Consider the following 144,179-nt stretch of genomic DNA (forward strand, 5'->3'; position numbering starts at 1 on the left):
CTCACGCTGACTGATATACAAACACACATACACAGAATAATGGTTTTAAAAACGTCTGTTTTGAGAAGATTTCACGCAGATATAATGTTATGTCTTAAGCAAATGTTGAGGAAAAATATCTGATGGGTAAGATTATATTACATGCTTACATTACAGTAAATCTTAAAGTTGTCTGTCAATAAAACAATAAAAGAAAAAAGTTAAACATATTGTTTTTGACTTTGTGCACACTAAATCTATATTTTTACCCTTAAAAAAATCTTTAACTCGATTTTTTTCTAAATTATTTTTGCTGACTCTTTTCCTGACAATAAACATACATTTGCATCAAGCCTCCATATTTGTCCACAACCATGATGATTAGAGAATTACAAACTTGAAAAGGTAAATAAAGAACAAATAAAAAAGTGTTATTGAGTTGCGATTAATCACGAGTGAAGTCACGGTAATCATGCAATTAATCTAGATTCAATATTTTAATTGACAACACTAATATAAACTGAATAAACATAACTTTATAAATTTTTATTTTAACAAAAAGAGAAATGTGTACAACAGCAATCAGTAAAGTTTACTCCAAAAGCATTAATGCAACACCAAACAAAGTACAGAAACACCAAACTGTAGCAAACTACTGAAAAACTAAAAATATTAATAATCATCCCAAACCAGCACTAAAATAGTAAAAGCCTGTGACAAATGAGTAAAAAAAAACAATCATCAAAAACATGTCACGGGTCATGTCATCTAATACACCACTGGTTTATAATGCAGAAAACAAGTTAAAGAGTTTGAGCTGGGATCAGACTGGAAGTGGCGTTGGGCAACATCAAAGCGTCACACATTCATGCATATGCATGTTGAGAAAGCATCACTTTACCACCCACAGCTCTGACTAATGCCTAAAGCTTTATCCCTTTTGACCAGTCAACTTCACAGCAACTCCATTTCAGGCATCGTGCATCGTTCGCAATTAAGAATCAATTCATCTCAAGAGAAACGATACACAAAGTGCCCAGAAATATTTCTCTCTCTCTCTCACCTACTGCAATAGACATGCTGATAAAATCATGAGCTAAGACGATGATGGCGGGCGGCGTTATGAGGAATATTGATTGCTGTGATTTGGAAGCTCATTCAGGGTGTTGTTCGGGTTAGCTGAACTCATTTATCCTTGATGGTGCTTGGCAGCGTGCAGACTTCTGGCCCAGCCCATCCACACCCATTTACCCGAAGATTTCTCTTCCTCTTCAAGCACTTCTTTCTTCCAATAAGAGATGTGTTGATTTATTTAATCAGTGTCTAAGTCACGGAGAAGTGGGTGAGGAGAGAGAGAGGAGAACAGAGGCTTACACGCCGTGAGATTTAAACTCACTAGGGATCTCCAGCTTTTTCCCGACTGAACCTCGAGATTACTGGGAGGATTATGGAGAGTCCAGCGACTGAGCATCCATTTCTCATCTCATAAATGAAAGTTATTAACGTACGGCAATTACGGCAAAACGAGATTTTATTTCAGATAAAAAACATTTATAAAGATTCACAAAAACGCTACTGTTGTTAATCAAAGGCTAAAACAAAAAGTTATCTGAAGGTTTATTAGGCACAGCAAATACAATGACTTTGGTCTTGAGACTAAATTATAAACGCCCGTTCTCTTTCATATATTTAAACCCAAAACACCCAATATTGCATGTGTTACAGTCAAAGCTTGCATAGGCGTGGAAAAGTATGAAATATAAAGTCATCTTGTAAAATTCACTTAAAAATACACAATAGTCATATATTTAGCAAAAGGGTCTTCAGAAATGAGTGAGGCCTTAAATGTGTAAAGATTGAGCATTCATAGCTAAAGAATATATGGATTGCTATATTATAGACCTTAGTGCACTCGGCACAATCACTGTGTGTACGGATAAAGGCAGGTTTGTGACCTTAGGTTCGGGAATGCGTTTATTACGGTATATACTCACTAGATCTGATTGTAACCATCTACATTATTAGAAGTATAATCAAGGGCTGCTTAAATACTATCCATAGCTTTGAACTCGCTGAGAGCTTGCACGGGGTTGACGTGCTTCTTTTGTGAGGAGCGCTTGACTTTGTTGGGCTGCCCATCATCTTGCTTCTCACGCTTGACCAGAGGTTTCTTCTCAGGAGCTTTCATCTTCCAGGAGATGGCGGGCATGTTGAGATTCTGCATTCCTTGACTCTTCTGGTATTTGGTGGAGGCCACGTATGAGGCTTTGACGGTGGACACCACAGCATTCATCAGATTCTTGGCTGCCTGAATCAGAGACATGGCGCTGTCCACCTGAAAATGGAAAGAAAAGACCTTTAGATGCAGTTTGGTCTTGGATCAGTGTTAGATTTCAGTCGCTCTGGTTTTTCACAATTCTGCAATTGCAGAACACAAAATCAACAAAATGTTGCATTATGTTGCGATCCTGCATAATTTGTCATTTCATGTGTCATATTTTATGAAAAAGATATTGATATGCTTTATTTCACTAATGCACATAAAAATCTCTCTCTCCAGCGCGCTGTACCCCACAATTAAGTCAATCAATCACAATCTCTTGAGCACATATCACTACATTATCTCTTCTTTCATTATAAACATTTTAATTGAAAAACCGTGTGAAGCAAATGTCATAATGCATTTCAATTGACTGTTTTGTAGTCCTTATATGTTGGGAACTAAGGATACAAATCTCATCTCATCTCATCCAAATATATGTGCATGCCGCCTGCCTGCAAGTGAGGACTGAACGATCACATACATGCATAACAACACATGGTTTAGGGAAAAGGTAGTTTTAGACCTGTGGCTATTGTGCATTACTGTAGGTCAGTCATTTTTTAAATTTTTAAAAGGGACATTTCACAAGACTTTATTTAAGATAAAAAAAATCATCGTTCCCCAAGAATGAAGTCAGGATGTCTGGGTACAACTTGTCTCTCCCTGTAAAATAAATTGGTGTCCGCAGAGTACATGTGTGAAGTTTAAGCTCAAAATACCCCACAGATCATTTATTAGAACATGTTCAAATTGACACTTTGTAGGTGCGAGCAAAATGTGGCATTATTTGGTGTGTCCTTTAAAATGCAAATAAGCTGATCTCTGCACTAAATGGCAGTGCCGTGGTTGGATAGTGCAGATTAAGGGGCAGTAGTATCCCCTTATGACATCACAAGGGGAGCCAAATTTTAATGAGCTATTTTTTTCATATGCTTACAGAGAATGGTTTACTACAACTAAGTTACCTGGTTGATTTTTTTCACATTTTCTAGGTTGATAGAAGCACTGGGGACCCAATTATAGCACTTAAACATGGAACAAGACTTGACCTTTTTAAATATCAGTCCCTTCAGGATTCCACAATTTATATAAGTGATTTTTGCGTATGTAAATAAATAAGTTATTGAAATTTGGCTCTTCTTGTGATATCAATAGGAGATCATCTTATAATAATACCACCGCTTAATCTCAATTATCCAACCACAGCAGAGAGAGCGTGCGAGTTGAGTGTGGAGAGAGAGTGAGTGTGCGAGAGAGAGAGAGAGAGAGCGAGCGAGCGAGCGCGTGCGAGTGAGTGAGTGTGCGAGAGAGAGAGAGAGAGTGTGCGAGTGAGTGTGTGAGAGAGAGATAGTGAGCGAGAGAGTGTGCAAGAGAGAGTGTGTGCGAGAAAGAGAGCGAGTGAGTGAGTGTGTGAGAGAGAGAGAGATAGTGAGCGAGTGAGTGCGCGAGAGAGAGAGAGAGCGTGCGAGTGAGTGTGTGTGAGAGAGAGAGAGAGAGAGAGACTGAGAGAGAGTGTGAGAGAGACAGAGTGCGTGCGAGTGAGTGTGCGCGAGAGAGAGCGAGCGAGAGAATAATTGACAGCCTAATTGAGTTTCAATTTCAACAAACCACCATTATGGTGATCAGTGTTTGCATTATCAGCTCATTTGCATTTAAAAGGACACACAAAATGGCACATTTTTACTTACACCTACAAAGTATCAATTTTACCCATTTTACAATTTGTATGATATTTTCAGATAAAACTCCAGGTATCTACTCTGGGCACACCAAAGATGTCTTCTGTAATGTCCTCTTTAAACCCTCTTACACGCAACTTTAAGCTAAATCCCAGAATGCTGCACTTCAAATTTATTATCAGCTACTTGAATGAAACATTGATGTTATTAACCTTGGAAGGAAAAAGCCTTGAGAACGTTTGCCAAAGTGCCCAGACTACAACAATACAATCAAGAGTCGAATTCAAACCACTTTATCATGTATGAAGTCAGGTAATTAAAATTAGTACAAACAAATGTATTTAAAAATATTAATAAGTTTTAATAAACAAGAGGTGTTAATGTGTATGCAGTAAACTAAAAACAAAGCAGCACTTACTCCAGAAACTACCAGCTCTCCTCCCAGATTCTGCACTTCAGCTTTGACTTTACTGCAGATATTCAGCTGGTGACAGTACAGGGCGATACGCTGCAGATACGCCAACAGATCCTGCTTACACGCTGAATCTGGACACTACAGAAGGAAACAAACAAAGAAACAAACATAAGAAAAAAACAAAGAGGAAATGATGCTGATGTGCAGTGAATGACAGAAACCTGATATCTAAACAAATCTTCAACATTCTGCTTGTTTTGAGGATCTTTGACTTTTGTCTGTGGATACCCCAGCGTCTCCATGTTCACCTGTCCAACTACATGTAGCAGTCAAATTCATTCACTTCTCCATTATGACAGCTGAACTGAGGACAACAAAGACTCACGGCTCTGGAATCTCAAAACATTTCGAAGAAAACAAAACCTTCGTCTCTGATGTGCTGGCGATTTAATAGATTACTGGCGCGGTTACAAGTCATTTAAACAGTAAGAAGCATCAGTACTGACCAAACAATATTAATATCTCATCATAACTCAGTCTCCAAAGAAACCATAAATAGCCCAGACTCATATCACTGTATTAAAACATTAAGTGCATCTGCTCATAATGACACAAAGCAAGCCTCCCGACAGTGTCTTTACGGTATATGAGGATAACTTATTGAAATAAAGCATCTGGTAAAGATGTCACATTTCCAATATTTGAAACAACAGCTAGATTTGCGCTGCATATTTAAATTGCTTGGGGCTGTAAAGATGCTCACAGATGTCGTACACATTTGCTCTGTAAAGCAAAATGCACCAATTAAAATTCTAGTGCAAATGATTTTTAAGACTTTGGTTATACAGCAAAGTAAAATTGTGCTTAGTTAGCTATAATGTACAAACACGGAGGAAGAAAACCTTGAAATATTCATTAACATACTCATGAGGAAATGATGCCTGTAGACAGAGAGGGAATTGAAACACGAGGATCATTAAATCCTTTGATTATGCAGACGCAGGGAGATTTAAAGACTGTTTACGACACCTTACAACTGTGCTTTCAAACAATGACTTTAGGATGACACGAACACTTTACTGCTTCATACTTTCATGAATCTGCTCTGTATTTACAACCTTTACATATTTAATTCAAATAGAATTTAAGGGATTGTGTAAGTATATTACACCAATGAGCTCTCAGCATTAATGAAGCCAGTAACTCATGACACATTAAAACATGATGCCAAGCGTGCAGAGATGAGCCTTGAGCCAAACCTGAGATCAAAGATACAGCGGGTAGGTCAGGTCATCTTTACCATTACTTTATTAATACTCATCAGCATGTCTATATAGAGAGAGACTGGAAGAGCTGAAGGCATGACATGAAGACACATCGTAAAAAGGAGGTGTGAGAAATAAGAAGAGTACGATGAGGAGTCTTCATCTTTCATGACACTTTGAGAATTAGCTGCCATCTGATCAAGGTCCCCTTTGCTTAATTTAACCCCCTGGGATCCGACCATTTTAAGACACTGGCAGAGATTCTGACACGCTCTTGGTGAAGTATGCCAATACCGAAGGACGGACAAAAATAATGATTGACAAACAGTTGTGCCACCTCATCTGGATGATTTATTGGTTGGCATGTCATATCGTTTAAACAAACATCCTTCTTTTAAAGTATTCAGAATCACAACCCAACCTGATCTAGATCTGTAAACATGTAGAGCTCAACTGGTGGAGGGTCGTGGGTTTGATTGTCATCTGAACTCACATACTGATGTTGAATTGGAAATCGCATGCGAGCTGAATCATGGGACATGATCCTTATGCATCATACATATGCGATCCGTTACACCCTTACTATCATGATATAAGATTTTGGTGATATCGGCCACCCTCATATGCATGAGTGTTATGCAACAAAATAAATAAAGGGCAAACAAGTGATTTTGAGACTTTAAGAGACAATATCGAATAAAAAACTATTTACGGCCGCTATAACTGCAGGATACTGTAAAGCATTTGTGCCAATGGTTGGAGGTGGGATTAAACTCCCAGCGATTTACAAAGCAAAAGTCTTCCTGCCTACGAGGGATATTTTCATTTCTCACCCCTACATCTTGCCGGGGTCGCTTGTTGATCCGGCAAAAAGTCTGTTCGGTGCCAAGGCTTAGACAGATTTAGCGTTTATTTCGACCACTCCAGCTGGCTCAAAGCATTCTGGGAGTTGTAGTAAAGATTATCCAGCTGGGCGCACATCATCGTTCCCCAGCGTGAAGTCGGGATGTCTGAGTACAACTCGTCTCTCCCTGTAGCTTCATCATAAAGAGCCAGCAGGGGAACAGAAGTGTCCTTATTTAAAAACCCGGCCGGCGTGGACAGCCTGAGCGCCTGCCTCTCGTGCGCTTTACCGTTTCACCCTTTATTCCAGCAGTCATTAATAAAGCACCACATTTTTATCAATCACTAAGCTGCTTTCTTTTCCTACAGTGAGAGAGATCACTGCAAAGAAAGAGAGACAAACGGCAGAACCGAGGGAGAGAGAGAGCTGGTGGTGAATCCGAACAGAGCCCTGCTAAAATGAAACCTGTTAAGCATACCAATAAGAGGCTCGACTCCCGTTATAGACGCCTCCAATTGGCCCTTTTGAAAGCATCACTTGTGCACGTTCAGCTGCTGAATTCATCCAAGTCCAACAGGAAATGCAGCCAGTCTGATCCCACCACAACGCATGCGAATGCACCATTTACACGTCTTTCCCTCTTTATTCCCTTAATGAGGTTTTTTAACACGTGTCCTTGCATGCGTGCAGTTCTGTCTGTGCAGAAATAAAGCTGCACTACTGCGGTGTCCGGTAAGTCCCTTATCAGGTCAAACCACATGCTGATTCTGCATTCATTCATCACTCCATGACTTCTGAGAGAGGCTTTTTCCTCGGAAACACGTACAGTTCATTCCCTAACCTTATATTCAACTCCACCTCCACACAAACTCATTTATATGCGACAACATCTCATTCAAAACAGCAGGCCAACAATCTATTCTGTACATAAAAAGTGTTGCTATGGCTCAACTGGTAGAAGACTGCATTAGCATGAGCAAGGTCATTTAACAGACATACTGATAAAATACATGAAAAACTGAACGCAATGTAAGTCACTTAATATAAAAATGTCTTCAAAATATATAAATGTTGATGAAAAAACATCAAAACAGCTGTTTCTGCTCAAGACAGAGAGGATAACAGAAATTACATTTATCTTCAGAAGGGAATACATGATTTTATAATAATAGTTCCCAAAAGAATCAGCCAAACGCATCTATCAGTCCCTGCTTGTATACCAGGAGCTCAGATGCAAAACCACCCAATTTCATCATTCGCATCACAACAGGTATCAACAGGCACCCGTGCGGGGCGATGCGAATGATGAAATCGCTATTCACCTCAAACACGTCTTACCGCAAGTTGAAAATATTCAACTCAACACTTTTTATCAGGCTATTATGTTTAGGTTCAGTCATTTCACTTTAATGACAACGAAAAGTTCATTAGTCACTATTTGAAATGACTTTTCACAAATTTCCCTTCAGTCATTTCACTGTTATTTAACACATTTAAGGTACATCTTGTTATTTCACAAAGTTTTCACTGTCCTTTCAGAATAAATGTAAAAGGCTCAAAGTTCAGATAATATCCTAATATATTCTGTAAACCTCATTTAACAGAGTACAAAAAAATTATTCACACTGTCATTCATACAATTCTTCTTCTTCTTCGCACTTAGAGGACTTTGCTGAATAATGACATTAGCGTTTAATGGATTCTGCCAACAAAGCTGTGTTTATGAATGACTAAAGAAGTATTTGATGAACGTATTAATACATGCTGAGTGCATTCGGTCAATTAAATATTAGCTCACCTGTTTATTCACAAACAGCTAAAACCAATAAATTCACCAGGACAAGCTCAAAACCTTTATAAGATGCTATATGAAACTAAGAGGCTGTTTACACTTGGCATTAACATGCGTTTTCATCGATCGGATCACAAGTGGATGACGTTAATGCCAGGTGTAAACGATGTTCAAAACGTTTTGAGCTTGTCCACATTCAGAGGTAGTCGAAACCCCTTTCGATCGGATTGCGTTGTGTTCGAACAGCCACACGCGACCGCCTTCCCTCCGCCCATTTATCTAATCTGATGTACTGAACACAATGTTTTACATCTTTTCTGACTTCTGGAGTGAACACACGGTGAACAGTGCTATTTTTAGCCTTTCATTGATCAAATTAAAGCAGCTGATCTCCGCAGTTTCATTTTGCAAGCGTGTGAACGTTGCGCGATCATATTTCATCAATTGTGCTGAAAATTCAGAGAAAGCTTTTACATATCCATGTACACAACACTGTGCAGCATGTTTACTTAAAACACAAGCAGCGGACTCAGACAAAATATTAGTTTGTGTCCATATAAACTCACCATTGCTTACATTCAAATGACAGCAGAGACACTCACCCACCGTCTCCACAGACCACCCCCTCACAGTATTCAGGACAGAAGCAGTCAAAAGAGACGGATTTAAATACCAGGTGTAAACATGATGTGTCTCTCTCGTCCACTTGTGATCCGATCGACAAAAACACATTTTAATACCAAGTGTAAGCAGCCTCTAAAAGTGGTTACCTTAACTGGACATCTTGGTTTTCACTTTCAAGAGTTTTTTTTCAAGGCTTTTACCTCTTATAAGATTCCCTTTTATAGTAAAGCAAGCGTCATCTTTTACATATGAATTGTAATGGTTTCACCGTATTTCCATTTTCATGAATTTCTCTCTCTGTGAATGTGTGTAAATAATGCGCTTCTGTCCTCTAATATGAGAGTGAAACCACTGACTATCCTTGAGAAAAGTGTTCAAAACAAAACACCACCACCAAGATATGAGGATTTCCACTGTCAGGAGCGATGAGCGGCAAAGAATGCAGGTGTTGAAAAATAACAGATTTCACACTTCAACGTTAAAAATATCCTGCTATAAAAGTGAGTATGAAGGTCAGGCCACATCAGAGAAAATGTCATCCAGTCTGCTGAATTCTGCTCTAAATGGGTGAAGGAAGCAGAACAGCATGGGAAGAACTTTGACCTTTCATGGAGGAAAAATGCCAGTTTCTATTATTCACCGACACTACAGCATTTTAATGTAGACAAACCCTGATTATAAACACATCATCTCTTACTTATGCACACTAAAGAGATCGGGAGATATGATAGTGTGCACTTCTCTTTAGAGAGAGGTCTAATGAACACAACAGATGACATATGGAGGTGATTAGACAATGAGAGCTATTCTGTGAGAGATATGATTACCTGGTGTTTATATCAGTCCCAAACCACACAAAGTGTTAACCAGTCACCAAGCCAGTGTCTCTATGGTTTCATCTTCAAGATCTTCTAGTTAAAGGGATAGTTATTCTTCTACTAGGAAAACTTCCATAGTAGGAAAAACAAATGGAATTCAATGGGTACCGTCAGCTGTATGCTTACCATCATTTATCAAAATATCTTCATTTATCGCAATAATTCCATAATATTTGTTTTCCTACTATGGAAGTCAATGGTTTATTATTTATATACAATTTAAATATATAATTAAATACTTTGTATATTAATAGATCTTTTCTTTCCCTTTAATTCTCAGCGGGATGAGAGCGATGCATTAATCATGTTTAACATGAGCACTATTACTATCGCCTAAATTCGCTCTTTCAAAACTCTGTTGGTTTTTGCACCTGGGTAAAAGCCTGAAGACAACAAATTGTAGACAAATATGAAAATCGTCTGGAAGAAGCAAACTTCACTTTCCATTTACACAACTGATGATGACAGTATTTGAGAATAAAGCAGGTGGAGAAACACACGGACTGTGACCTGTGAGACCGCAAACTTCATCTTTCAACACATCTTCAAGTGTGATCTCATTCAAGATTGTATTTACAAGGTATGCAAGTGACATTCAAATACACAGCTGGAGCAAGAGGAAAATACAACAACACGTATAGCCTGGCACATATCCATAAACTACAAAACCAATATTAAGGCGAATTGCACAAATGTATTCGCACAGAGGCGAAATGTAGCCCACACATCAGCATTCAGTGTATAAAATGGAAACGACAATGTACCAGAAGCAATCGAAGGTTCATTTTAAAAGCACCTGTTAATATCAAAGTCATTTTTTACCGAGATAAGATTCATCCGATTTTCTTTAATAGAGAGACGTCTAATGCACTCGGAGAAAAGAACGTCTCCTCATGTGGCTAATGTGTTTTATATTGCGTTTAAATGGTCTGGTGGTGCGCTTGTGTTTTTTTTAAATGTCTAAATATAAAGCCATCACGGACTACGGTGATCAATCAAGTGCCATTTGAAACAGAATGATGATCTTGCTTCTATGCCGCCCAATTACCCAAAGAGGACTCCCAATATTTGCCAGAGCCAATGCAGTCTTCAGTTTAATAATGTGTCCTGATCTACAGATCCTGATCAGAGGAAAACTTTAAACTCAATCCTGATGATGAAGATGTTTGAGGATTTATGATCATATTCTAACTGATGTGAATCTCTGATCAGTTGACAACTGAATCGCCAGTCAACATTACACCTGCCAGAAGACGATTCAATATCAGACCGTTACTCAAAAAGCATATTTATATTTCACATCGCTTGTGTTGAAACTATTACCCAGTTCTTTATATGGTTAAAGAAATCTCTTTCTGTGTGAATCTCAGGGAATTCTGGGATTTTGGGGAACTTTCCATGGAAATTACACAGGAATACATGTACATTTTGGCACATGGTTTAAAATGAGTCACAAGTTGAGGAAGATAATGTTTGTGTGAGATGCAGTTTGTAAATTTTACAAATAATTTCCTTTAATTCCTTAAGTTTTGCAATGTAACCTGTGATACCTTTATTGATGTGCATTTCACTGAACATGAAACTGACCTTGTTAAAACCAAATGAGGTGCCTAACCAGAAAACATTTTTGTAAAAGTTTTAGAACAAGACTATAAAGTCCAGAAACGCATCCTAACAAAGAAAACTCACTGGGATTCAGACGAAGCTCTTGTATTGATTTCAAGACCTAAAAGATTTGCTGGATGACACCTGTGGAGAGCAATTTTTAAAAGGTGCTACAGAATCTGTAGTGAGATAAAAACGCCCGAGCCCTTCAAGTACTTTTTGTTCTTCAGCCACGCTACTATTTATTTGGCCTTGAGCTCGGGTCTCCGTCATGCTTGGAGATTGAACTTTCAAGCCTCAGTTTTTCTTTAAATAGCAAACTGAAAGAGAAAACTCCAATGGGCAACTGTTCCTAGGATTCTGCATATGGCTGGGCTTCTGCTATATCTTGAAATCCATATTTCTGAAATTTTGGGATGAATGTCCATATATGATAAATATATCAGTTTTATTCAAAATGCAATAAATGTTTACATGCAAGTCAAAGCATTATGTCATGATCGGCTTTACTGAAACGGAGTATGATGAAAATAAAATTAGACAGGTGAAGAAAAATACACAAAAGCTAATTGGAAAGCTTACATCTGACCTCACAGTATCCGATGCAAAAATGAAGAGGTAAATCCATGTAATATTTAATTTGCCTTTACATCACAGTAATTCAGAGACAAATGGTCAAGGGTTTAAATACTTTGGTATGAATATCTTTATAGGCAATATGTGTGACCCTTGCTGTCAAAATGAGTATGAATGCACAAAATCAAGTTTTGAGCTAGAGGCAACAGAAACTATAACTATATCAATTTTGGTGGAAACTGAGGTTTTCATAAAAATAAGTACATTAAGCCCTTGTCTAGCGATCTCAATGCGCTAAATAGTCAAACATCTTTAATGATCTTTATTTGTATGTTTTCAGAGAGGTGTATTGTCTTAAATGCTCAAATCTAATACAAAGATGCGTCTCCATCCACATGTGCGTCTGATATTTTGGTTTTGGTTTAAAACATGGAGGAATTAGAAAATAAAGCACAGGACTTGCTTGATGTTAAAATAATTGGGTTACTCACTAAAATATGGTGCAAACACAACATTTTTGTCATCATTTACTATATTCCCCAAAGTAAATCATCAGACTGAACAAATTCATTCACTTTGTGCATTAAAATGTGAATACATTAATGTAAATACATCAAAATTAATTTTGCTGTCACAATCATCTTCAAACAAGTGTAGCTGTGTCACTTTCTGCCAGATTCCAACAAATCATACATCATTTTGAAGTTTATTTAATAGAGAATGTCAAAATATAAACTCATTTTTGGAAATTTGCTCATTCTGACTAATTTTGCCAGCACTGGTCACATTTATATTCAGATATGTAAAATATGCCAATTAATACAGCCAAGGCAAATTCACATTGGAAATATCACAACAAGCCACAGGAATACAAATAACTAATCAGCCATTAGGACATAAAAGCAAAAGAGTACAGACTGGTGGATGTCCTCTAAGGTACGGCTAAGATGAAAATAAGTGTGGTCTCTTAGATTTTTTCCTCGTCCACTGTAGAGGTAAATTTACAGGCCTGTCACTGTTAAGCAGCCACGGGCGAGAGCTGGGAATAATCCAACCTCTGCCGGAGCCTTTGGATCACTATAAATCTTCCCTGATTGAATGTAAATCGGAAAAGTACACTACCTATGTCAGTATAGATCACCACATAAAGCTTGTGCGTTGCCACCCGCAGTCCTGCCACCATGCATGACTGTGTGTCTGTTTAATGCCCTCATGTATGTGTGCGTGTAACGTACATGGGTGTTTATTTATGGATGGTGAGGTGGCTCACACATTTACATTATAAATCTCAATTACACAGCGTTATTTCATTAGATAAAACCCTCGTAAGACGCCCCCTTTAAGGTATTTGCCTGTAAATTCTTAATAAACCGCAGTGCAGACCTTTGTGTGGCCATGACCTAAATCCTGCATCTTCATCTCTGCACTACATTCATTCCTTTAAACTTTAATCAAGCTCTGTTACAGCCATTCAAACTATTCTTGAATATATCTGTCAGCACCCTAAAAAGAAACAAACCCTCTGTGTCTCTGTACAACAGTGTTATGAATCGCTTGTACGGCAAGATGGTTTCTATACACCTGAAGGGTAAAGTCTGATTCACAGATAAGATGTACCACCCGTGGATTTTTAAAAGACCTCTATTCAGTCGCACCATTTGCTTGGGTACCTCTGTCTTGTCTGCATCTTTGGTTGCCCTTAAAAAGCAGAGGAGTACATTTGTCGCATCCTTATTTTGATTAGACAGGTTTAAGAGTCAAGCCAGCTGGGACATTTATGTTGCCGTTTCTTTGCTGGCTCAAAGTAATAGCCGACTTATGCTATGCTCTTTTTAAATGTCTTTCCCAGTCCCAATTTAAACCACCTACATGGACCAGGTTTCAAAACGATGTTTAAATTTAAATAAAATAATTAATTTACACAAAATACTATGAAAATATCAATATTACATATTAATATTTTTGGGCCTGTGACCACTACAGACGCGGCTTTTGTGTTTTACGGTGTCTGTCTGCAATCTCAGCCGTTAAATAAGCACATTTCAATGACATGACAAACTAGACAAGCAGACAGGAGTGATGCTTTGGCCCACCATTGTGTATTCTGTGACAGGCCTTTGATATGACAAACAAGAAAAAGAAAGGGAGAGCACGCGAGTGAGGGTGCGAGGGAGAGAGCGTGTGCGAGTGAGCGTGCAAGAGAGAGAACATGCGAGTGAGCGTGCGAGAGAGAGAGAACATGCGAGTGAGCGTGCGAGAGAGAGAGAACATGCGAGTGAGCGTGCGAGAGAGAGAGAACATGCGAGTGAGCGTGCGAGAGAGAGAGAACATGCGAGTGAGCGTGCGAGAGAGAGAGAACATGCGAGTGAGCGTGCGAGAGAGAGAGAACATGCGAGTGAGCGTGCGAGAGAGAGAGAACATGCGAGTGAGCGTGCGAGAGAGAGAGAACATGCGAGTGAGCGTGCGAGAGAGAGAGAACATGCGAGTGAGCGTGCGAGAGAGAGAGAACATGCGAGTGAGCGTGCGAGAGAGAGAGAACATGCGAGTGAGCGTGCGAGAGAGAGAGAACATGCGAGTGAGCGTGCGAGAGAGAGAGAACATGCGAGTGAGCGTGCGAGAGAGAGAGAACATGCGAGTGAGCGTGCGAGAGAGAGAGAACATGCGAGTGAGCGTGCGAGAGTACGCGTGCGGGTGTGCGTGCGAGAGTACGCGTGCGGGTGTGCGTGCGAGAGTACGCGTGCGGGTGTGCGTGCGAGAGTACGCGTGCGGGTGTGCGTGCGAGAGTACGCGTGCGGGTGTGCGAGAGTACGCGTGCGGGTGTGCGAGAGTACGCGTGCGGGTGTGCGAGAGTACGCGTGCGGGTGTGCGAGAGTACGCGTGCGGGTGTGCGAGAGTGCAAGTGAGTGTGCGGGACAGAAAGCACACGCGCAATTGAGTGTGCGAGAGAGAGCGCATGCGTGCAAGTGAGCATGCGAGACAGAGAGAGAGAGTGCGTGCACGCGAGTAAGTGTGCAAGAGGGAGAGAGAGAGTGAGTGGGGGTGTGTGACAGAGAGACTGGGTAAATGAGTGTCATGATTATTTGCTTTCCATCCTTCCTCAGGCTCCTCTAAATCTGATGAATCATCCTTCAGTGTGAGACACTGCCTCCTTTGTAAGTTTTTTGCCTCGTCTGCACAGGAAGGTTTGAGGATCAGTCTAAATATAGTCCTGAGTAAATATATATATAAAAAAGCTGCCACCTGGTAATTACGCTGCTAATTAAAGACGAATCACACTTAATAGATTCAGGTCTCACACGGGGCTTTCCGTACCTCTCACATTTCGTTCACCTACTGCCCTTAATTCCTTCATTCTCAGTCAGGACAGGATAAACCCAGAGCTGGTTTCACTTGGGGGAGGGATGCACACATTTAAAAGCACTCAAGCAGACCCATTTTACACAGTCGATGCACACTTAACTTATTCATGCATGTAGCACTTCAGACTATTCAATTCCCCCAATTATTAATCTACATACAAATCAATTCCACTACTAAACCAAATGTGGGATTATAACAAGAGAACGCAATTTACTTAACATGTGAGCAGAACCTGCGCAGCACCCATCTGTTTTCTGCAGAGAATTATCATTGTATTCACCACACTGAATAAGCAACATCAAAGACAACGCTGGCTATGAAAGCTCTTACAGTCTCTGAACCGGACATTTTGTATTCCTCTCCAATTGGGTCAGCACAGGTAGCTTTACTAGCGACTTGAAAAGTGGAGCTGCGGCTTGCCGGATCAAAGTCTGATCTAAATAAAATATCAAAAGTGTGAAGCTGCAGTTCCCACGAAGACTGCTTATTATGCGAGATTATGTTCAAGGAATCTTTTTGAAAGCGTACTGCAGATGTTCGCTGGCACGGCTAATTAACGGCCACAAATGGGATAATGCAGCGTATCTTCACGTCCTTTGGACCCTACACTGCAGTGGATGGGTAAAAACCATTGAACCGGACACAGGGATTTAATACTTAGCACATCCCAGACCTTTACAAGGTCACACCGTTCTCTGTGCTAGTTTGTTAGCATTGCACTGAAATAATGCAAGTGTCTTATAGATCTTAAAATCATACCCTGAGTGCGCCATTTAGATGTCACCTGGTAATTTTCATGCCAGCTAGCGCAGCATGATGCGTGAGTTTAATTAAATGACAAACCGAGAGGCCTTCACGGTGGGGTGAGTAATGGCCGACGATTTTGTTGTGCAAAACCCTTTCCCTAGTTCACAATGTTCCTTTCTATTGAGAAAAAACTAAGCACATGCCACTGTTTGATGTTCACTGAAGTTCTTTCAATATTATTTTCACAAAGCTTGAGAAATAAAAGTGTTTCCAGGAAAATAAAGTGTTGGACTACGGGGATTAAATTCACAGCAGCCCCATAGTATGAATTGTACAATCAAAGACTTGATTATCATTTCAAAATGTTTCTAGCATTTTTAGGTCACCTGATGCAAGTAATTAACAATTATTATTTGAAGCAGTATGAACTAAAACCTCACAGAAACACCTCAATATGCATCTGCTCCCAAATATAAGAGGTGTTCCTTTCCAATAATGTTGGGATAACACTCCTAATATCTCTTGATTTAATTTTTTTACTATTTATCTCAACAAAAAAAAAAAACTATACGTTAGCACTCCTAAGTACATGGGTCTTTCCTTGGCATCTGTTTATGTAAACAGCGTCATTTTGCAATCGTGTTTAATCTACATATAGAAAATACCGCTATTTGTGCAAATCTGCAATGGAAACGTAACTACAGTAGGGCCTTATAAGCATTTGATGTGTTTAGTAAAACACAAGAGCATGATTAATTCACCAACCAGTGATGTAGTTTTGTTAAACTTACTTGATCTGCTATTGCACGGCCCAGCTTGTCCATTCTTGAGCCGGCTTCAGCAATCTTCTTTGCAGCACTGATCACGTCTGAAGTGTTTTTGAGTGGTCCTTTACCCCTAGGAAAAACATTGAAATATAAAAATTACACACAAACAAACACAGCTTTAACAGTTTCATTCACAGTTCGGTTTTGTTTTATTGTCTTATGAACTATGGATGATACGAGTCAAGATGTCAACACAAGTCATTTTGCAGCCAACTGCTCACGGCAGCGCAGCCCAACATGAACGATGCTATTTGGCCAAGACAACATCAAATCTCCTCCAACTGATTAATCTCATTTAAAGGAACATCCCCTCCAACATGCTTTCATTCAGTCTTAGCTTGAAGACAGATGTAAGAAGAAATGAGACGCATCAAAAAAGCGAGACGGACAGAGAGAGAAAGACAGAAAGTTTAAGCTAACAACAATTCCCACCCACTTCTGTAAGTTTCCAGGGGTCATTGCCACTTCAGTTCATTTAATCGTTCTGGACTCATCCGTCGCTGCGTCCCATGTCGCCCCCCTCCCCGCAGCGCTCAGGCCGAGCCATTTGCCAGTTTTGTGTGCCCATGAGGGACTGCAGGGCACAGTTGGCAAGTGGCGCAACCTGGATTCAAAGCTGCTCTCTTCAGGCTAAACCCAACAATCCAACCCACAACAGATGGAATTTTGTGTTCCTCTTTTCCCCTAAAGTCATTACGACTTCAATGTTTTTCCGAGAGGGTCTTCCCACGAGCACGTAATAAAGCACGACATTACAAGAATTAAAAAAGCCACCAACAAAAGCTTAAGTACATTTGAAAAACACAAATCTGATTTTGATTTCCCTCCTCAGATGAGGTGACTGTAGATCAAGGGCGACTCCATTTCACTTCACAATCCCATATTTGAATATTCAAATCTGACGGAGTGCCCGTGAATTAGTCACTGATACTTGTTCCAGATGGGGTAGCGCAATTGTGCGTGTGGTTTATGGCTACTCAAGCACTGGACCACAGCATGCACAGACAGGTGGCTCCAAAATATGTGACATGATTCTAGGCAACGCATGCTTTATTCATGAGCAGAAAGGGACGTACGCAGAACCGGTGGCAGGGCGCTCCTCTGAAGATATTGAGGCTGGATAAAGGCTCTCGAAATCAATTTCCTCTTTATAGCATTAACCTTCACGGGACCGTGTACCCACTCAAGGTCGAGGGGCAATAATTTGGGCAAGGACTGAATTAACTCGCCGAGACCTTCGCTCGGCACATTTCTGCAGGTGACACATCAGCATCGATTGCCATTTTTCATGCAAATGACACAAAATCTGTGCAACATTACTGACAGATGTATTGCAGCCTTGTTGCTTTTAAATTTAAGACAATAACAAATTTCAACAAGATGCGGTCGTCTCAGATTAACCTTCAACAGAAATAATGCCATCAATTCAATAGAACAAACGATAAATATATGCATTACATGGCAGCAACATCTAACAGACAAAAAATGATAATGAAAACAGTTGACAAGAAATGTCATTATTAATTAGTTAGGCTCACTTTATAGTGGGGTAAAACTAAACTGAGCAATAAGCATTGAAGTGTTTGACCCAACCACTACAGCACTGCAATACTTCATAGAAAAAAAAAAAAAAATCAACTAATAAAAGAAGAACAAAAACAGACAGATGAGAGGCCTGACGTATATTTAAAGGTGCATTGTGTAAATTTTAGCGGCATCTAGTGGTGAGGTTGTGAATTGCAACCATTGGCTCAGTCCACAGCTCACCTCTTGCTTTTGAAACACATAGAGAAGCTACCAGACAAACATGTCATCATTGGAGACAACTTAGTAAAAAAGTTTGTCTGTTAAGGGCTTCTGTAGAAACATGGCTGCTCAAAATGGCGGCTTCCATGTAAGGGGACCCTCTGTGTATGTAGATAAAACGTCTCATTCTAAGGTAATAAACACATAACGGTTCATTATGAAAGGTCTTTATACACCCCTAATAATATCGTTTTGTATATTATTTTGCATTTCTGTCAAGAGATCCTTCTAAAAATTACACACACTGCACCTTTAAGGAAAAGAGTTCATGTATAGGATGGGATGATTTTTGTTATTGTCTACAGAAGTAATTTCAAGCATTTAACCATAAACCTTCAGATTAAAAAGAGGTTTAAGATCATAGTTAACATTTCAAATCTTTTGACTGGTAGTGTACATATCAGTGATGCATGGGTTGATCCAAAATGAGCGGGTGCCTGCGGTCACCTGCGGTTAAGAGTCATCCAAAAATATTTTTTATGATATTTGGGTTGCAGTTGGTCGGGTTGTTTAAAATAAAGATGCAAATTAACGATTTTAACAAATTACTACTTTAAAATCATCCAAAAATATTTTATTATATTTGGGTTGCGGTTGGTCAGGTCATTTGAAATAAAGATGCCAATAAGCGTTTAAACAATTACTACTTTTAAAAAAAATGTGGGCCAGGAAGCAGGTCGGGCACAATTTTTTTCAGTCCGAGTTGAAAATGTCGGTTTGGTTGCGGGTTGTTTATACATTGACTAATATGGGAAATATACTTTGATTTGTTGTTTGAACAACCATGTCACCTGTGTGTGCACAACCACCCTATAATGATAAAAATCAGCTTTTTTAAAATCCCTGTAAAACCTGAATAGTCTTATGGGATGCGCTGATGTCACTTGCGCAGGCCCCGCCCACAATCAAAGACCACGGTATGGTCATAATTTAAATCTTTATATAAATTATTAACACAGATACATTATGTATAATGAAGTAAGGGGATTGTCTTATATGTTGTATGTTTTATGTGTGTGATTTTATGTTAGTATAGATAACAGTAAATGGGGACACGAGCAGCAGCTCATTTGCATTTAAAGAGACACACACACAAAGAGACACACACACAAAAACTGCACTTTTCCTGCACTCCCAAAAAATGGGTCTTTTTAATGTAGTGTCACCTGAGACATCTTTAAAAAAGCCATATTAGGTGACCGTTAACTAATAACAGTTTGGCATCAGCCGTTACTATATTGTAGATATTGATATTATATTGATGAAATGAGCATATATTGTAGTAGTGAGGGTTCCTGAACAAGGAAAAGACGGACAAGGGTACCTTTTCTCCTTCCGGGTCTTTAGATAAGGTGGCTATAGATAAGTGAGAGTCATTTTGCAGATATTACAATACAAGTACATCAGCCATTCGTGTCGTTTGTGTGGTAAGCATAGGCAGGGAGAACAGATAGACCAATACATTTTCTCTATCTCTCCATCACACAGCGTGTCCTCGGGGAGAGCAGATGGCTGTTAACTCTCAGGTGTGTGGACCATGAACATCTTCTCGGTCACACCTACAATGTGCCTTTCCTTCATTCTGCCATTAAAGAGAAAAGGACCGCGGGTGACCTTTTCTCTTGCTAGAAGCTCATGTGTCGTGTTTGTTTCTAGTTGAAAATACGGTCCATATGACTGAATATATTCTTTCCCTGCAACAGCATTTATAACCACAATCAAACTGTACGTGACGGTAACCCACCCACAACCGTTTTCTGCCGCTGTGTATAGTTGTGTTAAAAAACAAGGCTGAATAATTTCTCTAGCCTACAATCTCTTGTCTTTCACACACGGGAGAATATATGAATCACGTATGACAGAAAAACAAAGAGGCAGGGAAATGAGGCACGTAAAAGCCTAAGAAAAAAAAACCACACAGCTCATTTGCTTCCACTAAGAGGGAAAAGAATTGCATGAGATGGAACCAAGAGCTTGTCTCGGTTAATATTAGGCCTCACTAATTGATGGCCGATTTAAGCAAATGACAGGGGAAATTAGGTATAAAAACCAGACCTCACCAGCTTGCTTTTTAATATCAGAAAAGGTTTCTCCTGGAAGAAAACGAGTGCACATTTCACGGCCAATGCAAACTGCCATACAAACCAATATAAAGCTGAATCACTGAGCCGGCACATAGTGAAACCGAAGCATTAATGCATGGCCAGAGAAGCCTATTGGGTTGAGTCTAAGAGGTTTGTGTGTGTGTGTGTGTGTGTGTGTGTGTGTGGCAGTAAAGAGGTTTGCTCTAACCTGGTGAAGTCAGTCATCTCCATCATAATCATACACATCTGCTTGGCCAGAACGATGATGTCATTACCGCTGTCATCCCACTTGGACACCTCGGCGTCCAGTTTGCTCTTTTCCTCCTGGAAACTGGCCACCTGTTCTGCAATCTTCGCCTTCTGCTCCTGGGGTAACTGAGCCATGATTGCCTGCCAATCCACAGATAACATTTTTTATATATAACTAATCCCATAGAAACCTGCACGATACACTGATCTATGACAGAATATATGACAAAAGATATGCAATTAATAAAAGAAAATTGGTGTTTAATCGCCCATGCTGGTTCTTTTCATCTCTCTTACACCTTCCTTTGTCTCTCTCTCTCTCTCTCTCTCTCTCTCTCTCAGCGTGAAATGGGTAAGCAAGAGATTTTACAGCTTTGGCGGATGGTGTAAAGGCTATAAAACTTCATTTCTCCAATTCTGTTCACAACATTTTGTGCTGAGCAATGCTTGGTGGATTGTGTATGGAGACTCAACAGTAAGGGTCTTATAACTTAAACTTGTCCAGGCCCAAAGTGATGAAACAATGACTGATACAAATTCGAACAAAACAAGCAAAAATATAGTTTAATGGTTTCTATACCCGTGTCTGCTTTCCTCATAAACATACATTACTCATCATATGTAACCAAGCTGTTACTTGAAATTCTCCGTTATTTTATGTTCATGAATAGCAAACAATTATAAAGACATATGAGGCGTGTTCTCTGACCTACATTTTAGCCAGCTCTCCTACTAAGAATTGCATTTTTTGGCCCAATAAACTCAATTTGTTGTTTAAATGTGGAGCACCAGCACACGTGACACACATTAGCCCACTGACTGGGATTCCCACTGGAACAGAGGACTAAATCAAAAGCCTCCGGAGGATAAAACAGGAGGCAGGACAGTGATTACAGATTTATATAATCATATTCTCATTCAAGCACAAACATCTACAGCCCTGTTTCCTAAAAAACTCTTCAAACCAAAATACTGCTCGCTTCCCAGCACAAGATTCAATTGAAAATCTGAGCTCTCTGCAAGACTTTCTCAGAATAAAAGCTTTCTAGTTTTGAGTCTTGCACTCTTTATGAAAGTCTTCTTCCTTTGGGGCCAAATTTATTTGGTGTTATTTTTAAGCGTACATAACTGTATGAAGACAGGAGGTGAGAGGTCTGAAACAATCAATAAATCAATTAAATTTGTAACGATACGATACGATACATTGATGCCACACATAAAATATCTATGTGATGTGCATTTATTTTGACAGAGACATTAGACGTTATGACTGCTAAAGTATGCAAATCATGGGTTTGGAAACATTTTGTATTTGGAAAATGGATTGGACAAAAAACCTTTGCCAGCACTCGCAGAAACACTAAAGACCTTGACTGTTCATAAGATTAATTTTATGTGACATGTTTTCCCTCATTAAGAAAAATGTAAAAGATTGTGCCTCTTTTAAAGAGTTTAATTAAACGTTCATGTTATATATTTTGGTTGCATTTGTGAGTTCATAAAAATGTAACCTAATATTAAACTATAGATAAATTAACACAATCATAATTGCACTGAAGAAATGTTTGCTGTATCTGCAAATATCACATCGCTGTTATATTAATTTAATTGCATTACCGTGGGCATTAACAATAATATTTTGGATCATGCATTTAGTTTCGGGCACACTTGTTCCTCCTTTTTTGCAGTCACATAAATGTTTTTTATTCAAAGTAGTATTCAGAGAAAAAAATGTCACTCTCACTAACAAGATCCCCATGCACAACTTTGTGAACATCACCTTTCTCTCTCTGTCTCTGTTTATGACTCAATACTGAATTTAAAAAGGAAACCAGGGTGCCAATCAGCAGTGTCTCTACCATCACAACAACTGTGGACTAAAAAAATATTCAAACTAATAAAATCATAAAAATACATCTCTACACTCTTCCTTCCAGCCATGTCAGGATGGATTTTTATAAGCATTACCAAGGCAACAGAGGAGGATGTGTAGAAAGAGAGAGAGAGAGAGAGAGAGAAAGAGAGGGAGCGTGTGCGAGCGAAAACGAGAGCGAGCGAGTGAAATGCAGGTAGAGAGGGGGCGAGATTTGATGTCTGTTTCTCTGGTGGCAACACCGGGCGTGCTGTTGACATGAAATCAGTACAGAGTCTTAACACACAGATTCAGAGTTCCTGTGCTAATGGAGTGGAAGAATGAAACGCAGGTGGACACTACTAATCTGACCTGTGAGGAAAGCATTTAGCACCTCGCGTGTCTATTTACAATTCACTAAGTCTGTAAATGGAGTGTGGCAAGACTCAAAATTAATTAATTGCAGTAAAAATCTTTCAGCAATCCTGCAGATATATTCATTAAGTGCAAAAGTGTAGCCTGTACTTTGCTGACCATAACAGATTCCTGGGGAATAACAAAGTAAAGATTTCTATAAAAAAAACCCCTTTGAACTCTTACCCGAGCGCTCTGTCCAGCAATGAGCTGATCATCTTCCGTCTGTACGCTGGTCCTGCTGCGATTATCAAAGTCATCCGTCTCAAAGTCCGAATCATCCAGCTCCTCTGGGGTCTGTAGGGTGAAAAGAAAATATTTTGAGAGTTAGCAAGATAGCAGGATTACCTTAAACAGCAAATCACTTACGATCAAACTATCACTTATTCTTACTGTCGGCAATGGCTGAAATAAATAACAGTGTATAAATGTTAAAGACATTTATAAATAGGATGGTGTTTTATAAAGGTGTTCTGGTTTCCAGGGTATCAACAGACAGCTGCTTAGATGCTCTGGGTTTTCATTATCCTCAAGTCTTTGTTATATTCTGCTCCCTACATGGCTTTAATGCAAGTCTAAGGGATTTTATCTAAGACTCAAACCTTCTCAAAAACCTGCATGATTTAAGATATCATTCATAAGCAGAAAAAACATCATAGGACGATGAGCAATACTAGCAAAACTCTTAGATGAGCAACAGAAACCGTAAGACTCGTCTTAATAAACTGTCGATGTATCTTGAATGAAAACAATGTTAAGAGAGTTAAAATAGACTCTACTAGTCACTAGAGAAGAAAATGAATAATCTGGTGCATCAATGCAGCTACAGCAGCAGATTTTCCCAGTACTGAACTAAAGGAAGACTCTCGCTCGCTCTGTAATCCCTGCACTGAATGCCAAACATGTCTCTTAGAAGTCGACTGCTCTATTAGTATGCACTTGTGAGACGAGGGACCTGTTTGCTGAGGGAAATGATGAAGAAAGAGGTGGGGTGGTGCTGCATGGGGATCCTCACTGGCAGGAAAATACATTTTAGCTTACAGAAGAGGATGAGATATATACAGAGATACGGATGTATTATTTCACCAGTGCTGCAAGCTGCGCTTATCCGACTGTCTGTACCATCAGTTTATGAAGAGATTCTCACTGACTTACATCAGCTGTTCCAATAATAGACATCTGAAATAAACCAAAAACATACTGCTATAGCTAATGTGAATCATAACATTGTCCAGTTCGGAGAAGCCAGTTAGGGTGCTGATGCAATAGATGTGGACTACCTACCCATAAATCCATTCGTTTATCCATCTCTCTATTTCTCTCTCACTATCATATCCATTCATCCATCCATCCAGGGCTTGGCAATTTTACAATTTTTTTTCCAATTAATTTGAATTTACGTTTTGACACAATTAAAATTTTATTTAAATTGGGGAATGAAGATTTTGAATAGTAGTTTGTTACAGTCAAAGTGAAACAGTGCAGGCATCATCTGATTACACAGCAGGGTTATACTGCATTAAATATCAAACGGCAGCCGCCCAGACAAAATTTCCCAACTCCAAAACCAATTAGGCGATTTTATTTTATGAGCTTTTGTTCTGTATACGCTGTGAGAGAAGTAATAGAGAGCGTTGTTATCACTCTTCATGCACATTCACGCTCTGTCTCTTAGTAAACATCCTATACAAAAGTTTGAAATGTCCTCATTGTAAAGGTGAAAAGTGTGACTGGAAATGTATGACTCACAAATTAATAATGACTTATTTGAACAGATTCAGTTTAAAGAATGGCTAAAAAGAAGTCCAGCATAGCATACATTATCCAAATTATTGACAAAATGATTCATGAAAAATCTAATCAAATATTAAATAAATCATAGGAGAATGTTATGAATAGTTCAAAGAGAAATAACAATTGAATTGTTTTGTGTAACGTGATGTGAGATTATGAGTCTGTACTTAAAACCTATTTTCAGGCATTTTTATAATATTTTGTTGTATTTGATTGTAGTGTAAGTTTGGTTTTCACATTTAGGCTACTATAATTTTCCAAACAATGACGAATTTTATAGATATTTTAAAAAAGTGATAAAAATGGATAACTATACTTTAGTGCATTAGGATTAAAACTTCAGTTTATTTAACTAGATGTTCTTGCATCTTACAGGAAAGAAAATATTACTGCAGTATTGTTGTAGTTATGTTTTAAGTTCACTAGTAAAACAATCTAGATTTATTTTTTGTCATATCGCCCAACCCTACATTCATCCATTCATCCATCACATTTAATATATAGGTCATACTTTACCATAAGGTTATATTTGTTGACATGCAATAGTAGTATAATACATATACAAATTACAGGGTTTCCGAACCTTAGTTAACATTCAAATTCAAGGAGCTTTCAAGGACTTTCCAGGTCCAATACACTCAAATTCAAGGAATAAATGTGGGGACGCATTTCAAGTGAGAGCAAGGTTACATTGTGTTACCTTTTAAGATACATTGTTACAGTTCCCTTACTAGGGAACTCGGGCTGCGTCACTGCGGTGACACTTTGGGGACGCCTCCAGGGGTAAGTGCGTCTGAATGTGTATATCAAATTCAATGATGAGGCTTAATGACAAAGACAGGGTGACGCAGGAGCCAGAAAGTATATCGTTATCTGAAATATTGTCAAAGACGGCGTTACAGGGACGCAGGAAGTAATGGAGTCAATGGAGACGCAGCGTCTCGTTCCCTTCTCAGGAAACAACAGTTACATACGTAACCCGAGACGTTATTAAGTGTTAAAGCAAGTCTAGAATTTTTATGATATTATCCTACAATACACAGGGAATAATACGGATTTTTTTCCAGAAAACTTCTTGCATAAAATAGATTCAAGCACTTTCAATGACCTGTATCTATGTATGTATATTTTAAAAAACTTCCCAGGGCATTGAGTTTTGTTCCCCTGATTCACAAACTTTTACGGATTACAACGACCTGTGGGAACCCTTAAATTACATTGTGTATTAATCAATGTCCACTTACTTAATATTTTTTTAAAAAGCAAATATTTTTAGGGAAGCAGTGCTAAAACTGTATTTATTGAATCAATATTATAGATCACCAGCACAAAAGTGCTGCTCTTCATCTCAAAGTATAAACTGGGGCAGTAGTGGGCAGGCATTTAAATAAACAGTCTGAGTCGCCTGAAGCAGTTTACTGTAGGTAAGATAGAGACGGGGCCCTTTCAGGATACAGTAACCTCACTACAGGACATGTGCGACGGAAGGGCCATTAATACCAGTGACATCCTCTGAATGGGAGTCGAGGAGTGCCTGGCTGTCAAATATTAGGTGACGGTCCACCGGCGAGGAGTGTGATCACGGTACTTACTGAGGTTAAAGACTCTGTCCATCTTAAGTAGCCTAAGTCGCACACTTGTCTGTTTAGATCGAGTGTGGTGGGGAAGTTGATGCCCACCGGGCACTAGCGTTGGCTGATTGCTAGCACTCCAGATCTGTGCAAATATATGAGCTTAACATCGCGTGCTCGTGGAGGAACTTTAGACTCCACTATTAGACTTGAAGTTTTCTTTTCTGCTATCTCAGAATGTCTGCGGGGAAAATTACAACATGCCAAGCGGACTGCACCCTGAGAAAACGATTGCCAGACCTTTGGGTGGTTTCTTATCAGTTTGGACAAAATAGTGGTGTTAGAACAAGGGCCCTGAGGCGCATAAAAATTATTTCTGACTACGATACGGCCAGAACGGAAAAATACAAACCTACGTCTATTTAAGTCAAGTGTTTCAGCACAAGGGGCATGTTTAACACTCGGTGGCTGTGTTAGACATGTTAAACCAGCAACAAACAAATAAACCAAGAGAGCAAGAGGGCTTTTAATTTTAAACAATTCAATCAATCTAGATAACTAGTGCCGCATTTGTTTTCCAATCCTGGCATTTTCACTACAGTACTCTCAGGATTTGAAAAAAAGGGAAAATGGAAATTAATTCCCCTTTCTAAAATCAATTCCTTATTCTAATGCAAATATACGGTGTAATTGGTTTCCCCTTGTCTAATTTGATGTTTATTCTAATTCAAGCCTTCGGTCATTATTAAAAAAAACTTAATGCGCATCCGCCTGCATCAAACTGTCGATACGAATCACTATTTTGAGGTCTGTAAGAAAGAGGTCGGTCAATGTTTTGCAAACTGTGTGCGCACACAATGAGTGCAAAGAATTGGAGTCAGAAGTGATTAATACATAAACACACATTTACCAGTCACCTATTGATAATTGTTTAGGGTTTGCTCATTTCTTCTAGTTTCTTTTAATCACATGCTACTTCAGCTTCATTATCCGGGTCGTGACCGCACTCTCCGTTTTAACTAAAGACGCTAATATGTTCGAAAACACAGCCAATTACTCAAATTCAGTCTACATTATCTTTGCAATTAATTGAAAACTCATTAGTCTGGAACTATGAAAGACGATATTTGCCTCAATGAATGCCGTTAACCTAGTTGCTCTGCGTTTTAGCGGGGGTAGTTAAGGCTTCGCTCGTTTCCCCGTGCAATAAGAAAGGACCGTTGTCTGCTCATTGTCAGTCTGTTAGCTAACGCTTCAATGAGAGCTAAAAACCATCTGTCCGACGATACGTTTCTGCTCAGACAAAGACCATTAACTCTCAGACAACTACAGATCCCATTATAAGTGCATGTGGAAAAGAAAATCTTTTCAATTATGCTACAACTTGCCTAAAATAAATCTACCGTTTGATACGAATAAGCAGGCACATACGGTGTACAAGCAGTGTCACATACACATACAGGTACACAGACCATTTAGTCTAAGAAGAATGTTATTATGAGTTATATATAGCCTCACTGAGCAAAGAACTACTTCCATTTAATACCTAATGGGTTTAAAGCATCTAATTGAAGTTTACATTAATAATACAAGCTTCCAGATGATGGAATAAGAAAGATCTAACAGCACATTAAAGGACATGGAGTTAAGATTGTACTGGAAATGCAGTTTCTGACTGATGTAACAAAACAAGTTAATAAACTCAATTCTACTGAAATGCTCTAAGGCAGCGGTCTGTAACTAGTCTTCTTTGAGTGCTAGATTTAATAAGTTAAAATTGTAAACATGATTTGGGCCAAACTTAAACCCCTATCTTTATAGGTCATATATTAAAAAAAGCATTTTCAAAAAGATGCACATTTTGTTTCCAGTATTCCTCTTAATTACTTAAAACTAATTTTCTTTGTCAATATTTTAAAAACAATTGCAGTTTACCATTGCAAGAATCAAAATGAACATTGCACAAAAAAGTGCAAGTGTAAATAATGTATTTGTATTTTATAAGACTAACTGTAAAGTAGAGCTCTAAAATTTCTTTAGTTTATAATGGTTTCACTTCAATAAATTGTTTTATTTAAGTATTCACAACATATAGCCAGTCTCATTCTAATGACTAAAATTTCACTTCATGTTTTCTTTAATATTTTACAGATATATAAGCTAAATCGCATTTCCAGTGTTCACGACATTCAGATGCAACTGTCAGAGTCGCCCCCTAGTGGCAGTCAATGAAATTTCCGTTTAATCGTAAATCTACCTCAACAGGGGAGAGCAGCTCATTTCAGCGCAAGATCCTTTGATCTACTAATATATTTATACTAGGGCTGTCAAAATTAATGTGTTAATGTAAATTAATTTTAACGGCACTATTTTTATTAACGTGCGATTAACACAACGTGCAATTTCTAAATTCCAGAAACAGCTCTTTTCAACCACAAAGTATCATTACTTTTTTCCTGCATTACCTATTCAAAATATTTAAATGATCACAAAGGAACTGTGATAATAGTTTCCATATAAATGTCTATGATTGAGGGAAAACAACTTCTTTCAACCAGTAATAAAACCTATTTATTAGTGAGTCACTAAATCTTTCAGATTTATAAAAATAATTCAAACCAAGTAAATATTTTTAAAGAGATTGCAATTCATTTTTTGTGAGAACCTCTAGTAAATTATGGTATTTTGTGTAGTTGGCATTGAGAATCGTGAAAAAAAAAACAGATTGTGATTCTAATTTTTCCAGAATCGTGAAGCTCTATTCTGAGGTCAACTATATGCTAGTTGTTTTTATTATTTAAAATGCAGTTTTATTCTATTGTGACCGTGTCCAATCAAATCCTCTCCAAAATAAACATGCATCCTTAAATGTGTTTTGAAGGTACTTGGAAGATATTACTGTTATTTTTCTAAGAAAAACTCACAAAAACCGAAAAATAACCTCAGTGGCCGAACACAAGTTCATGGATACAGAACAACGGCTGGATGTTACTAGATTCAGCTGCATAAAGATAAAGACATTCAGATGAACAGACTTGTTTAGCTGTAACTCAGAAATCTCTAGACTTTTCCTCACATATTTGTGAACCTGCCATCTGCACTGAATTGTTCTCCGTCTGCATTGGAGTTTTACCAAAAGTGCACGTCTGTGTTGAAACGGCTTAGTAGGAAACATGTTTGGCAGGATAATTCAACATCCGCTTTCCTTGTATGGAATGCAAGCTTTTATTTTGCCAAACATCTCCAAAGGGGTCAGAACACTCCAAGTAAGATGTCTTTAAAATAAAATTCAAGGAAAAGTACAAAAAAAGGACATCTCACCCTGATCATGAGAACAGCCTTCCTGATGTCCCTCACACCATCATAGACCAGTCGTGAAGCATCGATGAACTCGTTCTCATCCACCGGCTGTCCAGAATTTGAGCTCAGAGCCTCCACGGCCGCCTCTACCTGCTCGGTGAAACGCGGCATCACTGTAAACAGACACACGGGGACAGACAAGGACAGACGGCAAGGTCAGAAACATTAGGCATTAATCTAAATCGAAAATGCAGAGATAAATTTTACCGGCAGGAAGAATTCCATTTCAACTCTGCAAACATGAGTCAGACGAAGAACAATTTAATCAAGACATCCCGCCCGTACAAACGTACAAGTCAAATTAGATTTGATGAATTACATTTCTACACTTCTTCTCATCCAACTTGGAACGCCTTGATCGTAGCAGAGCCAAACACAGGAATTCATGGATGTGTTGGTGTATTTTAATGATTGCTCAGGGTAAACTTTTAATCAGGATTAACTTTACGCCAAGTACAGCAGATGAGTACACTTAATCTAGATGCATGCTCCAATGAATCAATCACAAGACAGGTGGCAACAGGACCTCAGGATGGGGATTTACACACAAAGAAAAGCATAAACCCTTCGATTTAATCTAAAACATTCCCAGAGGATACTTGCACCTTTGTTTTACGGATCTGACCGCAGCACTTGCTAAATAAACCGATCTAGTATTACTTTGCAAAATGCAAACAGCGTTCACTACCAATTATTAAATGAATTTCAGTGCTACTCTGTTGAATGGGGCTTTGCTTTTACAGGGCTGTGCTGGTCGTTGCCCTTCAATAATGAACTGAATCTAGGTGGTGATTACAAAATGTTTTTATGGCTAAAATATGGTTCCCGCTGCTAGCCGAGCCATTACATTTCTTGTTCAAATTTGGGCTGAGTAAGCACTGGGGAAACGCAGCAGACTGGGTGATTTTGGAGCAAACCCTTGTGATTCAACATGATCCACAACGCTTTGCTCAAGCATTTAGTTAAGCCTACCCACCAGCTACACACTACCTCTCTCAGACTAAGTAATGGTCCCTCCCCAAAGGCACTGAACACATCTACATTAATACTTATTCTCATTCACAATTTAGGAACGCATGGGGAGCACAGCGGATGGACCATGAGGAGATGAAGTGAAAAGACGACATTCGAAGGAAAAGAAAGAACATTAATTAAACCATACTCTGTGATATAACACATCCTCTTTATGACCCGGTCAATTCATTATGGTAACGGCTGTATGGCATAACATTTCCCATGAGAAGGTCCTTCAATGAGCTGGATGATCTTTAGTTTGTCCCAGTGGAAAAAACACTCGGATCCTCGTGGCATTCAAGCGACATTACATAAGCACCAAGGAAGGTAGATTATGTGTTATTTACTGAAAGTAATATTACATAAATATTCTTCTTACAAAGCGGGACTGCAGACTTGGGCCACATTTTTGTGTTTAAATGGCAACAAAATGTAAAAAAAGGTTCTCGCTGGTGCGTCACATGGCTAGTGCAAGGCAATACGTTTAAAAATACACTTTTTTGGCTTTGATGATGGTTTTGTTTGATAAGACCCTTATGTCTCGGGATCATTTAGAGCTCTTTGAAGCTGCATTGAAACTGTAAACTGTTGTGGTAAAACAAATGAGAAAAATCCTAAAATGTTTCCATAAAAAATATATATATTCTTAAATGAACAAAGAAAAACAAACATCTTTGATGACATGGGGGTAAAGTAAATTATCAGTTTTTTTATGAAAGGGGAGTAATAATTTGTGTAAACCAGCACTCTTTCAACCTTTTAAACTCTACAAAAATAAGAAAAGTCAGGCCCAGATGGTAGCAGATCTATTTTTGGATGCCCATGCAGCATTTTCAGACATTAAAAAAAGAACAATGACTTTTAAATAGAAATTAACACATGCAGAAGTGTATATATATATATATATATTTTTTTTTTGTAAAGTATAATTCAGACTAATAAAGCACTGAATAACATTAGTCACTGTACATTAAGTATTTATTACCATTTCAAATGAGCAATGTTGTTTATTGTATACAATTACCAACATGAATCAGTCTTTACAATGGGTAGGCCTGTCGTGATAATTACTATATCGACTTATTGCACGATTAATAAACATGACCTCTGTAGTTTCTTCCTTTTTTATTTTTATTCATGCTTAAGCAGATACAGGCTTTAACAGTTCAAGTATCAAGAGCATATCATGATCTGCAGCTACTCAGGACTGAATATTTAGGATAAGTGACATAAAGCATCAGGAAATTACAGTTTTTATTTTAAGGAGGTGTTTATTTAGTCTCTTCTTGAAGGCCTGAACATTCTTTGAGGTGATTTCACCTACTACAGTTTTTTCAAGGCGATATACTACCATAGTGTTAATACCATTAACATTTTAGCTAATCACGCATCAAATGCTGCTTAACCAATGACTGGTACACCTTTTATAATATTTATTTATGTTTAAATTATTTAGAACATTTATATTTCCTTACACTCAAATTTCATTGTGTTTTTGGGAATATTCCCAAAAAATGAAAAGTTGTGTTCTTACTGTTCGTTCACACCAGACGAGAATGAGCAAATAAATTGCGCTATTCATGTGTTGTTGTACTTTTTTTTGAGTTAATTCGTTTCATTCTCAAACTGGTTAACGTGGCGTGAATATCCGCCAAAGTTCAGATATTTCACATGTCAACCGCCTGAAATGCTCAATTCGTGCCATGTCATTAGCGCCGCATGATGTTTATCGCATCTTTGGAATGAGTCAACATTTAAAATCTCTTGAGCTCAATGCTTTAGTCACTTTTGGTATGAACGCACTATTAAAAAAGGTGTATTTGCTTTATGATGCCATTTTATTGTTGTTATAAAGTCAGTGAAATAAAATGGTTTTAAAATTACAATAATATTGATTATTCCCATTATTTCTGGGGCAATTGTTTTTCAGACATCTGAAAAGTAGGTTTCATGACAGGCCTAACAATGGGTGTTCACACAAAACAACATCCGATCTGTAGAGTTCTGGTTTGTACCTGTATCAGTGAGAAGCCTGGTGGCCTCCAGGACCTTCTCGGTGTAGACTCCAGGTTCATAGTTGTCCATCTCAGAGGTGACCACGTGGACCACACGTGCAGCTCTTCCACGAATAGCCCCGGCGGTGCGATCGAGCCCATCGACGTCTTTCTCTTGTAGGGCGATGACACACTTGTTAACATCCTCCAGAATGTGATTTTCTAAAGCGAAAGCAAACGAATTCAGTGTCAATGTTTGCAATGATTCAGTTTACACAAGGACACAGCAATGAAAACCACAAAGCGCTACCCTGCACACAATGCAAAGCAAAGACGACAAGAAATCCTTCAAGCTTTGTGACTTAAAAACATTAACGGGAATCACAAGTGCAGACGGAAAGATTAAACCCAGACGCTCAGACAGTTTAGTAACGGGCGTCTAGGAAATGCAAATCAACATGATAAACCATAATCTGTCCTTGAACGGAGGGGAAGGCAGTCCGTCAGGCTAAAGTTTACATCAACACCATTACAAGACACATTTGAGAGGGAGTTTGTGATGGAATTGACATTCGATCACGTGCGTTAAGCATTTTTTATGCTTCTTTATATGTAATGGCAAAACCTTCAATGACTGGGAATAGTCCGTGTCATCACTTACAGGTATAGAAATAACCGTATAAAAGCTTTTCAACTCTTCTGCAAAAAGCCATTATGGGTCAGATACAAATAGTTATTATGAAAGTCAAGCTGACTCCGTCGGTAGCATTCTGTAAATGGTCTTAATGCTGTAAAAAGCTCGTTCTTCATGACACGTCACCTGGGAGAGTAGTTTTCACGTACGACCGCTGAATCATAGTTTGTCTGAAATGCTTTAAAAAGCTTTCACAAATGACATTTATAAAATAAAGCCAATACGGTTAAGACACTTAACACTGTGGCTTTAAAAGTGCTGCCTTTCTCAGACAATATACAGAGGTAATGTCTGGATAACATCCTGTCTACTGTCACACTTTAACAACACTGATGTATACTTCACTGTCTATGATATCCCACAATCCTATGTGTGCGGTTTGGTGTGTGTGTAAATTCTAGCTGTGTCCTAATTCAAAGGCTGTGACCTCCAAAGGCTGCATTGTAAAGGGCCATTCACATATAATGATAACGATAACTATTAAACAGTTTTGAAATCGTACACCACAACTATAACGTTAAATATACAATGAACAAAATCGTTGGGATCACGGATGAACAATAAATCAGTGACAGCCAATCAAATCTATTTGAACTTCAAGTGCACGTGCATTTAAAATGACAGTGGAGAAACTCATATGTGCTCCATAACATAAAATGACCTCAGGTATCCAGCGCTGATGCAGTTGCTGTGAAATTGACTAGGTAATGTTTTTTATTATACTACACTGACTACACCAAAAGGTAAGATATTAGATTACACAAACTACTAGATTCACTGTTTAGTGTGAAGACATCTGCTGGTTATACCTGCTGTGTAAATGCAACAAGAACGTCATATTTATACATTTAATGAAATGTGAACAATTTAAGCATTTTTAGTAAAGGAAATATGCAATATTTGTTAATGCCATTAAAGATAAATGATTTGTGCAAGTACTGCACCTCGCGAGCAAATTAGCATCAAGTTATCGTTACCCTCTGGTGGTGTGGAGGCTAATATAGTTATGGGTGTATTTAACATTATAATGTGAATGACCGATTGTGTTGGACTGTAAAAAAAGATGGACGACGCGACTGTCGCCTCCCTCCATTGTAATGAATTGAAGCAAAAAATTTTCGACCATGGTCGCTGCAAAGTTACATAAAAACGTGACTTAGGAGCCAAGGCATGTGCAGAAGGAATCGTCCATGGAGCCAGAGGCGGAGCCGTAGTATCAAACTTCCTAACCCAAATGCTCGCGGGCCCAATTTAACCACGCCAATCATAACGACACGCCCCGTTTCTAAAGCATCAAATTACTAGCTAAAATGAAACTTATCATAAAAATGAACAATTGAACATAATCAGCATGATGACAACTACTTGAAAAGACCAAAACCATTTTTCGGAAACTGTTATTGGAAGTGTAAATATTTTTTTCATTTAGAGCAGAGTCCCATTCGTTTGAATGAAGAGGGCGGGGTTAATGACTCGTACTGCAGCCAGCCACCAGGGGGCGACCAAAGAGCCAGCGGCTTCACTTTTCAAGTCTTATGATGCTCACCCATGTCACAGCAGCGAGACTGAAGACTAGTAAGGCCGTCCCAATTCGAAGGCTGCATAAAATGGCGTAGCTTCGATGGGTCAGTTTTCATATATAGTTCTGTGTTGTCGTCCGCGTCGACTCGTAATTACACATGCAGACCGCTAGTAGGCAGTATCCATGTTTGTAACCACAGTAGCAATAAAACTGACAAACAAGCAGCCGCTTGGCCAGTAAACCCACAAATGAAGAAGCAGCAGCATGTTGTGTATGGTTTGGGAAATAAACAGCAACTTCTGTTGCAGTTTGAGTTAAATCACTCCTCAACTTGTTTCTGATTTTTGGAATTTACTTTAGATCATCAAGCATGACCTTATGATGCTTTGGAAGGCTCTGTCAAACTAATTTTCTTTTTCTTTATACAAACCACACCAATAACTCATTCACTGACTGGACAGGGAGTCAATATCACACTAAACGTTTGTAACGTCAACTTACCAGACACGCATAGAAAGTCGTCAATGGACGTGATGTCATCCACTGCGTCGGTAAGAACTCGCACCTGTTTCTCCCAATGGTCCTTAAACAAATCCATGTTATCCTGGGCCACCTTGCTGTTCGGTTTGGCGGCAAGGGCCAGGGCTGCATTAATCACCTGCAATTACCACAAAACAATCCATTAATCCAGAGTTCAGATGCAAGAGAATCAAAAACATGATTTGCAAATATGTTCCTTGATTACATGAGCTTAAGTCTTTTATTTTTCTCTGCATAATACAGTACAACGCTTGCAGATTAGGACTGAGATTAAGTCGTATTTATTTTGATGGAAAGCTACATGGACAGAGCTCAGATTTTTTAAAAATGTTGAAGCTGTGATCGCAGTGTGGATGCGCCACGGGCCATCCGTGAAATTTCGGCGTACCTGAGGGCAGAGCGTTTCCAGCTGGGAAGCGGCCATCCGCACCAGCTTCACTCCTTCCTCATTATTGGAGATGGAGCATGCAAGGTTGGCCACCTCAAACAAAACAACGCAGCATTTTATGACATGACAAATGAAGAGTAAATGAAAAATAGTTTTCCCCGCTGCAACAAACAGTTTTAATAACATAACACACACCTGCTGTCGCCTGTTAGGCTGATTATTTGATCAAACAGAAAAACAATACGGCAGAGAAAGGTCTCCGGAGGATTGCATCTAAACACAAGCTATAGGCCTGAAATTGAGGTCTGGTCTTTTCTCCGCAAGGGGAATATATTTCATATAATTCACAGGATGATGGCTGACAGCATCAGGGAGTGATTCCTACAGATGATTAAATCATCGGCATACCGAGCCGCCGTTACCTCGGGAAGGTGCGAGAGGTAAATATTACAGACACTTTCAGAAACTTCATCATCTGTTGAACTAGAAAGTGCCGAGGTAAGCAAATCTGGCACCTGTTGCTGAAGCTGAAATGTCATTGACACAGCAAAATTTCTTAAAGGTGCCAAAGAATGCATTACAATAATCTGTTAAAATTTTCTCTGATATCTACACAGAAGGTTTGTGGCTTTATTAAGTGCAAAAATGATCCAGAGTGATCCTAGGATTTGTCCTTTATAATGAAATGGTCTATTATTACCTTATTTGAAAGGGTCATGAATAATAATGTTGAGCTCTGCTCTGATTGGCCGTTTCTCCTTCAGTAGCTTTGTGTGTATGTAAACAGATCTTATGTTTGAGTCTGTATCAGATTTTGAGGAATAATCAATTGTTTGGAGATTGTTAATGGACGTTTCTGAGCGGTACGTTTGTTTTTTTCAGTATGGACCTGCAAAACGTAACTAACGTCAATAGTAGAACTTCAGCCTAAACACTAACATATAGCATTAACTAGCATATAGCGCTAACGCAGCAGTCACAACTTTGTTTTTATCATTGTAACAACATTGTACTTCATTTAATGTTGGAGTGTACATCTGGACTGTAACATCACAGTCAGTGTTATGTTGAGATTGGTCTGTTTTCCAGCGGTCTTTTGCATGCACGAGGTTTACATAAAGAGGAAACAATCGTGTTTAAGTCTCATGATGTCATTACCATGTATAGAGCTCTTATTATTCATCTATACCTACAGTAAATAAACTTTTGTTTACATTCTACAGCACCTTTAACAAATAAATACATTACGTATACCTTTTTTTAGTGGCCATTTTAGGATACAAGAAATTAAAACCGCGAGGGCTGTGGGAACATGACTATAAACTACAATAAGCACAGCACCTTGCAGAGTAGTTCAATACTGAAGGTAAGAGATATTTTAATGAAATGTTACTGTGAAAAGCTTCACTCAAATGAAGTTGAAGTTGCTCTTCCTTTGTGTAATGTCTGGGAATTGGCTAAGGGAAAATCCAGAACACAGTGATGTGTAAATTTAAACCGAGCTCAGAGAAGTCAGGGAAAACGGCCCATTGACTACAGGAGTACCAGAGATGCGCTCGCTCGCTCTCTCTCTCTCTCTCTCTAGCACCACAGTGGGAATCTCGAGCAGCAGGGTGCCATTAGCAAACACAAGCATTAAATACATGTATACATGCCAACAGTTTGAACAAAGAGCACTTCAGTATGTGCAAAAGTGTTTAGCCACAAACTCTCATCAGAAAAGACACAAGAAGTGCTCTGGGACTAGCCCTAGTGTGTTCAGGTGTGATTCTGAAGCACAGCATTATTAATGTGGTCATCATGATACACGCTCACTTTGGCTTGAACCATCTGATGGAGATCTGGCCTGAGGGCCACTCAACAGCGAATCTATTGACCACTCTAGAAGATTACAGCTCTATCACAGCGGGCTTCATACCACGCCAATTTAGAGGAGAAACACCGACTGTTTAACTCAACTGGGGTGGTTAAAGCTCACAGCTGGTAACCAGAAGTCATTGCAGTATGATTAGTCTTCACCATTGTGCCCTTGAGCAAACTACAGAAGGGAAAAAGATCAAGGTGTGGTAACATTTAATCAGATTTTTATTGGAAACAAATTTCATCACCTCTAGTGGCAATTTTTAAATATGATTAAAGATGTATGTTCTTGAAGGGCAAATTGAAAATCTGATTTAATCTAATTCAAGTTAATTTACCGTTAAAACAAGCTAAAAAAATCTGACAATAGTGTAAGAAAATAAACCTTGAAATACGTTTACTTTTTTCTTAAACACTTAATTTGAAAAAAGATAATTGTTTGTCAAAAGAAATCTAGTTTATTATTTTGCTCATCCAAGAAAATTATTTTTGATTCAAGATTTTTTTATATTTGTACTGAAAACAAGACAAAAATACTAAGTATTTTTTGCAGTGTAGTTATTAATGCCATTTATACCTGGAGGATGATAATGTGTGGAAAAACTTCCAATACATCTATTTTAAATGAAGGATAAGTGTTTCTCAGCTCCAGTCCTCAGAGACGTCCTTGCAGGATTGTTTTACAACACCTGATTATTTGTGTTAGTCATAAATCTCAAGTACAGTATAACGGTCACAGCTAATTCTAAGAAATCCTCTGACAGCCCGAGCAACGCCCTGTCATCTACCCAGAACACTCCAGCATCATGGGAGCAAGTGTAGACAAGCAGAAATCACATTTTGTTCAGCATAAGTCAAAACCATACTTTTATTAAACATAAAGGTGCTGAAGTAAACTAAATATTTATTTTATCCTAAGCGTTTTGTTTTATTTAATCACTGACTGCAACTGTAATCAAAAGAAGCCTTTAAGGTTAAATACTGTAAAAACCTTTAACATCTGCAACAATCAAAATGTCAATCAATAGCTTGCAGCTCCAAGTAATTTTAGATTGAACAACACATTTTTATTCATAAATTGTATGTTTTTTTTTCTGAGTGTGGTGATTCTTTAAGCAACACACAATCACCATAGTAGGGCTACAACTAACGATTATTTTCATAATCAATTAATCAGGGGATAATTTTTTCTGATTAATTGCCTAACCGGATTAAAAACATAAATATTACTCAGATTTTTCACTTACTAATGCTAAATAAGTAAAGTGACCATACATGCCATTTTATCAAGACGCGTCTTGGCCAGGATTTCGGGTGCGTCTTCTGGAAGTCATATTTGTTGACCGCACAAAAACAATCATTGTAGTTTCATTCTTAGCTTGAAATGTAACGTTTGCTTTTCTGAAATAAAACCTGAAATAATAAACCTCCATGACGTATGTGGTCGACAAATACAACTTCTGAAAGACGCACACAAAATCCTGGCCAGGACGTATGGTCACCCTATAAATAAGCCACTCAATTATTGTATTCACGTATAGAAGGGTACTTTTAAAGTACTTTTGCCAGATCCACCCAACAAATGCCCAATGGCCATTCAAAATGAGTCCAAAAGCTTGATTATTCACAGTCCAAATACTAAAAACTTAAATGAACCAAATCCTTTCCATCTCTAACAAGCAGAAAAACATTAACCTGCAGAAATAGTTTAAAAGAAGCTCAATTCACAACATCAATTAGCGTGAAAAATCAACTACTTTCTGTCCCTACTTCAGTCTTTGGTCTCCCAGTCTCGCTCTTTCTGTCGCACGTGTCAGTCAGTTCAGTCCCTGTACAATTTCGCTTTCCTTGAGCAGCCAAGAACCTTTGAGAACAAGGCCTGAAGGCAATAAAACTAAGCTTGTACTATTTTTAGCACCGTTTCAGGAATGATGTGTTTCAACGTACAAGAAAAAAAATAACATCCATCGCTGACACTCGGAGGAAAGTCGCTCAAATCTCTGAATTTCAAAGTCAATATAAGCAGAGGCAAAAACAAAAGACTAACATAAAAGTAACAGTTAAGTCCTCTGTGACGTATGTTGATTACCAGGAGACCCTTCACCAACGGTGCTGACTGCAATGTAAAAGACCTCTAAACAAAGAAACCGCTTTGAATGAATGAAGTGGTTATTGAGGTTCTAATGGAGAAAGCAGAAGAAAGACGTGAAGATAAGTAGCACTATTAAAATAACCCCTGAAGAGTATTGACTTCATGCCCTGTGCTGGGGAGGTAAAGGAAGAGTTTCACTCCTGCTGTACTTCTGTATGGCTCAGTGGTAGAGACTCAATAAGCAGCGCAAAAGGTCATGGGTTTGAACCCAGGGAACATGCATACGACTGATGAAAAATTATACCTTGTAATGCACTTTGGATAATTCTGCAAAATGCATAAATGTAAATGTAGCTGGGTTTCCATCACATAGATTTTAAGGGCATTTTCAAGCACACATAAGAAACAAGTGACTCAAACACCAAATTTCCAATAAAAAGGTTTTACGCTTGCTTGAGGTTTTTGCAAAACTTAATAATGGGAGATGTAAACGCATTTGTTGAATAAATTTTGACGTAGCAATTTTAGTTTATGTTCGTCTGTTAGTGACAACAAGTGAATGAAATGCAGCGAAAGCGACAAAAGAAGTTGTGACTGCAATCGGATGCAAATTGTGGGTTTGGAAATATTTTGTATTTGAAAAATGGACAGACAGATTGGCAGAAAACCTCTGTCAGCACCAGCTGAAACACTAAAGATTTTGACTGTTGCCATCATAAGCTTGATTTTATGTGACATCTTTCCTCTCATTATTTATTTAAAAATTATTTTATTCTTAGTTTATTGTTGTAAATGTCCCAAGTGGGACAGAGATTTTGCCTTTTTAAAAGACTTTAATTAAACGTTCATGTTTATATTTTGGTTGCAGTACCGTATTTTCCGGTCTACAAGTCGTGTTTTTTTCATAGTTTGGCAGGTGCTGCGTCTTATCAGGTGCGTGTTGTAAGTCAGTATGAATTAATTCGTGACACATATGAGCTAAGAGAAACCATAACATTGTTTATCGTGTGAATAACTGATAATGTTACGTTAATGTACGGACACCGATTCAGCCTGCTGTTCTGTTTGCTATTGTTTAGTTGAATAACTCGTCTTTCCAGATTACAATTTCTGTTCTTCGACTTGGATTTTGTAAAAATAATTTTTCTGAATAAATGTGACGTATATGTAACTTTATATATATTTCTTCCTCTGCATTACGCATTTTTGATTGGTGCAACTTATACTCCGGAGCGACTTATAGTCCGGAAAATACGGTAATTAGTAAAAAAAAGGTAACTAGACCCGTATAATTCTCAAATCGAATCATAATTGCATCAAAGAAATGGGCGATGTACTGCAAAATCGTATCGCCGGTGGAGATGATCAATATTGTATCGTATCGCAACGAGCTGCCCAATTTACATCCCTAATATTAATGTCCACCACATTGTGTTTATAAATGCATCTAAACTGTACGTTTAAACACACTGTAAATCAATTGTTTGTTTGTAGAAATAGGTTAACATTTCTGAATTTAAAAAGTTAAATTGTGTTATGTTAAGAAAAAAACAATGCAGTGAAGTTTATAGTTTATAAGATAGGAACATGTGCTTTTACAATATTCATAATAGCAACATTAAATCAAGCTATTTGTTCAACCCATGCAGACCAGGAAAGCAGTTTGAAAACATTATTTTGGCAAATCCTTTGGTGAGAAAAATTACACACTTGACTATTAAAAATTCAACAACACTTTATATCTGTGTACTCAAGTACTGAGCCATTATCATTTCTTTTTTTTTTAAACCGTAAAAAAAAAAAAAAACGTTCAGGGTCACCGTAGCCAGATTGAAGGGCAAGAGACCTGATCCGTGATCAGTGTTAAGAGGTTAACATAATTTCCCTTCTCAAGCCTTCATTCCCTGTCAAAATATATTAGATTGCCTTTAGTAATAAAATCCGATGGCAAACAGAAGCATTAGCATATACAGATCATCATTTAACTTACGGTCTTCATTTTGTTACAGAAGGCAAACAGAAGAATGCAGATGTGCATAAAGATTTTTCTGTTCCTTTTCATGATATTAATTATTTTATATCATGATAACAATGAAAACATTTATATTTAAGGAAGTAGGAAAAAAGTATTGGATATTTACATGAATAATTTACAAAATATAATTGTCTTGTATAAAATATGTATCATGGTAGAGTTTTATTTTAATAAGGTGTTTATGTTAACAATTTAAATTTTTTTTGTTGTCAATAAAAAACTTCTCTTAAGACCTAAATAACCGTGTTTATGGATACTTGCAAAAGACGGGAATTTTGACCCATATGTGTATTTAGGGCAAATAAATGCTCATGAGCTTAATGAGCAGTGGATGCGCGGCTTGCACGCTCCTCTCATGCAGAAACATTGCGCGCACTGTTGGTTTGGTTTCAACGGCTTAAAATCATTTGATTTGAAAGTGCGGTTATTAAATACATGTACACATGGCAATGTGAAGCCGGCTCTTAACCTCAATAGAGACGATAGTCCAAAATCTCAGGTAGACACATTTCTACCAGTTTATCATACGATTTTCTCTAAATACTGAAGTAAACTCAGGTGTCCCACTCACGAAACCATGCCTGGGGTTAACCAACACTGAAATATACTGAAGAATATATTTTAAGGAATTAAAAAAGCCACAATCAAATTACACAAAACAATCATTCGTAAAGGCCTCTCTCAAAAGGAATTATCAAAATAAGACCACGTTTTGTGCATGTAATCCATGTTTGGATTAGGACTGGAATCCATATGTTACTGTCATCGGCTGATGTCTTAGCAACAAAGACTGAAAGAGGATGAAGGATGTGACGTGTTAACATTTGACTATCTTAAGCCCCCAGTGAGACTTGAGGGCCTTTTACTCATTTACCCCGTGACTTTGATTCCCTTCACCAGTTTATCCTCTGTACACGGCACGTCACATCAAGGTCCAGGGCCGCCCCCTGTGGGGAGAGGTCAGTCTGAAATGTTGGCGAATGCCGCGTTACCACAGGGATGAAGATGAACAGATTTGAAAAACTAATGAGGATAGCTAACATTTCTGTCAGCTTGTCGCTAACTCTGCCAATGCGAGTATGAGATATAAACCCCCCCAGTGATTCTGCTTGAAAACATCTATCGAGAAAATAAAATGCCACAAGAGACGCGGCCTATTTGTTGGTTGCCATATACGGACACAACGCAGATTCCTCAAAGTCCATCAGAAAGGCCCAGGATATCTGACTGTTTCATACATTTCCCCCAAGGCAGCACTTAACCTTGGTCTCGGGAGTTTCACTACTTGGCGGAGTTTGAAATATGATTCACAGATGTGACCGCCCATACAAATGTATGATTCCCTGACCGTGCCATTGTAAAGCCACCAGCCTTGCTGCATTTGTCTCGCACTATAAAATATAAGTTTGTTGACTCCTGTCTGACACATCTCAAGAAATATGATGCATCAAAGATAAAAGGCTATAGCAAACTGGCTTAGATCAAGCAGTCATGACAGAGCATCGCTGCATAAATAGTGATGGTGCTGGCTAGCGTTTAAAAATTATTTCTGCATCTGTGTGCTTGTGATGCTCCATTTCAAAATTTTCACTTCTTTTCAAGTATTCGCCATTTAGTTTGTGTCTCATAAGGGACTTTTAATGCAGCCTCTGAAAATATTTAGCACTAATTTGTCAAAACATCTCAAATTAATTTTCCTTAAGTGACAATGAAGGATGTCCAATTATATAGCAGTGTGATATCTGCCATCTTGCTCTGTAAATATTGCCATTATTGAAAAAAAATATCTGTAGAACAATAATGACGACAAAAATGCGATTGTATACAGTCCTTACTAAAGTCTCATAATCCAATGATGAGATTTGGTGCTTCAAAGTTTGATTTTAATAGTTAATTTCCATCTCTGACCTAATCTTAGTCTATATTAAAGATATAAAGGTTACATTTTCACAGAATATTCTTTAATAGGGGTGTAATGGTACACATATTCCTATCAAACCGTTTCATTACAGGACTCAAATCTTAAAAAACACACGGAAACATATTTAGTGGTGGACCGCAAGTTTGTTTAGCAAAGCCGCTAAAGGCAAAATCGTTATCGAAACCATTGCGCTACTTTTCCATTGCTTAACTATGTAAACATGCGCTAGATGGACGTGTTTGAGAGTTACATGTGCATCTCTTGCACAAGCATCGAGTTTGAAGACGCTGTCTCAAGTTACCAGAATTTCAATATTTTTGCAGGTAGCGCAGCTGAAAAAAGTGGACCAGAAAAGTGGCTGATCACGAAACCCCGAAGGCGGGACAAGCATATAAACGTTTTGTTTATAGTAGCAAGTTAGCATGGATTATTCAGTTATTCCCTCATGTTTTATTCTTTTTTTTATTTAAACTAACCAGGTGTTTTATTAAAAAGCTGTTTAAAATATTTGAACTTCTTACTATAAACCATTTCATCAGACGCACACGCATTGTGTCTGAACCGAAGTGAACTTCAGGTCTGTAATTATTCATTGGTCTGGCTAGTGGCTAAACTTATCTTTGAAACAAATACCTTGTTGAAAATAAAATGTTTTGGTTTGCTAAAGACGAGGTCAGATGACGAGCGTGGATCACAACTGTGTGGAGGGGTTTGGCAGACAGGCAAGAATTCAATGAACTGTAGCTAACATTGTACACATTCATTTTCAACATTAAAGTTAGCTCAGTCTAATAGTTGTTATGTGCTAGATATGATATATGAATGAAGATAATTTACTGGTCATTTATTTACCCTGTTAACAGAAATAAACTACTGTAAAAGGACTTTGATGTTAAAATCTACAGGAAGTTTTTTAGTCCACAAAAGCCGTTTGTTTATGTTGTTACTACTGAAGCTGTCTATGTAAACTACTGATGTTTACAAATGTTAAAAATAAATGTAATTTTATGTTTTGCATTTCTTCCACTTAACTGAACCGAAACTGAAGCGTGACCAAAAAAAACCCCCAAAGGGGTACGCATTAAACTGTTAATTTGTGTACCTCTGTTCTTTACATTATGTTGGATGATTTTATGCAAAAAACAGCAAATTGCAAAATAATGAGGACACAAGAAGTGTTTCTCAGATGAAGGCTTATCTAACTGATAAACACCTATTCAACACGTTAAGAAACAGATGTCTGGCACAAAGACAAGATTTAGTTATCTGCTTCATCCCGCAATCACCAATCTCCACTAATCTTCAGGAGATGCAATGTTTAGGAAAGAATAGCTAATCTGGATGAGTACAAATAATGCTTCATCATGTGTTTTGAAACAAATCCAGCATTTAAAGTCCAGAATAAATGGGGGACATTAATTGGCACTTTACACTACAGAAACAGGTTGGCCACCTCAATCAGTTTGTTGGCGTGCTCGCGGAAAACTTGGGCATATTCCTTCACCTCCTTTTCATTACCATTCTTGGCAGCCTCGATCAACACCAGCAGAGGAACATTGGTCTCCAGAAAAGAGTCTGACACATGGTCCATCACAGCCTTACGAAGCTGAAAATATGAATATGCAGACATACAAAAAGATCTTTAACTACTATATGATCAGTAAAACCAACTGGGTTTGATGGATTAATTTGTACCACATGTAATAAAAAAGCTTGCAACAACAGATGAGAACAATCCAACAACAGATGTGACGCTTTATGTGTGAATGTCAAGAAAACTGTCCAGGGGCCTCATTTATAAACTGCACAAATCCACGGCAAAGTCCATATTTATAAAAAGTGAGTGAGTTTACATGTAGAGAATAAGCGGATAACTATCAAAAATCTGCTTAGTATAGAAGCGTTTACATGCAACTCAATAAACCGTCTATGCAGAAAAATGCATTTACATGGGACTTGAAGATTTGTCAGGTTTCTCGCAGGCAGTGATGCGTTTACATGCTATGCGAAATCGGGGTAATGAGCAAAAACTACCTGTGCCGATTGGTTTTTGCTTGCGCTGTTTATGGGCTTTCCCCGATAAAGAAATCAGTTTTACGCATTTACATGACGTCACGTGTTATCAGTTTATTAAGCATAATCAGTATAAGACATGCATGTTAACACACTCAATGTCTTTTGCGTGGAAAAGTTTTACAGGCCACGTCAGGGTCTGAGCAGACATACGCACTTTTTTGTCCGATTGTTGCAGGTTTTTGTAAATATAAGCCATTTATGCTGCTCGAAAAGGATATCAACATTAAATAGGCCCTCTTGACACCAACTAGGCATTGTTTAAAGGCGGACCATCTGCAACTGATCAGCTGCATTTATATAATATTTTTGCCTTATTGTAAATGTCTGTTAATGCACAGTAAAAAAAAAGTGTTTTCTATGCATAAATTTGTTTTATGAATCACACGTGCATGCTTTTAAGAAATGATCGTAAGATCAAATTTAGGATGTTTCCATGCAGCATTTTATAAATGAGGCCCCAGGTCACATTTAATCAAAAGGACAAATTATATTTTAATAAAAAATAAAAATGCTTTATGTTCAACAAAAACCTGCAATGAAGCAAAAAAAAAAAAAAAAAAAAAAACATGTGATCTTTTCTGTGTAATCCAGGTTAAAGTCTCATAATCTAATGATGTGTAGCATCGAAATTTCATTAATTCAATGTTTGACATGACCTTACTCAATAGTCAATATTAAAGATATCAAGACTATATTTTCACTAAACGTTCTTAACATTATGTAGGATGTTTTTTTAAAGACTGGGTCACATTGTAAATCATGCAGTGACACACAAAAACATAGTATGCTGACAAATATCAGAATATGACAGATTTAAGTAAGAGAGATGATGGCAGTACGAAGCTGTCTGCGCAGGTCACGGGTCTTCTTAGTCATCCTGTCAATGGCCGTGTTGAGGGCATCGCTTTTCTCCTTCCGTCCAGCCTGTGAGAAAACAAACAAGGCAAAATAAACGTAAGAGCCTCATCTTTACAGCAACAAAAACACAATAGCTGGGAGTTATCTGAAGACTGAAAGGACAAAGCAAACTTGTTAAGATATGATGAGATACATTTTGCACAAAAGGAGAAAAAGTTTCACAGCATGAGTCATTGGACGTTATAATCGCCTGGGGCAAACGTTTCATTTCAATCTTCAACTTCACTTTGTTGGGGTGTTTGTTTCTTTCCCCCTTTTGCGATTATTGTTTCGCCTGACTACCGTGACTCGTGGTACAGTCGAGAGGCATCCACCCACGTTCCATTTTTCAGCTCAAAACAATCACGAGTTTTCCTCTGTCAGTTTTTGAGCTGGGCTTACGTAGTCCCTAAAATAAATCATGAGACAAATAGCTTTCCCACAGAGGTACAAAATAAAAAAGAAAGGGGCACAATCATGCTCAGATAAGTTACAACGCAACAAGACGCTTTTAACTGGTTCCCAGTCGTCTCAGCCCCAACCTTAGCAGATTAATATACAAGCAAAGAGCTCATGTTAAATGAAGCCATCAAACAGCTTTAACAATGGCCAAGGTTCAAAAGGACGAGTCAAACAGAGTTCAACATGATCAACGTGACAATGGGCACGACAATGTCAATGATAAATCCGAGCAATATCCAGCTTTGAAGGCCAATGGCCAACAACCAGAGACTCTCCTCACCAGCGCTTCCAGTTAGCGTTGGAAGAATGGCTCTCATTCACATGGCCCTGACAAATTGCTCATGTGCAGTGGGTTGGGTAAATCTCAGGACGGGGAGAAGCCAGAGGGAAGGCCGTCACAGGGGCATGGGCAGTGAAAGCGTGACAGCCAATGAAATATGGCAGTGGCATGGGTTAGTGGACACCCCTCCAACCTCAACCCGTTGGGTGGTAACACTGTAAGTGGCGAGTAAATGCCATCGGCTATAATCTTCTTCTGATTTTCCGCCAGTCGGATGAAAGCACTTCACAACGCTCCAGACTTTCAAGTGTAAAGGCTGTCGATTTTACATCATTTACCTTTAGGCGGGATGTTCATTGAGATTAAGCAACGATAATATCCTGGAGTATCTTGAATAGTAAATTAACCAATACCATAACTAAAACCGTGACGGATTTAAACTAGATCACGTTCCCCTGAAGGCAAAATGGAGTAAAATCAATACGGAGCGATCCAAGAAGTCACACAGGTCTGCATGGTGTTTTCACACACACGGTTAATGATGTCAGGTACAGACCTTAAAAACCTCCCCATGGATTGGTGGAGGGGGAAAAAGGCGTCCTCGGATATAACACACCGCTGAGATGCTTACAAGTTTTTTATAATAATATGACCTACAGATAGAAATGACAAACAAATAAATCACGCACGCACAAAATGGCCCAGGTCATTTTAGAAAATGACCATCGGCAAAAAAAGAAACACAGATGTTCGAATAAAGCAAAGTAAGTACAATGGCACAAGTAATTTTAGCACTCCCTACACTTTTCTGTGTACAAAGGGAGGTGGAAAATAACTGGGGGTATGTCCAAAACTACTAATTCTTAAAACCGGTTGGTTAGTTAGTAGGTTGTCTGATTGACTAGTTCCACTAGCCGTGTGACGAGCCATGACGTATGCGAAACGAACACTCCACTGTTTACAAGTGTGGAGAAAGAGGAGTGTTCAGACGTTGTTGGATATAAAAAAATATGAATAAATGTCTTTGTGTCAGTTTATTGTTTAAAATTATCCACAAGTAAGCATTTCACATATGTAACCGCGTGACCTTTCTACGTGATTACGCAAATACTCGAGGTCACACTGGTGTATCACATGGCAAGTGCAAGAGGAGAAGTTGTGGTTTAAAAGTACACTTTTTTGCTGAAAATGCTGATGGTTTCACTAGATAAGACCCCTTGGTTGGGACCCTTTGAAGCTGAATTGAAACTGTAAACTGTTGAGGTCCACTATATGGAGAAAAATCCTGGAGCGTTTTCTTTTAAAAACCTTAATTTCTTCTCGACTGAACAAAGAAAGACATAAACATCTCAAATGACATGGGGATGAGTAAATTATTAAAGGATTACTCCACTTACATAAATAAATTCTGATAAAGTCATCTGATCAGGATTCTTATGAAAATGGTACTAATCCTTTAAGAAGATAAACACAGGCGGTACTCTCATGTTCAGAAACACACTGTAGACTGTGTGCCCATCTAAATGAAATAAAAAATGCAGTAATCTTGAGTTGCCCTTTTAAAAATGGCTGCCAAAAAACAGGTCTGTGTTTCTCTATGTGTGTGTACATAAAGACTATACTTTATGCTTGAGCTGTCGTAATTAGAAAAAAACGTACACTGACATATCTTAAGGCCAATTCACACTGATCCAAAACCAACCAACTCCAACATTTTAAAGTCCCATTTACTTTAATCCAACAACTGATGAACTTTCATACTGACTCAACAAATGCATTGTTGGTGTTTGTTGGATCAGTTTGAATTGGCCTTAAAAAACATAAGTACCATTGTTTTGTCTTTTGTAAGGTATGTCAAATGTCCTGGCTTTAAATGGCCACTTCACCCATTTGCATTAAGCTTTGTATCGTTAGAACCCCAGTCATGTTTTTGAATGGTCGTGTAGTTTCCACTGAGACAAGAGAAATACAGATTTTAGTGTTGCACTTACTTCTTTCAATGATGTAAAAATCATAATTTTGCATCATTGAAAGCAGGGAGTCCAATATCTTTGTTGAGTGTGTGAGACTACAAACACCCCTTTTCTTGGTCAAATAGGCACCAAATTTACATTTTGACTACAAATATGACGCACTTTCAAGAAAGATGAATGTTTCTACGGGTGAAATGCTCCTTTAACTAAGGCCTAGTCCTGGCTTTATCTAAACTTCTTCCAGGAAACCTTAAAGTGTTGAAGACGGTACAGACCTTCAGTAGGGTACCAAAGGAATATACAACATACAGAAGTATATAAAAGCAAGCAAAATATTCTTACAAAACTATCAGACTGCACAAAAGAACACAACATTATGCACAATTAGTAACTTGTTCAAAGCCAGCGTTTGGATGTGCTGAAGGCACATAATGTGTTGCAAAAGCTTTGCTTTTTTTTGTTGTGGCATTGCTTTTAAAACTCAAACATTCAAAGAGATACAACAGTTGGGCTGTCTGTAAGCTAAAACCCTCTGAGAAAAGTTGTCTCCAATTCATCCCAAAATTTTAAAAAATACAGTAATAGGTCAGTCAGACAACATGTTAACCACCTCAAACAGTCCCTAAAAAGAGTCGGGGGATTTTAACCTGAAATTACCCCCTTCATTTTAATTAAAAGCATGTGCTTCGTTTTGACCCGAGTGATACAGTTCAGAAATCCTACATCATCAACAATCAGTCGTAAGTCAGACAAGCATCTAAAAATGCAGACGGAGCATGTTTGTGTTTAGTAAATCTCCTGTGGTGTTATGTAGTGTGAATGCTCTATTAGGTCCAGCATTCGTTCCTCACCACCACAGATCCACAGGAGTATAAAAGGTCTCTATGACGTCGGTTTGCTTGTGACGCGTTTCAGAAGGGGTGCGAGAGAAGGGAAGATGCCATTTAAGTCATAATTTAGATTGAATATCTGCTCTCTGTGCCATATTCAAATAAACACTTTATTTATTTCTTAAATCAATGATAAAATGCTTTTAAAACTACTGCTATAAAAGCTGAGAACAGATGTGACACTCAATGATATACACGCATATATACATACACACGAGACACAGGATTTGAGCAGAAGACGGATGAGGAGATTTACAAAGATTGTTATTTTTGATTTTGAGTCTGCACTGCCGCAACACGTTGCAGTTATCAATATTCAGACTGTGACGAATCAGAAGGAGAAAGTAAAGGAGGGGGAGGGTATGTTGAATCAAACGCAAAAGCACCGTGCAAACGTGCAAGGCGGAAAGCGAGCGAGCCAGGGAACAAACCAAAGAGCGCATGAGAGAGAGAGAGAGAACGAGAGAGCGAGCGAGGGAGAGAGAGAGAGAGAGCAAGAGAGAGAGCGACTGCAATGATGATCGACGCCAGCCTGCCACCACTCTGTAGCAGCGAGTGGCTGCAACAAAAGCACAGAATAGCATCCCAGCTCCTCTCCTCCGCTCTTTTTCCCCTCACCGCATCTCTCTCTTCCTCTGTGCCGAAAACTCCAGACAGAGCTGCAGAGAATTGACGTCGCTAGCGCAGCCCCTGCCTGCCATCAACAAGTTAGGGATGAAGGACGTTAAACAGTGAAAGAGGAATGCGTGATCTTCAATTAACCAATTGAGCTGACATCATTGCAGTGGAAATGCAAAGAGGCAGCTAAGGGACGAAGGATCTGCTCAGCAGTGTCGCTTTGGATGCTAACTTCAAAATTAAGGATTCTTGGAAGGCAAATAATGCTCGTCTTTTCTTAATCTGGGAATTGAATAGCGGCGAGGAAAACAAGGACCGAGCAAATAACTGCATCCCAGGACATGGAATTCCTGAATTTGGTTCAAGTGGGGGGGCTGCTCAGCACTGCTTTATTTTTGAAGAGCCTGATTCCTTTTGTATTTACTCAAAAGGTTTTTTCCCCCTTGGATTTCTCTTCCATCTGGCTGCTCCAAAAGTCTGCGGAAAAAGACAGTTGAATGCAGCCTCCGATGTACACAAAAGAATGGGTAAGTTAGCCCTTTTATTCACAGGGTCTGGACCTGAATAGGCAATGTAGTGAATAGCAAATGAAGTGAATAGGAGGGGGACAGTAGCTGGGGCAGGGTGTCTCTAGAAACATCTATATACTTAAAATACTGCACTGCTCGTAGGTTTTTGCCTGGAAAAGGAAAAAGGTGACTTATGAGTCGAATATAAATCTGACCGCTGAGATAAAAAAATTGATTGGGGAAAAACTGCATTGTAGGGGATGAAAAGAAATCCAGGAAACTGGAAATGAATAGCAATGGTCCAAGCTTGAGGCTAAAGCATATCAATTAATCATTTATGCATTGGAATTACTATAAAAGACACATTTATTTTTTACTAAAAATTCCTTAAGAATGCAATACTGTAATGTGTTGAGAAAACTTAAAATGCTCAGTTCAACAAGCAGATCGCTTTGACTTGTGTTGACAAATAGAAAGAGCGCATCATGGTGGAAAAAAACATTGTGTACTGCAGAGATTAGATTTCCCTCCCCCCGGTTTATTTTCTTATCTTTAAACCCACCCAGGTTTCCATTCAAGGTGGCCATTGGTGGGAAGAGCACCAGCGGCACTTTGTGTGATCAGCATGCTACTGTGCCTCCCTCCCGTGTCATGCACAACCTGCCCTCAGAAATGCCGATGTGAAGACCTGCAGTTTTACTGCGACACGCAGGGCCTCCTGGCGCCCCCAGACGGCGTGGATAAAGGGGCCCTCGGACTGTCCCTCAGACACAACGGTATCAGTGACCTTAGCCCAGACCAGTTCTTCGGTTTCACCCAGCTTACTTGGCTCCACCTGGATCACAACCAAATAACCAACGTGCATGAGGATGCCTTCCAGGGGCTGTACAAGCTCAAGGACCTTAACCTGAGCTCCAACCGCATCACCAAGCTGCCAAACACAACCTTCATCCACCTCATCAACCTGCAGATTTTGGATCTCTCTTTCAACCAGATGACAGCTTTGGAGCCCGAGCTCTTTCACGGGCTCCGGAAGCTCCAGATTCTTCATCTACGGTCGAACTCCCTGCGCACGACACCCGTCCGGGCATTCTGGGATTGCCGGAGCCTGGAATACCTCGGCCTGAGCAACAACCGGCTCCGTAGCCTGGCCCGGAACGGCTTCGCCGGGTTAATTAAACTCCGGGAGCTCCATTTGGAACACAATCACTTGACCAAGATTAACTTGGCACACTTTCCTCGCCTGGTCGCCCTCCAATTCCTTTATCTACAGTGGAACAAGATAAACAATTTAACTTGTACCATGGAATGGAAATGGACAACTCTGGAGAAACTGGATCTAACTGGGAATGAAATACGAGTGCTTACCTCCGATGTGTTTGAAACTTTGCCCAACCTAAAGATCCTGCTGCTGGATAACAACAAACTGACCAGCCTCGATACCCAAACCATGGATATGTGGAAGTCCCTAAACTTTATCGGGCTTTCCAGCAACATGTGGGAATGTACCAAACGGATCTGCAATTTGGCCACTTGGCTAAGCACGTTTAGGGGTCGATGGGAGCATTCTATCCTCTGTTACACTCCTGACTACGCACAGGGCGAGGAAATATTGGACGCGGTTTACGGATTTCAACTTTGCCAAAATTTCTCAGCACCGGTTCTACTGACCAGTACTACCACGGAGGCCATGCTCCCCGAGATAACAAGCTCTCTGTTTGGAAATGCGCAGACCCCTACGCAAGACTTCTATGCAGAGGATTTTGGGAGCTTTACGATTGTTACTACTACTACTACTACTACCACTGCTACTACTACTACTACTACTACTAAAACCACCCAACCACCAAGCACTGCCCTGACAACCACCCTGACGGTGGAGGAGGCAGATACAGTTACAGAGGACTACTCTGCCATGGACAACACATTGCTGACCCAGAGGGTCATTATTGGCACTATGGCTCTGTTGTTTTCCTTCTTTCTCATAATTTTTGTAGTGTATATATCACGAAAATGCTGCCCTCCCACTCTAAGGCGGATCCGCCATTGCTCGGCCATTCAGAACCGGCGACAGATGAGGACCCAACAGAGACAGCCAATGGCGGACCTGGCAACGCAGGTGCCCTATAATGAGTACGAGCCTACTCACGAGGAGGGTGCTCTCGTGATCATCAATGGCTACGGGCAGTGCAAATGTCAGCAACTGCCTTACAAAGAGTGTGAAGTATAAAAACTTTATTTATTCCTGCAGTTGATGGGTTTAGCATTTGTCCATTTTGAAAAGAAACAGGGTTTGCTTCTGGACTTTTTTTCCTTTTCGGTTTGTAAGCCTATTTCTTTGGAATTGTTAGCTTTGAAATCCATGAAAGCTTGACATGACTGGGTTGAACCTGATAAAGAGGAAATAGAGAAATTCACAAGTTTATTTTTGTAATACAAATGCAAGGTTCATATCTAGCTGGGGCAATCAATCTCAGCAGAGGAAAGCTGGATGTGGGATGTGTCATAGCATCACTGGGGTTTGTGTATTCTATGTATTCTGCAGCACAGAGGAGATGAGAAAATCTATAGCCAAACCGCCTGGAACCTTGTGCTCCAGACAACAGTTCATAAAAAAAGACATATCTTCTGATAAATGATGAAATTCTGTTTCGTGAAAAATAGTGTTGCATATGCTGAGCAGTGCAAATTTCAAAAGGATTAATAAAAAAAGATTTTTATGGCATCTGTTAGCCAACACTATAGATCTTGAATTAACATTTGGGGAGAGGAAATAAATGATTAAGAGACACACAAAGCATATTTTTTACCTTTTCTAAGTACTGCTACAAATTATGCCACAAGATTATATCTAGGTTTGACCAGGGAAATCAGATCACTCACGTTACTTAGCTTCCTCATGGAGCAGAAACGATAGTCTCACTTTGATAGAGACTTAAATTTGAACTAATGAGAACACTTAACAGCCTTCCCGTTTCTGCATTTGGATAAATTCAATAAACTCTGTCCTCTTCCTTGAAATCTCAAAAGCCTGGCACTTTGTGTAAAAAGGTTAATGTCCAATATGGCTCTGCACTGATTCTGACAAAATGCTCGCTCTGCTATTAAAAGAGACAGTTCATTTGTCATTGCACATTTACATAAGATGGCTTCAAATGCTGACATCCTCACTGTGATAGTACAATGCTGCTTAGACCACCGCAACGTTAATGAAAAGACCACCGAGGTATGCTACATTACCAAAACACCAGCATGAACAGGGAAGGGAAATAAACGGCAAAACGTAACAGGTAAAGAAAGACACAGGCAACAGTCTCCTAAAAATAAATGCATACGCTCTGCATCGCACTGCTCGAATGCAGCAAAGAGCATAATGGCACCTGACAGCCTCAACATTGAGTCAATTAAGCCTGGGGAAAACGAATCTAATATTCCGTCACCCAAACCTTTGCCCCAGCAAGACTCAGCCTTCTCAGCCGGTACAGATGTAAAACTCACTGCCGGTCTCTTTTTCATGGAAACAAGACAGTTCTGTTACTTTATAGCCACAGTCCCGCTGGTCCATGACATCAAAAAGCCTTTTTGTCCGAGCGAGATATGGGTAGGGTGAGAATAAGAGCGAGGACAAGAAAGGGACGTCAAAGCGGAGAGAGGCTGAAGCGTAGCGCATCTCTCATAAGAGCATGCGGAGGATGGCTGGGTCAGAAGACATTTGTATGCAGCACAGAGAAGACAGACATTAGTATCAAACCAAAGCAGCCGCGACGACTGCAGCGGGTCTCTGTGTCGCAATCGGGTGTTGGGGGGCAGTGATGCGCGAGTGGGGCATGCAAACACCAGTCAACGTCTAACCCAACTGAACGAGCACCTTATGTCCTGTAGTGTAGCTCAATCAGGATCCAAATTCATTAGAGGAAACTGCATGATAACACCATGGGCAAGAATTCAAACCCCACTGCTGCCCTCATATTGCCTCATTCCTGAAATAATTATTCATCAACTTGTAGCTTAAGGGAAAGCAGCTAAAAATAAGCTATAAACGCATCATCAAGTCATATCCTGGCATAGGGGGGTTCTCTACACAAATTCAGTAGAGACTGGCATAAATAAAGCACACCTAATGATAGTGTTTGACAAATATGGCACAGGACATAAGTAACTGTCCAACATTAATTAGGCATGTCTGAGACACTATTGGAGTTAAAAGCCCACAGAACAGTAGGAAAAACCCAAATGACAGCAGTTAAGTGCTGTTGGTCGAGAGAAATGCTAAAGAAATGTAGCTAACCATGTCTGTGCATCAGCTGGATATTAACAAACCAAACAGTACTTGATGAATTTAGAGAAAACATATGCTGAGCAAAGAACATTCAACATTTAAAAAAGGATTTGAATTTAGTGAAACTATCATTTACTTTCTGTATTCCTTTAATTCACCTTGCTTAAGAAAACAACTACACATACAACATCCCAAAAAAACAGAAAAAAAAATATCAAGCCTTACATCCTCACCTGACAGTACGGTGCAAAAGTTTTACGCACATGCACCCAATAAATAAGAGTTCAGATGCAAACCCTTATACATGTTTTCTCAAAAATCTGACTTTTCCATATTTAAGTGCTATAATTGAGTGTTTTTATCAACCTAAAAAATATACAGGGGGATAATACTGTCCCTTAATTTGCACTATCCAACCACAGCACTACCATTTAGAGCAGAGATCTCTATTTGCATTTAAAAGGACACACCCAAAATGACACATTTTTGCTCACACCTACAAAGTGGGAATTTTAAGATATGATAATAAATGATCTGTGGGATATTTTTATCTAAAACTTGATAACCATATAATATGTCCCAAGAGTGTTTTGTTAATATTATTTTGGGATTTAGCAGTTTTTGCATCTGAGCTCCTCCAAGTTTTTAAGCCAGATATATATATCTTTTGCTGTAGTGCGTCAGTAGAAATGATTACTTTACATTTTCAAACATTTATTTTGTCATTATTGTAATAATCCAGTAAGATTTTTGTATGCACAAGGAGTCTGACAACAACTAGTGGTCCAGACAGAGATTTGATCTCATCATCTGTTTATTATTACATTAAAGAAATTGACAGACCAAATCCAGTAGACTTGTGGTAGTGTCATCAAGAGGTCTGGAAAAACTTACCTGCAAAACTACAGTACTGTGAAGTTTTAGGCACTTTAGGCACTTATGTAAAAGGTGGGGATGCTTTTTAAAATAATATCATAAATTGTTTTTCTTCACCAATTAATTTCTATTAACTTTATCAAATCAATATTTGGTTTGATTTCATTTTGTATTTGAAGCATCTTGTCCTAATGTGCACGTAGTTTTTAGGTAGTTTTGCAGGTAGATTTTATCAGAACTTTTGTTGACATTGCCACAGTTCAAATCTCACCAGATTATTTTCAACAATGACTAAAGAAATATTTGAATATGTAAACTGATATTTCCTACTAACAGACTACAGCATAAGATTTGGGGGATAAAAAACCCACATGTTTAAGACTACATCCAGACTGCAGTCAAAATCGTTTTTTTTCTGCTCATATGTGACTCACATCGGTCTCTTTGCATGACAGAATGAACAGGCCAAACCACATGGAATCTGATCTTTTACATTATGATTTGAGCTATATCCAAATGTGTTTCTAAACCAGATACAGGTCAGATGTTTTGTAATGCAACATCAATCTGAACAGTCAAATCTGAATTTTACGTAATTCTAGACTGATATGCGTCAAAATTGCAGACATTAAAGATACACGAGAGCCCATAACAAAAAAGTGTGTTTAACGGTCCTGCAGCGTTGCTCCCACGGAATTGAGATAAAACACGTCTGCACAGCTCCGCATGAAGTCCACCACACCCGCTCCGTAGTCTGCACGTTCATTTCCGTATTACAGCGTGGTGCATGACGTATTATTGTTTTTTTTGCGCACGCAATGCAGTTCAGGACCGTGACTAGTTCACACTGGTGTCTGATTTAGGCCACAAAATGTGAACAGTAAAAAAAAATCTAATCTGAGTAAAGAATCCGTATTGAGCATTAAGGCTTGCAGTCTGAACGTAGTCTAAGACTTTTGCACAGTAGTGTATGTGGTGGGGAAAAAACTCAGCATTTAAACTAATAGCATATAAAGTGATCACAAAACCACCACATTGTAGAGATCCATGTGCACTCCTGTAAACTGCATTTTTTAATTGCTAAAGTCCTGCTGCTCGCTCTGGCCAAAACAGCCCTTTTAAAATCACCACCTACAACTTCTTTGTGCAGAAATGAATGCTTCTCACCCACCTCTCTCCAAACCCTGCTTTTCCTTTTGTATTGTAAAATGTACTATTTCATATCTGTATAGTGGATAAAGATGTGGCCAACTGAACAGAACTTTTCCTCAAGACGTATATTTTTAAATAAAAATGTTACAATTTATAAATGTTTTGGTCTAATATGATCTTTAGCAAGCAATGTTTTTAAAGGGTACAGTATTTATTGACAGTAAAATTATTTCCCCAAACACACACTTGTAAAAGGTTATCGTGTATCAAGTGTACTGAATACATGAGATGGCTGAAAGGCTTTTAAGCATTATGCACTCAAGGTATTTGGGCTTTAGGGAAGGTGCCCTTCTGAAGTAAATGCCTTCTGATATCATTAACATTATCATAACCTGGCACTCACCTGCCCTTCTAAACCAAGATAACAACCTGCCTGAATGACTGGCATCAAATGCAACAACACAGCCGAGAATCCACTTTAGCCCCGGGCAAAAAAAGTATTCAAATGCGCCTTTATGAACACTAAATGATTGACACTGGTTGAAAATGATTATCTAACCCAGTGGTTCTAGAATTAAATAACAGAAATGCTGGTGGATGGTTGAGGGTGGGACAAAAATCTTTTGCTAGAGAATAACATGACTTCTCTCGTTCGTAGGTCTGTCTGGATGAGTTTTTTCCATCTCCATTCCTCCGAGGTCTTCGTTCTTTAGTGAGCAGATAACACAAAGTGGTGCCGATGCATGACAGCACCAGTGGGAAATTAGGGAGGTCCCAGACGCTCTCAAAATACTTTCCAAAAATAAGAGGCAAGTTAGTCGCTCAAAATCCACATCACTGATTTCCATCCAAACAGCATTGTTTTCAGAAAATAACTCGGTCTGTGCATCGTCTAAAAATAACCAGATTTGTGATGATACAGAAACATTCAGGCCTTTGTTGCAAAACAACATTTGGAGCTTTCAGATGCCAACATTTTTGTGGATTTACATTAAAATGAGTTACTGTTTCAACAAAAGGATTTACAGATGAACATAATCCAGCAACTTCTCTACTAAGACTTTAGCTGCAGTCCCTCCAATAGCTACAAAACTGTAAGGGTGGCAGCAAACATATGCCAGCTATGCGCTCCGTGTTATATACTGCAGGGCAAGCTGAAGGAAAACCAATCTCTAGTGAGGAACATAAACCACCGAAAACATAAATAAGACCCAGACTACTATTATACACCAGACTACTATTATACGCCTAACCTTGGAAGTCTAATATTTCTTGAAGCGTGAACGGCTGCTTTTATACTTTGAAATAAAGGTTCTTGAAATGTTCTTCACAGCGATGCCATAGAACCACCTTTTTTGGTTCTTTAAAGAATAATTTCTTTTATACATTTTTATAATCTAAAGAACCTTTTAACCCCTTAAAATACATTATGTGAAACAGAAAGGTTATTCAGATGTTAAAGCAGCTTATTAAAACACTGATCTACTGGCCTCCCATTAACATGATGCCCAGCCGATGTCTCTGACCAGCAAACACCGACCACTTCCCTTTATTTCTATTTTTTTATTCTCAAGAAAAAAGTAAAATATTGTAGTTTTTTTCTACTGGATTGCCTAAGTCTGCCCAGCAACAAGCAAACGCTTCCTTTAACTTTAATTTAAATTATTAAAACTTAACGTAATATTATATCCTCTAGACCTAGGATCAGCTAGGTCTGTCTCTCTCAAGTTATTTTTTTCTTTCAACCACTTAGAAGTCAGCAGACATTAGCTTATCTTAGAACTATGTTACATATACGCTGTATAAATAAAATAAAATTGAATTTAAAGAACCATTTAGACAAAAATCTATGGCATCTTGAAGCACCTTTATTTTTAAGAGTGTATGTGGCGATTTAAAGTGGCTTTTCCAACACTGATATTGCATCATCACCATAAAAAGATTTAGCAAAAAGACTTATATCTGCTATTGTAAGCATGTTGTAGTCTCCAGATGGTGTACTGAATAATAATTGTAGGTAAAAGGTAAAGAGGAGCGCTGATGGGTTGATTCCCATAGCACATCGCTCTCTTCGGGTAGCTGCTGACCGCTGGTTCAAAGATCCTGTGCCTATAGAGATTTCCTCCAGGGAAAAAGGAGGATTGTTGGGAAGAGAAGGCAGAATGACTGAAACTGAACATGATTTATAGAGGGCAGCCATTTCTTGTCCAGACCGAGTCTGTAAGAAAAGAGGGCTTTGTGACTAGAGAGGCTTTTAGATGCAGTAGCTTTCACTCACTGCTAAGAGAAAGCTATTAACTCCAAAGGTCACTTTTTAATTTGGTTGCAGCCCTCCGTGGCAGGGGTCTTTCCTTTTCTGAAGAAATGAAAACAGAAGTGATTTAACTCTGGTGATTTAACTCATAAGCGAGCGAGAAGATATTTTCAAATTCTACATTTTGTTCAAAACGCACGGCATGTACCCAATTATGATGGTTCATTTAAGCCACGCAAGAAGTCACTGAATGCATACAAAAGAAAAGACAAATACAAGACTAGACAGAAAGAGGCTAAAATTCACTTATTGTACACCACAGTCGTAAACGTTCATTTGCTTGCCGTTTCTAGTGGACGAAGACTTCTTGGGTATCATTTCTGCTGAGGAGCTCAAAGCTCAGGCTCTTAGGGACACAGAGGATAAATGGACACCCTTTTTTCAAAACAACTCTCTCGAAATGAACTATATTAAAGCAAAGAGCCGAAGCTCCATTAGGCACCAAGGGTAGTCATCCCTCATCCAGTCCCTGATCAAAGCATTCAACAAAAAAGAAAGAAAGCAATAGCACAGGGTGCAACGTGAGCTTCCACCAAGTATAAAAGCATTATTTTTTGTTGGATTCAGCTGAAGCACTTATACCCTTTGGACGACTCCAAATGTTCTTTTGCTAATTACTAGCTGTGCATGAAGTCAAGCACACGAACCCCATCGTGCAAAAGCAAAAAGATAAATAAGGAAGCAGTCACACGCAGAGTTTTTTCAGCTGACGGTAATTGTTTTCTCAGTGCACATCAAAGCATAAACGTAACCGTTCGGTGTATCCATGTTGTGTTGTGGTACATTAGCTTCCTACCTGGTTAAATAAAAAGAGCAGCGGTAGTAGGAGCACTGCATCCATGCATGACAGTTCAAAAAGATACACTTGAATGTTTCCAAAAGATAAAGACAAAACTCCCGTTAACTTTAATAACTAACATTCACGATGCAAAAAAGAGGAAACTAGCACAAAAGAGATGTACAAGCTTAAGCAGCTTTTAAACAACCCGTTGTGTAAAAGCACCTCAATGCAGAAGTAGAAATGGGCATCAGTTCTGATTTTATATTGTTAATGATGACCATCATCACTAGACGTGGACACGCAAGATTTAAATGACAAAACGCTCCATTTATCTCTGGCATGGTTGCCAGGGAAACAGTGTTCAGCCAAACCGAATCCGTGTTCATTACCATCTAGGGTGTGACGAACAAAGAGATTCATTATCCTTGTTCTGACCACAAGTTACTTTATGTAGCCTCATTCATGAGAAACTATGATACAGATGAAGTCAATGAGAGAGAATGCAGAGCTAATTTATAAAGAGAATTCATTACAGAAGAAAAGAGCTCCAAAAATAACTTCTCACATCTAAACACAGAGGTGACCTTCACGATACCACACATAGTAACAGTAGACAAAAACAACAGGGTAAGCAAGACAATGCTTTCATCCGAATAAAGGCCATCAGCATTGGCGTTTAATAAATAAGCGATGCCAATTACCAGTGTTGGGCGATATGCCTCATTGTGAGATCGTCAGCCCGTGAGATCGCCAAGACACAAAAAAGTATCAAAGGGTGGGGAAATAGTTTATTTTTTTGTTCATTTTTACTCATTTATGACAAACCACTTGATTGGTGGACAAAAACTCTCAGTTTACTCTCAGTGCAACGCTGTCACCAGTCCCACCATCACGCAAAACAGCACAAAATCAACAAAATGGCGCATTATTTTCTGATCCTGCATAATTTGATATTTTAACACAAAAACTAAAAAGGTCTCAAAAAAAGAAGATCTTATATTCTGTCATGATGCACTAACAAGGTGAACATTTCTGACTATATTTTATTAGCAAACATTGCTACATTATTTCTTTTATTTGAAGGTTATTAGTTAGAAAGTATAATGCATTATTTTTATTGAGGATTGGGGCTGTGACTATGCATTGCGTTTCACATTAAAATAACTGTCTGAAATCGATTCTGACTCAGAATCTGCGTCTCATGCACAGCTTGTGCATGTACTACGGCTCTGTTATCAGTAGGAAGTCCTTATCAATCTAAATAAATAGACTTTTGGCTATTGAGCATTACTGTAAGTCAGTCATTTTCAAACTTTTTAAAGAGCAACCGTAAAAAAAAAATAGATCACGCAACGCACCTCGATAAGGATTGATTCATATGTTTTTTGTTAATATCAAAAATTTGTAACATTTATACAGTTAAAGCAAAAATTTCTGGAAATTACTATCACAAAATCAATCATTTTGATCGCAAAAATAATAAGTGGAATCCTGGCAGGACTGCATCACGACAGCAACCTTCTTAAAACTGATGCCATTAATCAAAGGCGCTCGAAAAATTTCCTGCATGCCAGGGAGTGGGAACACATTCGCTGGTTTTAAAGCCCTACGCGCTATCAACATCTCTAGTGCAACGAAATTAAGAGCTGTGCGTATTACAAGCTAAGGTGCGAGCAAGAGTCCACATTACAAGTTCAGGTGCTAAAAGAAGTGTCCATGCCGCGTGCGCTCGAGTCCGAGGAAGAGTCCAAGACACGTGCATTACAAATTTACATGCACAAAATTGTCAATCCGACTTTTGCATTGCACTCTGATTTAAAATGTTGGTTTGTGTTTACATTCTATATAATCTGAACAAAACGTGTGTGCAAGTGCACAGCCAGGGTTGCAAGATTCGTATCAAAACCATCCAAATGGACATTCGAAACTAGCCTGCGCGTGAGAAAAAAATACTATGATTTATCCGTTTACATGCAAACTGTTCTCCTGATGATCGGATCACAAATCACCATCACTCTCAATATGATCGACCTCAATCATATTGATTATGGTGTTTACATGATGCTTTTTTAATCCAATTGAGCCATCATTACAATTACAAATAGATTATTTGGTTGCATGTAAACGTAGCTATTCACTGAATACAGACAAGAGACCACATGCACATTTCATTTAAGAGAAATTCAATGAGCACCTCTCTAGCCTCCTATAGAGGTGCTCTTGAAAAACAATGGAATATATAGAAGGACGATTTCCACAGGGATTTCAGAAAGAAGGAAGACCAGTCATATATTCTATATGAATACAGACCATTCCTACTCACTAGTGTCACAATATTATTGAGGGTAGAGGGTGAAATACCTCTTTTTAACAACACCAATAGTACATGAGTTTAATGGAATAAAATTGCCACTGGCAGACAAGCAGGCAGGGTTTGATGCAGCTATTGGAAACCTACACACAAGGTTTCAGGACTGATGAGCTGCACATGTTTGAAGCATTTATTATGAGTTACCAATTAATCTTGAAACGCCTGCCAGGGTGGATGCATCGATCTGGCTCTTCGTCAGCAAATACCATCATAATGTTTACCGCTCTAAACCGATACTTGCTGGACCCAAAAACACTTCTTGGAATAGACCAGACAAAATTGATTCAATCTCAGGACCAGACAAAATCAAAGTGCAGTCAAAAACTCATAACAAGGAGATAAACAAGTGCCAAAACCCTCTTACTACTACTACTTTACTTAAGTAATTTCTTCTACAATGACATTGGCAATAATACATCTTAATCAGCCTGCCGCCATGTTGAGTTCAGAACGAGGCTGTAAGGAATGGACGTCCAGATTTTCACAATCCATGTAAAATCCATGACTTCTGAGGATCTTTGTCCTGTGAAGATTTGTAAAACAATGCGTTTTCTGTGTTTTCATGCCTGAATGACCAACATCCAGATACAAAACAATAGGTTTAAAGCGCACACTCTGGATCTCCATCCCTCACAGCCTCGGTTTGGAATCAACATGACGGCAGACTAAATAGGGTGTATTTTATGAATTAAGAGATCTTTCAAAAATATAATATAACATTTGCAAGGACATATATTATGTATACCATTAAAGGGTAGTTAATTGTTTTGTATGGGCGAAACAAGTAAACAACATTCATGCAAAGGGTTAACTAATGTATACAATTATAGTAGATTTTAGCCACGTTGAGAACATACTTCAAGCCTTCGGTTATTTTTCATAAATTTTAGCCTATGGCAAGCCGTCATATTCTCAACATGTGCAATAGACTATAACTATTCTCTGCAATAACAGAGGAAACATTCAATAACTTTGTCTGTTGACTATATAGGTAATGGGAGAAAGAGTACAATACCCATTTAACAGACCTGCAGTTGGATGACTAGTTGATCATGTGATCATTTCTAGACACCATATTTAGAAACAACTTGTGTTTGCAGAGACAGCCGGGTACATTATGCATACGAGTTTGACCTTTTCATCTCGCACATCCACCTGCCGTAGACATGCAGCGTTATCCACCAGGCAACCTCTTCAACATTACAGCTCTTATAAAGACACCAGCAGCAGACAACACGCCTGACAGTCCCTCATCTGTATATAACCGGAAATAGCAGTCCAGTTCTCCAGTATCTAGTTACCAGACTCTGCTTAGGACCGAGGGGCATACGGAGCATGGCAGCTTTCATCCGTCTTCACAGAGCGATCTGTTGTGACATCCAGTCGCTGCTGGCAAGTTGTACAGAGCAGTTAATAAACATAGCATACGATCAGTCTTTATACTGTCAACATTAGGTTGATACCTGCCGGGAGGTTGATTCCAGGGTGGGTTATTGAACCTCAAGGGTCTGAATGCCAATGCATTTGCTCACTGTGGGAACCATTTCTATTTCTTGCTTTCTGTCAGCTTCGCTGATCCACACACACACACAGAAAAAAGTCATGTCACAAGGAAAAAAGGTTTGTGGAGAGCTTTAATGGTCGGCGGTGCCTGACGTCGCCATCTTGGCAGTTTGTTACCACGCATCATTGCAGAAAACCAAAAATGGGTAAAAGTGGCAGAAGTGGCTAGTTACTGAAACCACGCCCGCCTAGCTCGATTCTAGTTACAGAATTGCCAGTTCACCTGTCATTCAATTGGCCACGCCCTTAATTATGCAGAACTTTAAGGTTTAATGATTTAATATGAACGAAAAATCACCCCGTCACAGTTTTCATGAAGGCCAAAATTAGCTATATAGACCAAAATCACTTTTTGTACGAGGCTGTAAACATGTATTTCTGTTGCATGTTATGCATTTTAACATGTGGGTCTTTTTGAATTGACTCCCTTTTGGAGTGAGTCTATAGTGGCCAGTCGATGAATTACATCATTTCTATTTCTTGCTTTGTCAGCTTTGCTGATCCACACAAAAAAATGAAAGAGTCATCTCAAAAGGAAAAAAGGTGATGAGAATGCAATTTTGATTAAGCATGTTGGACACGAACCTATAGCACCGCAGACAAACTCCAATTACCTAGGGAATGATCCTTGGCCAATGTGAATAAAAGCCTGTATGTCAAACTATCAGAGCATCCCGGTGACCCTTCTCAAGAGCGTTTAGACGACACCAGCATGAATTAAAATGTTGGAGGCATTATTAAATATCTTACACAGAAAATGTTCTGCTGTGTGAGGTGAAATCTAATTTCTTTAATGTTCACCTCTTGCCCTTTCAATTTTTAATTTATTAATATTCATGCTACGACTGGTGCTTAGAGACCATTTTGACCAAAAGACAAAACATCTCCCCTTTTATAAAAGCACTACACACTAAAGCAGCAGGAACATTAATTTTTTTTTCTAATGAATGCAGCAAACTACCACAACTACAAAAAGTAAAACTGCAAATTGGTCTTCAAATATCCTACCTAGCATGATCACAATCATAGCGCACAAGAAAAACGATAAAACCGCTAGATGAAGATAAACCTCACAGCACCCAGAATTAAGCACACATGTAAGCTATAGGTCAGGTTTACGACTCTACGCTAATTTCCGTGCAGGCTGATTTCAGATATAGATATTGTAAGCATTTAGTAATAGCACAGACCTTGAGCTGAACCCGTTATATATAGCGCTCCACCTTGAAAACAAGTCACACATAATCGTAACAAATCTGCAATGTATTCAAGATACACGAGGACCGGCACAGGCTATTAACTTTTAATATGCCATTTGCAAAACAATACTATAAAGGCAACGGCATTAAACGTCTCATAAAACAAGCAGCTTACAAGATTTTTTATCCCAATGGCAGGAACGACAAACATGTGCCTATACAAGACGTGACTTAGCATGTAAGAATCGAAGCAGTCTTATAAGAGACTCTAAAGAAACGATTGTGGCAGGAATCAAGCCAATGGGACCAATGAAGAACACTTCCTTCTCCAGATCTTGACAACAATATGTTAGGAAGAAATGTGTTTATCTGGATTACCTATGAGAGCAATGGTGCCCCTGAGTAAGACCGTTCAGAGCCAGAAATACTACATCACTAAAAAAGTGAATGCCATTATCTATGACTGTGATTTTTAAAGGGGACATACCATGAAAATGTGACTTTCCATGTGAAAGTGCAATAATTGAGTGAAAATGTGAATAAAACCAACCCAGTAACTTAGTTTTGGTAAACCATTCTCTGCAAGCATGTGGAAAAAAAGAGATCAATTTGGCTCCCCTTGTGATGTCAGAAGAGGATAATAACACCTCTATCCAACCACGCAACTGCCATTTAGTGCAGAGGTCAGCTCATTTGCATTTTAAAGGACACACCTACAAAGTGTCAATTTTAACATGTTATAATAAACTATCTACCGTATTTTGAGATAAAACTTCACACATGTACTCTGGGGACACCAAAGATTTATTTGACATCTTAAAGTCTTGTGAAATGTCCCCTTTAAGGCCAAAATCATTCTGATCTAACGTCTGGGACAATTAATCGTGATTCATACTAATAATACCTGTCTGAATCACAAATGAGATATTATGCACAGCTCTTTTGTGTATTATAACTAAGCCTTGTCGCATTACAACTTCCAAGTGTCACCAATGTGAACTAAAAAGCCAGCTAGCTCTTAAAGCCCGAGCAAGTCATTGATTTCTGTTTACACACCATTCAAAGCCTTGCTGCTGCTGCAAAACAAACAACTTTGTCTTACACTGCAAAATCTAGTGTAATGTGGAATAAGAAACCGCTCTTCATCCAGTAATTTATGTCGAGCTACTGCTCAATGTTTGCACTTAAACACACAATTATATTCAAATATGACATATGATAACTTAAAGATATGTTTCGTGGGAAAGTATTTCTACAAGAGCCACAAAAGAGGAGTGCAAAGCTATGAAAGCTAAGAGATAAATCACCCCGGTTCATGGGGCTTGCTGTTTTTTTAAGGCATGTAGCATCATTTGTGTTTGGGTCAAACTAATTGAAATATTTGTTTTGGGGAGTTCAGAGGCAATTAATCTTGGCCTAACCTCATTTATCTGCTGGAAAACAATTTATTTGGCCCCTCTGGATATTTATTAAACGCAATTACCAGACATCTCAGGGAGAGTGTAATGCAAATTCCCGCGACCACCTCTCTCACCCAGAGCGCTACATTCAAGATTGAGATATTTTATTATTGTCGCAATTTCAGACAAACCATAGGAAAACAGACAATCTTTTCAAATATTTCTAAAGCAGCTATTTCCTTGTGCTTCAGGAGCATTCAATGATTCATCCCATTTATTCAGAAACATACAAATGCTTTAAAAACACTCCACATTCATTTGAAGTTATTCTTGACATTTCCTTGCTCAGATTATTGTTGTGTTTGAATATATAATTCTAGGTTTTGCAGTAATTTAAAATGTACTATAATTTACAAAAATTCAAGTGAAAATGCATTTGACAGAGTGAACTTAATGAGAAGCTGTGCATTTTTAAAATATCGTGTCAACACTGGAAGCAGTCAAAAGTACCTCACACTGTGGACGTCTACTACATAACCACAGGATATACAAGAAAACATTAGGGCTGTGACGATGCACATATGATCCAATTCACAATTTTACATTTCCGTTCTAGCGTGTAAGTGTCTGTTAGTTCATTTTAACGATATGCAAAAGGTACAAATCCCAAAGTAAATGATGATGCAAGTTATCATCTCCAACGTAAATCTTTTTTCATGTACTACAACAAACACACGGATTGTAGGCAACAGTTTACTTCCTGGGCCTGTTGACGTTGACTCGACGGTCATTATCATAACTCCACCCACTTGGACTCACAGCCTGTAAGTTAACGCCTGTTAGCATTGAATTGTGAGCGAATCTTTCAAACATAGTAATGAGCGTCACATTTCCAGATGAGGTATTCAGACCAATCTGATGTTGATGCACGTCTGGAGGTCTCGCGGCGCGGATGAGGCGTTTGGCGCGGCAGATGCAATTCCGCCTCATTCGCGTTTCTAGCTCTCGCCAATGGCGCGAATTGAGCGTCTGGCATGGTAAGCGCGAATGGTGCTTTTTGTGCATTTAGCATTTGACGCGAATTTGAACTTTGGCGGATTTTCACGTCATGTTAACCAATCAGGAGCCTGCTTGCTGCTGTGGCAGCAGCCCACCCAGAGTCACTCATTCAACCTGAAGGAACGCTTGATATTGTCCATAAGCAGACACCCGGAGCTATACGACACAAGTTCTTATTTCTATAGAGACAAGCATAAAAAGGACCTCGCTTGGAAGAGTGTCAGTGAGGACATTGGGCAACCTGGTAAGCTGTAAATACACATTTCACTTTAAAGTCAAGTGACGTTTATCGACCCGCGCCGTTTATTTTCCCCTTATAGTAAGGCGACCAAATACAAACCGGTAACTCTCTCGATAAATCAACATCAGTCATCTTGCAAACAGACAACTGCATAGCGCTTGCCCCTCCCACAAGCAGCAAATTTTGCTTCTGACGCGCGTCAAATGCTTGCTTTTCCACACGTCTACTGCGCTTTAGACGCGCAAATGCATTTAAACTGTTCAAGCGGCAAACTAGGCGCGATAGATGCGATTTTGACGCCTCAAACGTGGTTGGTGTAAACGCAGCATTAGACATTTCTTGGAAGTGTTTGTAATGGTACTTCTTCTGCAGCACAAATGGCGTTTCTGAACGAGAGCGCCCTCTGGCTTTTGGATGTAGCGGCATTTCAGCATAATACTTTAAATTCATTCATTCAAGAATTAACCGTTCCAAACCTATTTAAAAAATCAGACCAATCATCTGTATATCCAAGACCAGAAAATCAAAATCTACATTATTTTCTGCAGAAATCCAACATAAATAACATAAAACTAGCTTTGCATGAGTTACTTTAGAAAACAAAATACATTTACAAAGAATGATCTGATTGCTTAACTACAATTACATATGACTGGAAACCAAAATATTCCCCCCTCTCAAAAGTAATAACTTGTTAAAGCCACAATTCTGAATATGCATCAGCGTTCAGCGTCATCTCCAAAGCAAGAAATGTAAGAATACATAACAATTAAAACACTTTCACCTTGCAACCTAGAAAGCATGTATTCCCCCCAACAAGGAAAAAGTAAATGGGGTTTGCTCCATTTAAACAAGGATTATGATTAACTGTCTGGAAAACTACATCTGACAAAGGTGACAGTGACAAGCACTTACCGAGCAACCAGAAAATTATTGACAACGCGAATCTACGATTAAAACTTACAAGATGGAAAAACAACAATTTCTTGAAAATGTGGATTAAAACGTTTTGGAGGACACATTGAAAGATATCAGGGCGACGGTGGTTACTGAAACACTGCACACGCTGACGTCCATTATTCATTTTTTGGGCCACAAGAGACAAATCTGCCAACTTCTTGGTATTGAGCACAAATAGCACTTCTGTTCCAGAAGGCACTGACGCATCATCTATCAAAACAATCATTTAATCAAACGATTCAATTCCATTTTAGTTTCTTAAACAGAAACCTGTGGTGACCTCCACTAAAAGCTGGAATATAAAGTTACTTTCACCCTTCAGATCGATACAGAATGCTAAACAGTCATCACTCTTAGCAGAGCGTTTGTCAAACAGAACTTCATATCCGCAAATACGGTACAAGAGGCCAAAGATAAGCGCCATTGTCTGGTCATACTGCTTTCATAAAACTACATTATGATCAAGGACACAAGTTAATTAAATGCATCTAAAGCAAATTCAGCTTGCTATTTTACTCAGACTGTAACCAAGTAATAACTAGGTACCATTCTTACACCTACCCCTTAACCTAACTAGGGTTGCAAAATTCCAGGAATAAAGGGAGAAATTAACGAGAATATATGGGAAATAAATATTCCCTTCATTTGCCAGGCCTTGACTAGTACCACAGAAGCCACACTTGCTGCATTTTAACACTTTAACTAGCAAATACCAAAATGTGCTCAAATTCCTGTAAACTCACATACATGTCTGCTTATACAAACAGAAATTAACATTGTTTGATCATATGATATAGGCTATATAAATTCTCCTAAATTTCCAAATAATTGCTACAAATTCCTGTAAACTCCTATACATTCAGATTAAGTTTCCAATTAGAAATTTCCAAATTTTCCCAAAGCTACAGAATGGGAAAATTTCCAATTATTGGCAACGGCTGAAAATGACCATCAAGCTATGATTTCTAGTTTGAATGAGGCGGTGGCACTCACTCGAGGTTTCACCGAGTGTCTTAAAAATAAAAATAAGCCTTTACATGGTGAATAAAAAGAAAATAAAGCAGCATTTATAGTGTGATACAATACCAGCTCTGCCAGGCTACCCAGCTTTTGTGCTGAAACAAAATATTACAATAGGAGAAAAATAAAAGGTTGGCAAAAGTTCACAATCTGGACTGTAGCTCATCAAAGTTGCATTAGTAGACAAGAATAAAATACCACAGGAGAAAACACATCACAGCATTAACTTCTAGTACAATATATCTGCCATTATTAAGGTCATTTATTCTCTCTGTTATAACCGGACATCACAGTATTCAGCTCGGGCACTCAATAATCTGTCCCAATGCACACAAACAATGAACTCTTCTGAGCAGGTGAAAAGAGTCAAATGTTTACTTGTAAGCGTGACAAAACCAAACCATCGCATTCATATATAACTAGGACAAGAAAGCAAAAAGGCGACCCAGCAGGGGGTCACTTAGCATCCTAAAAGTGGTGAGATGGCACCAAACATAACCTTCAACAAGGGTCTGAGCTGTCATTTAAACCTTCCACAGCACGTCAAAGCTGTCAAGGGGCTTTAATAGAAACTTTCAGTCACAGAGCGATGCCATGACTCTGCGGCAGTGCCAGTCTAAACCCACGAGGATAAGAGAGATGAATAAAAATATTAAAATCATCAGTGGTTTGGGTCTCTCTCTCTCTCTCTCAGCGTAATGCAGTAAATGTGGAGAGCAGAGCACAAATCCTAAAACTGACACGCCTTCGTTGCCTAAACTTGCATTTTATCAGCTCGTAATTAAACCTTATAAGAGGTCAAGCCAGACCTGTTTCACCATCAATTTATATGCAACATAAGGTGCTGTGGTAAAGCAGAATCAAATAATAAAACACAACGTAAAAATCAATCACCATCTAAAGAAAAGTGGACTAAATGGGCTAAACTGCTATTTTTGATTTTAGTAATTTACAGTCTTTATCATACACGTCTCTCTGACTATATTAACAGTAGTTACATTAGGGGCATGAGGTTAATTATTACTTTTATGTTGTGAAACTGTGTGTTATAATTGTACAACACAGCACCATCTTTTAAAGAGTAAATCTGGTGTACCACTTAAAGCCTTAAATTGATAAAGTAATAGTTTTGGACAGTACTTGTTTCTAAAGGAAAGTAATTTATCCTTAACATATACACAAGTTAGTATTTGAGTTTTTTCCATCAATTACAGAATAGCTCTTCTGCTATTTTGCCGACTCAATTTTCTATTCTATTGTCCGTGTTTTTCCCAAGGTCATGTGGTAATCTAATTGCTGTTCAAATTCACATTTCTGTATTTATTAAAGGGGATCGAATCAAAAGAATCAATCCTGTAAACCTTCCAATCTTTCATGACTGCTCCACTACAGCAAGTTGAACTAATAAGAAAAAATAGAAAAAAAAAAAATCATGAAAACATTTCAAATGGGCCATTATTATTGCATCAATATGTAGATTTATTTTTACAAATATCCTCATGAGAAACAATTACCATCTAATTCCGCTCTACAGGAAAATACAGAAAAAGACAAAGAAAAAGGAACAAACCTAAAAGCCTCTTCATTAGGGTACATTGTAAAGAAAGTGCTTTTAGCCAAAACACCCAGATCAATAAAAAAGAAGCTGGATGAAAGGTAAAAAACACTGGCGGGTAGATTAGATAGCTGGATAAACAGCAATTAAATATCAGTAACCCTTAGAGATCTGACAGATCATACCAAAACAAATACAATACAATGGACATGTGTGTACCAAAAATCATAGTACTAAAATCTGTATATAGGAAACTCTTTCCTCTTCAGTCTCTTTGAAAGGGACAAAATGCGTCTTATTTAGAGTTGCAAAATTTTGTGAATTCTCAAGGCTAGAAACTTGCCATGGGAATTAATGGAAATTAACACGAATAAACTGGAAATTACAGGGAACTTTACATGTAGTTAAAACAACAATATTTAATGCAATTTCAGTTGAATTTCTACCTTGCCTATTTCTCAGTCACATTCACACAGCTTACTAGAATGATTTCTGAAGGAATTTTGATCAAATAAATCCAGGCTTGGTGAGCGCAAGTATCAAAAATCTTTTTAACAATAAAAACTACTGTTCAAAAATTGGGGGTAATATTTTTCTTTCCTCATTTTAATAGTCTTTTTTATTTGTATTACCTTGCATGCATGTCAGCTTATGAGCAAACTAAATGTTTATGTTTCTATATGATAAAGTTTATATTAATTTCCCAAAATTCTCTACAAAATTCCCATACATTTCCAATTTATAAAATTCAAGTTCAGATCAAGTTCATGGTGGAAATTTCCAGAAACTTTCAGCCCCTTTATAACCCTAGTCTTATCCCTAGTGCAATTAAAATTGCATTGGCAAAAAAACTTCATCCATCTGCCTGATAAGTAAGATGTGATTTTAACAGCAAAAATGATCAAATACCAGGTATGAGAAACCATCTGACCGCCCACGTATGACAGATTTGCATGTTACAGAGAGCTGTAAATTTAACCAAAGCCTCTGTGTTATTTCTTTTAATTAGGCATCTAGATTAGGTTACAATGATATAGACCACAACAGTTTCTCTTTAAATAACCTGAAATAAATACAAGACAAATTGATTAAAAGTGCCTTGGCTTTTTAACAAACTGTGCAGGATCTTTCAACTTAATTAACACGGGCAAATATTTGGGAAAACCAGAAGCCAACAGGTGAGCCAAAAACTTAAAGCTTTGCTTTATCAAGCAGGTGTTCTTTGTTTCTGAAGAGGAAAATTACAGCAGGAAAGGTCAAATGATAATGAAGCGCACTTAAATGTTCAAGTGCTATTTCTATATATAAGAAAAGAGAATTATTCTAAGGCCATGGTATGAAGAGAAGTCAAAAATAAAAACATAAAAAGCATGCTGTTTGAAGAAAAAACACAAGAAATGATAAAAAGGACTCGGATCACATTAAGAGGCTTCAAAAAAACAAAAAGAGAGTTGTCATGAAACAGGACTGGGTGTCAATCTCACTAAATGCCCATGGCAAAGAAGTAAATGTGAAACTGAGAAGAGAAAAGAGAGAGATGTGCACGCATAGGTCTCTCATCCACATCAGTCCACAAGTGCCTCGAAAAGCTCGCAGGGAACCGGCATCTGTCTTTTAACAGAGTCTTCAGATGTTTGCCTTCAAGTTCAAGAATTTAAAAATGTCAAAAGGTTGACACGTCAAACCTTATTAATGCCAGCTCGCCTTGTGTGCAATCACCTCTACAGAAAGACTCTGGAGATCAGATATTTATTATGAATAAAATGCAGCCGAAACATTGGGAAGAGTCACGAGAGGATGGAATAATTAAATACGTGCTTAAACCGCAACACTCCAAAGCATGAGCTCGTGCCCGGGGAAGTGAAGAGCCTTGTTTATTTAGCTGTGCTCTGCATTGTTAATCATCTGACTAATCAGAGCGAGTTGGACTTCAGTCGAAACCTCGATCGACCGCGTTTAGGTTACAGCGCAGACCGGGCACTGCGTTTAACGTCCTCCGTAACTATTACAAATCTTTTCCCTGTAACAGAAGCCTGATCAATCTCTGTGCTAATCGGCAATTAATTACAATCTATTTTTGAACGGCCTGGAAATTGCTTGTGAAAACCTCAGCCAAAATGGGATGCCGCAGTCAATTATGATTCAATGCGCATCTTCGGCTTCTGCCTACATGCACCATTTCTGCTCAAAGATAATCAAACCACTAAGATTCAGGTCACATAACGGTGATTAAAGTGTTAGTATTCATTATAAGATTTGACTATTTTTATGGATATGCTCCGCAGATTGATTTTAAATGCGTAATTGAGGCAATAATTAAAGCAAAGACATTGTTTTGTCAATCCTAAACAAAGATGAACTACTGCAGCACTACTGTGTCAAGAATATTCAATAGTATTTAGCTCCATCAATACAATATCCATAAATCTGATGAAAACTGTCATTTTATTTCATTCATATAAATATTATTCAGCTGATACGCTTCTGCCAGAGGCTATAGCTACACAACTCAAATTTCAGATGAATCTCCCGAGACCTCTTACTGAATTTAAAGTCTCCTTTTTACAGCAAATTTGTAAGAAACACTGTCAAATAAACATTCACAACCAAACATCTTATTTGTGAGGCTCATAAGTGACGAACCAAAAGTGCTTTTAGCATATTCAGATTCAGGGGTAAAGTAGCAATGATTTGGTTAAAGGTATATTGTGTAACATTTAAAAGGTTGTTGACAGCAATGCAATATAATCTACATAACTATACACAAGTAAACAGTTGCTTACATGTTAAACTTATTTTTTACTACCTTAGAATGAGCAGTTTTTATCTAAAATAAAATGAAATGTTTGTCCTGTGGCAGCTACCATAGCTTCTCTATGCATTTCGAAAAGAAAGGGTGAGCTGTGGACTGAGCCGCTGGTTGCAAATCACAATCTCAAAACCTTTATGACACTAAAATCTACACACTGCGCCTTTAATGCACTCTATAAAAATCTTAGCTAACACTAAAAATTAGACAATGCATCTTCCTAAATTGGACAACGGGTAATAAGCGAAAACCGCATTTTCTTAATGTGTTTGGCGTTGGCATGGCCTTACCTTTTGCCAGGTTTTTAAGAATAATGACTCTTAAAGATTGAGACTGTAAAAAACAACCTCCAATTCTTAATCCTGATACTGAAATGTTACTTTTAGATAAAGATGGCAAAATTACAACAAAGTGTTTTAAAGTGCATTGCTATGGAGAGAGATGTAAAGGAAGAGAAAATGATACACAGTTAGATCGCTAGAAAAATGGTTTAAAAAGAGCAAAACTGGTCTGATAGCACACAGCCTGAGCTGTGACAGAGCCCATATGCTGTCAGCCCAATATTTCCTTCAATCAAACTGAGTCACTTCAAACAAGACAGTTCTTATATACAAATCAGTCTGATTAAAAAAAATTAATTTAGTCTTTTGCAGGACTTCAGAAATCACTTAACAAAAGTCAGAGCACAAACTGAATGTGAGACTATTAGTCTTAAACTAATAAAAGTTTGTTTATATCATGTGTGTGTACGGTGTATTATAATTATGTATATATAAACACACACATGCATGTAAATATTTACGTGTGTATATAAATTTTTATATGATAAACATAAAAATTTTATTCTGCAAACAATTAGTCGCAATTAATCGTCATTAGTGTTGGGCGGTATGCTTGTGAGATCGCCGATACACAATATTATCGAGGGGCGGGGCAGTAGTTTAATAATTTATTTATTTTTCATTTTTTACTTTTTAAATCACTTGATTGGTGGACAAAAAAGCAGCAAGGGTAACCGTGTCATGACCACAACCTTCTTAAAACTGATGCCATTAATCCCAGCGCATCATTTAAGTCCAGGTGCTATAAATTTTCCTGCGTGCCAGGGAGACAGAACAACAAACTTGCTGGTTTTAACCCTTTGCATGCCTAACAACCTATCTAGTTCAAGAAAATGTCAGAGTTGCACGTATTACAAGTTCAGGTGCTAGGAGTCGTCCATGCCACGGGCATTCAGGTCCGAGCAAGAGTCCATGACGCGCGCATTGAGTCCACGTACATGCAAGAAGAAATCCGCACACATTACAAACTCTCTTGCACAACGTAAAGCCCACAAACCCTCTCACGCAAGGAAAAGCATGCAAATACGCATGTTAATGTGAAACTATGATGATGACAACAACAACTATCGACAACTATCGTTATGAAAGCCTGCTATTAGCGATATTATCGTTTATCTGCACAACCCTAATCGTTATGCAGCCCTATTACCTACCTAGCTGCTCCTATACCATAACTAAACTAAAAAACATACAGAAAAAATATTTCAGATGTGAAATGTATTGCTAGCCAAAAGGCTCTGGAGCCTTGGAGGAGGGAGTCAAAAAGGATGGACATATCATGTTCCTCATCTATTTCCCCCGTCAGAGCGAGTGAGCAGCCAGCGGCTTGTCATGATAGCCGTGCATCAGTACTGGACAGCAACGCTTTGCGTGTTGGGGCGGACATGCAGCAAAGGCCTAGTCAAGTAGAAAACCTGTTTGGAAACCGGCCGGGCGCTTGGATGAATACGCGCTAAAATGAACCGCCAGCAAAAAAGGACAAGAACTAAAGAATGCTTTGCACGAACGGATGTCATATACATTCAGAAAGACGGACGTCTCTATGGACACAAAGAACTAATTCTATATCTCCAGGGTGGCTAAAGATCTCATCCCATTATGTTGGCGCTTATAAGGCAATCACAGTACTATGACAAATGTGGAATGACATGTCAAGCTTATTACACATATAGCTGCATATTAGTGATTACCATCACTGCTAAAATCAATCTGCTATGATGTTTCTATTTCTGGCATGAGTACTCTTTGAGGATCACTAAAAAGGACCTGGAAATTAAATGCTCATGCCTTATCCATGCCAAACACCTCACTAGATGTTATCAAACAGCCATTTTTAGGAGGTACATCGCAAAGTTAAAAATGAATGGTAATGACAGAGGAGCTTGCACACAATCATAGTCTGGTGTTATGCAGAACCTGCAATGAGCCATCTGGAGGGCGTCAGCACATGTTGCCGAAAACACTGCCGTGAATTCAGACAGCGCCGGTGACCTGCTGCTGCCTGACGTTTAGTAAGAATGACACAAATAGTCAGTGACACCTGTAAGACACCCTCCATCCACCCAATAACATCATCTTCAGTGATGTGGCACACTACAACCTTCAGCTGCAAGCACACTGCTATTACTATGTGACACCGCAAGGAATTTTGCTATTATCAAGCCAGTAGTTACCACAAACTTCATATTTTCCACACTGCTGGATGGTAATGATATCTACCTATAGCCTAAAATAAAGTTTAGTTATTCCCAACAAGGGCAGTAAATGCAAAAAGGCAAACAGAAAAGTGGATACGATATGATTTCATTGCTGGAAACAGGCAACCCAGTCTTACGAGGTTTCGTGATAGTCATGTAATTTTTTTATTCTTCTTTTTTCATGACATCACGAATTTCCGCGTTTTTTCGTGATTGTATAACGAATTCCTGTTTTCGTGTGATTATCACGTATTGGTTACTCAACTGCTTTTTCTTATCATTGTCGCTTCGGTTTAGGGTTAGATTTGGTGCTTGCATTAGAATGTCACCTTATTGATTTGGTTTATAAAAAATAAATTAGAAAAAATAATATATGTCGCCTGGCGTTAGGGTTAGAGTTGGGTTTAAGGATGTCATTTTTTGTAAAATAACCCATACGTGATAATCACACAAAAACAGGAATTCGTTATATGATCAAAAAAAAACACGGAAATTTGTGATATCACGAAAAAATCATTTAAAAAAAAGTGACTATATAATGAATTTTCGTGAGACTGGGCTGAAACAGGAAGGCTACTCCACTTGCATACGAGTTGTCAATGATTCTGGGGAAAGAGATTAGTTTAAACAAAGATTTGAAATAAAGAGATATGCAGTAGAGGAAAGAGTGACAATTCATTGTAAATGTGATTCATTGCAATTAAAATTAACATTTAAAAAAAACTCTAACAAATAAAGATAATTCAAAGACATTACAGTATTGAGGTGAGTGAAGCCTACATTAGACTTTAAAATAAAAGCCCTAAATTCATTACATTTGTTCAACTGAACACTAAAAACTGTTGAAAGTGACACCAGTTTGCAAGCATTTAACTCTTTCCCCACCATTGACGAGTTATCTTGACGAGTCTATCAAGTAAGAATAAACGCTTCTCTGCCAATGACGAGGTTTCCGCTGTTATCCACTAGGTGTCGCTCTTACCCAACTTATAAAACACTGAAGCATCCACTGATCCAAAAACAGTAAAAACACTGGCCGTTTCTCAATGTCAAGGATACTTCATTGGTAGGACTAGTCCTTACAAGTCACTTTCTTCAGAGGCTAGGGGAGGCTCCTCTTTAGAATTTGGAGAACACGTAAATGGAACAGGCTAGCAAGTGCACGTCATTACGTCCGTACAAAGGTGTGCTTTCGGCACTGTGCGCATAGGATTTTGGGTGATTTCAGAGTGCGAAGGACACACGTATGCATCCTTTCCTGTATATGGGATATTTTTCAACGAAGGACTCAGTCCTTGGTTGCAATTCTGAGGATCCTCGACATTGGAATAGTCCTTTGACGGATGTCGATGACATAGCATCCTTGAAATCTCCTTGAAAATCCTGGCTTCCGAGGATGACATTGATATTGAGAAACAGCTTGTGTGTATGTTTTGATCGTCGCTCTGAATCTGATCTCTAGCAAAAGTCCTTTACAAAAACGCAATTATTTCAGCTTTTTGTTCAAAATGTGGTGTTTTTAAAGTAACCGACCCGTATTTGAAAGGTGATAACAAAAGAACAAATAAAGATGGAATGAAATGTTTGTTTGTTTGTTTGAAAGCAGATGGTCTGATCTTCCATTTGATATATTGGATGTTTATATATTTAAAAAAGAAAGATTTTCTGGAAGGCATTAAACTTTTTCAGCTGCACCAGCAAACCTGAATGCAGTTCTTGAATTTGCCCTGTGGAGCACAAGCACATCATCTAACCCACTGAGCTGCATGTAAAGCTCTTCCTTTCAACTGATATTTTTAAAACTACTCATGTCTGGCAGTGAAAAAAAATGAATCCGTGTCTACAGGATAATAAACAGACAGGCTTAAATGAAATGTGGACACAAAATGACATTGGTGAGAATTATTGGAAAACAACAAACAGCGGTCAAATAATTTAATGCACAGATCAGTGTAACAGTGGGGAGCTTGTGTGCCTCTGTTCAAACGCCGACCCGTCAACAAAGACAAACTGAAATGAGACTTGAGGTCTTTAGACGACATCAACCAGAGAACGTGATGTGTGTAACTCTCCCCCAAATAAAACTCCCCTTACCTCCCTGCAACACAGTGCCCATCTCGAGGTAACGGGTGGATATTTACTGTCGTTATTCTGGGATAGGAAACTAAAGGGACGGTGACTGAAGAGGGGAGGAAATGAATAAACAGAATTTAAAGTGCACCTACATTGCCCATGTACTCAGAGAGCAGATCCTGCAGGGCCTGACGGACAGAGTTACATTCAGCCACGATGCGCTCGCGACGGTCATCACGTGTACAGGAGGAGTCGGCCATGAGGGCGGCGCCACTTATAATGCTCTCCAGACGCTCCTCCAGAGAGGGCCGAAACCTCTCCTCGCTGAAATTCAGCGGGTCCACGATGATCTGCTTCTGCAGGGAGAAAAAAGAAAAAAGCATGAGCAAAAAATACAAACTAGCAAGACATGAAGATGAAGCACTTTCACACCCTTCAAAGCCATTCAGCATTTCTTAGAAACACGAAAGTGTGATTTACACTTTCACATACCAAATGTTCAACTTTTAAAAACGTTGACAGTCACTACGAGCTGCACGACCAGGAAGAAACACGGTGAAACAATTCTGTCTCCCCTAACACTGAGGGCACATACTATGATATTCATTAACTGGACATATCAATAATTCACAAGTTCGGAGATGATGGTCTGGGACCCTGATGCAATTTAAAGCCAATGGGTTTGCTCAATCACAGGCGGCATTAAATGGCCTTTGCTGGATTTTAAAATGAGCCGTGTGTAACAGGCAGTGTCTTGAAAGCCATTTCGACTGTCCTCTGAGACCAAAATGAAAAAAAGAAAACAAGCGGAACAGAAATCATGTTTAACTGCAAATTATGTAAATGATCAGACCAGGGCAGTGTGATCTCACATGGCAATACAGTTCTGCTCACGGATATCTAGTTTAATTGGTACCAGGAGCTTTAAACAAAACTATGAACATCTTTAAAAGATCTGACATCGTCAAGCACTCTCACGATTAACCCGGTACCTTCGCTTCCAGGCGACTGATTTAAAAAAGCCCTAAGCCGCATAAAGTCAGGCGAATAGATTAAACCTAACCAGATTCTGTGTGACATACGCATCAGACGGTCAGATTCTGCTGGACTGTGGCCATGTGGTCTTATAATCCTCAAGATGCTTTGGTAAACACTGCAGTTAGTCTAAGTGAATCTTTAAGGAAGCAACTAACCCTAAACAGCACAGCCATTTGAGTTCAGCCCGAGGCAAAAAAGTGCAGTTGTGCATATAAAGCACTGCTTGTTCTCCTGCAGAAACATTTTAGATGTCCCAAGTTTATCTTTTGAGCAATTCTCCCAGGTACATTGACTTAAGGACAACACACGGGCATTTTGAAAAATAAACTTGTCAATGTCGAGTGCAATTAGAACGAATGAGAAGAGTCATGGACATGCCAGGAAAGCGATAGCTCAGTATGAAAATGGGCAGAACATCCAGCAGCAGACAGAATCAATCTTTAGCAATGTGAAGAGCCCGTCTGTCTGATGTCATATAGGCGGTAAAATATTCAGCAATTCAGTTGTTAGAATCAGAGTTTATTAGCCTCATCTCATCTGACCTCCTTTGCTTGCGTGTCATGTTGGCATGGCAACAAGCATCTCTCTCTCTCTCCCATTCTGACTCACTGCAAAACTTGCTTCAGCTTCAAATTAAGCAGCAAGAAGTGATGTGGAAAAATTGCGCATGTGTGCTCAAGTTTCAGCACGGTCACCAGGAAATTAAAAGACGCACATGATCAGCGGTACCCAGCATTTTCTCTCGCTCTCTTTATCCCTCTCTCTCTCTTTTGCTCTCTCTCTCGCTCGGTCATCTGGCGAGGCAATGCATACCTCTCCTTTAAAACTGCTAGTAATATAACTGAGCTATATTACCAGCTTGCCTCACCTCTGTACAGTTATAATATACAAAGGTGTAGGGTTGTCAAATAAAATCGGTACTAAAAAAATAAAGTCATCAGTACCATTTTTTTTAAATACTGGAACCACTGCAGAAGTGGGTCTACCAGGAACCCAAACCAGCGAGTCATCACTGATATCACTTAATTCGGATAAAAACATGTGGATGGAAACATGGCTACAGAGTCTGCGTTCACACAAACTTGAAGACATCTTTCTGGCCGAGATTGTGCTTTATATTTTTTAGTTTGTAACATGCACTCCACCGCAGGTCGCACTTTATCACCGCGGTGGTGCGGTGGTTATGACAACAATCACAGCCCTACTGACTACTGAAATTTTGGTACCGTGACATCCCAACAAAGGTGTTTAACAATCTAAACAACTGAAAACAACATTTTGTCAGTGTAAAGTCTGCAACAAGACATAACAGTGCACATGGGATCATCTAAACTACAAATGGATGTTTTCACTCTGTTACCCACCACTGTAATCAAAATACCAGCATGCAGGACACCAAGTCATGTTAATAAATAGCATGAGGTCTGTCTTATCGAACCCGACACATTAACAAAATGTGTGATGCCGAAGAAATGAGACAAAAGGTTTAAAGTGTTGTGGTGATTTAAGACGATGCCTAGACAAGGTTAGTTGATCTTGGCTGATTGAAAATGTCTAAAACAAGACTAAAACCAGTTTTTATCATCAGCTGGATATCATTAAAACGAAGATACAACGATGATAATAATTCAGCTGTCCGCAGATCGATCTGCTGAGATGAGGTCTACACAAGCTTTTAAAACTCTCCTGAAAAGCAGCAAGCAAGGTCAAGAGTAAAAACTGGGCCAATCACATAGTACAGCACAATCAATATAATGGAGGTCTGAGGGTACCGATAATTCTAGCAGACGCGAGACGCGATAGAGCCGCCTGGGGCTGAGAAAAATCTTGGCATGCTTTGTGCTGAGTATTGATTAGTTGAAGAGGAAAAAAGCTGAACATTTGCTTCACTTACAATTAACCATTATGTTACATCATTAGCCTTAGGTTGCTACAAATGCATCGCTTTGAAACCTCCCAATTCACTTACATTACTTTAGATTAATTGCTCCTCTCAAATACTTAATTTAAAAAAAAAAACAAGTATGGGAAAGAACAGCATATGTAACGATAAAAAGAAATCTATGAAATTTAATTTCACCATCTACCTTGCATGATTAAATTGTCACTTCCTAATGGTTTCGATCTCAAAGACACGGACAAGATGTCATCTAATGCAACCCTAAACATAAACAAGACACAGTGATTCGCAATGATATCATGCAGGAACCGAAAATAGTCCCCTTAACTTTCAATAGCAGGGGATTGTTTCAGGCAGTGCATAATATTAATACGCCTCCTGCAGCCATGTTACAGCAGTAAAGTCCTTGATTATTACGCCAGAATGAGAGTATAGTCCTAGCCATATCTGCATAGAAAATCACAACTTTTAATTTTCTGTCTGTCTTAGTACACAATGTAACTTGCAGAGGAGTTAAGTTTTAAATAGGAAAAATATCAAAACTCTGGTTATTTTTTAGAGTGATGCTAATGGACTAACCAGATTGTATGGATTGTGCCAAGTTATGCTAAAAGTGCTGCCGCCAGACCCAGAGATCAGCTGAATGGATTACAAAACGGTAAGAATCAAATGTTTAACTCTAGGGGAGCTGGAACATGAGCATATTTAAAAAAAAAAGTGGAGTGTCCCTTTAAGATCTACTGTAATGCATGGATCTAAAATAATCTTACACATCAAATATTTTTCCCCAACTGTTAATCAAACATTTACTTAAACATAACATTATTATAGGCCAGATTTACTAACAGCTTGCGCCAGTGCAAACCATAATTTTGTCATTAAATAACGATTGTCGTGATTTACTAAAGACTTGCAGTGGATAATTAGCACTGAAAAGGTGTGGTCTAGTTATTTTTACGACTGATCTTTATTTAACGCAGAAAAAACATCTCAAACCATTTTGCGATTGAAATGTCTGCAATTGCAGCTGATAAGACAAGGCTTGGCAGAGACAGTACAAGACAGATGATTTTTTTCCACATGTAAGAGTTTATTTGTAACACCAGAAGAACAGAATTCAAAGCTACTGTTTGCCAAGCCATGTTATTTTTTTATTTGAGTCACAGGAGGAAGTCACACAGTCACCAGGCGATTCAAAACTTCTTGTAAACCTTAATTTTTTGTCCTCCGGTTCTTTTCAGTGTCCTATAGCTTTGTTAGCTGGGATTTCACACACATAATTTTCAATTGATATGTCTGTGGTGCTGAACTCAAGCGCATCAGGTGCTGTTAGATCACCCGCACATGAGGGGCATCAGCTCTGATTATTTGCAACGCTGAACAAATTTGCACTTCTCTTAGTAGATTGCCTGATCATTTGGGAAATCAGCTGTTGCGCCGGTGTTATTTAATTTGCGCCTTTTTAATAAACAACCCACAGATCTTCCCACTCCCATCGGTGTATTTTTGCAATTACGCGCTCATGCTTCTTTGCCCCTTTTAGTAAATATGGCCCTTTAGCTGTGGGAACAGATATTTTTAAAACTGTAATTCTGTGTAGATGTGTATATATCGGAGTCACACACTTGAGCATCTGTGTTCATGCTTCAGATGTGTCAGTCAGCACGAGGAAGATCATTTTCATGTCTTATCGCTTTTAATTACTCTTAACATCAATCAGGTCCTGCACTTTATTTTCTAATTCCTGCATGTTTTAAAAACAAAAATAAAATATCAGACGTGCATGTGGATGGAGATTTAGGACGGTACACCTTTCAGAAAACATTCAAATTAAGATAATTGTAGATGTTTATTGACTATTTAGAGCATCGAGATCACTAGACAAGTGCTTAAATATAGTGATGCACCGATGTATAGGCCACACTGAAAAAAATGATTCATTGAATTTAATCAATTTTTTTAAGGTAAGTGGTTGCAATCAATTTATTTAAGCTACATTTAAACAAAAGTTTTACATTTTACTTTGCTTTACTAATCTTTTTTGTTTAAATGTAGCTTAAATAAATTGATTGCAACCACTTACCTTAAAAAAATTGATTAAATTCTAGGAATCATTTTTTTCAGTGCACCGATATTAATCGGCCGATATTTGGTGAATTTGAAACCATCGGCATATCGGCAATAGCACGAGAAAGGCCGATACCGATTGTTTATTAATTAACTGCATAAAGAAATCCATTATATGTAAAAAATGAGTTAATGTTGTTAATAAAATAAATGCTGAATAGCTAAAACCACCTTTGAAGGTTGTCATGCTGTCTTATTATATTTGTTTTAGCTTAATTGTGCCTCTCTTATTATGTTGGTCAGTTGAATGTTAATTAGATCCAATCCATGTTCAGTAAAAATAATTTGATGCAGAAATAAACTAGCTAATAGACCAATTGTATAGTATTGTATACAAGTGTTTAATATCGGTATCGGCATCGGCCAGAAGTTGTCTGTTTAAATCGGTATCGGCCCAAAAATCCAATCGGTGCATCCCTACTTAAATATTTTTATGAAAACCTCAATTTCCACCAAAATCGACACATACTTTTTCCTATCAAAATATCATTGTGCACATTTCGACTCATTTTACCTGCATGGGTCACACATAGTCCTGATAAGTAAATGGACATATGTGACAGACATAGGCTAGTTAGAAATAAGAAGAGCGAATCAGTTGATTGTTTTTAGACTGACAGAGGATAATTGCCTGATGTAAAAGTGAAAAGGGAATGGGAGATGGGTGGGGGGAACTAGAGAGCGACTGACTCACACAGCTACACCTACAGCTCCACATGACTAATGAATTGTACATTAATCCATAAACTCCCAGATTTATTCAGAGTCAAGTGGGAAGATGAAAAAGCCAGGTGGTTTTTACCTCGAGAGGGTGAGGAAGCAAAAAACGAGAGAAAACACGCCAACCCCAGAGACAAAGCCGATTTTAAAGATCACAGCTTCCTAAAGGGCTCCCTGAACTCTCTGAGCCAAACAACCCAAGAGACAAGATTGAAGAAACAAAGACAGCACAAAAAAACTTGACAATAACCCACTGCTTCAATAATGAATAGGCCCCAGATTGAGGATGAAAAGTCACCCTTGCAAAAGAGAAAACATCAATGTGGAGACAACGGAGTGACGGGGTTCAATTTGATTTGCCGTGCTCTCTTTAGCAGGGTGACACCAGTCCTGACACCACTGTGTACTAAATCTTTCGACAGATAATCGAGGCAGGGAGAACCTGATGAGCAAAGCCTCTCGTCACAAGAGACCGAGACGGGTAGCTGCGGTGCTTGATTTGTTGCAAATTTAACAGGAGGATGCTGATGCGTCGCCTACATTGACTTTGTTTACACTTATAATTTAGAGTGGTTCTGCCTGGATGTACGTTTCCAATACACCCTCGCTCAACAGAGCGCCGTTGCTATGAGCAAGTCTAATAGACAGGCTCTAATTAGGACGTTAAAGATTAAATAAAGTAGTGTGCTAATCTCTTAAAGCCTTCGCTCATCATTATTTAATGACTAAAAGCATCCATTTCAAAGAAGCAAATAAAAATAATGTATTTTGCACATCATGGTTTTAATAAGTGCAGTCTGTAAACACACCTCGGGCATTATCAAGCATTCAATAGATTGTGTGCTGCAAGCGACTAAAAATTAGCACAAATTAAAAGCATGCAGAAAAACGAGGGCAATCTTTCACAATGATACCAGCAGTTCTTTAATGTAACTGCTTCAATCAGTGTCAAACTAAACTTGTAAATTTCTTTAAAACATTTTGAGAAGCACCAATCGACCGGCCTTAAATCGGTGCATATTTCGTCTGATCTGAGTTTAAGTCAAAACTTAAGACATTCTTCTTTAACAAAGCATTCACATAAAATGTCCAATAAATGTACCTATCCCGCAATAGCTAGTTCACATAACTCATGTGGGTAATATACTTATGCCGCAATAGTTACCCTGTCTGGAACCGAGCAGATTTTAAACCACAATACTGTGTGACACTTCATTACATGCGAACGGCCCCTACGTTAATAGAATTCTGTTGCTCTCTCCCCGTCTCGCCCTTGACCCAGAGGACAATGAGATAAACAGACCCAGTTCTTGCTGCTGTGATGGTCATCCCACCACTGATCTACTGACCGTCCTTTAACGTGATGCCCAGCTGATGCGCGACCAACATCCACCGGCTGAACCAGTTTAATCCGCTTACCCGTTTCATATCCTTATCGTGTTTATATATGTATAAATATACATGTATCTCTCCCAAGGTTTTTTCTCTTCCTAGTAGTTTTCCCACAGGGTTTTTCTCCTAGGGGTTTTTTCATTCCCTGGAAAGTCAGCCAACATTGACTTAACTTAGCACTTTACTGTATACATTACATTATTACTACACTCGCTTGTACAGTTTATTATTAGCCGCTGTATTCTGCTTCTTATATTATCTATTGATTATTCTGTGTTTTCCCCTACATCTATTCATGTAAAGCTGCTTTAAAACAATAAACAATTGTGAAAAGCGCTAAATAAATAAAATTGAATTGAAAATTGAAAGCTGTTCTATAAGAAAAGTCTGCATGTTGTTTTTCTTTTCATCCCATTTCACTATAATGCCTTATAAAGCTCTGTTTAGTGCTGCTACTAACGATTATTTTCATACTTGATTAATCGGGCGATTATTTTTTCAATTCATTTTTTATTATCTGCTTTTAGGGGCGTGTACACCAAGGCGTTTACACCTGCGACTGATGTGTTTTCAATTGTTTGCAATGAAAGCGCCGTGCTTTTAAAAAATGCCAGCAGCTGGGTGGTTTGGTCCGCACTGAGTTCTAATAACTAAAGATCTCTATAATCAGAAGCAATAATCTGAATTTTCAACTAGAAATGTTTAGCAAATGTGAACATAAGGTCTTTATAATGTGTGTATTTAGCAGAAAGAATATGCTATTCTGTGTATGTAGTGTATTTTTCTATGGTTGATTAATTTCATATTCTGTTGGTTAGTTAAATCTACATTAACGCGTCATTTTCTAAAATAACATGTATATTCATCTGGTTTCATATTTATTTTAATACGTCAGAAAAATCTCTGCTGTGTCCTGCTGACAGGCGCGGGGGGCATGTATAGTAGGTGATGAAAACTATGGATCCTCAGAAGGCTAGACCGTCTCATTTTATTCTCTTTGCGGACATCTGGGGCTGCGACCTTCAAAGAACGAGTGCTCACCTTCTGAGGTCGAGTACTTCGGTCTCAGCCTTCGAATTGGGATTACAGTCCTAAATTTGAGGGCTGTGTGTCAGTCGAAGCAAGAACTAACAGATTCAAACATCACAGGTCTGGAGGTCAGGAGAGGAAAGCTGTGTCCTACGAGGTACAGTTGTGAAATATCTATTACTTTAAAGTAAAGGTCACTTGTTCTCAACACAAACTCATTTATAAAGTACTGTGTCTGGATACTCTCTGGCTTTTGAAAGAACACTGCTGATGCCATTATAATCTAATTTCTCCTTTTATAAGATCTCTATGGCAACATTATAGTTCATGCATATCATTTGAATATTTTATATCACTAACTGATTGTTTAAAATGTTGAGAGTGCAGCAGACCAAACCGGCTCGACTAATGGTTAACATCCTATTCTGAAAACAAATGAAAGCGGGGATAAATGAAGTATAGCTAATGATCTACTGCTACCCTTAACCTCAAATTAAATTTACAGACCGATTTTAATTCATTAGTACAAGTCAAATCAGGAAATGAAAAAATCCTTATGTAGTCAAATTTGCTAAACACTTCCATGATCTTTTGGTGCTGGTGGAAACTGTGACGGTAGTGACCTGACTCAACTAAATAACACAAGTTTAGACTTGTGAAAGACTCTTTGACGTCAGTAGCTGGAATCTATTTGGACATACAATTGTAATATGATTCAGTGCATGATTAAATATATTCCTGACAGCTCAATTACACATTAAATGTGTCAATAACTCACTACTCCGGTTCTCTAAAGCTTCAGAGTTTGATTTCACCTTCACCACAGACTATAAAAACACAACCCTGTCTACATATTTAACTTTAAAGCTCCTAACATTTGTGTAAAGTTGAAAACAAGTTACAACGGTCAGACCCAATGATTAATTACTGATGATTCGGATATTACAGCGGCTGTTGATTTACAAAACCCCAATGAGGTGTACACACCAAACGTGAATTCAATGATTTGCATGCAAACAAGCAAATCAGGGAAGCGTAATCGCCACGAAAACATGCGATAATCACTTCAAAAGTGGCTTCACGCAAGTTAAAAATATTCAACTCAAGCAAAAAATGTTAAGTTAAATCTCGCAAGTAATCTAGCGAAAGGAGCACTACGCTTGTGTTTGTTGAGCCGACAGACTTCTAGGAATTGCATATTTCATAATGCTTCATTTCAGCTTTTTCCATTAAAGGATTACTAGACTTTCATAAAATTTCTTCACCCTCATGTCATTTAAGATGTTGGTCTTTCTTTGTTAAAAAATGTTTTTTGAGGAAAACATTCCAGGATTTTTCTCCATATAATTGACTTTAGTGGACCTCAAAAGTTTACAGTTTCAATGCAGCTTCAAAATGACTCTTAACAATCCCAAACGAGGTATAAGGGTCTTATCTAGCAAAACCATCAGCATTATAAATATGCACTTTAAAACCACAACTTCTCGTCTTGCACTAGCCATGTGACGTGCCAGCGTGACCTTACTTGTTACATAATCACGTCGAAAAGTCATGCATGACAAATTTTAAACTGCATTAAAACTGTACACTGTTGAGGTCCAATAAAGTCCATTATATGGAGAAAATATTTAATATAAAAAACGATTTAACAAAGAAAGACAAACATCTTGGAGGACATTTGGGTGAATAAATAATCAGATTTTTTAATTTTATTTATGAAAGTGGAGTATTCCTTTAATGTTGAATTTTACACATTTCCCCACTGCCAGACCTGGACCAAACGCGCAATTTGCCCGACAATGAAGTGGCAAGACATTACTTTGAAGAAAGCTTATATAAAGTCACAACCATTTTATGGGGTCCGTCCCAGTGCAATCAACCTACTACCTAAAATCTGTTCACTAAATGCTTACAGCGCAAATTCTCCTCAATTACAGGGAGGCAGTTTCTCGGTTTAGCCTTAGCCGTGATATCGAATGCCAATTCTCCGCTCCCTTATTAGATGCCTATTTTGGTCTAGATTAGAGAAAGCAGTCAAACATGTGACATCCACAGCTTGCCCAATGACTTACATCGAAGTTGTTAAGGGCATCGGCGAGCTCTCCTCCTCCTGCCGGATGAGAGAAGCCGGAGTCCTCGCTGCTGGTAGCCTGGGCTGCATTAGATATGCCAGAGACAGCATTTTGCAGTTGTTTGTAGATGAGGTCCCGGTTGGCCTTGTAGGCAGCCACATCTGGGTGCTGCAGGCAAGCGCGTGATGCAGTGTACAGCATGGGAACGTTCCTCTGAAGGACGCCACGGGCCGCTGCCATTTGGTCTTTGTGATGGACGTCCTTGAGCTCCTGTCATATAAAGGGGACAGTTCAGGGGTTAGGTTATCAGCCTGTCATAATAGAGACATTGAAACAGTTTGATACAGCATTGCCCCCGAGGGTCAACACATGCTCGTAATCAGATCATTAAAGCAAAGCCTAACGGCCTGCAACATAGTTAAAAATGTGCCATGTGGAGTCAAAGTAAAATGGCAGACTGGCATACGATGCAATGTTCTGTTTTTAAAACCTATCGTGCTGCCTTTATAGTTACAACTAAAGGAATCATACTCATAACTCTGCACACCTGTTTCAATAGGTTGGTAACAAATGTGGCCTCTTAAAACATCTTAATGAATCTGATAACGGTATGAATGTTTAAAAAAAGACTGCAAAGAATACAAACAACAAGTGTCTGTACCTACAAACGCCTGAACAAATTAATTTGCCAAGTCTAGGAAGTCTCCTCCTATAAAATATACTTTTAAAAATATTGTATTAATAAATTAATTATATATGAAGGCTAAAGATGAACATCAAGTATAAACTCACTGTCAAATAAACTTTAAGGCTCACATTTATTATAAATAAGGTGCACCTGAACAGTCAGTGATAAATGCTGTAATGCAGGGCTCTTAAACTAATGGATTTCTTCAGTCACAGTATTGACTTTCATACTTCCATCAATCCATTGAGTAATTTGCTATTATAGTAATATGTATGGGTGTAACGAACCACAGTTGATCCGTAATCCGTACGGATCACGACCCACGACTCAGCTCACACATGCGATTAATATGCAAACTTAAATGGGTAAAGTTTATCATTTGCATACGTTTCAAAGGCTTGTAAACGTTAAAGGGGGGGTTTAATGGTATTTCAAGCATTCTGACTTATTAACACAGTTATAGAGTTGTTTCCTCATGCTAAACGTAGGCAAATTTTTTTCGATTACGGTTCTAACTGACGTTTCAGGGGTTTTCGATACGTATCACTTCTTTATATGGGCTTCCGCCGGAAAACTTCCCCCGGAAAACCCCGCCCAGCTTTCAGTCAGCGGGAGACGCTAGAGCTTGCTAACAGCTTATCATGCAACTCAGCTTTGTTTAATTTCAAAAGTCAACAATGGCACAACAAGAAGTGTGTTTTTGGATGTAAGGAGAAGACATCCAGCCTTATGGAAACAATGGATATAGTTTATTATCCGGATTAGCAGCGGAGTTTTGCGTGTGTGTTTGATGCTGTGGATTTTCAGAACCGGGTCATGACGAGTTACACGTGGTAAGTAAGACTTCTGTCTTATGTTGGAAATAGGCGCGTGCATATTATATAAATGACACGAACATGTAGTGAATCATAAGTTAAAACAGTGTTGTATAGTGTTGCATGACTCGTACTCGATCCTCCCGTGTTATAACTCCTCCTTTTTTTTGTACGTTATCGGAAAGATTCGGTAAAGCTAATCTTTCTTTTATAAATCTGATTAAACTAAAGACTCTTCAGAGATATAAAGGATGTCATACTACTCCATAGGTACTCCAGATTAATTTCAGAAATGCAGAAACAGCGTGTGTTACGTGAGCTTTAACATTTGTAGGCACAAACGCACATGCGGTTGAATGTGTCCGGTATGGAGTGAGACGTGATCATCCCTATGCCCTTCAAAGATCAGAACTCTTGATGTGTTGCACTACTGTGTCTCATACTGTAGTCCATTAAAATACATTCAGTGATCAGAGCACTTTTTACTTTATGTGGAGCGACTGTTTGTGCTGCATCTCCTTTCTGAAGCACTGTTTATAATTCACCCTCTATCTGTGTGTTTGTGCTTAAGTGCACTCAGTAGTGCACACACGGTGAGATGAGTTTCAAAAAGAAAGCGAACACAGAATCTTTGTTCTTGACAGTGCATACACAAACAAAATCATCTCCGCGGTATTCTTTATCTAATAAAAACATTTGTTTATGTCTTAAGTGTATGTATAGATTAGAGGCAGAAATCAGGTTCTTGCTTATCTTAAAAAGACAGTAACCTTAAAAATCTGAAAAATCTGTAGCTCTAAACGAATAATAATTTATACAATAAAGACATATTATTCATTTAATTTCAATTTCTGTACCTAATGCCTCACAAGATTAAATATGTATTATATGTGTAAGAGTTCTTGTGTAGGTGAAATTGTGGCCGTTTCTCAAATAGAAGACTGCATCCTTCGGAGGTCGCATTTTTAAATTGCATTTACTGCATAAAGACTGTCTTATTAGAGACTACAAACAATTATAAAGTTTACTAATAATTTAGTTAAATCGCAAATTGTTGTAATATGCTCACGACTTGCGAATGTAATGCTCAGTTAATGATCTGAAATAAACCTTAATGACGTATGCAGCCTGCATATGAGACCTCTGGAGGATGCAGCTTTCAGATACACCAAAAGCGTTTATGGCAGTTGCAGGCGCCTTTTTTAAATTATATTCTGTGGGCATGGAGCGTTTGCGCGCTGTTTATTTGCTTTTCCTTTGAAGGAACACTGAGAGCGGAGAAGCGCCCGACGTCATTCGCGTCTTTCCATTGTCCACTCGAATGAGGGGAGATGCGGGACTTACGTTGTGGTGAGGGAAGTTTACAGTTGCTTTGAAGAACCGGACTCCACTCGTTCACTCTCTCCTGCGTGTTTGTGCACCTCTCACCCTCAAACAAGGTCAGAGCAAGCGTCCTCTTTTTAAAGTTTCTGCTAATATGACAGTTAACAGCAAAAGTTTTTGCAATATTTGATTGACAAGACAGCTGACTAGGTGGTTGCCTAGCAATATTAAAAGCCGCGTCGACTCGCACTGCTCTTTTTTTAAAAAGGCAGTGCGTCGCGCCTTGTGTTTCCAAGCGTTTAAAGCGTGGTTGCTGTAATTAGCCTCTTACAGTGCATGCATTATATTCTGTCTTTTACTGCATTTGCTTTTTTGTTTGGGTTTCCAATAATGTTCGTTTGGGAGCTTCGTTTGCGTGGCACACACAAAAATCTTAGCAGCATGTTAACATCAAATTATTGTAATGAATTGCTGCTGTTTGCCCATCACAAAGCTCTATTTGATCATAGTTAGGATAAGGTCTAAAAAGTGGATAGCAAAGCAGCACACTAGGTTTAGGAACAGGGCTTAAATGACTGTCATAACAGAGGATTAATGCCCCATTCAAGAGAGAGCAGAGGAAGAAAAAGTTGATGGAAAAAGATTTAATAACCCAGACTTTTGCACCTCGGAAGTAAGGCCACAGCATCTGCTGAATGATTCAAGAAATTATTCGGACCCAGTGTAGCATGATATGTGAAATCACACTGAATACATATCCAACGAACAGATACTCCACATCTCAACCAAGAAATAATTATCATTGTGAAGATACTAGAATCTTGCTCAAAAGCCAAACATGTTCATCCAATTAGCCAGTGAGTTCACCTGGAAAATTCATCCTGAAATCCATCACTTTTGACTACTGCTTAACCTAATAAACCAAGGAAAAATCCCATAGACCCAATTCTCATAACATTTGAAAGGATTTTCTTCAACCCAGTTGGGATTAAGGAGATTGTTACATTCAAATGTAGGCATTTAGCAAATACTTTTATCCAAAACGACTTACAAAGATTAGGAAACAATAAAGCGATTTGTCATTTGAAAGGCAATAATACAAGTGCTTATATCAAGTTACTAGTTTTCATAATTCCAAGCAATACCAGTTTTTTTATTTAATAATATAGAAGACCAGTTAACATCTAGATTGTGGACGCTTACACGCATCTAATCTTCAAACATGTGCAATGCTTTCTGATGTCAGTACAACCCAAACTGGAAGAGATTTCTTCAGGAACAGAGATCTGTAGTTACCTGCTGTCTCTTGGCTGCCATCATGTTCAGTTTGTCCACCTCCGGCTTCAGAGCTTTGTACTGAATGCCCAGTTCCTGCTCAGTGCCAGCGTTACGCACATTCACCAGGTTCTCCTCTACCTGTGGGTTAAAAATGGAAAATGTTTTAAGAAAAAAAAAATGACATGAATCATAAGGCATTCTGGAACTTTACCAGACTCATTTTACAAAAACCCTGACCTACAATGGCACCGCTGTAGCTTTGACATGGTTATACCTAATCAGAGATGGGCAGGAGACAGAAGGCCACTGTCATGTTGTCAAAAACAACTAGCAAAACATTAACATTGTCACTTTTAATTGAGAGAGACAAGCGAAAGTGGACATTAAATTACTGCTGGAAATGAACCTGCATCTGCACAACAGCCAATCATATTGAACTTTTCTTTTAGAAGGCCACACTATAATTAAACCTGACTCTCACCATAAACACAGCCATAAATGTTAAAGAATAAAACTAAAGTTTTTAGGAAAATAGTAAAACTGCATTTGAATTTACTTGGTAAAAACCTTTTTCAGAAGCATGTTAGCATTTTTCAAAAGTGTTACCCTACCTTTAAGTGAATGTTTGGTTAACTGTTCATGTGTAAGATTATATTAGATCCTGCATTACAGTAGATCTTAAAGCCGTCTGTCTTAATGTCAATCAAACAAAAGAAAAAAAGTTGAATTTTTTTCCTATAGATATTGTTTTTGACTGCGTGTGCTAAATATTAGTTTTATAGTGATTTTAAGGTACTATGGATGCAGTTATTGTGCTTTGAACGTTCAAATACCTTTAACCTGATTTTTCTCAGAACTGACTTTGCTGACTCTGTCAATTTAAAACAGGTGTTGATCTGTCATTTTGTGATTCAAACGAAATCAAACTTCATTTTGAAGGGGTTTTTAATAAAGAATGTCAAAACCTAATCTTTTTTTTCTCATGAGAGTAAAAATGTGCAAGTTTTGAGTGCCTTCGTATAAATGACCAGTAGGGATCGACCGATATGGATTTTTCAGTGCCGATGCCGATACCGATTTTTGTTTCATCAGCCTTAGCCGATGACCGATACAGGCTGCCGATTTTCTTGAGCCGATATTTGGAGCCGATACTGGTTTTGCTCACTCAATTTACATCATAAAAATTATGTAAAAAATGGCATGTTGTTAAAAAGAGATGTTATTAGTTTGCACAGTTCTTACATTTATTGTAGTTTAGGACTAGTCTAATCCCTGTCCAGGAAACCGCCCCATAGAGATGAAAAAAACCCCACTTTGTTCAGCTATGATCAGCTGTTAAGCCGAGCTTTCAATGTTGTCGTGAAAAGGTTGGTTGTTTTTAGTCACATGACCTGCAATCGCTTGCGGGTTCCAGCACTCTGTCTGTAAATTATGCCGGAAAAATCGGCAAACACGGCAGCCATGTATCGGCCGATGCCGATACGCATAAAACTCGCAAATATCGGCCCGATATATCGGCCGGCCGATATATCGGTCTATCACTAATGACCAGTCAAACATATCTTAACCATTGAGGCAGAGTTATGTTCCTGTAATGCTCACATAAATGTTTATAGATACAACTGACATTTTTTATTAAAATCAAAAAAGTCAAAAATCAGAACTTTGACACCCAAATTTGTAGTTTGCCAAAAACAACCCATTTCACATTACAAGTCATTTTAAAAGAACAGCTCCCATATAAAAGAAAACCTTTAATAGAATTTAATTTAGCAACATTTATTTAGCAAATGTATGAGTCAAGTACATTAGTCAAACTCAGAGAAATGTTTAATGGTCACACAAGCATACACCTCCTCATTTGATCATTTAAAGGGTCATGGATGTGTCATGATGCATTAAAATACAATTCGAGTGAAACAGCTTCCAAAATAAGAAAAAAAGTAAGGTGGGACTTCATTTCGTCCTTTGAGAACTGATTGGATTATTTGGGCCATGTTGTTAAATGCTAGGATCTATTCCCAGACAGAAACAAGTCTTCAATAGACCTGCCCTCACACCATCCCTCATGACAGAAAGTGGAGAGAGGTCATTTCAAGGAGGGGAAAATTAACATTTTTGATTAAAGAAAAAATAATGCACAGTTAAGTCACTTATAAAAACGCTACAATATTCTATAAAAAACTACGTTTTAATTTTAATTACATGGTGACTTTAAAAACAAATCCAGAGTAAATAGAAGTGAACAAACAGCACCTTCCCAATGCGATCCGAAACCTTATCGATGCTTTCCTAATGTTAGAATGCAGACAATGCAAAGACATTTTACAAGGTCTTGCAATCCTCTAGGATAAAACTTTACAACCACATCAACTACTGTTCACAGACAGAGCCTCAACTGAGCCCTGCCCACAGACCTCGCTACAGCTGGATTGTGAATCAACACCCAAGGACGTTTCTATGGATAACAACCAAGAAAGGCAAGATAATGCTCTCCAGCTTCCAGGAACACCAGAATCACAGCTGATGTTGTCACACTCTCTCCAACATCACCACTTCTGTGTTTTTCAGAGAAAATGAAGATGATATGAATGCATTTTGACAGCATTTTGAAAGCATTTTGACAGCTTGGTTTTTGGACTAATGAGGAATCTTACAGGATGTTTTTATAGTTCAACGACCTCTTGTGTGTCAAAAGACCAAGGGAAACTTGATTGCTCAATTCAACACCCCTTTAAGTCGAGCTGCCAGAACAATATAACAGAAAACAGTGCCTCCTCTTCCATAAGAACGCTCCTACTCTCAATTGGACGAACATCCGTCATAACCTTACAATCAAATTGTTAAGCCAGTGTTTTTTGGTTGATGCAAGACAAAAAAATTCTCTCATCTCTGTATCATACATTTCCTATGAAATCTCAGAGGGGTGCAATGCTTTCAACATGACTGCCAACACTGAAATCATTTTGTTTAGAAACGTGACAGGACCTCTCTACAGTCCATCAAAGACTACACGGAGTGTGATTCAATAGCTTGTTGCTTTCAGAAAGAGTAGGCAGCTGTAATCTAGTTTGCACCAACAACCCATCGACTGAATGCAAACAAAACAAATAAAATTCAGGTTTATGCGTTCAACTACAGGCTACAAAAATGCTTTTCAAGATGTGCAAAACATGAAATAACAACTTGCAAAAGCAGTAAAAAAATCCTATGACATGCAGAAAAACTTCAACTGGGTCTGCAACAGAAACACTGTATGAGGAAGTTCAAGGAGAATTGGGCAATGTAAGAACTGAAACCAGCAGAGATCATAAAAGGGGTTAAATAAATTCCGGCATCCATGTTTGTACACTTAACCAACAGCATAAAAACACATCTGGACCAAAGCCAGTTCTCTGTGGTAGCCCATTTAGATCTAGACTTATGGGGTTAGAGATAATGAAGGGGTTATAAAGAGAACTCTGAAATCAGCGGTGTCCTCAGTCTGAAGTGCTCAGGCAAGATATGAAGGTTTAAAATATCCCTAATATCGGCCTACTCCAAATCTAAACGTTAAACACCATCCCTGGAATGATTGGTCAAATTTTAAGTGATATTTTCCAGAGAATTTTTCCTAATCATGCACCGAAAAGAAAATTCTGTGACGAAACAGATAAAGAAAATGCTGCATGCATTGGACGAAAATAATTTAACAGCTATTTATCTAAAAAAAAATGTAAAGGTGCATATCAGGCTACAGAAAGCTATGCACAGCCTACAGTATAGCTTCAGCGTAGGTCCTATGCAGAACAATAAATCACATTTAAAGCGTGATCACAGGAAGTGGATCATCTCAAAGAACTCATGTCATTTAAACAAACTACTCAGGAAAAAAAAAGAAAAGTATCTTTCTCGAAAACTTTAAAATGCATCTGCACTGTGTTGGTTGCTATTTGATCTTGTGGTCAAAAAACTTACTGTCGGTAAAAAATATATTTGGCCTTTGATATTTTTGGCCAAATAGTTTTTGTTGACCAACATTCATAAGGATGCAAGATAAAAACACAGTGTGGTGTATGCATGTCTTACCAGTTTGAGCTGAAGCAGGAGTTGGTATACATCTGCCATATCAGCCAGCACAAGCAAATGAGTGACAGCAGACAGAAGTGCACGTGCAGCACGCACCATATTGCCTCTCTTCACTGAAGAACAAGGATCCTCTGCAAACTCTCCTGATGCCAACTTCATGGATTCTCCTGAAGAAAACATACAAAATCCCATTGTCATTTCCTAGTCCATGATATAAAATTATGTATTTCCAATGTATCAGGCAACATAACAGATAAGTGAACATCTGAAGATGCAATTACATTCAAAGCAGGCCTTTGAAATGCTTAAGACCTAATAATTACTGACTTATAAAGAAAGAATTTACACACAATGACAATAATATACAACAAGGTCACTTTTAAACAAGGGTGCAGACTGGTACTCAATGAAAGCAAGAAAAATTAGCTTTTTAATGTGTAAATGAGGAGTTACTTTCAAGTGGCTGGTAATACAGTTTAAGATTAACTAACTCATTGATGCAACCAAGCCATAAAAAATGACAAAAAAAAAAAACCACACATTTATGGACAACTGGAATACAAACAATTGAATAAGGTAAAAAAACAGGGCTGTAAAAAACTGCCACCACTTTATGATAAAATACAGTTATTTTGACAATAAGAAATATTCATGGCCTGTAATTGTTTATTCAATTGACTCATCATCAGCAGGTGTGGCAAAAACGTAATTTTGGATTCTGTCTGCAAGACAACATGAACATTAAAGTAGAGACAGAGATGCTGGTACACATCAACATCATGCTGTGCTGGAGCTCCAGAATTTTCTTTGTCCCCCAAGCAGGAGAGCTCTACACCCGTCGCATGACCACAAAGGGCCAAGTAAACAATAAGACCAACAGGGGAAAAACATCAATAATGCTCGCTTTCAAACAGAGCATCATATGGAGCTGTGAAATTCAAACCAACAATTTTGGCAACAAATCTGATTCAGGTTCTCTGCGGCCCATCGCATGAAAATAGCCAAGCGTATATAAGAACAACTACACAGTGAAAGTCAGAGCTAATTACTCGGGCAGTGAATGTGTACATGTCAGCGAGTGAAGGGTGACAGGTTAATTGCATTAGGATTAGGGATGCTCCGATCAGGATTTTTGCAGGCCGATACCGATCACCGATTTGTTGTCTTTGTGATCGGCCGATATCAATGCCGATACCGATTTTTCAAGCTGCTATGCAAGCTCTTTGATGACTGTAACTTTTAACATTTTTTCTAGGTAAAGTAAAACCACAGATGTTGCCTTTGTTATATTACTTGCAGTAATTAGGTATATTATTGTTTTAATAGAGAATCAAATAAATTAGCACAACAAATATTTCTTCTGCAAAGAGAAATTTAATATGCCTTTAAAAAGGCTTATGTCTGTAAAAACTAATGAAAATAAAACAGTTAACAGTCTTTACTGTATGAATTAAATATACACGCATTCGTATGAAGTACAACAGTTCTTTAGTGAAGAGCAGAGAGTGATTTTATTGAGAGATGAATTAGGTTACTGTAGCTTTAAGACTTGACAGAGATCGCTCTGTTCACGTGCACTGATGACAGGCTGCTGTGTGCGCGCGGCGGGTGTATGCAGACGAGAGCAGCTGTGAGGAAAATGAAAGTTTAAACGCTCAAAACTTTAAAACGCATGCAAATAAACTTTTGACACGAGGATGCAATTGTCCGCGATAGATATTTGTTGTATACGCTGTTTGATGGGGATGTGAAGACGGGTCGCGCTGTTAGGACCGGACCGCGTCCTCATAGAAAATACACATATCTCTGTGAAGGCAAAGAGAGGAATGCAAATCTACACGTCGCTCATCAGCCACGGCCCACGGGTTATAAAAATGCTCTCACTGCGTAAAAAAGGTCTCTACGTGCAGCCGCATTAAGGAGCCATTTCATGGCTGACAAAAGTAAACAGAAAGATCGGTTCACGAGATCGGCAAATTTAACGAGGACCGATCGAGTCATTTAATGCCGTTATCGGCCGATACCGATCTGCGGCCGATCGATCGGAGCATCCCTAATTAGGATGTCATTTTGTGACATGCAAGAGAAAGAGGAAAGTAAGGGCCAGTGAGACCTGTGCCTCTCCTGCTGAAAGCAAAGACTCGTTTCATGTATCTTCAAAGCCAGGGTCCGCTGACACGCGCCAGCACACAAAGTGGGTTTCTTCGGTGAAGGTCGAGTCCCGGGGATAACACGAACGTCTTATCTGATGTAGCTGTGGAAAGCTGTCATCACTTCACATCCCATTTGGCTCTTGTGCTACCGTTTTCACTTTCCTCTTTAAACCTCTTTAAAGCAACAAAGCATATCATTTTAACAGCTCATTTTGAGGAAAAAAACTGATCTTACAATATCAAAATGAATGAAGCCAGACAAATGACCACAAACACTGCATTCAACACATCTTGAGTTGCCCTAACAGTTGTGTCTGCAAATGAACTGAACGCTATCTTGAGAATTTTTGCATCCCACAGAAGCCGTGCATAGAAAAGCTTACAAAGAAATGACCAGGAGAACGACGAGAAATTATAAAGTTCACAACTAGCTCAATCCAACAAATAGAAAGATTAATTTGAGGGGGCACTAAGTAAAGATGCACCGATCGACCGGCCAGAGACTGGAATTGGCCAATTTTATGCACCCGCCAGTCAGTCTCACGACATTTTGATTCCGAGTCTATTTGTTGCCAGCTACGCAAGCAATGACATCACAGCTTGATCAGTTTTACAAAAGGCCACGGAAATAACCACCCTTTTGATTCCTGCACGAATATGCAAATGACACGATATTATGCTACAAGTTTACCCGCTAATATGTAGGACTCTGCTCAGCGGAGTCAGGCACTTTTCAGTTCAGGCTACCACCTAGACTAGGTCGTCCAAAAAAAAAAAGGCTGTCAAGTGCATTTCAAGAAATGAGAAAGACGTGGTCTGGACCGTCACTGTCTGGAGGATAACTAGCCAGTTGATAAAACATCTTGGAGAACAGCATGGACGCGCTTCATACCGCGAGTGTGCACGCACACCACACGACCGAAATGAGATAAAGAAGTGGTCCGTCATGTCTGAAGGATAGCCAGTTGATAAAACACGTGTCCGTGAGAACTGTAAGTGGACTTATGTTCCGGGTTTATTTAAGCATGTTATTGTATTCGTCTATAGTTCTTGCACATTTAAAGCAAGTTAGCTGGTGATTTTTGTTGTTTGAGCAACCTGCTAGCTGGTTTCACATACCTGTTGATTAGATATATTGTTGAGCGCTCTTGCTCACTTTACTTATGTGCATTATTTATATGCTACAGTAGTTACACTCTTTTAAGATAATGTAATTAATAGTGGGAAATAATCAGTTTTTACCATTTTTGCGCTATCTATCATCGTTCGCCAGACGTTCTACAACATCTGCTTCAGTTTGTGTTTATTAACCCTTTAGTTTCACTTAATCACACAGCTAGTCCCATTAGAGGTATCTGTTAAAAATATTTAATTAATTAATAATTTAGTATGTGTTCATTTTCTGTCATAGTGTCTTCAAAATTAAGGTTTATGTGAGTGTTTTAAAAAATATTTTACTTTTCATATTTTAATTTTCATAATTTCATTAATTTTTAATTCCGTTTACAAACTATAAAAGACATGAAATGGACTTTGTATATTTTAAATGACGAATATAGATGCAGTGCATGTTGCTTGCTTATTTTGTTCAAAATAGTCATAGTAACTAGGAACAATGCTACTTACCACAGGTGTCCACCTAATATATGGACATTGTTTAATGTCAGTGACTTTAAGAGCATTTAAATGAAAGATGAAAGTTTTTTTTATTAAAAAAAGTGGATTTTTGTTTGTTGCCTACATGCTGTCAATTATAGTTTTAGAAAGAAAATCGAAATCGGCAAAAATCTGTACTGGCAGTTCAGACCTACAGAAAAATCAGAAATTGGCCAAGAAAATTGCAATCGGTGCATCTCCAGCAGTAAGTAAGAACATTGTGCTTAGGGGTTTCATTCTTTTCTCAGCTGATATTTGGAAAAGTGTGTGCAGCAATCCCTGTTAACAGGAAGTCAGTCCTACAAAATTATCTAAAAACAGGATTTTCTTGGTTATTATGAAAGCGGTGGTTGCCACAGACAGTTGCATGAACCAAATAGCTCTGACTGCAGTGCAGCTCCTGCCTATTATTACCATCACTTAAAAATAGATCGGCCCACGACAGACCACACAAAAACCCAAAGAGAACTTAGAAATCTGTGACTGTCGTTCCCTGCTGAGGGTACAATCAATAAGGCCATTTTCACAGGACTGATGGTGATCAGCACACACATAACAAAATCACATCTATCACTCCTAAAGCAGCACTCACGAGAGGACAGCAGAAGCACGTGATGAATTGTTTAAAGTGGACATCTGAGCGAGGCAAAATTGGCAACCAGATCCCCTTGGAGGGAAGGCAGATAGCATTATCATTCCCAGCATCCTTCATCTGTCCCTTTGGAAGGTGCGAAGAAACCCATTTCGACTGTTACGGTAAATAAGACACATTTCACCCGAGAGAAATGGTAATGTTGCAGGAATACATGCAGCAGGCTACTCCAAAACAAAAACTGTTAAAAAGGATTCGATGTGAATTACGCAATCATTACATTTGCACAACTCTGCTTCTGCTTTTAAAACAGCTGGTAAGCCACAGCTGGGTAACTGGGATCTCTTTTCAATCTTGGGAAGCTTTAACCCCACTCAATGGTGGCATTATGAGTCAAAACACACAGGGCTGAGCAAAACTGCTTGGCTGACAGTACCCGGCACCAGCGAGCAACAGCGTCTGGATTCCACAGCCAATGACAGCATACGAAAAGTGATGTGACAACCCACATCATCACAGTGGTGTGCCGGCCAGCATCTGACAGATTTTATAACCTAAACTCAGCCAATATACAGAGAGTTTGAATGTCGAGTCTGACTAAGCTGTTACTTCAACAAGTAATAAGTGGGTTATGCCTGCACATTGCATCTCTGAATTGTGAAATGCCAGACTAATTCTCAAGGAGGTAGCTTTCCATGTCAGTATGCCCACTTCAGATAAGAACATATGATGATGAGTCTATAGCAATAGGTTATTTTAGTCGCACGATGACTGGAGGTAACAGACCCTGTCTGGGAGTCCTACACAAGTGAAGTGTCGCCTTATCTGCATCTGACATCACCCTTGACAACCGGCAGATTCAATGAGATATATACGCAAGTTGTTTTTCTACTTGTTTTCTCATATTCTTGGCAACAGAGCATAAATAAAAATATCTTGATGGATCACTGCAGCAAGTCAAGGCAAGCTGTTCGCTAATGATTGTGGCAACCCCTCTGTAGCACAGGTAGCACATATACACTAAGATTAGTAAGCAATAGGTGACCATTTTTCTAAAATCTACTTGGCAATGTCGAAACCATTAACTTAAAGGGGGGGGGGGTATTTTATGCATTCTTACTTAACAGTTTAAAAGTTGTAATCCTCATGCTAAACAAATGCAAAGTGTTAAAAAAGCAGTTGAGTATTTCTAGGACAAACTCACTTAAACCAACCAAAAAGTTTCTGAAAGTTTTTTCGAACATGGGTACCCATTATGTATAATTGACCCCATATTCCTTTTATGGGCACTTCCCCCGGAAAAGCACACCCATAGTCAATCAAAGTGAGGACGCGCAATAGCATTGTTACTTCGAGTAGAATACACAGGCATCACTGCAAACCGGCTTTTTTTAGATAAACAATGATACGAAAAAAACGTCTGTTTTTTTGATTTAAGGAGAAGAAAGCCTTGTTCAGTTTTTCCAAGTAAGCCAGCCAAATGGGCAGATCACATTATGAACAATAACTATATTTTATAGTTAAAAATAATTTTATATTAAAGAGAATAGCGGAGTTCACACCAACTATCATGATTAAGATAGAATGAACGATATTATTGGGATCACTTTAAGCTATTTTTTCCCAACTGATGAACAATAAACCGGTGACAACCAATCAAATCTATTTGAACTTCAAGTGCACATGCATTTGAAATGATGGATGACTCGGTGGAGAAGCTCATTGCTGAGGTCCATAACAAAAAAAGACCTCGGGTATCCAGCACTGAAGCAGTTGCTGTGAAATTGACTACGTAATGCTTTTTATTCTACTACATTGTGAACAATTACAAGCGTTTTTATTACAGGAAATATGCAATACTAGTTAATGCCATAGAAGGTAAATGATTTACGCGAGTACTGCGCCTCACGAGCAAATTAGCAAAGTTATTGTTATTGTCCGGTGGCGTGGACACTAATATAGTTATCATTATAATGTGAAATGCCCTTTATGGAAACTATGGATATAGTTTGTTTATCCAGGGTAGCAGCGGAGTTTTGCGTGCGTGTTTGTTTAACACTGAATTTCGTTGAAAAGTCCAGCCGGGTTATGAGTAAAGTAAAACTGCAACAAATATCTGTGTTATGTTGGAAATCGATGCATATAATGCAAACAACATGAACGTGTAGTAAATCATAAGTTATGCAGAGATAGTGAATAATGTTTTGTGTGTGTTGCTTGCTCGTGACTCGCTCCTCCCACTGTACGCCTCGTGGGGGTCGTGCTTTTCCGGAGACATTCGCTAGAGCTGATCTGTCCTTATAAGTTTTTAAAACTAAAGAGACTTCAGAGATATGAAGGATGTAATAAAACTCTATATGTACTCAATATTAACATAATTTAGCAGAAACAGCGTGTGTTTTGGGTGCTTTAATGCCCTGATCACATGCCGATACGAAAGGTGATTGTGTCACAGAAAAAAATGTCTCAGTGACTGTGCATCAATATTGGCAAGCTCTTAAATAAAAAAAATGCATGGCAAACAAGAGTAGAGTAGAGTAGTAGAGAAGAGTAGAGCAAATTGACAATGTCAAACCTTTCTATTAACCTGTCTGCTTTATCCTCGTTTTATAAGAGATGCCAGTGATGAGAATTAACAACATGAGATTAAAGAAGAGGATTCAGGACCAACAATCAATTGTGTGAAAGCTACAACTCTAATAACAAAAGACAAGCCCTTTTAATTCAAAACAACATTCACACATGTAGAAAAAAACAGATAATGAAAACTAAACATTATACCACAGGTTAAAGGGCATTATTTAAATGATGAGTTTCAGGGCTATTTTTGGCATATCATTGAGTCTACATTCGTCGTCTTGTATACCTTGCTTGCGGACATCTTCCACAGCTGCAGTCAGCTCTTCCTTCAGGAACTGGCTCTCTTTAGCGATCCTCTCTCCTTTCTCCAGGAAGTTCAGGGTGGCCGTCTCCACAGAAGCTGCCAGAACATGAGCCTTCTTGGAGCGCCCCTTTTTCTTGTTGGATGGTCCTTTATTGCTGGAGTTCACAAGTGTGGTTACCTACAAGTGAAAAGATTTTATTTTAAAAACGAGTTACCTTTGCTCATTAATAGGGCAACCCAAATCTCATTGACTTCAGCATTGATGAAAAGAAAATCAATGGATGCTAACCTGGGTGACCAGGGGCTCTAACAGTCTTTCCACAGCCAGCGTGCGGATCTCCAGGCTCTTGGGATCCCATTTGAAGTTGATGTTCGCAGTATTTATGCTTGTCATGTTTCTCCGAGTTTCTGAGGAGAGAAAACAGCGATCAATGGATTAAGAGAGGTGGTGTGAGAGAGAGACAAATAAAAGGCTTGGGGCTGTTGTGTCTTTTTTCAATCAAACATGTCATATGACACATTAGGCTTGACTTCCACTGCCACAGGACAGCCTATCGGTTTTACAGTTTTGTCTGATGATGATGATGACAACAACAAGGTGTGGGTGATATGAGCTAAAATTCATAAAGGTATTTTCCACTTTCCAGCTGGTATATCGGTATTTTAGTATATTGCTATTTGAGGTCAGTGCCATTACACTGTAGTAAACCTTAGTTAAATTAGTGGCAAAATATGTACTTTTAACTTTATATAACTAGATAAAGTAAGGGATTGGTCATAGACATGATTTTTTTTCTTTTCATGTTTTTCCTCAAAATGTGCCACTGTGTGGATGGGCGTATCTTGTTATGAATATTATATTGTCAATGTCAGATTAAAACCCTGTATCTTTAAAACCACTACTTTATGAAATTGAACAAACACTGTATTTTTTAGGGATGCTCCGATCGATCGGCCGCCAATCGGTATCGGCCGATAATGGCATTAAATGACTCGATCGGTGCTCGCTAAATCTGCCGATCTCATAAACCGATCTTTCTGTTTACTTTTGTCATCAAAAGGATCCTGAATGCGGCTGCAATTAAAGACATTTTTTACGTAGCGCGAGCATTTTTACAACATGTTGCTTATGTGCAGCGTGCAGATTTGTATGTCTCTCTATGCCTTTACAGAGATATGCGTATTTTCTATGAGGATCGCGCTCCGGTAAACAGCGCGAGGCGTCTTCACATCCCCATCAAACAGCGTATACAACACATATCTATCACGGACAATTGCATCCTCGTGCCAAAAGTTTCTTATTTGCATGCGTCTTAAAGTTTTGAGCGTTTAAACTTTTAGTTTTTTCACAGCTGCTTGTCTGCGTTCAGCCGCCGCCCACACACACAGCAGCCTGTCATCAGTGCACGTGAACAGAGCGATCTCTGTCAAGTCTTAAAGCTGCAGTAACCTAATTCATCTCTCAATAAAATCACTCTCTGCTCTTTACTAAAGAATTTTTATACTTCATACGAATGCGTGTATATTTAATTAATACAGTAAAGTCTATGAAGTGTTTTATTTTCAGTACTTTTAGGAGACATAAGCCTTTTTAAAGCCATATTAAATTTCTCTTTGCAGAATAAATATTTGTTGTGCTTATTTATTTGAGTCTCTATTAAAACAATAATATACCTAATTACTGCAAGTAATATAACAAAGGCAACATCCGTGGTATTATTTTATTTAGAAAGATTGTAACAGTTACAGTCATCAAAGAGCTTGCATATCAGCTTTAAAAAAATCGGTATCGGTATCGGCCGATCACGAAGATTACAAATCGGTGATCGGTATCGGCTGCAAAAATCCTGATCGGAGCATCCCTAGTATTTTTTTAATAATTCAACACAAACAGCGAATATAAATAATGCTTTCACACATTTTTTTATGAATATGTAGCAATCAACGGTATTGTAGAGTCCATATCGTGGTGTAACACAATACCGGTAGGGCTGTCATGATTGTGAAATTTGGCTGACGTTTAATTGTCTAATAAATTGTGACGATTATGCCGATTAATTGCCCATTTTATTGCTTCGACATTTAATTCTCATACATTTTTCTGTTTATGAAATAATTTTCACATATTGTTGTGATTATTTAAATTAAATATTTTGCAAGGTTTACCTGCCAGTAAATATTAATACACAACACATGTTTAAAAGTAATCTGATACGGCCTCATTTATACAGGCGCTGCAGCTCCCCCTTGTGTTTTTTAAAGAGATGTGCAATCATTGCGGTGATCTGAAATAATTGCGAAGATGTTAAACAATCGAGATGAGACGATTATTTAATCATTGTGACAGCCCTAAATAGCGGTATATCGCCCACCCCTACCTTAACCTCCTACCAACCTTAACTCTGGTAACCAAAACTAACTAATAGTAATGCTGTGCAAGTAGCTCTGTGGCACACTTTGCTATTTTCCATTCAAACAGTGACTGGAGGTTTATTGATCAGTCATTGTGTACTGAAGGACAGGGATAATCAAGCTACCCTGAGGGTTTTGCTGTTGTTGCAAGAGCCAGTCAGTACTGGATCGTAGGACTAAATGGACATTATTGCTATATAGGTCAGGAAAAACAGACAAAGTGGGTGAGGCCACGGTTCTGTACCCAACACATTAGGAATAAAACCTTTCATGTCTATGTGTGGATAATAAGGATGCTCTGATCGATCAGCCGTGGATCGGTATCGGTCGATCATCGCATTAAATTACTCGATCGGTACTTGCTAAATGTGCCGATCTCATGAACTGATCTTTTTATTTACTTTGACATCATAGTGCTCCTGAAAAATGATGTAATTTGATACCATTTTTAAGACCAACTTGACTCTTCTGTAGTCACATTGTTTGGATTGTGCTAACCTATGCTATAAGTGGTATAATTGATTACAAAAAGGTAAAAATCAAATGTTTAACTCAAGGGGAGCAGGAAAATGTGCATATTTTCAACAAAAAAAAGTGGAATGGAGTGTCCCTTTAACAGCTACAATCATCAAAGAGCGCACATATCAGCTTGAAGAATCAGTATCAGGCATTGGTATCGGCCGATCATGACAAGAAATGGGTACTCGGTATCGGCTGCAAAACTCCTGATCGGAGCATCCCTAGTGTAAAATGTGTTTTCAAAAGTAATTTATATAATAAATATGAAAAAAAGTTTTTGCACAAAATAATTAAGGAAAGGCAGCCAACAACAAGGAAGGGCCTGCCCTGAACTAATGTTGATCCCTGTTTGTGGTTTAGGCGGAGCCCTCAACTCCACATGCGAACTTCTCTCACGATACTTCTCATTAAAATCATAACAAACTTTAACCAAATAAATAACAATAAATACAAGTGGAAGTCATTTCTTTACTTATTGTAAATGTTTTTTTTCCCCAAACTCATTTGCCAATACGAGACGCACGGCTAACTGCTAACTTAACTAGCATTTCCCACTAAACTTTCCAAACAGTTTTTAAAAACGATTATGCACTTTAATGCTTTCATAACGAATAACAGAAAGTCGTTAAAAGCGAATAAACCAAATTTAGATGTGTACACAAGTAGTTTATGTCTTTATTTGGTGAAACAGAAACAGCAGACATAAATATTCCAAACATCCCAAGAAGTTAGGAAACGGGCTAACAATGTAGCCACAAACCCAAACACCGTCTTTCTTTTACCTTTCATTCAATAAACAAGCACAAATGTAACCTTATAAATCATTTTTTAGTTAAATCCTCTGCTGTTTTGTATAAATATATAAAAAATGGATTTAAAACTGATCGGACAAAAGCGAAACGTACTTACCAAACTCTCGGGATTCCAGGCAGGCAGACTCAAAATGGAGGGATGCGACTTTAAAATACTGTGGTAAAGTTTTCCTTATGTGCTAAAAGTAATCCCTCCCAGCGATTAAACAGCAACCAAAAGCTATCATCCACTGAAAAATCCCGTTTGATAAATGCAAAGAGGTTTTGAAGTGTTAATGTGAGTTTCGGTTTATCCCGTGAGTTAAATGAGGATGATGGCGGATCACTAGCAGTCAGTCAGTCAGTCAGTATTATCAGGTGTGCTGCTGTTTAGGGAGTGGCTCGACACAACTCGACTAAAGTTCAGTGCTCAACGGACCATTTACAGGCTTTTAACTCACTTTAAATCTGACTATTTAAGAGGGAACAACTCAAACTAAATCAAATTTAGCTGAAATGTTTAAAACGTATTATACATGCATCATGACCTTAAAGAAAAAAACTACACTTGTTGATGATACACTGTAAAAAAATGTTGCTTTAGATATGTAACGTTAGCTGTTTGCCAGTAACTTACTGTAGATTTATATTTATGTTGTTTTTTGCAACAGTTAAATATGAACATTAAACATTAACAATTCTTTATCTTTACAGAATTAAACTAACAGCCTCATGCAAAGAATTCTGGGTAAAATCTGAAGGAAAAAAACAGATTTTTTTCCCAGAATGGCCAGTTTAGTTCAGTAATGATAAAGACTTGCTCATGTTTAATGTTCATTTAAACAAACTGTTGCTAGTAAATAACATCAATTTAAATCTACAGTAAGTTACTGGCAAACAGCTGCATAACTACAGCAACATTTTTACAGGTATTTGTACTTTTCGTAAACTATTTACATAACAACACCTCTTATAAAATCAATTAGTAAAGGCAAAAAATGAATCTGTTGATAAACTTGTTACCTTATGAACTGAAAAGCATTTTAACATTAAATCTGTGCAAGGGTTAGTTTTTCCTCATCTATCTATCTATCTCTGTCTGTCTTCCTCAGTAACTCTTTTATGTTATGTTTTTTTATAACTGGATATTAATGATGACATTTCATCTCATTGACATATTCATCCATTCCTATATATTTATATAAGAGATGAATGCAGGGAGAGAATGAGCAGCTGGTATGAGATGTTTTCCTCTGAATTATGTGTATTAAAATGGCTCTGACTCATATAGGAAGTGAGTGAGGTCTGAGTGCCTGGCAAGTTGTAGCATGAAGAGAGAAAGATTTTAGGATATGTGTGCGTGCACGCGCGTGCATGTGTGTGTCTGATCACTCCTCACATGGGTATGAGTGCAAAAAGAATGTTTCCGGTACATTTTCAATACATTTACGGAAGCTTTCCATGCTTAATTTGAGGAGTTTTGGAAATATTCCAAATTGGAAACTTTATGTGAATTATTTGGAAATGTATGGAAATTTATATAAACTATATGATAAACATAAATAAACATTTTGTTTGGTCATAAGCAGACATGCATGCAAGGTAATACAAATTTTCAAAATGACGTCTTGACTGATTTAATTGTAACCAGAACTTTAATTGATTCATTCATTGAGTAACACAAAAGTGCTAGTTTACATTTAGATATCTGATTTACTGGCTAGCTACTGTATAAACACATTTTGGTATTACACTGTTAAAATGCAGCAAGTGTGGCTTCTGTGCTTCCTATTGATTCCCATGGAAAGTTTCCAGCCTTGAATCTTCCCAGAATTTTGCAACCCTACTCACAGGTCACTCTGGTGAACGAGTAATGCAATACATCATCAAAACTATTTCTTATTTTCCAGCAGATATGATGAGATTATCTATAGTCATACTGACTGTATGTTATACAAAACTAGATTGAATGTGTCTAAGGGGAGGGTCGGTGAAGTGATCTGTGAGATAATGACATGGACTATATGCAGTGCTAAGCAATTTTGAAACAAAAGGGACCTGGAATATGGATGACAAGTGCTTTGTCTTCACAAGCTTGAATACCAATGTGAAATATAATGAGCAAATCTGCCATACCCAAGTGTTTTTCTCAGAACATAATGAAGTAGAGGAGCAATAAAGAGGTTATCGGGTGGTCCGGATGTATTAAAAAATAAACATGCACGTCTCACCTATAATGGCCATAACAAAACAGATGACGGAGCATGAAGATAGAGCTTTAATTCTGTTCAATATCTTGTTTTAGCCCCTAGCCTGCTTTTTACTGTTTATATGGCACAATTGAATTTTCTCTTTATGGGATCATTAAAGAGCATTAAAATTACTGACAGATGTGTTAAGAAATTCATATATTCCTGCAGGTTATCAAAATAATGTTAGTTGCCTGTTGGGAAACTGGCACACGTGCCCACATTGGAAATGAAAAAATAACTTTGACAAACCAGTAGTCATGCAGTCACAATATCAATCAATCAATTAGAGAGAAAGAGGGAATAGTTTTAGTGTTAGGGCACAGACAATAATCTAACATCAGCAGCTAATGAAGAAAGAGTAGATTAACACAGAAAGAAAATCTTCACTAAAAAACAAGACTTTAATGAAGAACTTTCACATCTTCGGTGACAAAGAAGACTATGTGAACAGAGATTTGAACCAGTCTATACTTATTTAAAACTGTGATGTCCCTGCATGCTCCTTAAAAAAGTTAACAAAGTGACCATATGGTGTATGAATAGTTCCTCTATTTTTTTAATGACATTGCAACAAGATTCATTTTGGTTTTAATAAGATGTAGTGGTTGTCAACTGGTGGGATATAATCCAAAGGTCACAGATCTGTTCTGATAGAGTCTTAAACAACAGGGAATAAAATAAGATAATAAAATGCCAAACCATATAACTGTACATAGTTAGGATACCAAAACAAATAAGATCATGAAAATGTTGATCATATATTTTGTCACAGACCATGCATTTATGATCAAACTAATTATTTATTTTGTGGTGTGTCCTTGTGTGTTAAAATCTGTCCTATATGAAGTTGATGGTAATGAGGATCAGAGTTTATTAAAAGCAACCGTGTGTGTGTGTGTATTTAAGAGATGACTTTGAGACATCTGTGTTGTATTTTATTTCATATTCTTTACTATTTTTTATTATTATTTATATTTATATTTGGTTTATTAGTTATTAGTTCATTTTATTTTACATATTGTACTTTTCATTGTTACTGATGTAAGTTGATGCTGGATTGTCTTCACAAGTAGATGTGTGTTTCTAATGGTCACCATCTTCTAATAACGTCCGAAATAACCAAATAATTTTTTCCTAGTGAACTGGATCTAAAGTTGGATCTAACAATTTTGGATGTAGCCATACTTAGATCTATCAGTAATGTAAATGAATTACTTTTTTTAATTTTAGGGACTGTATTTTTTTTCACTTTTGTACAGTAATTTACCAATTAAAAACAACTGCTAGATCCCTGCTATATACAATCAGTAATGTATAATGTGAAAATGTATTATGCAAATCACTTCAACTTACTATTTTAAATTGTGACTAGTGGTAAGTTGATATAACTGTAAAGGGGTCATATTATGAGATTTAGTTTAAGATGTAAAATAAATCTTTGGTGTCCCCACAGTGCGTATGTGAAGTTTAAGCTCAAAATACTCCACATTTATTATTATAACATGTTAAACTTGCTAATTTGTAGGACTGAGCAAAAGTGTGCCGTTTTTGGGTGTGTCGTTTAAAATACAAATGAGCTGATGAAATGCAAACACTGATCACAATGATGGTGGTTTGTTGTAATTGAAACTCAATTGTGCTTTCAAGTACTTTTTTCTCTTGCTGTGGTTGGATATTGCAGATAAAGGGGGCGGTATTATTGTAATTCGCCTTGCTACCTTCCTCACAAAACAGGCAAAATCTGAACGGCCTATTATTTCACACGCTTGCAGAAAATGGCTTACCCAAACTAAGTTACTGGGTTGATCTTCATCACATTTTCTAGGTTGATAGAAGCACTGGGGACCTAATCATAGCACTTAAACATGAAAAAAGTAAAATTTTCACACTATGACCCCTTTAAGCTTAGCTATATAGCTTAAATAGAAATTGCTTAATTGAATTTAATAAGTTAAAGTATAATCAAAATCTAAATAATTTTGAAATGGTAAAACAGTTTTACAACAAATTTGAAAGCTTTGCATTTTTACTGAAATTGTCTTTGAATTGTATAAATAACAAGTCAAATTATGCAAGATAATATATATTATTATGCAAACACAAAACGTTTCTATGCATGTTTACTAGGTGTATTTTTACGTACATTTGAATATAAGGCACAGTATGTGATAATGATTCCCTAGGAAGAAATTTACAAGCGTGCCATGCGGAATAAATAATGAATTATCTTGATTGTAATCTCCTGTGAAAACATACAGCAGTCCTCCACAGGGGTGCTGGGAAGAATGTTTTAGAGGAAGGGGTGTGGGGTTTTGGGGGGGGTGAGGTGTAAGAATGTCTGTGTTGATGATCTCACCACACCCTCTTGAGTCATCCCTGCTGCAGTCTCACACTGTGACTGTGATGTCATCAGCGAGAGCCCTTATCTATTGGCACACAGTCATTTCCATGTTCACAGCAATCCTCTGCTATGTGATTAGTAATGTTTATGCCCATGTTTGGTAGTACATCACTCACAGATATCCCTCACGGACCTGAAGCCACAGATCAGGACCCTGGAAAATCAAGGCGAATATAAACCAAACATGCAAGCAGTGCCAAACAGAAGACTATGTAATTTAAATTTCATAATAAAGCATAGAGATTTGATGTTTTCCATAATGAGGCCTGATAAACACGGCTCTTGAGACAGCAGCGTATAATGAAACGCATGCATGTTTTGTAGCCGGTTCGGTCAAGCTTTTGGGAATAATGCTGACATGTGTTTGCATTATTTAACATCTGACATTTCTGAATCAAACTGTGATATGTCTGAAGTCTTTAACTGAGGTCTATTGAGCTCCACCTTGTGGTCCATGTCTATATACAGAAGGCAGTTTTAGCATGAAAACAAATGTCATGGCTGAGTAAATGCAATGCAAAAGAGTATTTACACCTTTCGCGAGAATTGTTGGCCACGGAAATGTCACATTTTCAGCTTCCTTTCCTGTTATGCAAGTCATCCATTCACAAGCACAGAACTAAATGCTCTTTAAGCAGTTCTATCATGTTGTTATGAGCAATTTAAGCTATGACATTTAATAGAAGTTGGCCGGGTCAGTGAGATAAATGTAATATTTGACATAATGTCTCATGCACACATAAGGGCTCTCAGTCAATGACTTATCAGCTGTGGCCTGTTCTTAACTAACGCGCCTCTGGCGTTCTCCTCTATTAGGTTCATCTGCCACACGGCCCTATTTTGTAAAGCCCGTCACTTGGGAGCTGTTCCATTTTACTATGGGGTCCACGAGGGAGCAAGATTGAGAAGTAGGTGAGCGAACGAGATGGAGGAGTTTAAAATACAATAATGAAACAAATTTGACAAAACAGTGCCTATTGAATTTGTCTCCTGCAGGTCCCCTGGGTGTAATAGCACCTCCGTCGCTGAGATTTCAAATCGACTCCTGCTTAGCGCCACTGATATTTAATTGTAGTTTGCATTGACTGGTGTGCGCGCTGATAGACTGTATGCTGGATAATGATCTTATTGGTTGTGTAATGGTCCTCCTGATTTAGGTGGAAGGTGTTAATGAGCTATGCATGGAGGGGTCGCATGCATTAAGTGTTTGATATTTGCCACATTGGTATTTTTAGACTCACCGCAGAGAGGAGATAAATACTGCAGTTTCTGATAAGAAAGTATCGTTGATTGGATACAAACAACACTGACACAAGGAGCATGCATCAAATAAAGCACACAGCAATTAATACAACACATTTAAATGGTCAGCAGTAATGACTGAAGCCTCTTAACCGACCATTATAGCGGCTTAGTCGTCGCTGATTCACCGATAATAGAAAATGGAGTCAGGGCCTCTCATCGACTTTTGCAGGAACTGAAAGGAGGCCTTCAATAATCGAGATGCATTTGACTGTCATACATTTTTTCACTCCACAATGGTCTGCGACGAAAACTGTCATTCAAAGTGTTTTACTATTTAGAAGTCAAGTGGCTTAAAAAAAGTCTTAGATGGGAGGCACCAAGAGAGATTCATTTCCTGTTGAGCTGTGTGTCAATGTGAGGTTTCAGACGTGTACCCGGTGAGTCAGTGCAGATTAATACAGCCACTGTGAATATATTGAACATCCAGTTCATTTAGGGTCACGCCGGCCCAGTGTGTGATGGAGATCTATCAAACCCACTCCACAGGGCTTCTGTATACTTCACCTATTATTGACTGGCGCTCCTGAGCTTATTGAACACAACACTGTAATTACAATAGCATGCTGTCATATGCATTTCTTATGAGTATCAATACAAAAGCAGGCTTGATGAATTTCTGGATTCATTATCTGAATAATAGGGCCATTATTAGTTTTGTAAGTCAGCCCATGCCACACTGTGACTTTATTACAAAGGGCTTAGATATACAGTGGATGTTTACAAATAAGAGAGGATATTTTCACCAAATGCATGGACACAAAAAGCTCCAGATTTCATTACATTATGCAGTAGAAGCGTTGACAGGGTTTTAAAAGCTTGAAATGAAATAGTATTTTCTCTGTCTGGTGTTTTCAGTCACTCAGAATAGTCACTAATGAAAGGTTTGGGCTTGTGCACGCTCTTGTTATGCCATCAGCCAATCAGCACTGCAGATTTTAAACATGTATTTATTTTGAGAGATTGTGCATGCTTTGTGTTTGTGACCTCTATTGTTCACCGAACCACTCAAATACAACACATCGTGATTAAGATTCAAGTCTTTACACTTTCTCTATTACAGCAGTCACTGCCACCAACAGCATGTCTGCATCAAATATAGCTATCTGTCATCTATCGCTACACCATAGCACTTTAATTGTAGAAGAAACAAGATCCAAATTGTGTTTTCTTCTGAAATGTGCAGTCATTCATGTTCATTGTACAGCTGAAGCATGGGTCAGTAAGAACAGCACAATGTCACACCTCTCCTGGACCACAGCCAAAAGTTTTATTGTTCAATTTCTGCCTCATTACGTTGACACTCATGCTTTCCGATGAAGGAGCTTCATTTAATGAAGGAGTATACTGGAAGTGTGCTTGCGAGCTTGTTTTTGCTTTCTGTAAACATCTGAGAATTACAGGCGATGCGTGGATATAAATCACACCGGTGCAAAGTAGCATGAAGTTCAGTGAGTCACAGGAGAAATGTGTAGCATGGCATGGGTGATTGTTCACATACTCAAAAGTAGATCCTGTAGAGTTTCACACTTTAAAAAAGACGACTTTTAAGGACAGACTTAAAACAGAATCTGTGAAACGCTTCAATTCAAGAAATGTTCTAACTGATTTTTAAGTATAAACATTTAAAACAACATACATTTACTAGACAATCTTGTCAAAATCAGTGTTAAGGATGTTTCTGGACATTGGACGAATAATAAAAAAGATCAATGTTGGAATTGAGGGGGGGCTAGGGTGGTCCAAGACCTCCTATAAGCATTGAGGGACCCTTGTAAAATACTACATTAATTTAAAAAAAAATATATTGTCCATTATTTGTCCCAATTTTACAATAAAAAATCCAAAAGATTTCTGTCTGAAATAAATGTAACCTCTCAAGTGCGCCTCACGCTGTTTTCTGGAGGAATTGACAGATTGTTAGATTTAAGCTGTGTCCGAAAACGCCTACGTCAATACTGTATAGTAAGCAGTAGACAAGGCGAGTAGTATGTCCGAATTCATAGTATTCGAAAAACAGTAGGCAAAATGATCCCAAAAGATCCCAAAGTCTTCATTCGATGGACCCTTTACTATCCCCTGATTCCCCGGAAGAAGAGCTATCCAAGAAGAAGATGACAGAGGGGTGGTGTTTAATAAAAAATGCCCAAAAGCAGTAACGCGGCTCTATTCAAATGCAAATACATATATTAAACAGCTGTCCCTTGTGGTTAAATTGCACTAGTTTAACATCATTCCAGTTAATGACTAACTTGATGTTATGACGACGTATGTCACGTATCAACATGGCAGTTCATTAACCAGAGTACAAATTTATTCATAGGCCATGTCCCAAATGGCACACTCCAGACTTGGGGACTTCCTCAGAGTCCACACTTTGATGACATCATGTAATGAAGACTTTAGGGACCCTTGACGCGAGTCCACGAGGGCGCATTGGAGTGGTATTTTGGGACAGACTCAAGCGTCATTAGGGAAATAGGAAGAGAAGTGGTGTGAACTTCTCCCATCCGTCATCTGATTGCTCTTTCACAAGGACCTCTGTGTTGGTAAAGTGTGTGGAGCCTTCAGCAGTGCGGGCTTCGCCAAAGACCCCATCAAGGATGCAAAGGGTGCGCTGATGAGCACTTCGGAGCATAAAAATGACTCGTATACTAAGGGAGCACACGCAATTTAAGGCCTGGAGACAGAAAGTCCACATGAAGTGCACCATGTGGGACAGGACCATATTATCCATTTTTATACTATATAGTACCTATTGTTTAAACGGTCAATGAGTACATACTTCATCTAAATCAGTACCGACTGTCACTGTATGCGATTTCAGACACAAATTTAGGATTGGGTTAGGGGCTTATTTCATACTTACTAGCAAGAAGACCACAATAATCTTTGAGATCATTTAAACACTGGTAAAGATAATATAGACAATCCCTCCAGAAAAATGTGATAATGCGATTGCATGATTCAATGCATAATCAGCCAAAGTCTGCATATTTATGCGGTGGGCGCATTTTTTTAAATAAGCCGCACTTTCACCACATAAACTCTTTATTTTTATTTTTCTAGCATTTTTATCTTGTTATCTTAAGCAGCCTAATTTCTTACACATTCTTGTTCCTGATATTTCAGAAAATAAAAAATAAGATGGTTTAAGCTTGGGTGCTGGAGATATACAGTATTATTTTTTATAGTAGTACCCTCATTGGTTAGTCAAATAATAGGCTAAGAGTTCAGTTTTGTATGTGATGTATGTATGACAGTACCCATTCAGTCTGTATATTAGATAACAAACCATAAACAGAAAAGGCCAAAGCACTCACTGAAACTACCTGACTATTTAAACAAGCTGCAGACAGTTATAATGCAAAGTTGTTGCTTCCAAGAGTTGTACAGGAAACTTTATATTACCAATCACAATAACAGTCTGCTGTGAGACGACAGTCCAAGAGCAAAGGCTTCTGGGAAATCTTTCTTTCTCTCTCTCTGCAGTCTGCAGTGGTTTCATGCAGTGACAGCTCAGCAGATTGAGGTACAATGGTGAAATACAACTCCAACGGCTTGCAATAAACGTCCAGTCATGGCCCCTGCGCTATACTGTAAATAACCTATGACTTGTTGACAGTCAGGTATATCTTCAACGGTGCACGGCAAAATGACGACCTTAATGTACTGTCAAATGCAGTGTTTTATATTACCATGTCAATGCATTTAAATAAGAGGGAACAAATTGTTAAAGAGTTTAAAGAGTACCAATTATCCGATTCATGGTTTTACATTTCCTTTGGTGTGTAAGTGTGTATTAGTACATGGTAATGATATGCAAAAGGTACAAACTCCAAAGTAAACGATGAGGCAAGTTACCATTTCCAACTTAAAGGTGCAGTGTGTAAATTTTAGCGACATCTAGTGGTGAGGTTGCGAATTGCAACCAATAGCTCAGTTTACTGCTCACCTCTTGCTTTTGAAACACATTGAGAAGCTACGGTAGCCGCCACTGGACAAACATGTCATTGTTAGAGACAACTTAGTAAAAAAGTTTGTCCGTTAAGGGCTTCTGTAGAAAAATGGCTGCACAAAATGGCAGCTTCCATGTAAGGGGACCCTTGTGTATGTAGATAAAACGTCTCATTCTAAGGCAATAAACACATAACGGTTCTTTATGAAAGGTCTTTATATACCCCTGGTAATTTAGTTTTGTATATTATTTTGCATTTCTTTCAAGAGATCCTTCGAAAAATTACACACTGCACCTTTAAATCTTGTTTCTTGGACTACGCTCACAACCTGTAAATCGTCTATGTTTTTATATTTAAAGACTTAACTTCAGACTAAACCATTATTCAATCACAAGTTTTGTGCAGTGTAGAGTAGCTCTTGTTGTTTGTTGTTTCTACGATCACAGTTGCAGACATGGTTTTAATGTTTTAGTGTCCTAACCTTACCATCTGTTACGTTCTGCTCAAGCCGCGCTGGTAAAGTTAATCGATCAGTGTGGTCATCTGGATTTTCTGAATCAGATTCGGCTCTTATTGATAAAGTAGTAAAGACGATATTAAGTCCTGTCTGTATTGCATTGTGAGCTAATCTTCAAAAAATGGTAGGGAGCGTCACATTTCCTGCTGACATCAGAGGTATTCAGACCAATGACAACATGTGCTTTTCAGAACGATAAACTTTGTACAAAATCAATGCGTTTGAGAAAGGGAGGGATTAATGGAGCAACAATAATGTACAGTATGTGAAGAATAATGTGTTTTTTATCCATAAACCGCACAAACACATTGTATTACACCAAATACACAAAATAACCTTGTTTTTAACAATGCTCTTTAACTTTCCAGGCACTTATTTCCAGTAGAAAAAAAAACGGTTACAGATGAGATTTTTTTATAAATGATTCCATTTTCAGACATGGATGCATGATGGGAGAAAAGCGTCAGTCCTGTCAGTCTCATAAACAGCTTTTGTTCAGGCTTCTGTTGACACAATCCATCTCTGCCACAATGCTCTCACGGCCGGTGTCAACAGCATTGATCGTACACACATATTATTAATTAGTTATCTGTAATTATCACATACATCTTAAACATTGACGAAATGTCTGTAGACAAGACGTTGGCATTTTTAAAAAGCCAAAATCCAAACAGCACAGCGTTGCATTTTCACATCCATCCTCTAATTGACAGAAAAACACAATTTTCCTCAGAATAAGTGGCTGTGCTTTAGTTCAGACACCACAGTGGTTATTAAATACAATTCTGATGGGTACCAAAACATTTTAACCTTCTCACAGAACACATTGCCATTTCATTCTCTTCCAGCTGCTCACAGAAACATTGAAATATGTGAAAACTCATTTACGACGAGTGCTTGATTCACCTGAACGTTTTGATACGGGGATCAATTTGTCCAATTATGAAACCCAAATGACATCTTTTCATGCTCTCTTTAAATTATACATGAGCGCAAACAAATGTGTACTTTTTTGCATTTATGAGCAATTGTAATGAACATAGAAAAGGTTTTTCTCTCCACCCTTTCTTGTTTATCAGAATTTATATCTAACCCATAATAAACCTGGAAAAACATAGGCAGAAGTTTTACATCGGAGCAGCCAAACAGTCAACTTTCTCTGAAAACAAATCAAAGATACCTTGATTTTTTGCTGTCACATCTTATTTTCTTCGTTCTTTGTAGTGAATCAGTGAATGCTTTCCCCAATATAAAACAGAAAAGAAAAGAAGTGGATACAAAGTAAACAGTGTTCATTATTGATGTACTTTATTGCAACATCCATTTGCTTGTTTTATGTCCTTTCTACTAATTCACAAGTGCGGTAAAGAGACAAAGCTAGAGAGAAAGAGAGATTGAGGTGAGACAAGGGGGCAGTGAGACGTACAGTAAGGACAGCTGGAGAGAGGCTTTAAACCTCCGTGGATCTCAGACGGCCCATTCTAACACAAAATCCGAATCCTTTCCCGTGGCCCATTCCTCACCATGATCGCAATGAGATTTTATCCGTAGTAAATATTTCATATACTGTTGGAGGTAATGTGCATGAGGGAAGCGCTGATGTGAAATATTGATGCAAGCAGATGTTTAGGTTTGCATCCTTCAAAGAGGTGCTCGTGCATTCAACGGGAGCGCCATTGATTAAATCCGTTGGAAAGCTTTTTTAAATGATGTATGGCCAACGTACACTCCAAGTTTTTCAGCTTTCTAGACACCAAACTGAAAGGTTTTCTCATTGCATCTGATGCCGAGTGACTTGTGAAACGTCTCTGTTAATGTATGAAAGCAGATGATGCTCTGATTGTGTAAAGGGACCAGCAGAGGGAGGTTTCTGGGCTCTTGGCATTTGTCCCGCTGTCGTTGTGACCGGCCAGCTCTGTAAGCAGCTGTGTAATTGGTTGCTGTTCTGCAGAGAAATATGGGTAAGTGTCTTGTAGCAGTCACATCATAAAGTACAGGAGACTGGCAGCATTTAGTTGAGCTGTCCTCCACCAGAGGTATCAGGACTCTAAATGTCTCTGGGAAAAAATAAAAACCAGAGCAGAGTACACGAGCAATCCACATCTATATGTCACTCAAGCTCAGTATAATATGCACGGTGACACAGCATAAGGAGCTGCCTGTCAGTTTTTCCTTCACTGTGTCTCTATGTGCTGCAGCTCTGCATTTGATTGGCTGACAGCACAAAATGGGTCACATACTCCAAGGTTATTGTGTTTCTATCAGTCAGAAGTGCTCTGCATATTCTTCTGTGTTGAAATGGGTCAGAAAATCACCTGAATGTTCTCGATATGTTTGCAACATGCTGTTAACAGAGAGATTCAAAAGATGAAGAATGACAGAATCTGAATGGCCTTGCGCAAGATCTCAATCTTTATTCTCTTTTCTCTATAATTTAGAGTTAAAAACAAGTCTTCACAACAAAAGAATGAACCAATCGCACTGTGGCTTTACAGCTGGTGGTGATCTGGTCAGTGCACAGCATGCCAAACTAATTTTACTGTAATTCTTGTACTGATTTTGGCTGTGTCTCAATCAGCTCCCTTGTTCAGTAGTCAGGGCATTGATCAGGGAGTCGGCCATGTTAAGGCCGTCTTAATCGCAAAATCCTTCCAGTGCACTGGAACGTTCTGTCTCTAAAAATTCCCACAATGCAATGCAAAAATCAGTGAGCATTGATGGTCCCTATGTTTCTTTATCAGAAATCACGTGACCTTTTCTGAAGCTCACCAACTGAAACATTGCATAAGCCAACACAATAAACTTCATGAAATGTGACAGAAAGTTTAAAAAACATTTGTTTTTAATCAAAATCAATGTCTTTATTCATAAACATGTCCTTGGTGTCAAATGACCTCTGCCAGTGATCTGACTTTTCTTTAAGAATTTCTTCTCTTTATTTACATTGAACGGGTAAGTCCAAGGAGGCTTCCATGTCGTTCTTGCGTATTGAGAAACTATAATAGCAGAGAAAGACAAAAAGCACAACCCTACCAACACGTTTCCACAACGCGTTTTCATTCAGAACACGTGAAACAGCTGACACGGACAAGGAGATCAGTGATTACATAAAAACTACCGTATTTGCAACATGCATTTGGAAAAGCGAGGCGCTAGAGAGCACTGTTTGTTTGAATGCGAAATGCAATTTCACCACTAGATGAGGGAAAAATCCTACTTATTGTCCATTTAAAGGAACACGCCCACATTTTGGGAATTTAGCTTATTAACTCTGGGGGATACGGTGAATAAGCTAAATTCCCAAAACGGTGTTCCTTTAATTTAAACACATAAACGCTAGACATAAAGGGACCATATTTCTACTTAATATTTAAATGTAATATTCCTCTAAATTTATGCACAGATATATAAGAGAATAATGAAAGTCTTTTTCATAATATACTTTAATGTGTTTGAAAATAAAATCAGAGAGATGTTGGTTTTGCCGGTTGTTGATGAATAAAAGCTGTGAATGATCACAACGCGCTTAAGCAGCCACGTAACAGGAAACAGTGTCCCAATGTGAAGTGAGCAAGTGTCCTTACCAGTGCCTGAATCTGTGTACACGATATACTGATTTAATACATCAGGAGCTAGAGAACAGATTGAGACACGGCCCTTGAAACAGGAACTATTGGGCTCATCTCTTATCTTTAGGAACCATTTGACTTTAGTCATGATTTGCTAGTTGACATTATACTAATCTGGGTTAGGTAATAAGGACAGACAAGAGAGACAAACAGAAAGAGGAAAAGAGAGACAGATAGGAGCTAAAAGCCACAAAACTCCAGTTTAAAGTCAAACAAATAGTTCAATTTTAAATGTCTCTCTTTTCCATTAAGATACAGCCTCTCTGTTACAAGAACACCATTACTGTATAACATTAACCATCTACAGCAAATGGAAGAATGGATGAACATACACATTTGTTTGTGTGAAGAGCCGGACCTTTCTATCTGCTGCCTCATGAGGCTATTTCACCATCATTTGTTATCATGTTGTTTTGACCGTTATTACTGGTTTCCCTTTTCACCTCTGATTCATCACACACAAAATCACTACAGCAAGCACAAACACATACACAGAGAGTGCTCAAGGTCCCTCCATACATCATGTGTGATGTAGTTAAATCATTTCAGTATCATGTGACCTCATTAAACACATCCTTATCTCCTACTCTCTTTTATATGACATACAGGGTCCCACACATACACTGATGTCCTCCTGAGAGACACCCATCATCATCATCATCTTCATCTGTATTTCTGCTCACAGTGCTGTTGGTCACATGTTTCTGCTCACTGTGCCATACAGAGATTATAACTCTTCATTATTAATCAGCTCTCCGTATCTTTCCCTTTATTCTCCTGCTGCACGATAGCCCTCACGGCCCGCCTAACACAATTCAGACGGCTTTATGCTTTTCCGACTGTGCCCAGGAGCTCCATGAGCTACCTGCAGATTAAAGGCTTATGTGAAGATGTGCTCCCAATCCCCATCAACATTCGATCTTTTCCCGTCTCTTTTTCTTTGTGAAATCAACACAGTTTATGTTCCCCAATGAGTCGCTCGCCACACACAGATGCCCATATGCAACTTTATGGAGGAAAGCGTGCAATTCTCTGCTTAATGATCCCGTGAAATCAAAATTGGATTTTTTTGTCCACGTGTGTTAGCTTGAACCCTATCCCAGTGCTACTATACTCCTAAAACTGATAGCCAATATACACAACATTAAAAAATGGACTAAAATACTGACTCATCTTGCATGTACGGGAATAGCTGCATTTTTGTCCAATACAGTGATTGGTGAATGTTTCTCCCTTTATTACAGGTATCCTGGAGATAATTCCAAGAAGAGGCGGCATTATATGTAAAACCTTTTTTCCCTATATCTCTGTTCAAACCCTAGAAACTTTAAGATGCTTCAAATCATTTGAGTGAAGTTTGTAACGTTTGTTGGGATTTGAGAAGTTAAGAGACAAATAATGTGGATTAAGACTGCAAATTGACTTATAAATTAAACAATACCAATTAAAACTTCTTTGGGTATACAAGGATGGTAACTCTGCCTTCTCATATAAAATGCAGTGATGCATTTGATAGCTACACCCAATAATAAAACACGAGGCACTTTGGAAAACTGTATCAAGTTTTTTTAAATACTGTGTTAGGGCATTCATATAAAGTATATCTGCATAATCCAACAAAGGTAAAAATGTTGCAGATACTAGATATTTTCTAGCATTAATTGAAAATAAGATTTTGTTTCTGTAATAAAAGCCAAGTTTTAACTTAAGTTTGGAAATTAATTTGTCAATATGTATTTTAAAACTTAACTGACTATCCAATACAATGCCCAAATATTTATAAGTCATAACACATTCAATTTTAGTTCCTTGCAATGATAAAATTTCAGGAACATTTTTTTTGGTTCAGCTTTAGAGGTTGAAAACATCATATTTTGGTCTTATCTATATTTAAAACCAGCTTAAGTTCACAAATGCGATACTGATATAACAGATAAACTTAACATTAATATAACATTAAACTTTCCCACGTGGAATATTATCAAGTACCACCTTATGGTTCATTGAATGGGGACAATATTTCACTACGCTTCTGCTCGTTAGATCCTCCAACTGTTCGTCTTTCTTCTTTGATGGCCTTCAGGGATTGCTGTACATGATATAAATAACAATTACTGCATCATATTTTAGAGAGTTCAAAATGCATCACAGTTCCATGCACTTCTTGTATTTATATTAACCAATCACATGACACTTGAAGATCAGGTGATTTCATTTTAAAAGATTTTTGGAAATGCTACTAAATAATTTTTTCCACTTGTTATACCACGGGCCTGTTGAAGTCTTTATGTTCCACGGGTGTTGATTATTTTTCTATAAACGTACGCTTGACCTGTCAAATGTCTTAAATAGGCACCAGAGCAACTTTTGTGGTAACTGTGGTATATGAAGAATAATTGACTCCGGGCCGTTGAATTATGTGAAAATAATGCACACCCGCGGTCTAACTCTGCTTCGCGTCATGCCGCATAACCACATTGGGTCTGCATTATTTTCTTATAATTCAACAGGCCGTCGTCAATTATTCCTTACTTATAGACTGATTCGGTCCATGGTTGTGTTGTAAGTGAAATGCTATTTTATGAGAAATTCAGTTTTTATTAGAATATACATCAACACAGAATAGGTGACAAGAAAAATGGTTCATCTAAGAATTTAATGAATTCTGTAAGATCTGTCATATCACTCAGTAACTTCTCTTTACATTTGCGACATCCTTCTTTAATTCGCCTTTGTCCCTAATTGCATTCCCCCGCATTTCTATTTCATTCTGATCCAATAAATCAAATCCACAGATTTCAATTTCATCGTGCGAGAGTGTGCGTAAAGTTACACTCAATTTCCCAGATCTCATCACATCTTTTTTACAGTGTGACACATCAGGCTGCTAAATTAAATCAACTCCGAGTAGGCCCAAGCTATTTTTACCATTATCATGAGACCGCTGTAGTCAATCCTGAGTAGGATGCTTTAATGAAGTATAGACAATCTATATTCAAAGACATTTAAAAAGCAGCATTATTTTGCTGATGTCTTACTTTTCATTGCATATATAAAAAATTCATAAATGTAGATTTTTTTCTAGGTTGAGTTGAAGTGAGCTCAGTGCCGGTCAGTGCTAATGAGATAATCTCTGTCCCCTAACACAGCGAGAGACTGGATGTGATGCATGAGGTAACTCAATAGGGAGGTGGGACACCATTATCACATTCATTTCACATGACTTTTACACTCAGCGGAGACCTTTACATCTTCTCTGGCATTTGCGGAGAGATGGTGGCTTGCAGAGGTTAGCTCGGGATCCTGTGGTAATGGTCAAGGTTAGGAAACAGGGGGCTTTTCTATTCCGTGTTTACTAAACTTATCATAGTGTGAGTTAACCTGTCACGTTGTGTACTTATATATATATATACTGTCAGTGAGGACTGTGTACCCAAACTATGCACTTTTATATGAGATGAATTCTCCAGTCACATTACTATCCTAATAAAAGCTCATGTAGTGATTAAAGACATTATGCCTAAAAGTTTGTTGCCCTGACCGCCACAGCTGTCAATTTGTTTTTTCATCATAAATTCAGCCAAGACACATCAAATTAAAGCATTTATATAATTATAATTGAATGCAATGAATTAATATACACATACTTGTAAATCCATTGAAAGATTTATACTTGTTGCATGCGTGAAATCAGTTTTTCATTAGCTTTAGGACAGCACAGATCTGCATGAGCTCATTTAAATTACAGAAATGATGACGCAGAATAAAACCTCTCTCATCATTCAGCTATAAACACGTCTTCCTCTCAGTTCACCATAAATATCAGCTCACTGTTTGAGCAGTAAAAATGAAGCTAACCTCCACCATAGCTTCAGTAAATATACAAAGAGAACCACGCATGCAATGCAAACAGGGAAATAGAAATGTCACGTTACATTTGGTAAAACAGACCCATCTGAATGGCAGAAATAAAAGTGTAATGGACCACAAAAATAGACTTCATGAAAGCTTCTTATTTGGATAATAAAAACACACACAAAAATCCCAATAAGTTATTTCCATAATGAAATCTAAGGGATTTGAACACTTGTTGTATTTGATGCATTAGCTAAGAAAGTCCTCTAGGTGGCAGATTTAACACAGAGTTAACATTACTGATTTACTGATAGGAAGGTTTGGTGGAGAACCCACAGAGACCATTTGGATTTACAGCTTACCCTGGTTGAGACAAATATCTGGTTTATAAGAAACTAAGTTGTCTTTCACTGACGTATCTTAAAATAGAATTCGAATTTAATCTGGGGAATTTTGAAAATATTCCAAATTAGAAACCTAACAGGAAATTTACAGGAATTTATGGGAATTATTTGAAAATGTATATAAACTATATAATATATAAACATTAATAAACATTTTGTTTAGTCATAAGCAAGGTAATACACATTTTTAAGAATGCTAATCAAGACTGAATTAAATGAAGAGTTTCGTTGCAAAACGAGAACTCTGTTTTTAACATTTTTGTCAAAACATGTTTATTATTATGTTATCATGTTTTTTGTTTTGTTTTATGGTGCTACTTAGCTGTATTTTTTAAGTTATGAAGGTTTAAATCAAAACAAACCAACTGCAGTTGAATTGATATTAATTGGAATGCACAACCAAAAAACGAGATTTCTTTTTTTCTATTTCTGGATATCTTTTTAAATTATGATATCACTTAAATGTTTCAGTCTCAGTCAGTGTATTTGTCTTTACAATGTATAATGTTGTTGCACACTAACTTACACACAGCACAATGACGTTTTTAACAAATTTATGTAACTTACGGGAATGCATGCAAAACATTTTGAAATAATTTTGTTTGCCGGATTGAAGAAATGATCTGTTCATGTTATGGATGAATGCAAGTACATGCAGGGGTTGTGGCCTGTGTGTTGTGTGCATGTAAATGATGAATGTGCAGGCTAGAAATTCAACTGAAATTTCATGAAATCTTGTTGTTTTAAACAAAATTATCCTGCAAATTTTAACTTCCGTTTTATAGGCAACTCTGCAATTATATATATATATTCCTGTTAATTCCCACGGACATTTTTTCAGCCTTTTGCAAGCAACCATAATCTTAACACACTGCATCATGCATCACTGTTTTGCACACAAGTGTTGTTTTTCTGTATGTTATGTTTGAAAAAAAACTAAATGTCCTAAAATAACTCAGGTCTACTCTTGGATTCATCTAAACCCAGTCTGGGAAACTGCCCCTGTGTTATTTAGTCTCTCTCACTTCATCATTTGCCAAGACAGTAAGCTGAACCCTCCTAGCAGATTTAGTAGATATAACTTGCATTTGATTTCATTTGCTTGGGAGACTTTGAGTTAATGCCGCCTGGCTTAGATTTGATAAAGCTGTATACAATCTTAACAAAATAATGCTCACTTTAAAGTAAGAGGTAGAAGATGAAGAGGTAGTAGGAGATGCTTATAAGTTTCTTCAGTCCGAAGTAAAAACATAGCAGGCATCTTCCGTTGAACAGTAAATTACTGGTGATCACAATTTTTTTAAAGTTTTAAATCTGCAGACAGATGAACGCGCATCTTACCAGAGACTCAGATTCGCCTTTGACCTTTACCACTCCCCTAGACCCGAGAAGCCGGCTCTGGCACAAGTTATTCAGCGGTCCAGCCTTAAGCCCAAACGAAGCTCCAGCGCAGCACGATCATGCCCTGCAAACACGACAGGCTGCGGCAGGCACGCTCGCTTAAAGCCCGGTAGTGCAAACACGGCTAATGATATATTTCAGCAGAAAAATGCAAAACATTACACGAGCAAATAACTCTGCTGCTGTGTGAATATCTTGTTTTGGAGTTGAAATAAGGCAAATCTTTTCAAGCACTTCACAAACAAATAAATCATTTGAAGTGATCGTCTGGTAAGTAAACAATGTTAGTGATGTATTTCAACATTTTGTTTCTGACATTCCAGATGATTTTTAAAATTGCCACAGATTTTGTTAGTGGAGGTGACAGCATGACAGAATATTAAATGAACCCTAGAATTATTTTGTATTATTCTGTCTCCTTATTTACAGCAAACTGCTCTGTCTCAACATTAGCTTTAACCAGCAAAACCTGAAAGACATCATCTAAGCTGTAATGGTTTACCTGGGAAAGATCTGAGCTTAGAACCAAAAGATTAGCAACCTGTTGAGGCCGATACACATTAAACAAGATACTCAAACGCTGTTTGATTTTACACATAAATCCTCTTGACCGAGAGCAACAGCAGCCTTTCATCAGTCATTTTATCTAAATGAAGTTTCAATCTTTCAAGATGGACAGCATGAGCTCAGAGGTTTTTAATAGATGATATATGATTCTTCACTTCACTTCTAAACAAATCTTACTTTATTGAACAATGCTGATATTCAGATTTTTTGCGCCGAACCAAACATTGTAATGCTTCATTTATACACATTGTTATTTTAACACATTATGTGTCATTTTGTGTTCAAATAAATAAACGGAACAACACAAGATGTGTAACACATTAAAAGGGTTTCCCTCACCAGACACAAACTGTTTTAAGAGTATAAGATACTGAAAATAATCCTAATACTTTATTCATGCATTTGCTCATGTAAACTTTGGATAAAAGCTTCCGCTAAATGAATAAAATGCTTAACCAGCAAACCACTATCAGATTCATCAAAAGACTGTGATAGATAAATAGAAAAACTGGTATAAACCCGTCTGGACCTACATGGTGTTTTGGTGGATCTAAAACTGGTTTTCCAGCAGGGAAGATTCTGCATCTGTGTTTATATTTCTGTGGATGTGAGTTGATCGGGTTCAGAGATTTTGCTCTGCATTGCAGGATTGTTTTTTTTTCATACCCTTCAAAGTGTAACCACAAATCCTGTCCGATCGTATTATTAAATTTTCCCTCAGTATTACCACGATCAGATTGATTACATTTGGCCAAAGCCTTTGAAACAACCCACCATGCGATTGGATCGATAAAATGAAATAATTTTGGCCAAACTCATTTTATATTCCCTGCAGACCTTTTGACATCTTGATGAGTGCCCATAAAAGAATCATTATTTCTATCCCTCTTTAGGACAGAAGATTTGAGAAGAAATCTCTACATATAAGTCCACAGAGGCACTTGAGGATAAAATAACACAAATCTTTTTTTTATTTAACGTCTTGTCGAATCTAATTATGCGTGAATGTGCGAAAAATACTGCTTGTGAAGCCAATAAGAAGCTCTATTATGATATTTGTAGAAATCTGAAAGAGAGATTATCAGCTGAAACATGAAGAGTCATCAACAAATCTAAACTCTCTGTTAATGTAATGTTTTCATTTCTATCAATCAAACTCCTCATCTGTCTACATAGACAACAAAGTTTGGCATCAGAAGTGTCTATATAAAAAGGTCGGGACAGAAATGTAAGCTTGAAACAAAGATTGTTATCTTTAATCATCAAACATGCTCCAGTAATAAAAGACATCATATGATTTAAGTAGAAGCACATGACCATAGAGTCACATTCTCTGTTTCATCTATTTCCCTCCTCCTCTGGGCCATCAATCCAAATACCATGTCCATGTTTTTCCTTTATCTTCTCATTTTTTTTTTGTTTTTTTGGAGGATAAGGAACTGTTTGCTGGAAGACTGCATTACACTGTCCTGTTATGTGATAATCTTCATCAATCAAAATTCTTGCTCATATTTTAATGACACAATCATATGGATACAATAAATTAAAATGCATGATGCACTACATCATAATTGCCTCTGAGATAAAAGATAGCATGAAAACAACAGAAAGAAAAACAAGGGGCTTTTGGTTTGCAGGATTAAAATGTCAAGCAATCTCCTTGTGCTGATTACAATGAATGAAGAGGACATATGCATTAATAACATGAATGAATCCACAAATGACATTCAGTAATCAGCAGAGCTCAGAAAAGAGAGACAAACCAACTGTGAAGTAATGACTCACATCAGTTCTGCTGGAGATTTTGATGAGTTTTGTATAATCACACTGCTCCTTGAACAAACTCTTTACTTTCTCCAACAAATTATGCTGAGCAAAACATTTGCTGTATACCAGTTATTTCCAAAAGGGCTTTGTGTACCTCAGGGCATACTCACACAGGTTCTGCCAGGTACTTGGAATGACTTTCATTTCTTTTTCAAACAGAAAAAAAACTAATGCAATGTCATGCTCTTTTCCTTTATGTTTGTGTGTGCTCGTGTGTTCGGATTCTTGGAAAATGGAGTATAAAAACGCCAAAATTCACTAAAACCAGTGAAAAATATCATTGTTTTAGCGTTCATAGTTTCTACTTGTTTCCTATGTAGGGCATATAGATCTATAAGCTGGACATGCATTATATACATTTACTGGGCTGAAATCTTCGGCTAAAGATGTCAGAGTGTCATTTGGTCACCAACCCTTCAAAAAATCACAAGACAGGCAAACGACCCCAGACTAAGCCACCAAACCACTAAATGTTCCTCAGGCCCTTTCATTTATAAAGACTTTCATGATCTATCCATGTGTGTGCGTGTCTGTCTGCGAGTTTGGATATGAGAGAGACAACAACCACACTCTTTACCACAACTTTAATGCTTTTATGCCAGGCAATCCTTACACAAGCATAACATTATCAGTCAGTTATTGACGTGTTTTATTAATTTTATAGGCCTTTTTTTAAAATATAGCCCCTGCTCGTGGAGTCAACATAAAGCCCTTTTTAATGTAGGCTACTGCAAATTCAATGATGGATCTACAAAAATATGCAAGAAAATATTATTTTTGTTTAATCTAATAAATAGTAAGCTCCACATTTTTGAAACCATGTTTGCTTTTGCACAATATCTGAGTAACACCAAGACGTGTGAATATGAAGTTTTCAATTTTCTATGTAAAAGCATTCCCTTAAATGAAGAGAGATGATGAAGTGTCTACAGCTCTTCTAGAATTAAATAATGCTGATGCTTAAGTCTTGGACAGATTTAGTTTTAAAGTGTGCACAAATGAACAAATGATCTGTTATCAGCTATTAGAAGTGTCTGGACTGCAAGATCAATTTACTAATAAATCATTACAATCTTCTAACAATGAAAAGATCTCAGTAGAATAACAGATTGAATTATTCAACTTTAGCTGCTTGAATTTGTATAGAAAGCAGTTATGTGTGCAGAACATCATAATCTAAAGCTGGTAAAACAAAGACAAGAAATGTCAACCATACACTATTAGAAATAAAAGGTTCTTTGTCAGGTTGTATGGATCCAAAAAACACCTTTAAAGGGAATCTATTATGGTTTTTTTGATATAAGTCTTAGGTGTGCCCAGAATGTGTCTGTGAAGTTTCAGCTCAAAATACCCCACAGATCATTTATTACAGTGTGTCCAAAATGACTCTATTTGGGTGGAAGTAAAATCGCTCTGTTTTGATGTCTGTACCTTTAAAGGCAAATAAGCTGCTGCTCCTCATTTTCTCACAAACAGACAGTTAGCGCTTTCAGTTTAAATAGATCTGATTAATAAAGTCTGAGACAATAGTATCTAGTGGACAGAGCTGAGAGTGGAAACTATGGTAATGCAGGACTGTAAGTGGGCGGGGCTTTATCAGTGTGACCTCACATTAATAGGAGAATCAAAACGGCATTTCTAATGAGACTGCTTTAGTTTAATGAAGATTAAAAAAACAAGGAGCGGGTGAGTTTTTTCATCATAAGGTGGTTTTGTTCACACACTGCCAACACACATTATGTCCAGAGACAAATTGTAAAAATTAATTTTGCACAATAGGTGCCCACTAAAACATTCACTAAACCTTTCCATTGCAAAATGCTTCTTTGTATGTAGGAAAGAAACGTGATCATGTCTGTGAAATACAGATATGTTGTGGTTACGCGATCATGAATCGGCGCTATGTGAATCAGGGTTTGGCAGCTGATCTGTAGTTAGGAATGTATACATTACACAGTATACATTTTACACAGTAACGTATGTAGTTTTGATATGCTTTAGCTATTATTTGAACTAAGGTAATCTACTTGTTATTTATGTTGCTGGTTATCAGAAATAAACTACTCTAAAAGGACCCTGTTGTTATTGATTCTTTGTGGAAATTTTCCAGAAATTAAGTATGTTCCACGAAAGCTGTTTGGTTATGTTGTTACTGCTGAAACCATAGGAACATCAAAGTTTGATATCACTCATTGATTTCAATCTTTGACATGATCTGACTCAGTCAATATTAAAGATATCAAGGTTATTTTTCACAGAATCATCTTTACATTGTGTAGATTTTATGGAGAAAACAGTCACCAAATAATGACTTTAACTGGGTTTTTACAAAAGGATCCTTTAAGAAAATCCTCTGGGGTACCAAAAATGCTATACCGTCCCTGCAAGAACCCTTTATAGCACATTTATAAGTATATTTTTAAATGTTATGAATGTTAAGAAATGTTACGAAATGAGTCCACAATAACAAAAGCATAGTGATGGTTTGAATTTCAATTATTTGAATTCTAATTTTTAGTGAAGGTCAAGATGAGAGAGAGAGAGAGAGAGAGAGAGAGAGAGAGAGAGAGAGAGAGAGAATGAAAGGGTGGAGACACACAGACTCTAGAAGCTCCTGCTTTTGGACACTTGTGTATTAAAACAGTATTTCAAGACAAGACAGAAGCGTTGTACAACTTAATCAAAACATAGTTGATGATAAAACGGCTGGCGTCCAGGGAAACGCTATTACAACTGTAAGCAAGTTGGATATGACGCGGTCCAGCAGCGCGTAAAGCGTGCGTAATTGATCCCAAACTTTTCGTAGTCGTTCCTGTAAAACGCCAAAAAGATCGTAAGCATTTACGATGAACTCCACGGGCATTTTTTGCGATTCTGAACTCACGAACTCATCAAACTCCTCGTGCGTAAACCGAACCGTGCCGTCATACAGCGTGATTGACATCGCGTCTTTCATGCACATCTTCCCAACCGTTTACGGCATCCTGTGTTCAGTGGGAGCGCTGGCCAACGGGTTGGTTATCTATGCTGTGGCATCATGTAAGAAGAAGATGGTCTCCGACATTTACGTGCTAAACTTGGCCATCGCTGATCTGCTTTTCTTGTTGGTGATGCCCTTTAACATCCATCAGCTGGTCAGGGACAGACAGTGGGTCTTTGGGCACTTCATGTGCAAAGCTGTGGTTGTGGTGGACGTCAGTAACCAGTTTACCACAGTGGGGATAGTAACTGTCCTCTGCATTGACAGGTGAGACTTTTGCGTACATTTCAGAATCATATTTATGAGTTGCTCTGTAAGTAAACTTTCAATAAAGTAGCGCTTATGGTTAAACACGTGCCACTTGGTAAATCTCATGAAACAATCATGCAGTATCAAATATTTGACCCTATTTTGGTTTTATGAAGCACATTATATGCAGTGTTACTAGCATGATGCAAATACTAGCATGATGTGTACAGTAATGAGGATGATGATGAGATTACTTTTTGCAAATTCTGGGGGAAATGTGTGCAACAGAGAAATGAAAGAAAGTGCTGTCAGAAGATTGATCGTGATTAATCACATACAAAATAAAATATTATGTTTATACACACATACATGTATACATTAAAGAATTTGTTTTGTATAATTTTTTTACATGTATAATATAAAATATATATATACATATACACACAAATTTAAATATATGTAAAATACATATGTGTTTGTGTGTTTTTACGACACAGTGCACACGCATATATTATGCAAAAACTTTAATTTTGAATGCAATTAAAATTTTGACAGCCCTAAAAGATAAAAGGAGAGCCATTTTATTTATATTCAAGGTAAAAGAATTCAATTGTGTATTCAGATCACACATCACATCAGATTTACAGAATGACAGTCCAGCTGTATCACTGCTCTTAATCAAAGTCTTAATCTAGATGTTCTGCTGAATAAATGCAGAACAAAATCAATGTAATTCTCAAGGGTCTGATTCACAAAGACTGACCTTGAAAAAGTGTGCATACTACATTGATTATCTTTGTATCATTAGTGTGCAAGACTGGAAAATAGCAACAGACAGTTGTGTGCTTATAAAAAACTACACAAAGGCACTATAACTAACACAAAATAAATCACCGCATGGCATGCCTTCATACAAAATGTGCATAGAGATACAGAGAGTACAGAACAATCTTTGTATATTTGTAAAAGTTTCCTGGATGATAACACTTTTTCATATATTGCGTTATTTCTGTATTCCCAAAGGCCTTGCTAAGAAAAGAGATTCTGATGCCTGGAGTAACTCAGATAAGACATCTTAGCCGCACATTATCTTTGGTTAAGGCATATATAATATTACATTGGGTTTAAAAGAGAAAGATAAAGTTACTCTTACTGCTGTGAGCACTACATTATACAAGCAGGCAGCCAATCGCAGCTGTTAATGTAGGGTGATGTCCGCTATTCAACAGGAAAAATACAAAAATAAGCGCTTAAGAAATGAGTCAACTATTAAGTGAAAGTGTAATATCTGTTGTTTTAATAAGCAGACTCTCTCATTTCTCTTGTTTTTCTCTTTAAAACATACAAAGATGAATGAAGGAGCTTCTTTAGGAAATTCTTAGAAATTTTGCTATTTGGTCACATGTAATGTGTGGTGTTTTCCAAGGCCAGAAATGCTTCAGGATATTTAAGCTCGAAGTACTTTGTTTTGTATGAATATAGTAATATTTCCATATCTGCATCTTTACTCAAACTAAGAGCAATACTGAAAGCCAAAAGCTCATATAATCCAGATGGAAACACAAATGTTTAAATGTTTGGTTATCATTTTCATTTCCAAATCTGTATAAATGTATTTTTTCTGATGAACACAAAAGAAGATATTTTGATGATAAGCACACAGTTGACGGTACATAGTAGTAAAAACAAATACTATGGAAGTCAATGGGGAATAAGAAACAACATAAGGACGAGTAAATGATGACAGAACTTTTCCTTTAATATCTCACAATTGTTTCTCTGAAAGAGACCCTATATTCTCATTTAAAGTTTCAGAAAATATCTCAACAGCATCACAAACTATCTTCACATTTGCCAAGATACCCGAGAGATAAAAATAGACCTAACAATCTGACTTATATACATTATTAAAAAGACGTAACGTTACTGTGATAACACTGAGTGTGTTTACATGAACAGAATAAGCAGATAATATCAAAAATCTGCTTATAATAGAAACCTGTTTACATGCAAATCAATAAACCAGATTTACAGAAAACTGTGTTTATATGGGATTTGGAGATTTGCCAGGTTTCTCGCAGTCAGTGACGTCATCGCCTATAGTACAAATGAAGAGTTTCTTTCCATATAAAATTTTTCAAAAAAATTTTTTCTTGTGCATTCCAATTAATATCAATCAAACTGCAGTGATTTAACATTCATAACAAAAAATACAGCTAACAAGCACAATAAAACACAATGAAACAGCCCATTCTCATGAAGTGTGTATAAATAGCACCCATTGTGAAAATCGTGCAATACATACGGCTGGTATTGACGACTGGTGTATCAAGATGCATGCAAAATTGGATATTTGGCGTGTGTAACACTGCATGTTATTTATACACATTTGATGAGAATGGGTTGCAATAAAAACATGATAACATAATAATAAACATGTTTTGACAATCATTCTTAAAATGGAGTTATCTCGTTTTGGAACCAAACTTTTCATATAGTCGTTCAAAAAGCTGACTTAATCTATACTGTTGTATCTCTTCTCATGTCTCAGCTTTTATTTTTGCAATTTCTCTGTCAAATGCATTATTTTGCGCTTACTTTCGCGTGTGACGTTTATCTTTCACACTTGGAGACATGCGCACTTAAACAAAACTGCAAGAAAGCCGCTTAAGGTTTTTAAATGCAAGGTAATGAGCAAAAAACTACATGTGCTGATCAGTTTTTGCTTACACTGGTTATGGTCTTTCCCCAATAAAAAAAATGACCCCACACGATCAGTTTATTAATCATAATCGGCATAAGACTGAGCATGTAAATGCACTCATTCATATATACATACTTGTAATTCTATAGTAAAAATGTAGATAAAACATCCAAATTTTAAATAATGAAGAAATAACTGAGCCCTCCATAAATTCACAAGAAGAGCAGCAACCTCCCTATTTACTGTGAATAAATGCTTTCATCTGTAAATGATGTTTTATTTCAGGTACGTTGCCATTGTACATCCCACATCAGAGAAGAGGACCATTCAATGGACCATCATCATCAACATTATGGTGTGGGTGGGCAGTTTTCTTTTAAGCATTCCTGTCATGATTTACGCCACAGTGGTCTCCACACAGCACATGCACATGTGTATGATTAACTTGGATGGGCCAAGCGATATGTATTGGTACACACTGTATCAGTCCACGCTAGGTTTCATCGTCCCTCTCATTATCATCAGCACATTTTACACTCTGACGTTGTACCACGTCTTTCGCTCCATCCGACGTGTCAAACGCAAGCAGTCCGTGTGGGCCAAACGTGCCACTAAGACGGTCGTGATGGTCATCGCTCTGTTCCTAGTCTGCTGGTCTCCTTACCACGTCATTCAGGTCATCAATCTCAGCATCCAGCAGCCCACCAGTGCCTTCGTCTATGCGTATAACATAAGCATCTGTTTGAGTTACTCGCACAGCTGCATCAATCCTCTCATGCTGCTCGTCTTCGCCCAGAACTACCGTGACCGACTCTGCCGTCGCAAAGAGCTGATCACCGCCTCCAAGACCACCGCCGGATCGAGCGTCAGCTCGGACACCAGTCATCGGTGTACCGCTATCTAACACGCGCTCCAGCCCGACTGAGGAGAAGGAAACATTGCACTACTCGAAAGTTTCTCAAAGATGAAAAACTGGAAAAAGAAACCACAGAGCTTTCCGGATGAATGAAAGTGTAGTGGTGAAGATCACTGGACAACTGACTTGTTGCTTTATTTGATGTAAACTAGTGATCTGTTGATAAAAAACAACAAATCGTTTTGTTTTTGTTGTTGTGAAATGTTCAAGACCAGATGAGAGTATCTTCTGACTTATCTTACGTGGTTATTGTCATACAAGATGTCTTATTCATATGAAAGGACTCAAAGGACTTCATTATAGTGTCTGTGGCATAAACCTGATCTCACATCTTATTATTAAGGGAAATGCAGTCACAGTTTGATTTTCTGTTGAGTTATTTTGAACCTAAGTTTGTGTTTACATGAAAAATCATCTTTTGGCATAAACAATAAACATTAAATGTGAGGAGGCGCGCACATCCAAACACTAGCAGGTGCCAATATAGAACAATAAACCAAACATTTCACTTAAGTATAAAATAAAACACAAGTTATGTTAAAAGTAGGGCTGGGCTGATATCACCTTCTCATGTCTAATACCGATACCTCAACCTTGAGTATCTGACGATACTGATACTGATCCAATACCATCTCTATCGCACTTTTAATCAATTAAGCTGCAAATAACACATTTATTAGCCGTACAAACATCTTAAACAGAGCTACAGAACTCAATTTTTTTACTGTGCAACAAATGACTTTGCAAATTCGAGAATCAATGAAACATTGTGCAATATTGCTGCTTCATTTTTATTTAAATGTTTCAAACAGACTAGCAACATTTTTAGTTAGTCAGCATAACAACTTTGGACAATTTAAAGTGCAACTTTGTGCAAATTCATGTTGCTCAGCAAGTCGCCCTTTACCCCAAGTTGCCATGACAAGGTCTGTGTTGGTATTGGATCGGATTGTACTCCCCAGCTTATTCGATCCAGCCATTTCGCCAATATCTGGCTAATATCGATACAAATATCGTATAGGCCCACCCCTAGTTAAAAGTAACACGAAATGTGTTGTTCCAATAATAGCAAAGAGCTGTGTGTATTCTGGTACAACGCATTTACTGATTGTGTTGTTTTTAACATCCATTTTAGAAGTGTAACTAAGAGGCGTCTTAAAGGGACAGTTCACATAAAAAATGAAAATTCTGTCATCATTTACTAACCTCATGTTAGTAAAAAAAGAACTAATCAATGCAGGTTTAGATCCACATGAGGAGGAGAAAATGATGACAGAATTTAAATTTTTGTGTGAAATATGTAAGGTGTAGATTTTGGCAAAGCTCAGCACCTCAGCAAACTTCCAAGATGACTTTAAATGATTTAAAATCATATCTATCTATATATTTATATTCAGACTCAATGCAGTTTAAGTTCGACTGCAATAAAACTGTTTTTCCACATGTACTGTAAGGTAAACATCTGTCGTGCAAACAAACGAATGTCATTCCTTTCAACAGCTTTTGTTCTCTGTTTAAACTATTTTGTAAGAAATATAAAACGTTACTGTCTTTACTATCAAGCGTGTATTGTATTTGGCTTTAATCTTTGCTTTAAACATTTGAAAGCGTTTTATTATAGAAATGCTAAAGACATCCAGTGTGAAAATCCCCAAGCTGCTGTTTTTCTTCTTCATCTAAGAAGCCCCTACGGCCAACACAACAACAACAACAGATGTGTTCTCTGTTAACGTGTGACACTTCAACTATGTGTGACTAGTCACATTTCAGTCTTGCCACCCTCAATTAACACATTATGAAGCCTGACAAATAACCTAAGGACTGGATATAAAGGTTTAGTTCTTTAGTAGAAATGAATTATGGGAAGTATTTTGTTTTGACAAATCTGTTTTTGTTACGTAAAAGCTGAAATTAAAAACCAACCTGCTTCTTGTGTGAAATCATCTTTTGAAACATCTCATGGTTCCATCCATTACTATTCAGGGATGTGTATAATATATTTTATTATGAATGATTTCATATGCAGCCCATGTATCTGTGTGGATCATCGTGAAGGTGTTCATGTATGTACATCTGAATAAACTTTAGAAACACAAACACGCTTTGAACATTTTAATGTAATCATGTTAAGAAAATATGACTATATTAACAATACAACACAATATTTCATATCTTAAAGCGGAAGTTCACCCAGAAATAAAGCATCTATCATTATTTACTCCATTATTTATCTCTTCTGTGGTGCTACAAGATGTTTTGCATATAAATCTTGCAAATAAGATTTGAAAATTATGGTAGTCACAAGTAATGATTTAAACTTGAGCCTGTTCTTCAAAGTAAAGCGTTTTATTAAGATCTGGAATATATGGAGCTATGGTCCACTTTTAATACACTGTAAAAAGCAGATCAACTTAAAAAAGTACTTTTAATTGCTAACACCTAAATTATTATAACACCGTAATTATTTTTTTTTTTTACTTTTTTACCTAAAGTGAAACTAAATGAACTTTATAGATGAAAAACTAAAAATTTTTAGGTATTACCAGTGCACGAAGTGGGCCGGTACTCACTGGTACGCAGTATCGGCACATCTCTACATTAGCTTGGCTTAAGAAATGGTAAATGGACTGCATTTATATAGCGCTTTCATAGACCAATGGCCATCCAAAGCGCTTTACAATTTTTGCCTCACATTCACCCATTCACTCACACATTCATATACTGACGGCGGTGTCAGCCATGCAAGGCGCCATCCAGCTCGTCGGGAGCAGCTGGGGTTAGGTGTCTTGATCAAGGACACGTCAACACTTGGTCAGGTGGAGCCGGGGATTGAACCACCAACCTTCAGATTTGTAGACAACCTACATGAACCACTGAGCCACTGCTGCCCCATGGACCAGACGGATGTGTGAGTCAGAACTTTAGCCAGATAAAGTTACTTTGTCACTATCCATGAGTAAACCTGTGCCTGCGGTTTTAACAAGCAGTCGGTTATAGCCAACAATAGCCATCTGCAGTGCACGAGCAACGTTACGGTGATGTTAACAATAACGCGACCGTAAGCATGTTTTATGAGGTTAACATGTTGATCTTTTGTATAAATACGCTTGGTTTCAATAAATATAAACTGGTGTGGTCCAAAACACTCCTAACCCTAATCCAGACAAAATTCTCATATAGGAGATAAAAGCATTCAAAACATACAGTTTGGCACATGCGCTAAAAAAGTCTCGAATTTATGACATCACCCTACACCAGGGTTCCCCAAATCTTACCCTGAAGGGCCGAGCACTGCAGAGTTTGGCTGTTTCTCAATATGCGTTCTTCAGCGATCTTGCGTCCTTGTGTCTTCGCTCTACGTCATCATTAACAGTCGAAGTTCAATTTCAATTCTCAAGAACGCAAGTAAAAAGATGCATGAAAATACCCGGATGAGTTTTTGATATCGAGGATGCATCGAGTGCAGACTTGCACGCTGAAATCTTAGGAGGTCACGTGACCAGCAGGAAGATCGCACACATCTCAATTCTCAGAAGTCCGTTCTTTGCATTCTTGGAATTGAGAAACAGCCTCTCCAACCCTGATCAAACACACCTAATCAAGCTAATCGAGGTCTTTATGATCACTAGACAATCACAGGTGGGTAAGTTTGATTAGGGTTGGACCTAAACTCTGTAGTACTCGACCCTCCAGGGTAAGATTTGGGGAACCCTGCCCTACACTTCAACTTCTCATCAAAATTTCCTGTCCAATCAAATGCTCTTTAGATGCTGAAGCGACTCGCCTTCTACGTTTGTTTAAAGTACATCTTTGCTGGACTGTGCCTTGAAGCTTTTAGTTATTTAAAAAAGTGTGAGGGTCTTCTCGACAGTCCCATTGTTTTAGTCAAACTGATGTCACCACCACATTTAATAATCCTGCATGAGCAAAGGCACTTCTTTAAATGTGATAAATGTATTTCTAAACTGCCCTCATCTTCTACCTCTCACACAAACACACACTGTACTAGTAACATTTAAAGGTGCACAATAGAGTACCAGAACTTTTTTAGCAGTGCGTGTTACCATTTGAAGTTTGAAGTTCATCCTTTACAGTGTAGCCAACATAATGATGTTTTCTTGTCATCTCTGCTTGCTTTTATTGTATGGAAGAGATTTTCTCTTGTATTCCACAGAAGAAATAAAACAGCCAGTATTAATCAATGATGGGTTGTCATCATGGCAGCACATTCATCACAAAACCTCAGATGTATTATATGAACTCTTTAGGTGCACTTTTAAAAGGCTATAGGGCCCATTGTTTCTGACAGTCTACACTGAACAGAAGAAAAACTCAAATATTACAGCGGCTTGTGACTTCTTTTCTGAGGATCCTAACCTAACCTAACCTCGAGGCAACAATGCGAGACTCATCAAAACATCATCATGTCTGTGAGTCATCAAGTCAAAATATGTGTTCAGTGCGTCATGTAAACCTATGTGTATCATGCATCACGTCAAAATAAGTGCATGTTACAAACACTTTGTAAGTGTTTATGATCAAAGAGACACTGCCCACATAAAAAATACTGTAGTAAACTTTAACTACACTATAGTATTTACTAGAGTAATTTTACTAAATTTTACTATGGTCATTTTACTATAATATACTATAGTATTTTTCAATTGGGTGTGTTTGTGAGATACTCGCTTAATCTTGTGTTATGAGAGTTTAGTGTTAAGTAAGTGAAACGTTTGTGTCTCTTTTATCATAAACTCTTTTGACACATATGTAGCAGGCTCGTATTTTGACATGACACGCTATGCACATAGGTTCCCATAATGCACATATTTTCACATGAGGAGCCACACATGACACCCCAAACACATATTTTGCCGCCACTGCCTCCAACATAAGCCCTGCTATAATAATAACCATTTTAATATATCTTTATATTTTGTAATGTAATTGTTCTTGACTGTAATGTAGAAGCTCCCCAGAGCAATAAAGTGAGAGGATAAAAGAGTAATAAAGTCATCTTTAGGTTTATATTTGAATGTCTGTTCTTTACACACAGTGGACATATAGATAAATGCTCTGTATAATCACATAATACAGCAGCAGGTGCACTTGACATTGTAAACATCCTTCCCATATACACACATGATAATGTCCTCATAAAGATGGCTGAATGAATTCAATGGAGCTTTCATGAAGTCTAACGTGTCCTCTGTCTAACATATTCAAACATCAGTGAACTTTTATGGCAAGATTGAGAGCTCAGAGTGCAAAGCAGACTTCTTCATGCCTTAAATAACTAAAGGATTTTCCTATAAAAGAAAGAAAGGCACTTTCAATGTTTAGTTGCTTTAAAAAAATTGGTGAAACTGACTACTGAAAACCGCAGCAAGCTGATCCATGTAGCACAGCCCTTTTATGATCTAATGAAATAAGGGAACAAGCCCAAAGATTTATATAAGATTACAAAGATATTGAGATTAATGTCTTTAAAAATGGAAATGGTGCCTTTGTTTCAGTCTTTTATAGAAACACAAGAATGTTTGCTTCATCAATCTGCTTATGATTAATCTTTCAGTTTGATCAAACGTGTATCCTGTTTATCCTTGCAGACCTAAATCAGACCAGCTCAGACCAAATCCACACAACGAGGTCCAGACTGTTACCACAAAACAAGACAGTAAACAAAGAACAAATGAACAAACCTCAAAATATAAACATCATAATGAGGAACATTGGGTTTGAGATATTAACTACTGGCC

The 144,179-nt window shown here is 38.0% G+C and overlaps 3 protein-coding genes across 3 annotated transcripts; 2 read left to right on the forward strand and 1 right to left on the reverse strand.

Annotated features, from left to right (window-relative positions):
* Positions 1–510: 510 nt before the first annotated feature.
* On the reverse strand, positions 511–109,845 carry ctnna1 (catenin (cadherin-associated protein), alpha 1). The gene is made up of 18 exons (XM_073854557.1): positions 109,576–109,845; positions 106,025–106,143; positions 105,718–105,913; positions 98,451–98,617; positions 94,401–94,520; positions 90,279–90,548; positions 80,153–80,356; positions 47,017–47,104; positions 45,549–45,703; positions 36,197–36,280; positions 35,770–35,926; positions 33,074–33,274; positions 30,006–30,157; positions 23,506–23,616; positions 21,013–21,194; positions 16,879–16,984; positions 4,400–4,534; positions 511–2,314 (listed from the first exon to the last, which is right to left on the reverse strand). The coding sequence occupies exons 2-18, from the start codon at positions 106,127–106,129 to the stop codon at positions 2,024–2,026; spliced, it is 2,724 nt and encodes a 907-aa protein (XP_073710658.1). The 5' UTR covers positions 106,130–106,143; positions 109,576–109,845; the 3' UTR covers positions 511–2,023.
* Positions 51,098–58,444, forward strand: lrrtm2 (leucine rich repeat transmembrane neuronal 2). The gene is made up of 2 exons (XM_055177586.2): positions 51,098–51,827; positions 52,376–58,444. The coding sequence occupies exons 1-2, from the start codon at positions 51,824–51,826 to the stop codon at positions 54,037–54,039; spliced, it is 1,668 nt and encodes a 555-aa protein (XP_055033561.2). The 5' UTR covers positions 51,098–51,823; the 3' UTR covers positions 54,040–58,444.
* A 24,336-nt stretch (positions 109,846–134,181) lies between the features above and the next one.
* Positions 134,182–140,527, forward strand: mchr2b (melanin concentrating hormone receptor 2b). Its single transcript, XM_055177394.2, has 2 exons — positions 134,182–134,818; positions 137,790–140,527. The coding sequence occupies exons 1-2, from the start codon at positions 134,418–134,420 to the stop codon at positions 138,406–138,408; spliced, it is 1,020 nt and encodes a 339-aa protein (XP_055033369.2). The 5' UTR covers positions 134,182–134,417; the 3' UTR covers positions 138,409–140,527.
* Positions 140,528–144,179: the final 3,652 nt, after the last annotated feature.

The sequence above is a fragment of the Misgurnus anguillicaudatus genome, chromosome 16 (genome assembly GCF_027580225.2).
Source record: "Misgurnus anguillicaudatus chromosome 16, ASM2758022v2, whole genome shotgun sequence".
Lineage (NCBI taxonomy): Eukaryota > Metazoa > Chordata > Actinopteri > Cypriniformes > Cobitidae > Misgurnus > Misgurnus anguillicaudatus.

What these genes read in the sequence shown, in the direction of transcription:
- ctnna1 (XM_073854557.1), bottom strand. Translation starts at nt 106,129, where the DNA reads ATGACAAGCATAAATACTGCGAACATCAACTTCAAATGGGATCCCAAG. An exon ending in TAGAGCCCCTGGTCACCCAG is followed by an intron (nt 105,914 to 106,024) that starts GTTAGCATCCAT and finishes TTTCACTTGTAG; the next exon opens with GTAACCACACTTGTGAACTC. An exon ending in TGGCAGCCAAGAGACAGCAG is followed by an intron (nt 90,549 to 94,400) that starts GTAACTACAGAT and finishes TTTATATGACAG; the next exon opens with GAGCTCAAGGACGTCCATCA.
- mchr2b (XM_055177394.2), top strand. Translation starts at nt 134,418, where the DNA reads ATGAACTCCACGGGCATTTTTTGCGATTCTGAACTCACGAACTCATCA. An exon ending in ACTGTCCTCTGCATTGACAG is followed by an intron (nt 134,819 to 137,789) that starts GTGAGACTTTTG and finishes GTTTTATTTCAG; the next exon opens with GTACGTTGCCATTGTACATC.